At 41.3% G+C, this 144,179-nt stretch overlaps 2 protein-coding genes, 1 long non-coding RNA gene and 1 other non-coding gene across 6 annotated transcripts; 2 read left to right on the top strand and 2 right to left on the bottom strand.

The window, feature by feature from the left end:
* Nucleotides 1-27,481: 27,481 nt before the first annotated feature.
* Nucleotides 27,482-27,640, bottom strand: LOC115600511. Its single transcript, XR_003989034.1, has one exon. It is a non-coding gene; the product is annotated as a U1 spliceosomal RNA (small nuclear RNA).
* A 23,707-nt stretch (nt 27,641-51,347) lies between these two features.
* Nucleotides 51,348-67,875, top strand: SLC38A2 (solute carrier family 38 member 2). Its single transcript, XM_030445193.1, has 16 exons — nt 51,348-51,662; nt 52,358-52,569; nt 52,883-52,964; nt 53,095-53,210; nt 56,182-56,255; nt 56,351-56,443; nt 56,639-56,720; nt 59,833-59,915; nt 60,896-60,954; nt 61,085-61,228; nt 62,044-62,123; nt 62,226-62,326; nt 62,696-62,820; nt 63,484-63,628; nt 63,735-63,832; nt 64,545-67,875. Exons 2-16 carry the CDS (start codon nt 52,451-52,453, stop codon nt 64,641-64,643), a joined length of 1,500 nt encoding a protein of 499 aa, XP_030301053.1. The 5' UTR covers nt 51,348-51,662; nt 52,358-52,450; the 3' UTR covers nt 64,644-67,875.
* Nucleotides 67,876-78,949: 11,074 nt separating this feature from the next.
* On the bottom strand, nt 78,950-88,408 carry LOC115599141. 2 transcript variants are annotated; one of them, XR_003988160.1, is made up of 5 exons: nt 88,372-88,408; nt 88,094-88,236; nt 82,043-82,284; nt 79,986-80,290; nt 78,950-79,082 (listed from the first exon to the last, which is right to left on the bottom strand). It is a non-coding gene; the product is annotated as an uncharacterized LOC115599141 (long non-coding RNA). The 2 variants fall into 2 exon arrangements; XR_003988161.1 differs by lacking the exon at nt 79,986-80,290.
* A 20-nt stretch (nt 88,409-88,428) lies between these two features.
* On the top strand, nt 88,429-129,584 carry SLC38A1 (solute carrier family 38 member 1). 2 transcript variants are annotated; one of them, XM_030459627.1, is made up of 16 exons: nt 88,429-88,742; nt 98,209-98,413; nt 105,798-105,873; nt 106,424-106,539; nt 111,476-111,549; nt 113,062-113,154; nt 113,466-113,547; nt 114,662-114,744; nt 115,622-115,680; nt 115,813-115,938; nt 118,076-118,155; nt 119,334-119,434; nt 122,661-122,779; nt 123,312-123,453; nt 123,562-123,659; nt 124,663-129,584. In XM_030459627.1, the coding sequence occupies exons 2-16, from the start codon at nt 98,295-98,297 to the stop codon at nt 124,762-124,764; spliced, it is 1,470 nt and encodes a 489-aa protein (XP_030315487.1). In that variant the 5' UTR covers nt 88,429-88,742; nt 98,209-98,294; the 3' UTR covers nt 124,765-129,584. The 2 variants fall into 2 exon arrangements, with proteins under 2 accessions (XP_030315487.1, XP_030315495.1); XM_030459635.1 differs by lacking the exon at nt 88,429-88,742 and adding an exon at nt 93,897-93,971.
* The last annotated feature ends 14,595 nt before the right edge of the window (nt 129,585-144,179 follow it).

Here is a 144,179-nt window from a genome sequence, read left to right as displayed (position 1 = left end):
TCATACTTGTTTTTGAAAGATTCAGCATCAATCTTCACCATCTTCAGGCAACCACTTTCCATATCTCACTATCCTTTCCCTGATGAAGTATTCCTTAATACCTTTTTCCAATGAAATTTCCTGCCTAATTTTTTTTTAATGTAAACCCATTAATTCTTTTCCTAGCAATAATGGAAATAAAACAATACCACATTGTCTTTGGCTCTGCAGTAACCTTTTACTTGTTTGAAGATTATCACCACGTTTCCCTTCATTCCTCAGAGAAAGGTGAACAGCTTGCTTTCTGTGTCTTTATTCATATTTTAAGTTTACCTCTGATCATACTCTGCCCTAGGAAACAGAGAGCTCTGATTGATCTCTGTGTTTCTTTATGTCAAGTGTTTAACAGTGCACACACTGCTCCAGAAAAGAGTTCAAGGGAAGTATCACCCCACTTCTGATGGGATGTACACCCCTCCTTGACCCTGCCCCCGTTACAAGACTGCAGCTGGGCACACATTCTTACCAGGCATCTTATCTTTTAATTCACCCAACAAGAAAGTCCTTTCCGATGGAAAATATCACCTCTCTCCACTGCTGCTTCCAAGATGGGAATAAAGGTTGTGGCCATCCTGTGCTACAGCAATAGCAGAGGGGTTTGAAGGCTTCACCAATGCTCATTCACTAAACCACTAATCCCCCTCACACTGTCAGCACAGGACACAGATTTTAAGCTTTGAGAGGGGAATTTTCATGTACCAGAATTGCACATTCAGAGCTGGCTGGGTGCTGGTCATCTGCTTAAGAACAGTGAGGGTGTGGTGTTTGGCATGGGGGGTAGTGCAGCTGCAGAGCTACAGGTAGGGCCAGGGGCCACACCACACACAGCTCATGCTGAGCTTCCAGCCATGCCATGCAGACCAGGATGCTCAGCCTTTCCAGAGCTACAGCACACACTCATCTCCCTCTTCTCTTGCTTTTGTCCATGCAGTTGTCCCTTTTTTGGCTTCCCAGTTAACCAAGGAGAAATATCATTAACAGGCATGCACAGAGTAAGAAGCACTGAAATTAAGTGATTTTCCACACACAAAAGAAGTGTTTAAAAAAGAAGAAAAGGAAAAAAAAGGTGTTTTGTACAGAAGAAAAACTGACTTAGAAAGCCTCCTTGTAGGTGTGGAGGGACAGCTTATCAGCACTTGCTTTATCACCCAGGTGCAGAGAACTCATTCTTTTACTTTTGAGGGTTTCACATTTAAATAAAAAAAAATGGCTAATGGCTCTGCTACATCTATCTACAAGCAAATGAAACATGTTTCTGCTTTTGTAGCAAGCAAAGGGACCAGTTCTATAATACTTTTTATATTATATTTCTAGTGAACCCAGAAGAAAGAAGGGCTCCCACTATTGTGTAAATCAGTGAGCCCTGTTAGCCTTCAGGTATGTAAAGCCTCCAAGGAGGCCATCTCATAGAGGTGGTAAGGTCTGGGTCCCTGCTGCACCCATTACCTCAGCCAAAAAGTAACCTCACCACATAACATTTGAGAACCAAAAGCAAATATATTTCACTGCCAGTTTCTCCCTTTTCTTTCATGTAGCACTCATCACTGTTAAAACGCTCAGCCAGTGTCCCAGAGTTTTTATTCCCAGAGCCCTTCACAGATATTAGCAGTGGTGGTGGAGACTGCAGTAAGAATGAAACACAAAGCAGATCTGCAGAAGTGAGGAGAGTTCCCTCTCATAAGTGTTTCATCTATCACATGGTACTTTCTGGTTAAGTGATCACCTCTGATTTGTTGAATCAGAGTCTTAATCATGTACTTGGCTTCAAGCAAAGGAACTACCAGCAATATTAACAGTGTTATCCAGGACTGGGGGTGGAAGTCCCCACTATTTAAAACAAGAGTTAGGTAGTATTGCCACATGATCCCCTCACTCAGACTCTTTGAAGTGTTATGAAAACATTTTTAAAGCAATATTTGCCACAGGGTAGTCACTCGTGTTATATCTGTTCTACCCCTCCTCTTTTCCTCTGTGAGCACCTCATTACTGGTGGATAATACTGATGCTGTAATACCACTTTCCCTTGGGAACAAAATAATCATCACGTGTGTCATTTGAGAAGGATCCTGCTCAGGCCTTTATGTGCAGGAATGCACAGATATAAAGCATGCCTGACAAAAATGTTTGGGTTTTTTCTGTTCTCAGTTCAAGAACTACAGGTACATTTGTTTCTAGTAAGAAGTTTTGAATACTCTTTTGTTTGCTCAAAGAGCAAATGCACCTGCCCATTAAGACAGAAAATAAACAAAAAATGCTTGTACATGCAACAACAATGCTGTTGCTATTAATATATTTATCTGTAGACTCTGATAAATATTTCTGTCATTAGATTCATGATTCAGATTTGCATTTTCTTTTCCCTAGAATATAACTTACCAGGGCTCATGCTGCAATGTGTTATCAAAAGATGTTCAAAAAAGCTAAAGGACTCGAGGATAGGGTGAAAAAGAGCACGGAAGAGAAGACTGCAAGTGCCAGAAAATGTGCTGAAATACTTGTATGCAATATACTTGTTTGCATTTTAGGGGAATTTCTCAAAGAAAGATTTCAGATTTGGGCTTAACAGATTATATCATCAGTGGAAAGGAGGAGAAAGAAACACAGCTAAGATCTACAGAGGTAAGGGATGAGCCCAAATCCTGTTCCAAATAGGGAACTTTGATCCTTTGCCTGGAAAACAACTGCCTCTCAAACTCTCTAAAGCAGACCCTCATGTATTGCACCCTTCAGCTTCAGAAGATTTAAGGAAGATTCTTCTCATCCTCACAAATTTTTATCAGTACCTCCATCAAGACTATTTAGACAAAGGAATAACATCTTTACAGAAACCAAGCTGCAACCACTGTCCTCAGACTTGCAGGCTGTACAGACACACCACAAAGTTCCCCACCCGCACAGCAGAACATCACTCAGCTCCAACCACAACAGAACATCTCTGTTGCTCCACATTTACTTTTCTAGGAAGGAAATCGCTGCTCCAAATGTTAGAATTCCCCTGATTTTGTTTTGGTTTGGTTTTGAGAACAATAAGATTCAGAGAAATATAAAGGCAACATCCAAATACTAGCACAGTCTAAACTTATATTCAAAACATAGATGCTCTTCCACAACAGAATAGGACATTTCACACTGCCCCTTATCTTGGCTCCATCTCCCAAAACACACACAAATCAGCCACCCAAGAGCAGTGTCCAGCACATCCAAGCCCTGCCTCCTAATAAAATAGTGAATGAAGGTCACTCCCAGAGCCAACTGAGGGACAATAATGGCAGCATGGAACAATCTGAACTGAAAGTATTTTTAAACTTTATCATCAGGAGAGTTAAAACAGTGTAATTAATGCTAGTTTTTGTTAAGGTTAACTATAGTATCATGGGAAAAAATGGCTAAGGTCATATAATAATCATATACACTTTGATGTTTATTAACAACAGCTGTTCTTTAAAATTATAATGCTGTATTCACAGATTAGAGATTAAATTCCAACAGACCTGTGTCTTAATATTAGTGAGATTAGTCATTTTGTAAACAGAACATAAAATTGGATTCAAATATTCTTTTTTAAAATGTTTTATGTACAAACCTTTCAACTTGAAAGCGTATGCCTGCGATGATAATACATAAGTATTAAATCTAATCAAAATGATGAGCCTCCCTCTTGTGTACAGAGGTCCATGTACACACATATTTGAGCTTTAGACAGATAAGTTTACTTCTACTTTTATGTAAGGCTCTGTGTTTACAGGAGATGAAAATCCCACTTTACTTGGAAATGACAGCCATGTATGAACAAAGAATTTTGTTCACCATGGCTGAGAGGTCACAGTGGTTAATATTGTGTGTGTATGAGAGAGAAAACAGGGAGATGCATCCTTCCCTGAATTCTCATCAGGAAAAAACACAGAGAGAGAGAAGGGGGCAAAAATAACTTTTCTTTCTGTCTGTTTCTCCTGGACCAAAAGCTGCAGTGCTAGCTAACTTAGTTGTGCTCAGTACCCACTAACCCCTGCTGTCATCAGAGATGGGTGTTTTCCAAGCCTTTGGAATATTCATTACACAACATCCTGGGGAGGCAATTATTGTTATTTTTCTTTTCTGGATGGAGACCGAAGCAGAGCAAAAGAAAGGGGCTAATCTGAATGAATAAATAAATAGGCACTTAGAGCAATTTAGGAGAAATTTGTGTGTGCAAGTTCAAGCAAGTGATCTATGGGATCTCCACCCAGCTGCCTAGGTTGTGGGGTGTCCAAGTTCTCTCCATTCAAATGAGGTTCAGGCTCATTTAGTGCATTCTCTGAGCAGCCCCATTTTCTGCCTGTAGACTGGGTTAAGTTCAGCCCAAACCATGGAAGCTGTGAGAATAGAACACCAAGTTTGACCACCTTCCCCATTCTTGCTTTTTCAGACCCGGTACTCTCACTATCACCTCCTGCATTAAAAATTGGACTATTCTGAAGAGGAAGCCAGAGGTGAATTCTCACTTTGGAGCTGGGTTGGTGTATAACAGAGAGGAATACAATATTCAGGGCATGAGTAAGGCCAAAGAAGGTGGCAGTCCAGTTAATGAGTCCTGGGTTCATGCTCCTGTGCCCTCTTCTGATTAATACAAGATGCATAAATGATAAATTCAGGAAGTTGTATCAGAGAAGAAAAGCTGGCTAAACAACTCCTCTGGATTGCTCTTCAGAGCTAGATTTTTTAAAGCTGATTTACACCAACTTCTGCTTGCATCACAGTCATAACATATAGAAAAGGAATGAACAGGAATGTGTGGCTAAGGTTATCTCTGGTGAAGTAGACAAGAAAACAGAAGAGTGGCTAATACCTACGCAATTCCAAGTCTGAAGTTCACAGCTGCTGAGAAAAACCATAGTCTGCCAGGTAGCCAAAGATGCAGCCCACTGCAAAATTACAATTAACTTTACTGTTTTGTCAACAATGCTGACAAGGAAAAGCAAATGTTTTCTAGTCATCACAAGTAAAACTTTTCAATCTTCCAAAAACTTCTAAAAACTAGTACTAGAAACTGACAAAAAGGGGATTTTAGTTTTGGCTTTCACACTTGTTCACTATTAATTAATGGCATCTTATTGGTCACTTTAGTGGAGTAGGAAGTCAGGCATCAAATCTGATTACAAATCCAGCCTGGAATTATTTCCTTTGCAAATCACAATAGGCAGGCCAATGGGGAAACACAAAGCAAATTATCTGTCATACCTCACCCATCACAGTGGAAATTTTATTGTTTCGAGCTGTCAGTTTGTAAGCACCACATTCAGGTTACATCTTCATTTTTTTAAAAAAATCCCAGTCCCAAAGGCCATCCAGCTGCAACAGCCATACTGACAGATGAGCACTGTTTACATTCCTCCAGTAGAATGAGATAATACAAGAATGTCAAAAATTCACTCAAATCTGCTGAAGAAAATTTTCTCCTTTACAAAACATCTGAATTCTGAGCAATGGGATTTTCCACAACTGTAGAGTGCCATTTTCCAGTTCCTGTACTCTTGAGTGATCTGTTGGCTGGCCTTGCACAACCATAAACACAGCAGTACGGTTTTTAAATGACATCCTTTTAGCCGGATATTTTGTTAATCTCCTATTCAGTTTCCTGGGCAGCAACTCTGAAGAATAATAGTTGAGTTGGAAAAGCACTTCATTTTGACATGAAAGACTTGGAATTCTTTTCCAACTGAATGGAGTACAGTAGTTTTCTCACATTACAGTACCCTCCTTTAAAAAAACACACGCAGACACAACATTTTCCCCTTTACCCTCATCTCTTCGGCTTGTACTTCAAAAGAATTTTCATATTATTATACACTGTGTTAATATTCTGGTTTAAATCATAAATGTTTGGGAGCAAAAAGTCCCTGCAAGAATGATACTCCAAAAGGCAGCACTTAATTTCAATCTGTGATACCGCTTCAAGAGAAGCATTTCTATATGACACATTTCTTTGTTATTCTCTTTTTTTTTTTTTTTAATGAAATAATATTCAAAGCTGGCAAAACAGAACAAGAATGAACAATTATTTCTTTAGATTAACAAAATCTTGTTTAAGAGGAGGATCCTGCCCTTGCTGCTTTGATTTCAATGGAAATCAGATCTAGCATTTGATGTACATCCTATGCTCTCGGCACAAGAGTGCAAAAATTGAAATACACAATCCAAAACAGTATTAAGGACTGCCTTCCCCACATCACAGATTAATATATACCGGCCTACACAAGAACAATTAGATCTAAATTCCTAAATGGAGATCAGATGGCACGGGAGATTACAGACTGGGTCATTTCATCTCTAGTTTACTGTTTTACATACAATCCGAGTGCATACAGAACTAAAAAGTCATCAACAGCAGACATCTGCTGGTAGCCAAAGGAGCTGATCTTAATCCAACTTTTTCTGGATACATGGATAAACTGGGACAGAGGAGAGGTGAGAAAGAGAAGTGGCAGGGAAAGCCCCAGAAAATGTAAACAGCTAGAAACCTTCCAGTCTCTCTTAGAGAAGCCAGGTGCTGCCCTGCCTCTTGATCCATAGTGGCCTAACCAAAAGATGCTGGGTAAAGCACCACAGCAGTGCTTTACTGGGAATTTCAGTCTCCTATGCTTTAAGCATTTTTTACCAGCAAGACTATCTTTAGAAAAGGATTTGAAAGTTACATAATAAATAGCTTTCCCATATTAGAAGAAAACTTGAAATTATTCTGTTTAAATGCACATGTTGTTTCACAAGCAGACAGGCTTTCAGACACCTCAACAGGACTGTCATCATATATCATGGCACTGATTTACATTTAAAGGGGGAAAGGAAGGATTTTGTTCTCTAAATCTGGGCTCTACCACAAATAGGCATGACTTAGGTGAGAGCCAGATTTCAACTTTCATTGCTAGGCCAGCAAGCTACAGGCAGGAACAAAAGACATTTGACATGCCAGGGAAGACAGATACTCCTCAAGCAAGTCAGAATTAATAAGCGTTTCCTGAGAGAGCCTCTTTCCTGGGAATGTGGATGAACACTTTCAGGCTTTGCTGACAAAGAAGTGATGCACACACACAGAGGAGGATATGGATACACAGCTGAAAGCAGCAGAGCTCCCAGACAGCTAATACCATGAATCCCAAAAATGGGGAAAGTCTGTGGAGAAATGAGATGTTCCATATTATACGCTCCACTTCCTTTCTTCCACTTACATTTATTTAAAATGTTCATAGAAAGATTACTAGGTTGCTAGATTATCTTTAAATCTCAGAGACTAGGCAAAGTGCACAATGAATAGTTGATTTACAAAGTACTCATTTTGTCTTTTCCTGGGTAATAACATCTTGGTAATCAAAGCCAGACAACAGGGCTCTAAAGTCCAGGCAGAACCAAACTTAGGAGCAGCAAGAATAGCAAATAGTTAACATCAGCCAATAGCAACTTATTGTTTCAATTTCAGGAATAATTATTTGAACTAAAAATTCAGGCAACTTCTGAATGTGAAAACATCTGTTTGAGAACCTCAGCATAAATTAAGTCATCCCAATATATACAAAGAATGAATAAAATTACTCCACAAACAAGCAGAACGCTCTTTATTGGTTACAAATATTTAGTCAGTTCCATTCCACTTCTTAACCAAGAAAAACAGAGCCAGAGCTTGGAAGAAAAGTTACAAATACATTTCAGATTCCTTAAAGTATTGCTGTTAAAGAGAGGATGCAGGACCATTGTGACTGAAAAGTTAAAGTGTATTGTCCAGTTTTTATTAGAATTAGATTGATAAACTGCATACAGGTAACATGTAAACTAAATGAGATTATAACAAGTCACATGTAACAGGTTTTTTTATTGCTATATTCTTGGTCCCTCCAGTTTAATGAATTGTTGGTCATGTTCCACAGAGGTGTAGAGGTTCTTCAGGGACACACCACAGGATGGTGACCCTTTTTATTAAATAATGTCATCAGCTTCTGGGGAGATTTTCAAAAGAATAAAACCTATCATTATTTTTATATCTGGAATGTGTTAGAACTGTTCCTCCATTCCAGCCTAGGGAAAAGCATTAGACATAATACATGTTGTGGTGGGTACTGTTACGTTTTGTTACAAGCTAAATCAAGTTTAAAACCACTGTTTAAACAATAGTTCAGTTGTCTTAGTATTAATTAGGCTTTTTCCCTTTAAAACAGATCTTATTCCACTTTCTGTTTGTTTGCTCCTTTGCTATGACAGTAAACACCCGAGTCTCAGTTCAGAGCACTCCTTTTCATAATGTTATAAACTATAAACAAAGTTGACATACAAAATTTGATAGGAAGACATGGTTGTTACAACAGGCTTTGCCCACCATATGCTCTGCTCATCTGCATCAAAAGGAATTGGTTCTTTTCAGGCCTTTTCTTTTTTACTGATCTGCAAGATTCCTTAGCACTTAGCATGACAATATTTTAAAGAGTGAAATAATGCAACATGGAGATCAGTGGCAAGACTTACTGCACAATTCATTTCTTTTTAATTTCTTTCTCTAATTATCCTCAGCTGAAATGCACCAGTCACTATTTTCAGCTGGTTTGTGTTGTCCTGTCAGCAGCTGATCTAGTAGAGAAAGAACAGAAATGAGGAGTTTGAGGAGACCAGACCCACTGCCTGCTCCACAGGAAAGCACTTGCAAAGCCATTTCTGGATTTTAACCTTTTTCCTGCCTTGTAATCAGCAGCTTTTTCTGCACAAACTGTTCCTTTTCTTGAAGACATCTGTGGAGTATTCCCACAAGGCAGGTTACAGAGGCCAGGATGCCACCACCCCTGACACAGGAGTTTGGGGAGAAGCAGGGGTGGGTTTGGGAATGTCCAGCCCCAGAAAGGGGCATTGCCTTTCTCTGGCCCCTCTCCCTTCTGATCCATAAGCTACCTTTCTACCAGCACCAGTACTTGCACAGGGCCAAACCTGACCCCAGCAGAAGGAAAACCCAAGAGGCATAAATCTGATCAGTATAGAAGGGGTGAAAACAAGAGCCAAACCTAGTGTGAGGGGGAATGCAGGACCACAGTTCTCAGCAAGCACAGCCTTAAACCTCATCCTTGGATGAAATAACCCAAGAATGCATCTGAGAAGTAACCACAAGTAGGAGAGAGCACAGCCTTGGCCTGGATGCAGTAATCATCTTGCCATGTGCCTCCATAAGTCGGCTGCAGAGATTGCAGGGGCTCCAGCTGCCAGAGTCTCCCAGCCTGACCAGACCTAAGGTGGGCAAAGTGGTTGGGCAATGGCCAGCAAGCCACATATGCTGCTCATGTTCCTAGGTATAAGTAGGTAGCTGATTTGGCTAAAGTTTAAGTTATTTTTACCCACAGTTTGTCTAATCAATGTTCTATTTTATAACCAGCTATGCTGCTTCTGCTGGCCGGTGCTGTCTCTCACAGAACTGGACAGGCACTGCTTCCAAATAACTCGACTCCAGTTTCACATTCCTCACCTCCACGTACATGCTGCCTGGAGGTTTATTTTACAGATTCCCTGGCCTTGAGAGGCTGCTCTCATGTTCATCCACCCTGGCCACAGCCCTGCCTCCATGTCCCCTCTTAATAGGGCCTTTGTCAGCTGCTGGTGGGGGTCAGGAGCAGCACCAGGGAGCAGCTCCTGCCCGCAGACCTGCTGCCTGCCTCCCTGGGCCCTCTTCCAAGAGCCACCAGCCTTGATCTGCTCCACAAAGAGCCCCTGGTGACAGGAAAAATAAAACACTAGACATTGCACAAGGCCAGTGAAGCAAAGTCCCAACTCCTTTCTTCACCTGTGGTATGTTTTTGCCTCAGTCTTGCACATTCCCAAGAGGAAGCTTATCCTCCAGAACAACACAGGCTGTTCTTTCAGGCTGGCCTGGCTGGAGCAGAGAGTCCTTGGTCTTCATGTTAATCCTAGACCATCTCCACGCTTCTGTTACAAAAGTACACCATTTTGGCTAATCTCACAAAACTAAAAATCCAGGATTACACTGAATTAATGCCATAAAATGGCTTATGGCAATCAAGCTTCATGACAGACACAACGTGAAAGTGACAGTTATTTCTTAAGACTTTTCACGGCTGTATCTTAATTACAGGGCAGGTTAATGAGGAAGGCAGCTTTGCCAACAGGCGTTCCCAAAAGATGACACTTTCTACCCAGCAATTATTGTAAAGAGACCCTAATCCTCCTCCTCAGGCTCCCACATGCAAATCAGTAACAGGAGCTCTGGGTTGATCCAGGCCTGAATTCTGAGTTGCCCCCAAAACTGGAGACAATGCAGAGGATTTTGCCAGTGTGGCACACACAGTTTTTGCCATTGCTGCTCATTCAAACACTTGGTGATGGTGCATAGCCACCCAGTTCACTAATTACTGCTTGCAAACATGGGTCACACTTCAGGACACAAATCTCTGGAGGAGCAAAAGCAACAGCAAAGTACAATAGGGCTGAACCCACCATGAATAGAGACCTAATAGGTAAATATTTGTGTACCTGTACCTTTCTTAAAGGCTGTATTCAGTTTGCTCTTCAAAGAGAGGGTTGAAAGAGCACTGCCTACCCTCTATTTATTCCCGTTACAGGCTACTATTACCCCTTTGGGCCAGAGTCTTTAACTACGGTTTAGATTGTTTTTGTTGAGGAAACTGAAGATTGAATTGTGTATAAACAGGGTAGCAACCCTGTTTATTTACTGAAAATGGGCATTAAATTGTATTTCTCTTAATACAATCATCAAACAGAAAGAAGGAATTTCTTTGCTCTTTATTCCAAGCCTTTATTCACCAGCCAGCACTTCACCCAAAAAGCATGACCTTTTTTTCTTTTCTCTTTTTTTTTTTTTTTTTTCTCCTCTCAGGGCCCCATTAGTGAATCTCATTTGACCATTCTTGGGCTTCTCCAGTGGTCCCTGCCTGCCTTTGTGGTATGTTAGCTGCACTGCCTACACACTGGTTTATCCAGCCCGCACCCACATATATTTCACTTCAAGACCCCTCAGAAACCCTTGCAGTTATATAGGTCCTATCCCAGATGACCTTCATCACATTGTTTCATGGCCAGTGGCCACTACCATTTCAGGTTTCCTGTATTTGTTCTAAGGTGGCATCACCAACCATTAGCCTCCAGAAGTCTTCAGACAGCTTCCATCCTAAAGACACACTCTTTTCTGCAAGGACTCTGGAGTATTCTGGACACCCCTGGTCACTGCAACACTCAGACTGAGTCAGACTCCCCACACAGTGCAATTGGTAAGACCCATAGTCCTGCATGGAAAATATCTCTTTCCACTATTTTCATTCTGCAGCCCAGATCCCTGAGGTGTCAATGAGGCACAGAAGGAAAAAAGGAAAAAGCTTTGTGGTTACCTACTCCTTTCTGCCAGGTATCACATCACAGAGGGAAGCCACTACCCATGCTTGCATATGCTGTGTGACAGTTGCAATACAGTGGTGGCTTTGGCCAGCTGAAGACAAGGACAGACAGCATGACTCCCAGGTTCTGTGCACCAGGTCATCTTCCGCCTGCTACAAGTGAGAAAAAGGAGCACCAGCACTTGCAGACCTTATTCCTTTGGTCCCTTGGCTTTCTAGGGACACCATAAATGGAACGACCTCACTGTGGCATCATCAGTCAGATACTGATATTAGACAACATTTATTTCTCACTTCAAAACTGGTTCAAGACTGTAAATATTATATTATCAAGGAAAAGAAGGATATAAAAACAAAGTCCTTTTAGAATAGCTAGACTATGTCTCATGGGGCTTTAATCAAACCCACACTGAGTCCAGTTTAGAAATTTACTGCTAGCAAGAAAGGTGAGAGTTAATGCTGTTCTTCTTGCATCCTGACGAGAGAGCTTCATTCAGCTTCACCCCTCAGAAGCTACACCAATAAACTACACTCCTTATGAAGCATGCACAAAACCCTCCTCTCAGCAGAATCAAAATGACACTTTTTTTTTTAAAGATGGAAGGGAAAGGAAAATGAAAAGAAAACACTGGATTTGTAAATACGCAACCAGATCTCTACTCCCATACATTGAGCAAGGGTGAGCAGAAATACTTGCAGTTCCTTTAATCATAACTTATACTGTTTTCACTGTTAAGGAAAAAAGATACACAAGGCTGATGTAAAGTTTCTGCTTCTCATTGAAGTTATCCAAACCACTGAGAACTGTAGATTACTTCACAGCCTGAGGTTTTTTCAGCACTCGCTGTTACTGTCTCTCAAAATATTGCTCTATGGCAGTTGCCTCCCTGATTTTTTACATGAGTTGTTGAATCTTGATATCCATTATTTTCTAAAACACATAGTGGCAACGAGCTCCACTCTTTAATTACATCTTGTAAGAAAAAGTTGCTCCTTGACTGCTCATCCTCAATTCAGCTACCTGGAAACCGTATAACTTATGATTAAAGGAACTACAAGTATTCCTGCTCAGCCCTGCTCAACACATTGCTTCTTTGAGGGCAACATACAAGCAGAGTTTCACCATTTAAAGCAGATCATTACTCATGCATTTCACTACCATATCTGTTTCATTTTACACTTTGTGTTTTTTCCTAGCTCAGGATGTAGCACAAATGTTCAGACTCTGAACCATGCAGTGTGGAAAATATTCCTAACGGAGGCAGAATTTCAGGCATAATTCTGAGAAACTGTAAAACAAAGCACAGTACTTTGATAGCTTCTGTTATTGTTTAGACTTGATTTGAAAATGAAGTTGATAATCTTTTGATCATATACACTGTAAAACATTATTGTACAGCCATAAATACTTTTTCCTGCCTTGAGGAAAATCATGGGCAATTTTCCAGATGCATTGTAGCACAGTGGGCATGGCATCAAAAGACAAGATCAATGAGTACAGAAAAAAACATGGGTTTTTTTGGTTTGTTTGGTTTTTTATAAGTTAAGTCATTTGACAAGTTTGAATAGGCACCCTAATACATCTAAGGTAAGACTTTAATACAGAAGGAGTGGCCAGCTCACTGCACAGGAATTTGAACCTTTATCAGATGCATATCAAATATGTGAAATATCCCAATTTTGCCAGAAAAGAATGGGCTAAATCCTCACCTCGGTTACTGAGTGGCTTCATCTCCCATGGGATGGAATTTGGTGCAGTGAATTTAACAGCAAACAATGGACCAAGCAATCTCATCGCCTGTAAAAATTAAACACTGTATTTTCATAACTTGGGAGTTATGTAAGGAATATCTCAGAGCCACGCAGTTATAAGAGCCCCACACTCAGCAAGCACACTTTGAAGGATAAAGCCAAATGATAATTGCCTCCAGAACTTGGGAAGTATGGAGATCTCAAATAATCACCATCCCCAGAGTGCATTAGTCAGTTTGGAAGCTGTTGAATGCATTTTGGAGTGAAGATGTGGGAGAAGAAGGACCAAGGGAGGGAGGAGGCCTTTACACAGCCAAGTTCTATTATTCTTGCTCTATGTGCACATGCTCATCCTTAACTAGCTAAGCACCTTTCTCCCCTGAAAGTCCTAAAGCGTATGTATAGGCAACATATCCACACCACTCCCATGCACAAGGTTAAATACACCGCAGAGCTGTCAGGAGAGAAAACTGAGTTCCAACCACCTTCAGCATCACTGGGTTGGCTGCTTTTCCATCGGTAAAAATATGTGCATTTTGGTCACACAGGACAGTGGGAATTGCATACACACCCTTCTGTGTGTATATTGGCTGACAGAGACTGCAGCCCAGAGTCTTGTACCCTATTTTTAAATTAGCTCCTTTTGAATTTAATAAAATACACATATAATTTTTTTTTCAAATTGTGAAAACATCCATCCAGCTGAGAGAGCAGATCTCATGGCTGGCAAGGACTGGAAATAGGAGACAGAAAAATTCTTAAGAGCCCAGCCCTCACCTTTGTCTTGCTTATTAATTCCTCCCAGACAAAGCAGACACCAGGCCTGTGGCTTTTTGGCCATGCTGTGGTCAGCTTCATGTTTCCCTTATATTCAGTCCTAACCTGCTTGTGACTGGAAAAATACAGTGGTAGAAAAATCTAAAGAAGCCCACTTTTGAAGTAGGATCTGAAGAAAGGAAGAAGCAATCTGGACTGACTGGAAGGGGGCTGCAGAAAGCAGAGAGGCACACGAGTGGGAAGAGATTTCTGCTCCCAAGCCCCGTTCTCCACCAGAGGCAGGTTTGTAGAGCAAGAGTCACTGCTTGAGGACCCAGCAACCACACCAAGCATCTTTCAAAGTTTACTCGGCATGAGCTCTAGCCTGACCCTGTGGCCCATTAGGTGTACTGCTGGAGAACATTGACAGGATTAGCTTCATGCATAAGGAATTTAGCCAAGCCGTATACTCCAAGACTTACAGTGTAATTCAATGCACAGAAAATGGTGATGATGGGAAAGTTTATTTCAAAAAGTGTTCCTGATTCAAACTTAAATGCTGGGTGGACCCACCCTGGGAGATGTGACATTGCCAAGGCAGGGTAACAGGGCAAAAAAGTTCTGCTGGAATTTTGAACAGGGAAGAGGCGTTTCAGCTCCATATGGTTATAAATGAGAAACTCCTGCAGACCATAAAATCAGTTCAGAAGAAAGAGTGGTTTATTCTAATCAGCCATACTACAAAAATGAGATCAGGGGAAGGGTAGGTTTCCGTACTCTATTACCAGCCAGGTGCAAGACACACAACCCTGCCAGGGAATGCCCCACTTTTGGGTGTGCAGCCCAACCTCTCACTCTTCCTGTACCCCCATACTCTCTTGAGGTAAAGGAACCTCTAAATGTTACCATGGCTACATAAATAAGGTTTTCAAAAACATCTCAAACAAAGGTGCAAGTCTTCAGTACAGGGACTACATAAGCCTATAGGACTTAGTCCTAGCACTGAACAACTTTTCTCTATGCTTGTGAGATGCATTGGATACAGAATCTGATCCAACCTGGGAGATATATAGTTGTCACATTGCCTCAGAAATACCCAGGAGAAAATCACTGAGCTGATTCTGTCTTGTCAGTTAAACTAATGCAAGAAGTCACTTGAAATATTACCCAAAAGCAGCTCATCTTCTCATGCTGCTCCCTGCAGGGATGGCTGGTACAATCAAGGTTTGCTGGAATATTTCACTTATCCTTTTAGATGTGGACCTTCTGACCTCTGATCTTGGAGGCAGAAGCCTACTAATTCCAAGTGTTGCTCTACTGTGCCCCTTTGCCTCACACTGAGGAGATGGAGTCTGGGTCCATCTCAATGACAGAACACCATTGCTAGATTTCTGTAAGACTAAGGCAACTGGGAATATCTGACAGTAATGAGGAATCTGGAAACCTGAAGATAAATCTTCTTCTTCCTTCCTGCATTCTTCCTGTAATCAATGAGGGAAGTATGAGAGGTGAAGATAGATCACCAATGCCACACTCATAGCCCATGCCATTGGGCTGAGCCCAGCTCAGGAGCAGCCAGAGGCTGCCTGCTGGGGAATGCAGGACCTTGTATGGCTGCCAGGCTCAGAGCCAACTGCTCAAGAAAGAGCAAAGTGCAAGAAAGAGAGAAGAAAATGGCAGCAACTTATGTCCTCAAGGCCACTTTTGAAGAGCAGCATAGATATCTATTTAATACCTAGTTAATATAATTAATCACTACATCATAATTCATTTCCTGAAGCAGATGTAGCCTCTGTTCATCTTTCCCACTTAATTCATCTATCTACTTTACCATCCCTGCTTAGTGACATTAGGTTAATCCTCAACTCTACCATATCAATGTGCATCCTGCTTTGGCTTTCTCACTGTCTTTAATGAAAAGAACACATAAAGACTTAAGTAACAGGGAGGGATATGAATTAGTCACAAACCCAGACTATTTACTAATATAAATAAGTTGTTGTGCTGCACATATGAATCCTTCCGGAATTCCTCAGAGATGGGCATAGGTGCAAAAGCTCAGTTCATATCTGTGATGGTGAGCATGGAAAAAATAAAACAAATAACACAAGCTGCAACATGTAAACAGGCATGTCCAAAGCAGAGTCTTATATAGAGTTCTCTTCCCACATACACAGCAAAGTGACAGTCTGTTATCACCCTGCAGTGTCAAGCCATGAAGCGTCGAAGGTGTGGCTCTTCCTGAATGAACATGAATAAAGTAGTGACCATATATAGTGCCAGGATCCTCTTTGGCTACCAAACACTGTTCTGTTCCAAAGCACATGATTTTTTTTTTTCCCCCCCCTACCAGCAAGCTCATTCATCACGGTATTATTCGAGTTTCATGCTGTTATAACTCTGTTAACACCAGGTCCATAGAAACTCTGATTGCCTGCTGATACTGAAAGAAAGCACACATCTTTCCAGTAACATAAAACCAAGTTTTGTTCTGTAGTTTCTTTCAAAACAAGCTGTTCCACTGCATTCAAGTGCATGACAGCTGAGTAAATTAAGGGCCACTTGGCACCACAGTTCTATAAAAGCTAAATAAAATACATTATTAAAAGTCATAACTTTCCCTACTTAAAGCAGCTTTTCTTTTCAGCCCTTCCTTCTACATTACTTAATTCTTAAGGTTTTGATAGACTATCATATATTGTACACTTCTTTTGCAACCACCGTGACAGCTAAAGAAAGGGGTAAAAAAGAAATAAATAAATTAAAGCTCAGTTTCCCTATGAGAGTATTTGTTTAGCATTTCAGTCCAGCATATTCTCGTACTACACTCAAGAAAAATGCATAGTAATACCTATCAATATTAAAATCAATAAAAGTGAAGGTCCCTTGAGGGTTTGCATTTAGCCATTTCAGCTGAAAGCAACCAGGGAACAGCTAAAAACAGCTGAATACAGTAGAATGTAAACAAATGAACCTTGCCAAATCTTTCCTGGTTACCAAATGCTCCACCAAGTTTAAAGATCCCATTGCGATACCTTTGTACTTTATTTATAAGGCTTTGAGCAAGCCACTCCCTTTCCATATTTGTTTGAGTTTATGCCCGTATTCCCATGATCATTGCAAAACAAATCCAGGTGAAAGGTTGTTCTTGTTTCACACCAACATTCATCTGAATTTTTGCCCTTTCCCAATGATATATTTTTAAGCCATCAACTGAAATCTTAGAAGAATTCAACCAAAATATTTGAAGTTCCATTAAGGTTTTGTTTTCTTCAGAAAGAAGTCATCTTACACAAAGTGCTTCAGCAGCACGCTGGATCTCAAAGACCTTGTTCTGTATTTTCTGAAGTTTCGAAAGGAGGAAAAACTTCTTCACCTTTTCTCATTTCTCCAATGGACTGAAAACTCCTAGAATTAGAGTAAAGAGACCAACTATTTGGATATCTTTTTGCTTAATCTGTGATATCTATGCAGGACTGGATGCACTCCCAAAGTCCTGCCTGAACATATTCCAGACTAAGTTGTGCAGGTCTTAGGAGGGGTTCTCTGAACGCTGTCTCTCCTCTACACCTTTGCTGGGAAAGCAGAGCAGCGTTCCCAGGGTGTTACACAACTTTGCCTCAGGTAAAGCACGAGATAGCAAGTGGGAAAGGTAATTAGAAAAAATTCGAAACTGAGTGACCTTCCCTCAGCTCTAACATGCCACAGAGCACTAGCTTTGTCCTGACATGTGAGGCACTTCTCTTCTGTATCTAATCCAGGAATCGCTTTACATTTCATGAATCTACATGCAACATGAGTCAGATATAAACAGAGTTGCCCAACCCTTTAAAAAATTCCATTACACTTCCTCTGCCTGCCAATTCAAGTGAAAGTTTTAGGCAGAGCAGATGGCCCACGGCTCACCAACTTTTTTCCTCTGGCTGGGATGAGACAGTGGGCGACAGTGTGGATCACCATGTAGACATCACCAGCTACATTTTCTCATCTCAGTCCTGCTGAGAGCTCTTTTTAGATCTCTAACATGCTCATCTCTGGTCAGTACAGTCCTGTTCAGGTGTCAGCCTCACTGAACCTTACCAGGGATGCCTTGCACTCATGGCATGGGGTTGACCATACAATTACAGAGCTCAGGAGCTTCCCTTGGTGGATTACACTTCTCTAATACATATTGATATTATTACAAAATAATAAAATCTCTCTATAATCATTGTCTGTTTTTGGGGTTTTTTTTAAGTCTCATGATACTTCCTGCCCACCCCAGAGCTCCACTGAAATGGAATGAAGTTATTTGATAGGCATCTCCTCTTTTACTACAAATAAAAAGGAGCTGTGGAAGGAATCTACAGATACAGCTTTGCAGGTATCTCCCAGGCTCACAGATAAAAAACTGAAAGAAAACAAGAATGTTTTGTTTGCAAAAACAGGGAAGAATAATTGCTCTCAAGTTCTTGGTCCTGAGTGGTAAAAGTTGCATATACTCAATTGTCCCTTACTGACAAGGAGCTGACACAAAAGGTAACTATTGATTTCTCCCCAGAACATGAGAGAAATGTGGCTGACACATACCAGAGACTTGAACTTAAAGTGAAGCAAGTTCAGAAAAATTAAGTTCAAAACTAAATGAGTTTTTTTAAAAAATAGTTGCATAGGGTTAGAAAAATAGATCTTTGTCCTCCATCTAGTTCCTTCCTGAAACGTTTGCTCTCTGGCTGATTACTGACCTCCTCCCCCAGTATAAAACAAAATAAGAAATCTTTATCTCCAGCCTCACTTCAGTGACTCACACCAAAAACATACCCTTTTACTTCCCTGAACTTGTGAGGAATTTAGAAGCGCAATCCTCAAAGCCTCAAGGGAAGTTTGGCATTTCATAATAACCCAGGAGCCCCACCTGAGGTACGAAGAATGCTTTGAAACATGCCTGTGATTAATTAATTAACATATTGGCACCTAACTAGTTTTTTAACACTGCCTAATGCTTTAGTTTAGAGCTGCCTGTGCCTGTCACAGAGACTGTGTGGATTGATGCCACTACCTTGTAAAGAATAATGTGTTTTACATCTAAGTAAACATAACAATGTAACATAGATACAGCAACTTGAATTAAGGATTAATTACAATGATTCCTAGTGCTTAAAGAGCAGGCCGCTTACAAAGAGAGGAAGCAATTACTTTTAAAGACAGGGTTTTTTTGCTTTAACATTTTTGAGCAGTTGCATCATTCTTACTCCTGACAACAAAGTCAAAATCAGCACATTAGCAAACACAGACAGGAGAGCCACTGCTCTGCCCTCACATCTGCTGTCCCAGATGAAATGAAGGTTTGCTCTCCCCTCTCCCCACATAAGGCTGGAGCCCTCCATGCTTAGAGCTCCCTGGGCCCATGGGTGCTGCAAGGTGCCCCAACCCGCACCCAGGGTGAAGTTCCCAGTGGGCACTGTTGGCAGAGAGCAGAGGTGATGGATGATCAATCCAGGTGCATGTTCCATGCTTCCCATGGGTGACGTGATTCAGGCAGCCCTGGTATTCAGGCCCCCTTTCCTATCAGTTGAGGAACTCTACTGGGCCAGTTAGTTTGTAGAGAGAAAGGTTTTCTCAAAAAGGGGGAGTTATATTAAACTTTCATTGAAGTATTAACTAAATTACTTGGTTAACCAGGGTATTTTGGAGTATTTCTGGTTGTTTAGGTAAGCATAAAACCCACAGAACCATAATAACAAAGTACAACCAAAATGCTTAAACACAAATCCTCTTTCTCCCCTTCGAGCTACTTGAATAAATAACTTGTTTGTTGCATATGAGAAAGTCTTAAGCAAGTACTAAATCAAAGGAAGGAGTGCTGCATTTAGCCCTGGGAGTAGCGAGGTTCATGGCTGTCTATACTTCTTGTGGCAGCACATTTCACTGCACAGCTGTAACTCCAAGGAAAGGGGTTTTTTGCACTTGTGGCTTCCCCATGTTGGCTACCAGCTTTATTATTTGTGGGGTACTGGCACCACTGCTAGGAGGTATCTCAGGTGGGATTTTGGGGTTGCTTTCCATCAACTTGGGAGGGCAGGTGATGGGCCTGACTGTTATCAGGGTCTGTCACCTCCAGCTCCTTGAAGAGAAACCTGTGCAGAGTTGAGAGCAGTTGTTGTCCCTTTTCTTTCTTTTGTACAAGTCTTTGCTTTGGTTGAATACAGACAGCAAACCACCTGAAAGACCAGGAAGGACTACAAAGTTCTATACCTAATCTGAATGCAGGCTGTGAATGTCCCACAGATCAGTGGAAGGTTCATTTGTACCTACTTTCCTAATTTAAATCATGGAAGAAAATAAGAAGCAGCACAGGATTTCTCTTTGGAAGTGGCATGAAGTCTTGATCTTGTGATTGTGCTCATCAAAGGAGGCTGCTTTTCTAGTGATGACAAGATGCAAGATAAACACCAAAACTGGATCAGTATTCACAAATAAAGTCATGAGATAAAATATTCTGGTGGAAAACAAGGAAGTGAGATCTGATTTAGAAAAGAAAAAAAAAAAAAAAAAAAAAAAAAAAAAGAATAACAACCCTAAATTCTTTGAGAAAGAGCAGCCTTACTGGAAAAGACTGAGTTGATACTGAATGTCAAGATGTTTATAAGCCGAAAAATTTATAATTCACTAGTGTTGGTACAGAACTAGGATATGCTGGTCTTTCTTGTATGACTCTATATACAAGAGCTGGATACCTCAACATGGGAATGACAGCCACAATTTGGAAAGAATTCAGTGGGGAGCAACAGTGGAGATAAAAGAGCTACAGAGACTAATCTATGTTGGGAGAGTAAAGAGCTTAACACATAGCCTGAGGCTAAAAGCAAAAAAATGGCAGCTCTTACAAAATATTTGAAAAGTGTGAACAGCAAGGAACTAAACTCTTTAGGATGCTACACTAAGTAAGAACAGTAACTTATCCCATCCATTGTATTACTAAAGAAACATAAATATCATGTACTAAGTAGTTTCATCTGGAATTGGAAATTAAGAACTGGATTTGTTTAAAATCTGTTGTTCCTATATTTGTTTTCCACCAATGTGTTGTTTTCTTTAGAATAACACCACCATTCTATACTGAATTTTGCTGTTTCCTTCTAAATACACATATAGGGTAGCAATGCAACAAGAATGGAATTTTTTCACTGTTGATTGAGCATCTGTCATTTCCACTCTTCCCACACTTCCAGACTCTGTGTTCTAGGAGTTACTGTAGCATTACAACCCCAGCCAATGTCATGGGTGCTTAAGACTCAGGGACCTGCCACAGAGATGAGTCTTGACCCAGCACTTAACCATGGCCCATGAGAAGAACTCTGTGACATTGCAAGTGGCCAAATTTTGCTCATTATTACATGCCTGTCACTAGGCTTGAAGTTGCATTTTTAACCAGAGCCCCATTGGCTTGACAGGATCATAATTCACGAGCTGATCAAAAATAGCTGATGACAGCATTTGTTGTTCAAGGGAAGGAAATAGCCTTTGAAGGGCATTTCCACCCATCGGATTTCAGTGTGCAACATTAAATTACATCTCCATGAGCATCTGGAGATCTCGCATCCTGCACCTTTGCAAAGTGCATTCTTTCCCAAAGGGATGATGGGTGAGAAAAAGATGTCAGGTAGAAATTCCAGAGCCTCCTTTTCTCTTCCCTTAAATATTCACAGTCAATGATACAGTTTGAGCCAACAAGACTTAGCTGACTCAGACTCTCCAGTATGATCATATTTTATCAGACACTCTTCACAACTTTTTTTCTTACTAGATAGTACAAAAAACTTCATTTTCAACAAGAATCACCTGCATAAAATGTTATATTCATCATTTAGGATTCCCTGTTAGTTCTGAAAAGGTTAGAGGAAAAAACAGAACAATAATAGTCACAGTTATGTGAAATCTATAACATTCAAGCCATGCTATATACAGTATAGACAAGCTGTATATACTGATCATACATTTGTGCAGAAATCTAGTCATAAAGGACTGTTGAAACATAAATTCACACTGTATGCTACAATTTTCCTGCTTGGAAAATATAACTTATCTAAAGACCAATTTTTAATTTAGTGATCTATTTGGATAACAAAGGCAGTGAAAAATTCCAGGCTGAATTATTCTTCCACACAGCTTCCCTTGACAAAAGGTAATCTAATACTACTACACTGTCTCTTAACTATATTGTAAATCTTGCATAAGCTTGGCTTTATGACCAAATTTTGTAGTTCTTAGTCAAGTAAAATTACTTTTGAAACCAAGAGGAATGTTGACAAATCAGAACTCCAAACTGCAGTCCTGCAGTTATAAGCTGCACAGTTGATTCTTTTTATATGAAAAAACATCAGCATAAATTAGGCCAAAATCTAAATTAAGAGTGTGGATTTAGAAAGAAAATGTGTCCCAAAAGAGCCAGAGATTCAAGAACTTGCTTATTATTTTTAACATCTCAGATTCTTCTATAAATTCAGCTGCTGTTGCCAACACAAAGAAGCTGCTGTATTTTCTGTTGTGGGGTGGCTGTAGGTGACGTAGGTTGGTGATCACTGGCAGCAACTTGTGGGCTTGCTCAGGAGGGGACAAGCCATCTAAAAAGCGACTCTGGTCCTGCTGGGCACGGGCACAGGCTGGTGACCCTCTCACTGCCTCTGCCCAGGCTGGGCTTCTTCCATGGCAACATGTTAAGGGTATGAACCTGAATTCACTGGAGGCTATGGCAAGGCTTCCACTGATTTCATACCCTGTGACTATGTCATGCCCTGGTTTCAGACATTGGAATTAGCTACCTAATGTTTTCCATCATATCATCAGCAACTAAAAAGAGAAGCAGGAGACTGGAAAATGAAGTGCCATATGGAACAAAACACCAGGAGGGGGCTGATCCTCTGTGCATTCATCCTCCTCAGCATCCCATCCCTCTGTTGCTACAGGGCAGCGCATTGCAGCTGTGAATATTTCGGTGGTATAAAAAGCCAGAGTTGTACCCAGGCAGCTCTGATAGCCTTGACCTGTTGAGTTGTTGGTGTCCTCCCAGCAGAAGTGTTAATCACCTGATGGAGGGCGTTAACCCTGTAGCAGGGAAACACAGCTACACAGTTACTCATCTAGGCACAGCAAGGTAATAGATTGCACGAGACTGGATTCTGTTCCATCCAAAAATCTGACCTTTGTAAAAGAGAAAGAGCCTATTAGGAAGTAGTGTACTGCACGGAGAAATATCTGCTTGCATTCCTCTTTCACAGACATGTGTTTGGCGCCTGGGGTATTAACTTTCAGACTTTGTTTCTTTTTACTGCATATTCGTCTGCAGTACTGCTGCCTGCAAATGGGGTGCAGTAGAAAAACAAGCTGTGTTGCCTTTGGCCTCTCCCAGTCCTCCAGATGAAAAGGTAATTCAGTGGTAAGATCATCAGTGAGCTTAATAATTTCTTAGATGAGACACAATAACCTCATGAGAGTTCATTTTCAGTTCTGATCAGAACTATAAGCCATATCGAGTTTCTATTTAGAAATAGCAGATTTTTTTAATGTTTCAGTACCGATAAAATCAACAGCGTTGTAATGAAGCATCTCTAGAAAACATGATGAAAATAATAAATACTTAGACACAAAACTAAAGGCAAATAATTGTTTAATAAACGTACAACTGCTTCCAAAAATATCACTTCCTTATCTGGTTCAAAGCTACCTTATATGCAGTTTTGATTAGGTTTCTTGCGTAAATAAAAAACAACTGTTATTGTGTAGATATAAGAATGAAAAATACGTTCAGCAGGATGTTACTCACAAAGCATCCAAAAGGTAGTTTTGACCACGATACAAAGAAATCAATCTGACCACTGAACTGTATGATTTATTTTCTGAAACTCTCTGTTCTATAGCCTAGAATTTTCTGAACTTCTTCAGAATTCAAGTATTTCTCACTTGATACACAAAACATAGCATGAAGTTCAATACAGTTATTTTTTTTTTATAATATAGCCAAGAATATGTATTAGTTATATATCTTTCCATGTTCCAATGCAATTTTTGGTAGTCCTACTCCTTTAGCCTTATTTGCAAGAGTAAGCATGCAGGTTTCTATTTTGACACCAGCAGGTTACAGTGCTCAAGGCAGACATCAAGAATTATATCACTTGGTAAGTCCCTATTCATGTTATTGCTGTTTGTAAAACAGCAGCTAACAACAAGCATTAGTACCTACATATGATGCACATCATATTCATGTGTATAACATATATTCAATATACATATATTTGAGATATATATATATAATTCAATATTAAGCAAAAAATCATTTAATAGCAGGATGTAACTGATTATAAATTATTAAATAGAGGAAGCTGGAAAGAACATTGATGTGAATACAATCCAAAAAAGAGTAAATGGCAGGAGAATACATAGGGCAGAAGTTATTTCACCATCTTCTAACATGAGAGCAACTGTGTGTTCACATGTGCACAGCTACTCAGTGCAGAAAAGCTGAGATTAAAAGCTGCTGTGCTTTCATGTATGTGGATAATGATGCCAACACTAAACCCAAAAGAGGAGAGGCAGTGGATTTAAAAAAGGAAGGTATTTTTGTTAGTAGCATTATCCCCAAGTATTCACTAGCATCAGAGCTTTTAAGGCTTTGAGAACAGAATTCCTTATTCTGTACACATGGTCCAAAAAGGCTCATGCAAACCATAATAAACAAGCACTATCACACAGTGAAGCTGTTATGGTATTTTTCTTCATGAAACAGATGTTATTGGAAATTATGTGTTTCATAAAAACACATTTCCATGAAATACAAATAGGGTTTTATTATATTCCTTTTTTGCTCATGGTTTAAAGCTACTGCTAGGTCTCTCTGGATTTCTAGTTTAAGGTCCTTTGTGGGGAATCCATTCTAAACAGAATTTCATTATGGTATTTCAAAAAATGAAAATCTTTGCCTTGCATTTTCACAGCTCTACCTGGTGCTAGAAAGTATCAGTAGCCATCGATCAACTGATTACTGTGAACCAGAGTAACACCTGCTATTCTGCTAACAGAAAGGTATTATTGATCTGGATGTCATGCAGTTAATTTAGTGATGTCTTCGTTTTGGTTTTCAGCACCAGTTCTACTCGCTTCAAGCAGCTGTAAAGAAGAGTGTTGTTCTTGTGCAGGTAATAGTGGATGGATAGGGAAAAGTCTGTCTCAGCTTTGTAAAGAAAACCTCATCCCAACATTCTCATTTACAGCTCATTGTGTTTGCAAACTGAAATAGACAAATTTGGAGCCAAACCCTCATGTTCCTCCCTTCTTAATCTACCCCAGTGAGAAATGGGCCCCTTCTTTTCTCTTGCCATCAATTTTAGCCCCTATTCCTTTGCATACACAGAAGGGGGAGCTCCCATGCGGGAATCGACTCCTGGAATTGTCTCCCTGCCATCTCCTGATGCCAGGTGAGCAGAGAGGTGTCACACCAGTAAAGGGACAGTGAAGGAAGTATCCTTCCACATGGACTGGAGCCTCCTCAGAGAAATGAGCAACATCACCTGAATTCATCACTTGATTAGGCAGATCTAAAGAAGAGTGAATTCTCTCTCCATCCTTTCCTTGCTCATACCCTCAACAGCTGGTGAGCAAAGTCCCAGACCAAGAAAACCTGACACATCCTTTCACTAATATCACTTCAGTACATTATTTTACCCTAATTAGCTCATCATTACAGTACAGACACTTGCCTAGAAAGTTTCTTTATCTCACCAAGATAACAAGGAGTAGAAGTCTCACAACAAACACACAGCTTAATCTTCTGTTATCTGTGGGTATAAATCCCAACCTTAGTGTTGTAATAATACATTTCTAAACTGATTATCTTTGTACCATCTAATTTCCAGTTTTAATCATCTAGATTTCAAATGAGCTGTCCCTAAACAAGAATGTGAAAGCTGACTTCCTCTTCAAATGAAAACCAGACAGCCGTTTCTGTTCAAAGAAAAATAATATGACTCACCCATTATTTTGTAAAATTACTCGATGGAAATCAGTAAGATTTGGAGATGTTTGGAAGGACAGAAAAGTCACTGAATGAAAGATTATTCTCACCAGACCCATGAACCATCAAAAACATCCTTTAGGCTCTCTATGAGGGATTTAGTTTTTTTCTCAGGAGGAAAGTAGAAAGCATAAAAACAGAGATCACAAGTTTTCAAAAAGATGTGAATAATGACAAGAAAAATAAATTTTAAAAAATGCTTTGGTGGCCAGTTATGATACTGGGATGCTAGACCAGAGATGTCCCTTTGGGTTCTGTCAAAGACTTTCTGAGTGACCTCGGCTTAGGTAAATCAAAATCCCTTTGGGACCCAAGTCCATACATTAAGTAGTGATAACAGTAAAACCATCTTTGTGAATCCATGGAGATAGTAATAGATGTCTCCTAGTAAGTCCACATCAGGCACCTAATGACATTATTGACCTCTTATCCAGACTGATAAAGCTATATGATGTAGGCAACTATGATGATGATGAAATAGCTGCTCAACAACTTTTTTGCAATATCCTAACAGCTAACACAGGTCGAGTTAACCTTCTGCACTTATTCCATCCCAAATAAAGCAGTGTCAGAGCATATCTAATCTGCCTTTGTTAATGTACCCACTTCAGGTGGGCTACTGCTTGTGGAAGAAAGAAATGCTGCTGTATTCTGGAGGCTAAAAAATAATTTCTCGAAAGATCTTAGGCATCTAAGTCAGATGTGGTTAAGTGGTTATTAAATGCCTAAGCCCAAACTGCAAGTCTTGAAATACCACCAGTGATGAGTGATGTCTACCAGGAATATGTACTGTCATCAGTACTCTTTAATATCTTCACCAGTATCATAGACAGTGGGCTCAAGTGCATCCTTGTCAAATTTGCAGATCACACCAAGCTGAGTGGTGCAGTTGACATGCCTGAGGGACAGAGTGTCACCCAAAGGGATGTCATCAAGCTTGAAAAGTAGACTTAAATATCATGAGTCACTAAATACAATTATTTTTTTTAACTAACAGTGAAGGTATCTAACTCCAAGGAAGACTCCTGACTAGAGGAAGGTTTCATTGAAAATCTAGAGTTAGTTCCCAAGCTGAGTAAAGAAATGGGGCTCAGGACATACTCCATAATAAAGAAAAAGTGGGAAAGAGCTTGGACAGATGATCAGAAGTCTGCAATATCTTCCACGTAAGGAAACAACCAAATAATTCAGGACTCTACCATCGGAAACAGATCGCTGAGGAATGTGGCAGAAGTGAGTAAAATCAGAACTGTCACAGAGAGGATAGTCTGTGCACCAACTTTGTACTGCATCTACCAGTCTGAGAGTGAGGAGCTTCCAAATGAAGCTCCAAATAAGAATCCAAACCAAAGCAAAAGTGGTAGTGCTCTTGAAATGGATGCAATTCCTTGCAAGGAACATCAAAGATCTTAGAAGTTGATATGGGCTTAAGCAGCAATCAGATCACCTTTTCCTAAGTTCTTCCCTAGGAAGCCACTTAAGATTACTGGTAGTTTGAAGTCAGGAATATGATTTATCACAGGAAAAAGAAGAAAAACTGTCTACCCCAGCACAAAATTTAGAGTCAAGCTGCTTGGATCTAGGGAAACTGCAGGAGTCAGCCTACCTGAAGTGCAAGTGATGAGGCTTATTCTTGAAAACCACCATCCTGATCAGTGCCTCCCTGTCAGATAAGTATCACAGACAGCCTGCTGGGCTGGGTGAATCCTGTTCCTGACCCAGCACAGCTTTCTTATGTCCAACCAGTCCCACAGAATCTCTGTTGATTATCAGAGCCTGCTGATATTGCCTATCAGTACCAACTTGTTTCAGTATCTAACTCTTCACACACCCCTGCCTTGGCAGCCACTAAATAACCATTACTTACCCAGAAGATAAATTGGGATTGCAGGGCTGAGGGCCACAAGCCTTTGCTTTCTGTTTGGAGCTAATACTTAAAGCCAGCTTCATGTTGTTTAGTAGGCAGCCCAGCATCTGAAAAATGGACCCTAGGACACTGAACTGGGAGCCTAGACATAATAGAGAGTGGGAATGGCATCCCTGAGGAACAAGCCCCTGCTGAGTGGGGAGATACCTAGAGACATGAAATAGAAAAAAATTTTCTTTTAAGATTTACACTACAGGCAACCCTCTCTGGGGTTTTGACACACTAAATAATTCCAGTAGGTCAAGACACAGACCTTAAAAGGCAAATGAGACTACCTGAAAGAAGCCACAGGTGCCAAAATAAATATTCATCATCCTCAACTTCCTATGGTCTTGTAGTGATGAAAGCTACACAGATTTAAAAACCTCTCTCCTTACCTAGCATCAATCTAGATTGCCCAGTGAGTGTCAACGGGGTATTTTGGATCTTGTCCTTAATACAAACATGTCTTGAGAGGAGAACAATTTAGCTAAATAGAAAAAGCCTGATGAAAACTTAATTAAAGTGCATGGAAGTAACTCCATTGTACATCCTGCTCTGGGAATATAGGAACCTTATGGAACTTGAGTTTTTGTGAACCTAGGCGATTTTTAAACTCTCTGAGGGCTTGCAAAATGAATTTGGTCTCTTTTTACTCTGCCATTTAAACTCATAGTTTGTTTTATTTCATAAAAGGATAATTCAATTTTTTAAAAACCACAAAAAATGTTTTTCTAGCTACAGACAATCATGTGCAATGTATTAAGGACAGAACAGCCTCCAAGTCCAAGGCTTGGCACAGTCTCAGTCCTAAGGAGACATACTTACAAAAACTGGGATTTTTTTTCATTTTCTCTTTTCTCTGCTGCTTTCCCAGGATGTCTATTTCTTTTTCACACAGTCAGCTCTCTGCTTTTCTTGCCCTCCTGTTTTTCACAAATACTTTTGTCTTCTCATTTTTTCAGTCACTCATAAGGAGATAAGTAAGATGTGCTCCCAGTAATGCTGGAGTCAATGTTAACATTTTTTTTCAATATTTCAGCAGGTTTGAAATCTGTCAGACTGTTTTAGCCCACATCTAATAGGAACAGGATGTCCATGGATTATTTCCAGTGCTCTCTCGTGAGTTTATTGCTTCTGATTCAGAAGCTCTGCATTTTTTAATAGCACCAGGCAAAACCTTCAAAAAGTACTCACTCAGATTAACATTTGAATTTGGTTTGGGTGTCTTCATACTCATTTTTGTATTCACTCATATGCCAATATATGAGTGATGACAGAACCGATACGAGTAAAATTTAATTTTAACAACATATATATAAAAATTCAATGGTTGGGAAGGACTTCAAGATCAAAAAGAATTCCTAGAAATTATCAGGGAAAGTTGGTGGAGTTTTTTAATAAATTTGAGGTAGCTGTATATGGCCAATGGGGATTTTTTAAAGAAAAACAATCTAATTTACACAGGTATGTATCAGTATAATACACAGCATAAATATCAAACATACTCTTTATCAGAGACAGTTGAATTAATGGTTTATTTGGACACTCCAAAGCAACAGTTCAATCTCCAGGGCCACCAACCACCAGCACCCGGGGGAACTTTAAACCCATCTTACATTGTGGCACGTTGCTGTGCACATCATCAGTAGTGACACACACCTCACGTCTAGCATATCCTTACCCATCCTTCTGCAACATCTAAAAAAGTAGTTTCTGAACAGCTTCCATCCTCAGAAACAGATAATTCAAAGTCCAGCTGCATCTTCCAAGCAGCTTCTGCTTTCCAGTACTTGAGAATCATAGATAACTGCAAAGAAAAAGAAACATAGAAATCAGCCTAATATACCTAATCTGTAAGTTTGTATTCTCTTTTGCAAAGAGCTTCATTATAAAAGAGAGTTTACCAAATGGAACACAAAACAGACTAGATGGCTTCCTCAGCCTAGCTCCTCCATCAGACCATCTACAGATCCCTTAAAATCATTGCAGACAGAGGCCACTTTGCTGAAATTAAAACCTAATCCTTGATCAGGAAACTGTGCAAAGAAAATTTGGAACATTTAAAAAGCACAATAACTTCCAAAGAATAGTGAATATCATGCTATCAGAGGCATAAATTTCACAACTTGCATTTTTCACACAGAGGTACATTCTCATCCCACCAAATCCTGTTGTTTCTGAGCCTGTTTTGCACAGAGGATGCAGTTTATTTGTTCTTTCTTGCCTCACAACATTTATGGTAGTTCATCAGCTATGGTGATTCAAATTTCCACATTTTGAAAGGGTGCAACTTGCATCTCTAGATTTCAAAATAAAATCTTTTCTCTGTGTCCCAGTGCCAAGCCTCACACCTACCTGACCAGCAGCAGGTGAGAAGGGCTGCAGTGTTGGCCTCTCTGCACTGCCTTAAATATCCAGGTTTAAAAAAAAAAGAGGAGGTGTACATTGATTTTGGACATATTTTATTTCATACATGTATACATTTTGATACACTCATTACATCAGAGCCATTGCCAGAAACCAACGTTTTTGTTGCATTTTAAGGAGAAGTCCAACAACACAGGTCAATCTACTGTCAACTTGGTCTTAAAGTACTTTTAAAGTTATAAACTCACTCTTACCAACAGCAGCATCAGCATTTGCCTATTATTGTGTTGCCTGGAAGTCCTTGGCAGAAATCAGGAGCCTGACGGTCTAGATGCTGCAGACAGGACTTTGTGAAGATCAGTATTAAATGTGATTATTAGAGTTAGTGATAACCAGAACCACTGCTCAAGGGAAAATTTTGGAAAATCTTGGACCCACATTGAAACAAGCTGCCCTGGCCACTTCTGAGGTAACTGCTTAGTCTGCATTCTTGGAACAGTTGCTAACTCTTACTGGCTTTAAACTGGAGCCCCTTCTCCATGTCAGAATCTCAAGACAGAATCAACAGGAGCAATGGAAGAGGAAAGGATTTGATTCCACTTCACAAAATATTAACATGGAATAAGGAGAGAGGCTGCACTGAAATGTATGGAAACTGCCATTTTATGTTTTGTAGGCAATAAACTGCCTACACCTGAAAGGTTCTTTCTTTTTCTCTAGAAGAGAAGAGACTGTAAACACAAACAAATGGTAGAACCAACGTGAACAAAACAGGAAGAAGTGGAAAAAAAAAAGATGCAATGGAGTAGTTACTCTGTTTCTTAAATAGTTAATGACCATCTTGCATTGCTGTATTTGCATAATCTCAAAACACATTGTTATTAAGAAATGAGCACAGATCATTTCCTTTACAAATAGGACAGACAGAATATTTCTGTGTTACTTCATAGGAGGTTCCTTTCCTCTACAATTGCCAAGACTCTATTCAGCAAACAATACATTTTTTTAAAACTAGTTACCCAATCTCACATGCAATGTAATACACCTTGTGATAAATTGCTTTTCCTCCATAAATTCTCCCACAAATAAATGTCTTTTGACAGTCCAAACCAGGACAACAGTAGACAAGCAATACCTCCCATCCTCCCCAAGTATGTGTTAGTTCTGCAGCTTTGCAGTGCTATAATAAATCTACAGAAAAGACTTAAGTGGATGACACAGATTTCACAAAATATAATACAAAATGCTTACATTGTAAATTCTTCTGTACCCACAGCTAAAGGGGACATGTAGCAGCTCGCTGCTTTGCTGTGGGAGAACCTGCAACACATATGCAAAATAATGAAAGAAAATAAACATTTTTAAGGACCTGATCTTTCAAGTTGTTGAGTCACCACCAATGATTTCCATGGGAATGTTTGTGCTTTAAGTTAAGAACGTGCTTAAGAGCTTTGCTGAATCAAAGCCAAAGAACTCAGCTTCTCACAGAATTTGTATTTCTCCATATTTGAAACTAAGATGATGATCTTGACACTTTCCTCAGCTGTTTTAATTATCTGGTGTCTTCTAGATGTATGCAAGTTAGAACACTGTGCTTCCCTTTTCACTTAAAATTGTGCATTTTTTCCTGTGTACCTAAATACTTTAAGAGAGTCCCCTCATGTGCTTAACCTGAGAACTCATTGAGACATTATTATATTTCCTAATTAATTAAAGTGAATATTTTGAGTATGGTATTTACCACATGCTTTGTCTGATTGCATTTGATCTGCCTGACCTTTTAATCAAAAGGGGAAATAGATTTATCTGTGGTGAAAACACAATATGATTACCAACTCTTCCTTACCTTCTAGAATCCAAAAGAACTTCTTGTACTTTGGTTTTACAACTGTATTGTGAGTCACCTTCCTAGCACAGAGATGTCATCATGTTTATGACACCATGTTTTCTTTTTCTTGCCCCAATTTCCGTTTTGGCTTTAACAGAGCAGTTTAACTGTAGACTTTACCCATTACTTCCTGTGTTAAATCACTGTTGCTGAGATCTCCTTGCTGAGCTCTTAACCTCTTGCATTTATGTTTATTACTTATTGCAGAGTCATTATTAAAATCAGTAACATTTTCTTGGAAACATTTTCAAGGTCATTGGAGTATTTTGGACTCTTGCCTGTTCCTATTCTGCCTAGAAAGAATACTGTAAATCAGTGCTTGGCCAGTTGAACCATAATCATTGCTCCCATTATTGGTCTTCTCAAATTACTGGGATTCAGTTGCAGCAGGAGCTTCAGAAGTACAGGAAGACTGTAAAAGACCTTACTTTTGTCCATCTGATACAGGCTTTAAAACTCCTTAACCAAAGTGATACGACTCAGCAATGAACAGTGTTGTCATGGTTCTCATACTCTTCCCTGAGCTGAAAACAGCTGGGTTTGAAGAGGAATTTTTTTACAGAAGCTAAAATGATAACAAGTTTCTTTAGTTCTTACGCTTATAAAGAGAAATTTTCAAATGCAAGTGGTTACAATAATTTAATGCTTTAATGATTGAATGCATCAGACAGCAATGTACTCTGGATCTTAAGGCTGAAGAGAATATTTGCTTTGTATGGTTTTGTCATGGTGAAAAGCATAATATATGCACATATTCTTGGACTATTGTATTGAATGTGGAAGAAAATGTCCTACCTGTGCAGAGTCATCTGCACAGTCTTTCACATCATTTATAGAACATTTATAGTGTATTTTAACATATTTATCCTTACACAATTTAAGAAATTATTGTCTCAGCAGTTGCTTCACTTGTCACTGGCTTCAGTGGCAAAACCAGCTTAAGAAGCATGGGCTGTTTCTATTCCACCACACCAGTTTGCTTCCTCCCCAGCAATATTCACAGAGCTGCTGGTGGGGCTCTGCAGAAAGGTGAAGAAAGGTTCTAGGTTAATAAGTAACCTAGGCACACAGGAGGAGGCAGGACATCTTTGTAGCACAGACTGACATCCTGAGAAATGTCCTCCTGTGTCTGGGGAGCAGCTATGGGAAGCTGGGAAGAACTGTGCTGCAAGTTCCTAACACCTTCAGTGAAGGTGAGAAGGCACCAAAGCTTCAGCAGCCGTTGTGACTTCCAAAGGCAATTGAATCACAGGCATTAAAGAGCTTTCAAAGTCATTCCCCCCATCGCAAAGCCTACAAGCTACAGCTGAAAAATTGCTCTTTTCCTTGGGATTACCTGTTCCTTCAGAGGTTGTGGTGGTGCTATTTCACTGGTGCTGCTGTCACCTCACACATTTTTTTAACAACAACAAAAAAATGCACTGAAGGTGAGGTCAGATATAAAGAAAGCCCAGTCAGACAAACTTCCCTGGCTGTGGCAGATCCAGTGACAGTGATTACCCATGCAGACTTCCTCAATCTGCTTATTCAGGCCTTGCCACCCATCCCACCCATCCCAGGTGAGTGAGATGGCTGCACCTTCCCATCTGCTGGCGTCACTGGGTGCAGAGTCTCCTCTAACCCAGTTCTGCCAAAATTGACCCAGGTTTGTTGGTTTTGGTTGTTTTTTTTAAAAAAAAAAAAATAAAAAAATCCCTCACTAGGAAGTATTTAAACTCACACAAATCATTTTGACAGAATAATGTTAATGAGTAACCAGACATTCATTTCTACGGGAGGCTGGGGTTAGGGAGGAGGACAAAAAATTCCAGTTGGAAGAAAGTGGTAGGCAGATGCCAGCAGCTCGGATAAGTCAGTCCCTTCACCTTGTTGGCAGATGCCACATGGAAGGTAGTCTCATACAGCTAACAAAGTGGGACCTAACCCTTCAGTTATTCATTACTTTTCAGTCAGTCAACAACATCTGTTACTCAAGAACAAGTAGACAAGTCAAGAGTGCCCTAGTCCAGACAATATCAGGATTTGGGGGTAAAGGGTAAAAAAGTCATAACAAAACAAAACAAACCCACAAATTTTAGAAAATACAAGATTTGGTTTTGTTTACACATCATAAGGTATAAAACACTTAAAACAGACATTTAAGTTTCAATATTTCATTTCAAGTGACAGTACTCCCTGAAATGCAAAGTACTAGCTTTGAATGATAATTGCAAAATTATGGGGCAAATTAATCTCTTAGGTTGCATATTTCCAAACTTTAATAAACCATGGTTGAGATCATTGCCTTATCTTGTTGTTCTGGATTTCTCAAGTTTCTTTCTCCATCAAATATGTTTCAGCTGTGGTCATATGTCATTGGTTTTGTAACTACATTTGCTCTCTTTCAGACTAGTCTTGTATTGATCAAATGTTGAGTAAAATCCAGGTCAGTTAATTCAAAATTCGGTTGTGCCAGAACTGGACCTTCCTGATGACAAAACTCCCTTATTAATTATTCTAATGTTTCAGATACTATGGATGCAATTTGGGGGTTTTTATCCTGATATAATGCAGTGTCACTCAGTCCAGAGCTATATAAAGCAATATTTTAAACCAGGCTGTATTTTTAACTGAGTACCAGAGCAGCAAGAATCAGCCTCTCTGAATCATTTACATCTTAAGGGAAAATTACCTGGCTGACACAACATTCTTTAATGGCATTTTACCATGTCTTACTCCTTACAAAGGAAATGCAGGACTATACTTTAGAAAGCATGTAGTACCTAACAGGTGAGGTATTCGGTAATTTTACTAGTATTAAATAAGCAAGTAGTCCTAAAGAGACTTCACAAAAATGTAAGTTTGGCCTCAGGAATAATGCCTTACCATAGCTAAAACAAAGGAATTACACACATATGATTTCAAGACTGATTGGCAGGCAAAATACTTTAAAATATTTGCCTGTGGATCTCTACTTTTTCATACACTGAGCTAAATGACAGAAAGTTTAACTGCCAATGTAGCTCAAACTACTTTTTTTCTTGTACCTGGCTTTGCAAAAGAGTGCAATCACTGTTAGTAAGAACACAAAGTTCATCTGCACTATGACTTCAGATAAGGGAAGATTTCACAGAGAGTTGTAAGAGAGAAAATCACTTTCCCCAGAAAAATAGGTTGTCAAATGACTATTCCTGTAAAGTATCTGGTTTTTGGAAGTTATTGAAAAAAGTACCTGTAATAGAAATGTTAGTTTAAAACACATGAAATTTTTAAAAGCTTGTATGAAACTCAAATATATTGTGTGGGAAAGTACTGACAAAAATTTTTAAAAATCCTTACTGGCTTTTTTTGAGAAAAATACAATTTCCTAATGAAATATGCCATTTTTATAGGACTTAAGTGGAGGGGTAGGGGGAAAATCACTTCCAAAAGTAAAAATCAGCAAGTATTTCTGTGAATAGGAAAACATACACCATGGCTTACTCAGAGCACTACAACAGTTTTAGCTCCTGAATATTTGTCCCTTCCAACAATACTTCTAGTTCCTGCTCCTAACCCTTTCCTTCTCCCTCTGCTTAAGAACACCCTTTTTTTAGAAAAACAAGGCTAAACTAAATTTGATCTTCCATTAAACTAATGTTTAAATTATGAAAATATTAAAACAAAGTTTCAGTAGGATTATGGTGGGCTAATTTCTTTCCACAAACACAAAGAGGGATGAACAAGAATCAGTATAACTCTTCTGGTTGTGTGAAAGGGGCACTGATGTTTCAGGCTGTCCTTTTAGCTTTAGATCTCCTAAGGACCCTCATCAGCACCATTGCAAAAGATTTTCAGTGGTCCCAAAATTGGTCAGTTTGACACCACGTCACTTTGTTGTCTCAAGTAATGGCATATAAGTAGAATAATTCAGTGTTATTCTAATAATTATTGTTTAAATTGTTATAATAATAATAATTCGGTATTATTCTAATAATGTTCTCTGGTCACACTATGCTTTTCCTGTGAGCTTCATTAAAGAAGAGTCACTGACCAGGACATGCCATGTGCATTACATTGTACAGTACTTATCCCAGATCTGGCACTCCTCTGTATTCTCATTAATGGTTTTTATAATGAAATTAATAGCACTCATATGAGTTTTGCAAGGATGCAGTGCTTGGAAAAGCATTGTGAGACCTACCCAGATGGCAGGATTTTATTTCAGAGGGACAAACTGAACGTTTTTTTACTGAAATAAGATGCGTGTGGTCATGAAACAATTGGAAAGCATTTCACTAAGGACAAATCCAAAGCACAGCACTTGGGAATAATCAACTGAACAAATACAAGATGGGGACGACCAGGCAGCAGTTTCAGAAATGGGATCAGAGGTTGCAGTGGGTCACTGACTGAACATGCGTCAGCGATGCCACAAGATTGCAAGAAAAGCAAATATCATCCTGGGTAAGTGTCAATAGGAAGGCTTTGTTCAGATGGAATACTATCTTTGGTCTGAAGCATCATTTCCAGGAATGCTGGGAATCATGCAGAGAGAGTAAAAAGGAAAGCAGGTAGAGTCCTCCAAGCCTAGAAAACTTTGAAAAGACACAGCTCTTCATCCCCAGAAGCCTGTGTGGAGACATGAGAATGGTCTCTAAACACATAAAAGGCTACTGCAGGTAGAACAGATGGCAGTAGATTTAAATTGCAGCAAGGGGAAACTGGACAAATCCCTGCCAAGAATGGTTTAGGCATCCTTAGACATGCCTTGAGAATAGAGGATGCTCTAGCTGACTTTCAAGGGCTCCACTTTTTGTCTGTTTTCAATGACTTCTAAAATGCAATTTTCAATAAAATTTTTACTTGCTCTAGAAGCAAAAGGCAAACAATGACTGTAAACAGATGATTGCTTAATATATTCATGACAGTCTTAATGCCTGACAGCTTTATGTAAATTTAGAGGACCTTTATAAAAACTTGTTTCATGACAAAATTAACTACAAGCCTTAGTAAATCAACCATTTCTTGTATAGATACAACACTTAAGAATAAAGTATTCACCTCATTCTTCAAAGTCTTTATTTTGTTTATTTTCTTGGAATTTTTTTTCCATCAGGAGAATTTCAGCTACAGAGTCAGAACAGATTAATTATTATAACTATTTTACCAACACCCACAAAAGGAAGGAGACTGGCTCCGCAGGCTTCCAATTAACCAGAACCTGCTCTTTGGACTCCAGAGTGGGCTCAGAGTTCTCTCCATTTTTTTTTTTTTTTTTAATCCAGATAAATTCTAAATGGGGTTTTAATTGAAATATCTCTTTGCTTGGGAACATATTTCCTGGTATTGTCCCAGCTGGCAAGAGAAAAGAAGGTAATGATTTGTGTCAAATACTTCTGCACAGAAAGGGGCAAAACACGTTGATTTCATTCACAAGTGCATGTGCACAGAAAGGCACAATCTGCCTTTTTAAACTTAGAGGAATGATTGTACAGATAGTCTGGAATAAATTCTCCAGTCATTGATAGACAATAGTATTGTGTTAGCAGAGAATCTGTCTCCATGTGGACTCTGCCTTGCACCACTTGTCTGGTAGTATTTGATGTTAGCCAACACCTGCACCTCATTTATATGATTGCTATCTTACACCTACAAGAGTACAAAGCCATCAGAGTAATTTCATGCTTTAGAACAGAGAGAGGATAAACTTTACATTATTATTTTGCTAAACATGCAAATGTAGCTATCTTTGTGGCAAAGGAAGACAGATGGTCACTGAAACAAAAATCTGAGAGACATACAAAAAAAATACACTTGAGAGGCAGGCAGGACAACAAAACCAAAGTTACCAGTCAGAATTTCAGATTTTACATATACAGCAATCAAAAGTGAATATACAACTAAGTGGCTCAGCAAGCCTCTGTTCAACTTGAAGCATGTAAATAAATTTCAAATTTCACAATAAGTATACACTCCATTCAAAATATGGAATAACTTCCATAAGGTCAGAAGCAACACAGGAAGACCAAAGTTTAGTTATTTTGTGTTTAATTTCCATTGGAAATGGGAGATTTCTAAAACTAAAAAGGCAAGAATGTCCCTTCTTAATAATTTTTTATTATGGAGAACGGTGAAATACTGCACTTAAGAATGTATACAGCATTACAAACCTCTCATCTTTAGCTCATCTCAGGAAACTTTTGAGGCTATTTTGCCTGTATGTTTAGGTGGAGTATTAAAGATACCTGATTGGAGAAAATGAATTAAGATGAAACGTAGAAATATTTTTAAGGCTGATGGTTTTTTCCTATTTCTCTTTAACTTACCTTGCTTAAATATCAGAACACAACTAAGACTTTTATCAGCCTTCACTCACTAGCAGCTTCACTAGTTTTAGAAGGTAATACTTATATCTAAGGATTTAAACAGAGGTTAAATATTTAAATATTCTACCCAGCACTGGGCAGGACAAGCTACAAACTTGGGTCTCAGTCCTACTGCCTGCATACCTGTGAGGGACCTCCTGGACATATGTGCCTCCCTGATTCTAACAAAAGTAGAGACCACCATGCCATCCTGTAGCTCTTCTCTCCCCTTCATTTTGCACCCCATAGCAACCCTTGAATCTCAACTCATCCCAGCTGCAAGAACAGCTCCCAGTCACCAGGTGTTTGTGATCACAAATTTAGTGAAAGCTTCTATGTCCAAAGCTGAGCTGGTAAAAGACATAAGCTTTCTTTATGCATTTCATGCAAAAGAGTTTGGGTTGTTTAAAATTACCCTGGGAGGCTGTTGACTTTGCACTGACACAAACAAGGAAACTTCACAGCCTGTTTGGCTGTGGGAGCAGTGACACCCACCCCAGGGCAGCACAGCTTTTCCACTGCAAGGTTCTTATTGTGGCATTGATGTGTGTTTGGAACCTGAGACCATGCTTGGTTCAGAAGGATTACAGCTTCAAAGACAGTGGCTAGGAAGAACTGACTGAAGAAAATCCAACTGCCTACCCACTCAGCTTTACACTACCAATTATATTATCTGTTCAGCATTCCTGTGTGCTGGCTTCTACATGATTATCCAAAGATAGATAAAAGGCTGAATTAGTCATACAAGTTCTGATAATGTTTAAAAGAATCACAGATTGATCACTGCAACTACATAAATTTATGGGCACATAATAACAAGAATATTTGTAACGTCTACCACGTGGTCTCATACAGCAATGATCATCTACATATTGTAGCATGTATGCCTTGTATTTGTGCATACAGAAGCATGAAACCTTGTAAGACAATTGTAAAGTACAACAATCTTATGTGCTTTAAAAATGCAAGTATTTGCATAGTCCTGTCAGCTTACAGAATTCTGCCAGTTTATTTAATTCAATAATAAGGAACAAAAAACCTTCAGAGAAGATGTGACATTTAAGGTGCTGGTATGCTTTGCATTCTATAAACTAATACCAGAACTTACTGTTCTTCAATACTTTTAGCTTGCAGATTTATACTGGTTAGGAAAGATCAGCCATCCTTTAAAATGCAAAGGCTGTTCCCTGAATGCTGTATTTAGATGCCCACATAGGAACTTATTCACCAAAGTATGCATTCAAAAATAGATCCTCATAATCCAATACTGTCTTCATTATGATCTAGAAGCAGCTTGAGCTGATTTTTATTCTTCTAAAGGGTAGCACTCAGTAAGAAAGTGTTTAGTTTACCTACAAAAACTTGTAGTGACTCTACACAAAGAGACTCCCACATCTTTCTTTTATTGACTGCAGGATCTGGGGCCAAATCCATCCTGACCTGAAGGTCTTTGGCTGTAAGCAACATAATATTATGTAAATAAAAAAATCCCCACAGTAATAAAAGGTTTCTTGAAGTGCTGCAATATTTTGGAAAAACGTGTATTTCTTCTGCTTGCACTGAAAGTCATCACAGAAGACACAGTTACCTAGCATGAAACTGCACCATCCTTCTAGGAGTCAAAAATTTAGTAGACTGTGATGGTGTGTATGAAAGCTGGGCCCATCTGAGGGTGGGCTCTTCATAAATTTGTTTGGTGAAGTTAGGCAGTATCAAGAAAAGAGATGGATACATTTTTCCTTTTGCACACTTTACAGTAGTTTGTAAATGTACAAGCAGCTGAAAGGCTTTGCATGCACTTCAAAAAATTAAAAAAAAAAAAAAAAAAATAAAATAAATGCCAGGGTCCAAAAAGGATGAAAAGCTTTGTTGGTCCTTAGCACCATCCGAATTAGTTGCACCCCTCCCCTGCCCAGACACACGATGGTTTTATCAGTTCAGACCCTGTGTGTGCTGCAAGGGAGAATGAGCAAGGAGCCTGTGGGAACCCCAGGACAGGCAGGCAGAGACCACCAGGAATCCCAGCAAAGGGTAGCCCCACACCCAGGAAGGGCCAGGTTGGAGATCGGGACACAGTCCACCAACAGTCCCAGACATGGGCATTGAACTTGGACCATGGTCAACCTTGGGGGTGCTGCCAGGTGTTCCTGCAGGAGGGTGCCAGGGACAACGTTGCCTGTCACATGAGTTCAAGGTCCAGCCATAAAACAGAGCTGGAGACAAGGCTGCCTATAATGGAATCCAAAGTCCAGCCAGAAAGGCAGCCAGCAAACCCAGATGGTAAGAGACAGAGCTGGACACAGCTTTGACCTACAGCACCATGCAAGAGGGGAATGCTCAAAGATGAGCTTAAATGGACAGGGTGTGGGTGAGGAACCCAAGGAAGCTGGTCAGGGCAGCTACAAACTGTTGGTGCCTTCTGGGGGTATCTGGATACAAGGTCAAACCATTGCCCACAGCATGGAGCTCACATAGAGTATGCAGAGGCACGGCCCATCCTGAGCTGTTCCAGACCTTCAGGGACATTGGGAAGAAATAAAAAATGAGTTGCCAAAATAGCTCTGTGATAGCCATAGATATGGTCCTTCCATTTTTGGGAAGATGGTGTATGACCATTTTGTGGTAGTGATTGGCAACAAAACTGCATTCATGCAGGCAAGAACCTGGCCTAGAGAGTACTGTGTGATAAGGGCCATGACAACCTCTCAATGTCAATGTAGTGAATAAAGTGATAAAGTGGTCTCTTGATGACTTTCTTGCCTCTTTGTGACTCCTCTCTCTAGTCTGATTTTTCTTATAAAGCCTTAGTTTGCATTAATTTCAAAACTTTCCATAAAATTAAAAACAGCAGAGAATTTATTCTATGTCAGGAAGGTTTTACAAGGTGCCAATCTGACCTGGGAATGAAAGGCTCTAGACATGAGGCAGACAGCAAAAACTGAAGCAGAGAACAGCAGTGCCAAAGATGTCTCAGCTGTACTTAGGGGAACTGGAGGGCTAGGTGTGGAAAGACAACATTGTTAGGGTTTTCTTCCATTTTCTACATATTTGTATCAGTTTATCTAAGTCAGTTATTCTCGCTGCTCTGATACCACCCAATAGATCTTCCATCAGAGGAAAAGATCTTCTAAATTTGTGTGTGTTCTCAGTCCATTTTGGCAATAGTGAAGGTCTCTGAGTTTCTATCTGACAACAAGTGGTATTTGCTGCCTACAATCTCAACAATATTAAAATAAAGATTACTTGCAAAGTTTGGGGGGGAAATGAGTGTATCTCATATGCTGATATAGTAACTAACCTACATTCCCATCAGCCTGTATCAAAACTTTCATTTATATTATTATCTCAAGAATTGTATTGCTCTGTGAGACTTTTTGATTTCAGACTGATTACTAGAAAATTATATCAAATTAGATCATGACCTTGAGAAGTTCTGTAAACTAACATCATCTTAAAAATTACTTAGCAATCAGACCAGAAAGGAAAAAGGTGTGTTTATTAGCATTCTATAGACATTATTAACTCTAAAGTTGCATCAAGGCCATACTTCTATTTTTAAATATATTACCTATTTTGACATTAATTACTGAAACTACTCAATAATATCACACAAGATCGTATTTTAAATTATCACAAATTCCTGGGATTCCACTCCTTCCTGAAGTCTCCTTGTTCATTTACAGAAGCCAGGATCACCTGTTTGCAAGTCTGTCAGCATGTGCTTACCTGCACATATGACCGTACTGCATGTGGAGTAAAAAGGAGAATTTGTGATCTAGACTTTCTGCGTTTCTTAATTTTGGGTGGTTATGGGTTATATATATTGCTCCACATGTGTGACAATCAAGAGTTAAACTACAAAACATCACTACGTGTTCTACACACATCAGTTAGAACTGTCTGCTATTGTAAAATTCTTCTGGTAATTTTGTACAATTTATAGTTACTTTTTCAGGTCATTCCACAAAAAAAAGCTCAAAATTTCCTAGTATGTCACCACAAAATCCCATATCAAATTTCAGTGCCATTATTTGAGTAAGGTAGACTCCATCAGAAATACTGCAACATTAAATCCATCATGTCCAGTTGTGCAAAAGCTTTAGTACTTGTGCAAAACCATGAACACAAAGACTGTGACTCTGTTCAGAATATGAACTTTTCCACATGGGGAAGTCTCAGTATTATGACAACTGAATCATAGAATCATAGAATCAGCTGGGTTGGAAGGGACTTCTGAGATCATCACGTCCAACCCTTGATCCACTACCACCACAGTTACCAGACCATGGCACTGAGTGCCACATCCAGTCTCTTTTTAAATATCTCTAGGGATGGAGAATCCACTACGTCCTGGGGCAGCCCATTCCAATGTCTGATTACCCTCTCAGTAAATAAATTCTTTCTAATATCTAATCTAAACCTCCCCTGGCACAACTTAAGACCGTGCCCTCTTGTCTTGCTGAGAGTCGCCTGGGAAAAGAGACCAACCCCCCCCTGGCTACACCCTCCTTTCAGGGAGTTGTAGAGAGTGATGAGGTCTCCCCTGAGCCTCCTCTTCTCCAGGCTGAACAGCCCCAGCTCCCTCAGCCTCTCCTCACAAGGTCTGTGCTCGAGTCCTTTCACCAGCCTGGTTGCCCTCCTTTGGACCTGCTCCAGGACATCAATATCCTCCCTGAACTGTGAGGGGCCCAGAACTGGACACAGTACTCAAGGTGTGGCCTCACCAGCGCTGAGTACAGCAGGGACTCATGGGCTACAGAACATCCAAATGACCTAAAGTTCACATCATAATCTGTTCTCAGGCTAAAGAAGGCCATCAGAGGAATGGGGTAATGAAATAAATGGACTCACTCTTTCCCCGCTGAACACACTGGCAAACCTTCTTAATGGAATACCACAGCAGCACAATGTATCTCAGAAAGATCTCTGATTACATGACAAATGACAGTAAAATCTTTAATGGTCAAAGGTAAATTTCAATCTCTATTAAAAGATTATACCTATATATTTAACAAAAAAAAAGCAATGCCTAAAAGAAACATGAAGTACTGTGCTGTTTATAGAATAATTATGCTTTCAGCAGCAACAAAACTACCTACTTACAGGATTTTAAAGTAATAGCTTGAGATATTTCTGTAAAAGTAAACTGGATTCTGCTTGTCACAATCCAAACATGCACTTACATATTCAAGGAAAAGAGAATTTAAAGCATCATATGGGAAAGGGAAATAAATGTACTGGGCATATTTATTGTTCCATAATAAAACCTTCCTACATTTAAAAAGAGGAAGGCAATGTTTACAGCTTGTCATAATTCATTTTGACCTCACAAACTATCTAATATAGGTTTTATATTGGTATCATAAAGTGTAATATTATCTAGGTTTAGACTTAACCACTCTAGTTATATACATATTTTTCTCTTTGTTCAGGAAACACTGCCAACAGAGAGCACCGTGTCTCTCCCAGATCCATTACAACTCCTACATCCAGACTAAACTCCCCCTGAATAACTGCACTGCAAATCTGCTGGTTCAGCACATTGCGACGAATGCCATTACATTATTTTCTTTAATAACAAACCCTTACTGCTAGTAAATATTTTCACAAGGGCAGATTTTCATTTGCTTCACGTGGCTGCATAAACACATTTCCGTTCTCCTGCTGATGGCATTTGCAATGAAGTCAGCTATAATGCCATGTCATGCTTTCATTTCCTAAGGGGCGTAACACTTACTCGCCTGATACACAGGAGAGAAAGTCTACCAGTTCTTAGTAGGAACAGGGGTTGTCAGTCATTCAGGGAAAGCATGACTCAGCAGCTGCTTACTGCCTAGAAGAATGCTGTGCCCAGGAGATAAACAGGAGGGGCCATGCCTTTACACCTAAAGAAATTCTCCAGTACATATATAAACAAAAACGTTGAATTTATGTAATCATTTTTCCACTAGTTCATTTCAGATCTTCTCGTCGTATGTAAGGGAGACTGTACAAATGGTTTTATTTAACCATTTCTAATTTTTGCCAGAAATTGATCCATGCAGATTTTGCTGACTAAATTAAAGAGGTCCATTTTGCTCACTGAAAAAAAGTGCACAGTCAGGCAGCAGAATTCTTCCCACATACAAAATGTTTACCAATGCTGCTCATAATTATTTAAACTTAAAACTTACTTTTCTAAAATGAAAGATAAACAGCTGCAAGCTTTCTACACATGGACCTAGACCAGTTTTGGATACAGAAACCTATAGCAAACAATCTAAAAAGCTGAGTTTGAAAAGTCCTTCCTCAGAAGATGAAGATGCACATACATCGGCCTGAACACAGAACAGCAGCAAAAAAAAAATAAAACCATAAAGGTAAAATCTGCTTACTGTTGCTTTGAAGGAGACTCCAGACCTAATTTTTTTTTTCTCTAGCAAATGAGAAAACACCTATAACACCCCACACAATCCTCATTTTTCTCTGTTACAGAAATCCAGGGAACTCAGGATATAAAACAATTTCTACCTAACAGATTGACTAAGATGCCTTGGCTGAAAGAGAGATGATCATGCAAAGTATAATAAAGGTACAGAGAACCTAATTCCTACTTTGCAAAAAACGGGCATCTCAAATGAACCCATCAGGAAGAAGTTCAAGTGGAGGGAGGGATGGGGGGAGGGCAATTAACAAAAGGAAGAAGTTTTTGCAAATGTCTAAGCTTCGCTACTGCTTATGATAAAAATCAAATTAAACAAAAAATTCAAGAATTTCAGGCAGATGGGTACCGGAAAATATTAAATGCAAACATGTGTAGGTAACCTTTGGCTCAGTAAAGCATAAACATCAGACTGCCAAAACATGTAAGTGCACGGTCCTATGCTCTTTTCTTCTACCCTTTGTTACAGAGGAATCCTCTGTTGGCCACTGGCAGAGAAAAAAGTATCAGATTTTACACACCTTTTGTGATACTGTGAACAGCCATTCTTGTTTTCTGTGTACTGGAGATGAAAAGCAATAGATAAAGTTATCATCCACAAAGTCAGATGCAGTCTTTAAGTCATCCAGTCCCAAAAATAGCTAGTAATATCACCAATTTTACCAAAAAAAAAAGAAAAAAAAAAGGATACTGCATACAAATTTATACATTTACAGAGCAAAGATCAAATTACACTGGCATTATTGCTCTTTCTGCAGAATATATTTTGACAAGAAATACTGAGCAAAGAACTGATCTTGCTGGTTCACCAAGGCTTTGTGTTCCACCAAAGTATTGTACTCGTTGATCTGCCCTTGTTAGCCTTGTTTTGTCCCATCAGCACAGAAAGCACAGAAATGACCCGGTAACCCCACGATTATTTCAATTTGGTGCCCTTCTCAATACAGCCTCTTGCACAGAGACTTGCCTAGAGAACTCTGTCTAAATTCTTAAACTCACACTATTTTTAGGGGAGCCACAAAAATACAAGTGAGTTTTCCAAGATGTGAAGCATTATTTAACTGACAATATCCTCACAGATCTGCTGACACAGTAAGCGATGCCGATGTACGGACTGCTGTAATAACAGCAAGAACATCTCTGGGAATCCAAATGTCTCTCTTACGTTGTACTCTCTGCCACCAGCAAATGCTAAAAGAACAAAAATAGTTGGTCTTATTCCTGTAGGAATCTAAACAGTAATACGTGGGATGGGTTATAGAAAATGACAAGAGTTTCAGTGAATTAACAAATACCATTCCCAAAGCTTTTCTGGATTTGCACTACACTGGGGGAAAAAAATGTAAAAAAAATAAATAATAATAAAACAATAAAAAAAAAAAAAAAAACAAAAAATACTTATGTTAATTTCACACAGGAAAAAAATCAGTGTTTGCTAAATGGAAAAGATGAATCAAGATTAATGGAGAATTGCTATTTTTAAAACTCCTAAAAATGTTACAGAGTTAAAAATATAACGTCAAAATTATTTTTACAGCAGCTGGCAATGTCCATTTAAGGCTGACAATTTCTTGTGGATGACTAGTACTACATATCTCATGCAGCACCCACTGTTTCGGGTTTACTGCAGTGTAAGAGCATAATCAGATGGCTTTAAGACTCAAGACTCAGAATCTCTGCCTGCTTTTGGTCTAAATCCAAGATATAATTATAGTAAATGTACTATTTTTTAAAAGAATGCTTCTGCTTATGTTCTTAACATAGTGATTTTGTTGTTTTCCTATTGCAAAACTGAAACTAGACTAGAATAAACACAGAGGGAAAAAATTAAGGCTTAAACCAAGTTTAATATGTAACTCCAACTCACCATCATAAAGCCCAAGAGGCAGGATATGCAATCCTGCATTCCTTAAGCACTCGTAATAACTCTTGGCTTCAGTGGAAGTTTTGTTTGAGAAAGCATATAATCAGAACCTGTAATTTCATTAATTGCATGCCACAGGCAGTCCATGTGAGGTAAGCATAATGAACCCTAATGGTTGGAAGGATGGTGGAACCCTCAGCCCCGCCTGCATCTTCGCAGACCACTGAGTCCACACAGCAAAACCGTGAATCGTCATTTTCCCCACACACCCACTCTTCCAGCTCATCCTCGTGACAGGACTTGTCTGCCATGTAGAGACCACTGCACAGGTGCTTCATTCAGATCCTGGGTGCCTTTCACTGCTCTGCATAACCATCTTTCCCCAGACTCTAAGGAGTACCAAGGATTTAATCCAGTGCAAATCCTGACTCTGTTGAGACTTTTATATTATTCATACAGGGGACAGGCAAAATGAGTATTATGTAGCTATTAGCTTTGACATAGTACATATTTCATTAGATATCCTTTGGGCAATTCCAGGAGAATCATCCAAAAACCATGTGGATGGACTTGACTTTTCAAGTATTACTGTACGCAACTCTTCAATGCATGACATAAACATGTATGACTCTACTTGGCATCTGCTACAGATAGTTTTGCAGTATCCCACAAGGTTTGTTTATATATGTAGGAAGAAACTGCATGAGAGAAGAAGATACCATATCATAACAGCCATTTATTTGCTAAAACAGAGGCAAAGAAAAAACACAGGCACTTAACAGCTACTTCTTTTTCTAAACATAAAACCAAATTTTAAAAGAAATCGTTCACAGACTGAAAACTCATAGTCCAAGTTACAGCAAGGGGTAGACCTACATTGTAGACTCAGCTGCAAAGGGACATTTGGAAGTGCACAGCACACAGCCCTCGAGCTGCAGAAACACCGTTACCTTCCTGTATAATGAACTGAAAACTCCAGTTCATTTCCACCTCTGTAATTGAAGACAACTCAATTTTTACACCACCTCACAATTAACTCACAGTATCTTTTACAACACCCTTACAGTAACATCATCTTACTTCTGTTTGTCTGCTTTTATTTTTGTTTTGAAAGTGTAAAGCATCAGCCCCTACATGATTATATGGTCTTTCAGCAGGGGAAATAAAATTAAGAACAAGACACATCACTTACTATGCATTAAAGAAAATACAGAAAACATGTTTTCCAGTATTTTATGAAAATCCTTAGCAGTTTTGTCTTGGGGATTGTGCTGGGTTATCTCATGAACACAAAAAGTAGAAACAGTACAACCAGAATGAAGAAAAAAAAACACAAACCAGACACCTAAAAATTCATTCTCAGCCATCCTAAAGACTCAAATTTTGTAAGAAGCTTCCAATGACCAGGAAGACTGTTCAAACAAAGGAACAAAACAAAAGGCAAACTAATGAAGGTATAAGATGAGGGTGACTGAGGAATAAGAAGGATGAAAAGAAGGGGGAGGAAACAGAGCATAAGAACACTAAAAATGAAGAGAGGAAGAAAAGCAAGACAATGAAAACAAATCAATCGTTGAAACTATGGTGGGAGGAACTGATGAATATTAACTTTTATTATGATGATTACAAAATACATTTCAAAATCAGATGAAACACATTGTATGTATGTTTTGCCAAGGACATTCTTGGCAATTACAAAGTCAGGAAAATTATAATTCAATCAGCAAGGCATTACTTAAAACCACTTGAAAAAGCAGACCATTTGAACCATCAAACAGGCTGCACGGGTAAAGATTTTAAAGACTCAATATTCTGGGGCAGTGCAGATTGCAGTTGCATGTTGCACAGTCAACCTCCCAATAATGGGGCCATTAGATAGCCAGCAATATTTCTTCCTGAATGTATTCTACCAATTTTCCTTCTCATAAAGGCACAACAAAGCCTCAGCATTTTTTTCCAAATAAAACGGAAGAAGTTCCAATTAAAAAAAAGAAGCAAAAAAAAAAAAAAATCTGAACATTTGTACAGTAAAACCTCTATTTTGCTGTAAAATATGACTAACTTTTTTATAGTTATATACGGTTCTTGGCAACCCGATCACATCTAGGAAGACGGCTTCTGTTTATCAGATGCCCGTGGGACACTTGACCACGCACCAAAGCTGTGCTCGCCTCGCCAACGATGCTGCCGTCAGTGCCACCAACAGCTGCGGTCCCGAAAACGTTAGGGCGATGCCACCGCGTTTGCTGTTACACCAGCAAAACCCACAGCGAACAGGTCACCTTGACCCCTCTCACGTAAACTGTAATTTCATGGAACCGGTAACACCTGAAGAATGGAACTGACTGAAAAAGGCACGAGGAACTCACTGTTCCCGTTCAAAGAGGTGCATGACCCGGCTCCCCCATAGCAATTGTTATTTACATATTACCGTGATTGCACTTTTTTAAGTGGAGCTGCGCAGTCCATTTGCCTTAACCCGTCAGACTGCCGCAGCCCTTGCGAGTTGCCTGTTGTTACCGCACTCCGATTACCAGGAGGGCCCGAAGTGCCGGCTACAGGCACTCCTGCCCTAACTATAATACTTCAGCGGTCCTTAGCACCCCGACTCGTACTCCGCCTACTCTGCAAGGGGACTGAGGGGGACACCCGACCCCAAAACGCCCTGACCCAGACGGCGGGTGGTTAAGACGGGAGCCGGTTCAGCTGTGAGATGACTTGGGAAATGAGTTTAAACCCCGCTACGGGGCGGCCGGTGCCCGACCCCCGCACAGCCCCCACATCCACACAGCGCCGGGGGTCGCGGACCGCTCCCTCACAGCGCCCGCGGCCAAGGCCCCGGAGCGGCGCCGCAGAAACCCGGTGGCGACACCGGTCTGACCCAAAGCCGGCGGGGGACCGCCCCGGGCCCGGCGGCACACCGCCCGCGGCACCCATCTCCGCGGAAGCAGGTGCGACGTCGGAACCGAGACCTGGACCGCTGCCGCCACATCCCTTATCTCTGCCCTAAGGGCTGCGCGGAAAGGCGCCGCAGCAGACCCAACCCCGCCTCACCGCGCTGCACCGCCCCACATGCGGGGGGAGGAAAGGAGGGGGGGAAGGGGGTGATGCGGGCACCGGTGACGTCACGTGCCGGATGGGGGCGGGGGGAGAACTGCAGTGATGGAAAATTTTCGGCTCCGCATCTCCTGCGCGTGCCCTGGATGGGCCCCGCCCCCATCCCCCCCCCCACCCCTCCTTTCTCGTCCGGCGGCGGGGGGGTGAGGGGGGGAAAATGCTCTAGAACGTTCTGCGGCTCTAACGGTTGGGCCGCCGCCGTCTTCCCGCTCGCCCCGGCACCAGGAAAGGAGCAGGGGCAGAGGCGCCGCGGCCCGCAGCCCGCAGGCGGGGGTGCGGACCGAGTCCTTCAGTGCTGCCTCACCTCGGGGAGGCTTCGTCCCCCCGACAGAGCACATGTGTGACTGTGCGGGGTTTGCTGTCCCTCGAGAGTGACATGCAGGCAAGCTGGCTACACGGCCAGGCACCCCTCTCGGCCTTCTGCGAGCTCTTGACACCACAGGAGAAGGGAGGGAGGGAGAGAAGGAGGTAACACGGAAAGGCAAAAGGACTCGGTGAGCAGGCAGCCTCCTCACTCGAGGCTGGTGGCGCCCGACCTGTGTGGGAGCGTGCTAGTGGAGGGGGGAAGAGGAGGAGGAGGTTGCTTCAGACTCGCCACACATACAAAGAACAGGAGTCAAATCGTCCCCCTGTAGGCACTGAGCCTCCTCAAGTTGAAGCATCACTTTGTGTGTGAGGTAAACACACGTGTGTGAGGCTGGGGTAAAAGTAAAGTCCTGCTGCCCACTTCACGGGAGGGATGCAAAGCCCTAAAACGTTTCTGGAGTGATTTCGCGAAAAGAAGGAAGCGGGGTGTTCATGTCTCCACACACTTCCCAAAGTCGGGGTCTCTGGTCAGCGCAGCAAAGCATCACGAGGGTGATGCTGTCATTCCCGATGATGTCCCGCAGGAAGCACTCGGGAAGCTTTTCGGCTGCCACCGGTATCAGTGCTTGCATGTACATCACTGCATGTTCGTGTATTAAAAATAGCAAATGACTGCAGCGGGTAGCTATGGGTCAACGGCACCTCAGCCCCTGCTACCCAGGGGCTACCTAGGGGCTACCCAGACACGCCGGAGCTGGAGTGGGGTGTAGCGCCGAAGGCAGACACAGGGTGGGCATGGGGAGGAAGGCCCCTCGGTCAGGTCGTTCGCGCTGCTGCAGTCAGGCTGTAGATGCCGCACGGGGCAGGTGGAAGCACTTTTCAGACACGGCTCTGTTGACAAGCGCCGCAGCATCATCATCGTGTCTCCGCTGCGAAGCGCAGTTTCCCCCAGCGTAAACACGGGAGAGCTGCTTGGCGCCGCGACCGCTGTCATCTGCCGGTGGCCCCGCTCCCGACCCCACACCGGGCACACGCCCGTGACCGCCTTTCACACTTGAGCCCGGTGCGCCCAACCGTTCGTTTCCCCCCCGTACCCCGGCCCAGGGGGGAGGCAGGGGGTCAGTCGGGCAGAGCAGGGCAGGGCAGGGCGGGCGGCGGGGGGCGGCGCGGCGGCGGGCGGGCGCCGCGCCCCTCTGCGATGACGCGCCCACATTCCTGCCTGAAGAGCGGCGGCGCCCCGAGGGGGCCGTCAGACCGGGAGCGACGCCGCCGCCAGAGCAACGCAGACGCGATATTCTTCCTTCCCTTCTACACCGCTGGCTTTATAAAGTGATTTTCTTTTTTTTTTTTTTTTTCCTTGCCTTTATTTATTTAGGGTTTTGTTTTCGCTGACGTTTTAGAGTCAAGGGTTTTTTTCCCATCGCAAGAAGCAGCAGCAGAGGAGCATCTCTTCGTTCCAACCCTTCGGGAGGAAACCTCGCCTTCGGGCTTTTGCGGAGAAGGTACGGCGCGGTGCCGGGTATTATACAGCCCCTAGAAGGAACGGGGCGAGCTTTCGGACGCAGCGCGGTGGGTCCGTCGTGCCTTTGTTTGCCGACAGTCCCCGGCTTAGCCGCCTCAGACCCTTCCGGGCTCTTCCCGGAGCCGCGTCCTCTTTGCTGCATCCCGGAAAAGTGGAAAAACCCCAAGCGACTGCGGTGCGGTGCAGTCCCAGTCACCGATTCGCGTTTCTCCATTGAAAACTCCGGGATGCCCGGTTGCGTTCCCGGCGGGGTGGGAGGTAAACACAGAGGCGGCCGCGGGATGGGAGGTTCCGACAGCCAATGTGACAACCGCCCATCGGTGTTGCATCAGTCTCCGCTATCGAGGGGAAGCGCGGGGGGGTGGGATGGGGGGAGTGCGGCGTGGCAGTGCCGATCCCTCGGCCCGGTCCCCGGTGCCGCAGCGGGTCCTTGTCGCCGGGGCGGCAGCGGCAGCAGCAGGAGGTGGGGGGGGAAATCCCCGTCCTATTTCCCCCCCCCCCCTCCATCCCCTTCCCCCGCCCTCCCGCGCGGGGCTCACCGTTGTCTGCGCGCGCCCCCCGCGCCTGGTACTTTTCCATTCGGCGGGCGGGGGCTGCCGAGACGCGGGCGCGCGCTGGCCACGTGACGGGCCGCGGCGCCCGCTGCGGCACTGACGTCGCCTCCCACCTCCGCAGGCGCGGCGAGTCCCGCCGCCAAGGACAAAAGAGCCGAACCCCCCCCCCAGGTCCCGAACCCCCCGGCTCCGAACCTACCGGCCCGCCGCCGCCATGAGCAGCGCCGAGATGGGCAAGTTCAACATCTCCCCCGACGAGGACAGCAGCAGCTACAGCTCCAACAGCAACGACTACAGCTACCCCTACCCCACCAAGCCGACCGCCATGAAGAGGTGAGGGGGCTCCGCCGACCCCGGCCGGGCGGCACCGGTCAGACTCAGCTCCCCGGCCGCCTCGGGTCTGGAGGTGTCGGATGCTGCCGTGCGGTCCCGAAACGCGGAATGACCGCGGCTGTAAACCCGCGCGGTGCTCCGTGCGCTGGGCGGAATGACAGGTGGTCGCGGGGGGTGGTGAGGGGTCGGGCTTCCCTTGGCATCGTTTTGATGTTTTTCTGGTGTCCCTGCGAAGCGGGCTGGAAATTGTAAACGGGAAGGGGATTATGCAAGTTGCCCGTGGTAGTCGCTAATGATGCAATGTTTGTTACAGCCACTATGCGGATATTGATCCAGAAAACCAAAATTTCTTGCTCGACTCCAATGTTGGAAAGAAGAAATATGAAACTCAGTATGTAAGTATGGAGCAATGATGCTACAAAAAAACAAAAACAAACAAAAAAAAACTTGCCAAATTCATGTTTGTTTTAATTCTGAAATGAGTAATAATTTTTTATTAATTATTACCTATCTCCCCTTTCTCAGCATCCGGGTACTACTTCCTTTGGAATGTCAGTATTTAATCTGAGCAATGCTATTGTGGGTAGTGGCATCCTTGGTCTTTCTTTTGCCATGGCTAACACTGGAATTGCTCTTTTTGTGTAAGTATCTTTTGGTTTGTAAAAAAAAAATAAATCTTTCTGTTGTGTAATGAATATTGGAAAACTATTCAGTGTAAGAATATGACCTTTACAAAGTACCCAGTCATTGCCATAGGTGCAGAGTTGCGTTTTAGGAGTCATGGCTTGTTTGTGATACATTCAGAAAGATTCATTGCAAGTTCTGAGACCCACAGAACATTTTACAGACTTTTCTTTTTATTTAGATGTGTTCTAATAGGAATAACTATTAAACTTCCCTTGAAAATTCCATTATCTGAGTGGAAAAGAGAGATGCTACTTAACAGACTATATTGGCTTTTTTTTCTTCAGAGTTTATTGATTGAAATTAATGACAATAAAAGCTTTTCAGTTAGTGGAAGTCATAATTGCACAGGAAAGTACAGGATCAGTCTGTAAAGAGTTCCAGAACAAATGTAGGCAGAAGTGGTTTGTTTTATTTGTCTCTGGCGAGTCTGGCCACGTCTGCTCTTAAAAATTTCCTACCAATCAGGGGCATCGTCTCCTTTTCCTCAGCTTACGTATTTGTGCCCGTAGAGGTATGAGGTTCTTGTACCAGCAAAACAACCCTTTCCATTGGTGTGCTGGTACTGGATTCAGGGAACCTGTTCAACTATACCTGTAAAAATTTCTGTCTCCCTGCAAGGTTAGGATGTGGGATAGTGAGAGTATCTTTATTGGTAAAAGCTTTCGGGAATAAAACAAGACTCTAGTAGTGTAGTAGGAAGTGGCATGAGGAAACAGTTGTGTACAGTGCTTTTGTATGTCTTGGGAGAGTAAGTTTTTCATATACAGGAGGCAGTTCAGTTCATAGAACAAACATAGTGACTGAGTGCAAATATGAAGCCATGGATACATTTAAAGGAAGTTCATATTTTTATCCTGGAAATTAATAGATCTGCTAAATGGTTAAGAGCAATATTTAGTTTGAAATTTGCCTTACTCTGTTGCCAGATTTCCAAAAGGCTGTGGATGAGACTTACTTCAGGGATTGTGCAGTGTATCAGGGTGATGCTCAGGTTTCCTGAGGAAGCTACTAGTGTGTAAAGTTTTGATCTAAATTATTTTATTGTACATATATGGTGATTTGTTTCTTTTTTGCGAGGACCTTCACTTACTTAGATGATGCTAAACATACTTAACAACTTAGCAGCATGAAGTCAGGAGAGATATTTCATCTCTCTACACATCAGTTTCATGCTCTAAAGATGTTCTGCAGCACATAAGATAATCACATTATAGCATTTAAGGTTAGGTGTTTGAACAGATTTGTAATAATAGGAGTTCATTTTTTTGTGAAGACAGCTGTTCAGAACTGTGAATTTAGCTATCAGGTGCTGAGGTAATTTAGTTACCTTTTATTTCCAGCCACAACAAACAGATCCAGTTGCATTAGTACTGTTCCGAAGACAAATGAGCTTATTACCTTCCAAAGCTCAGTGTAGTTTGCACAGTTCCAAGCCAGGAAAGCAATCAGTCACTGATGATGCTGAGGATTTGTTAAGGTACTGAGGTATTACAGCCACCCTTCAATAACTAGGTTACAGATTCAGATCCAGATGCAGTTGATTAAGGCAGTAAATTCTTCGAAGACTGTGTGAACACACTTAAGTCAGTGCTGTGACTTGTCACTTGTGTCAGCACTAAATAAATGAAAGATGCTCTCTGGAAGCCAGAAGCTGAATGAGCTTCAAGATGAGTTTGCTGACTGATCTTGTCAACACTGTAGGCAGCCCCTCAAGGTTAGGACTAGGGGCTCCAGGATCTGTGCTGTTTTAATGAACTGTAACCCACATCTTGCTGTGCTGTTTTTAGTTGATACCTGAATTAAATCCTGGTTAATCTCTACCTGTCAGAAATACAGAGTATTACTTGTGTTCATGTGTTGGTATTGAATTGATACAGGAACACGTGCTTTCTGGTTTCCTTGTACACATCTATGAAGCTTTTCTTGTTTCCAGTTGTTTGTGCTGTGTTTACTAATTTCAGGAATAGTAAAAGTGACAGAAAAGAGTAAAGAGTAGCTTTCCTATAAAGCAGAATGCTTGTATTGATATAAGCAAGGCCAGGCAAGGGTGTTGTTGGGGGCTTTTTTAATGTACTGTAATTTTTCACTGTTACTCAGCAGCAGAGAAGTCCCCCCTAGTGTGTCATTCCAGGAAGTGCATTCTTTTGGGAAATATTTGTTGAGAGATCTGAATTTTACATGTTGCAAATGTGCTTCTGTAAATAATAGGTGTTATGTATAATATATCTTCTGGAAAGATAAACAAGCCATCGGTGATTCCCATATAAAGCGCTCATGAAGAGTAACTTTGGAGCAAAGAAAGTATTCTGTTTGCTTTTTTTTAAATGACAGTAAATACATATTCCCATCTGAAGAGACAACTCTCAGTATGTCTAAATTTTCAGTTAGGGCTTTTGGAATTTCATTGTAACATTTAAAAAGACGTAGCACAGGTTTAAGCTGAAAAGCTGCTTTGTTTAACACCAAGAGATTATCTTGACTCTAGCTAGTTACTCACAACTCCTAAGTTCAGTAGATTCATGGCCCAACATTGAACAAGGATAGGAAGACAGGAGAAATAACAGTTTCTTACAAGAACACAAAACCATTCCCATTGATACTTTGTTATTTATATCTAATGTAGCCAAGTATAATGGCCTGACATATGGTGGTGCTTATGCCACCTTGCGCAGCATTTAAGGCTTGTTTAATCCTGTGCTAGAATGTCTCTGTATGCCAGTGAAAATGTACTTTAGTATCAAATCCTTTACAAAACAGGCATTAATTGGGTTTTCAGAATGCTTTTAACTGACGTTAGGATCTATGTTTTTTTTCCCCCAGATAATATTTTAATATGGTTAATTTTTGTTTGACTTGTCTTCATTTAATAAGGTTACAATAAAGCTTTTATGGATATTAAAAACTGCCATGTTTTTTCCCCCTCAGGATACTCCTGCTGTTTGTTTCAATATTTTCTTTGTATTCAGTGCATCTGCTTTTGAAGACTGCCAATGAAGGAGGTATGGCAAATTACTAAATTACAAACATGATACTTGTTTCATACAGTGTCTCTGTGAAAGACACCCATCCAATGAATTGCTTGGTTTTCTTTCAGGATCTTTATTGTATGAACAGTTGGGAATGAAGGCATTTGGCATGGCTGGAAAACTTGCTGCTTCTGGATCAATTACAATGCAGAACATTGGAGGTGAGGACAAATTCTTAAAATATCTATTCTGTCAATAGTTATTGTTCCCTACTAATTCTTGGACACTTTTTTTTCACACAACATGTATTCATTAACTGCTTGTGTTCAAGTGAAGTTATGAAACATGTTATGTGATTCTTGCATCTTGTGGCATATTCTATATTTGTAATGATCTATGATGTTATTCACCTACAGCTATGTCAAGCTACCTCTTCATAGTGAAATATGAGTTACCATTGGTCATCAAGACATTTATGAACATCGAAGAGACCACAGGGTAGGTGTTAGAACTCCTCATCAGAGAAACTAATAGGAGAAACAAATATGGAGACTGATTTATTTTTACATGAAGACCACGTTCGGTACACCATAGGGTAGCTTCTTAAGACAGAGATACAGTAAGTTTGCCCTTCCCCTGAGTCCTCCACTTCATTTAGATCAAGCCTATCCTGGGAAAAGGGTAGAATAATACAGATAGTGAAACATATTACAGAAAGCTGTTCACTAAAGAACATCAGGTAAGTGTTAACATCTGTATCAGCCAGCATACACTCGCAATAAGGAAAGATAAAGGTGATTATGGTTGGGTTTGTTTTTTTTTTCTTACTGCATTCCAACTGGCTTGGAGTGATTATTTTGGTTTTCTAGTGTTAATATTGTGGGAACTGATTAAATAAAAGACTTAAGGGGCAGTTATGTGATGAGTGCCTTAAGGAACAGTTCTCAAAATTACATTAGGACTAAACATTGAATTAAAACAGTTTATATGCCCAAGGCTAAAGTGGTAGAGGGATTGCCATTTAACCCTGGAGACACCCTGACTCCATAGTGGCTTTCCTTCTTGTCTTAAACAGTAGACACCTTGAGTGCAGTTTTGAGTGCACTTTGAGCTTATCATTACTCTGGTCTTTGAGTAATCACTGGAGAAAAGTGATTCTCTGTAGGATCAGTTCAGTGCACCTGGCTTAGACACCTCTTCTGGGCATCTCCAAAGAGCAATTTATCATATCGCTCTTCATTGAGGGTATGTGAAAACAGCTATCTAAAACAGGATGCCTGACTTCAGATGGATAGAGTTAAGTGCTATAAATCTCACTCTTCAGAGTTGTACTTCTGTGCCTTGTCCTGAAGTGTCCCAGTCTTGAGAGGGTTGAGCAGCTCAAGACTTCAAGTTACACCTAAAGCCTGAGTTCAGAAGGTAGGCATTTTTCTGCCTATGTTCCCCAAGGGGTTCAAGCTGTTTAGTGATGTTGGTACAACTTGCTGAGAGATTTTGTTGTGACATTGCTAGTAGCCATTTCTCTCTTTTTTTTTTTTTTTTCTTTTTTTTTTTTTTTTTTTTTTTTTTTTTTTTAATCTTGTTTTTTTACGTACTCAAAGAATGCACCCAACCTATTTACTTAATAGTTTGATGTTTACAAACTCTTTCCCAGGAGGGTTCATTTCCCTCCTTTGGATGAATTAATGTCCTTATTTTCTAATTATTAAGAAAGTCCTTAAAGTACTTAAAAAGGGGGCTTGGAGGCAAATATTTTTAACTGTCCCATTGGTAAGAATCCAAAATAATCCAAAATAGGTTGCAGTTCACAAGGGAAAGGTAAAGGCTGTAAATCTTACTGGATACAGCTGCTGCTCTGCAGTATCTGGCAGACAGAATTAAGACATTGATACTTGTATCTTAAATGTTTTCTTGTTAGATAGCCACTACAGGTAGCTGTACACTGATGTAAAGTAAGTCTTTTCTCAGTGCTCTGGCAATTGTGAACCCCATTTAACTCACTGTCTCCATGCGTTGCTTAGGGAAGTCTGGGTGGCTACCATTGGCATGGATTCCACTCTGGCAGCCTGGTGCCTAAAATGTAAGCACTTACCTGTTTAAATGTCCCAAAATAATGCTTACTGTAGAAAGTATTGTGGAATTCTGAGACAGTACTGCAAATGCTGGCTCCATTATTAAAAATTGTTGCAGCATATTTTAAAATACTCAGCTATATTTTAAAGCTGTGCCATTTCATTCTTGGATCTCCAGCACAGACCTTAAGTCTTTGGTCTGAAAGTCCTGATAGCCTCCATGTGGGGCATGCACAGTAGCAGTAAATGTTCTTATGCCTGTTTCAAATGAAAGAAATTTGTGGTGTGATTTCTTTTAGATTTACCACAAGACTACTACATTTTAAAAAATGTTTAAAAAAGAAAAAAAAAAAAGGTACATGACATTGCTGTCCTATACATCTGTACTTTCTAAAATAACATGTTTTACATTTAGCTATCCCAGATAAAACTGGAGAAAGAGAGAACCAATTTCTGGGTTCTTTTTCTTCATTTACTACATAAATCCAGAGCAAGTCTGTTAAATTATTCCATACTCCTGCTGCCATATATAAGCTTGTATTTCAGCAGCTGAGTTTGAATGCACAAAATTCCAATTAGATCACTTATTTTCGTTTACCTAGATGGAATACAGACTATTTTTAAATAAATATTGTTTGCTGATCCCATAACAGGATATAAAGTACTATTAATTGGGAATAAATGCTTAGTATCACTTGAATTACTTAAAGCATGTAGCATGATCTTGTAGGACAGATGAAGAAAGCAGTTACCTTGCCACAATTAAATACTCAAGATCAGTTTTCCTAATAGATTTGTGTAAATATAATGTTATTTCATGGAACTAACTTTGTTTCTCTATGTTTCAAAGGAAGGTGTTAAACTTCTAACACTCAAAAATGTTCTGTCAGCAAATACCTGCTCCTTCTCATGGAATAAAATACAAAACATTATTTGAAGAGAAAAAACTTAAAGGTTCTTACTGTTGTTTCCCTGCTGAAAGAGACTAAACATACCTCCAAGAGACTCCCAGTGCTTGCTGGAGTTTTCTCAGCCAGTAGGCTTGAGATACTGCCATAACTCCAGCCCTCACCTGTTTTTCTTGAACTCCCACAAGGCAGCCAGCAGAATTTTATTTCCATTAAAAGTGGATCACTGCCCTGCTAGGGCCTTGAAATATTCTTATATATATGTAGGGTTGGGAATGAATATTTAAACAAATTACTATTTTTTTCCAGATTGATCCCAGTTGCCTTTTTTTTTCTGACCAGTCTTCTATTTTCTGTCATCTGACTTTCACATGCATATTAATTTTAGAAAAGGACACTAAAGGAAAGGCACAATGCAGGTTTTGGGTGAGATAAGAAGGCAGTGTAGTGTAAGGCTTTGGTGGAGGAAAGTATATAGTAAGCGTAATGCTAATCCTTAATGACATCAGGTGTTACATTTTTTTTAAGAAGCAATGTGCTGTAGGAGAAGATAAGAATGAAGACTAAACTGCAAATGTTATAGTTTTTAAATACTTTGGTTACTTACAAATACTGCTTTTTTTTCTGCAGAGAATGGTATCTTAATGGTGACTATTTGGTGCTGATGGTGTCTATCATCCTTATTCTTCCCTTGTCCTTACTGAAAAATTTAGGTAAGCAGTAGAGAACAATCAAAATAAAAATGTATTGAAAATACTGTGGGGAAATGGGTTGATATGATGCTTGAGTCCTGAAGTACTATGTGAATTAACAGCTGTGTTCAAACTTGCTGTGTTCAAACTTGTTTCTTGAGACTAATGGGTGTTCAGGTAGTTGCAGTCAGCCTACTTAAAAATAAATTTAAAAAGAGATAAATAAATCACAAGTATCTTAAGTTACAAATGTGTTTTTGGAAAAAGAAAGGACAGCTGGTAGGATAGCTTTAGAACAAGACTCAACAGTAATGTTCTGTTTGTGTTCTTATCACAAAGTTTGACCTATTTTGGTCAGTAATGAAATAGTGTAAGATTGTTATTGGCTAGTAATGTTACTAGCTATTTTATAACAGTCTCAAAAGAATAGGGATGCCAGCCCCAGGCTGTTAAATTGTCTCTGCAATATCCATACTGAATATTTTTAACTGAAGAGGCTGTAATTCAGTGATACATATGAAGAATTCAGTTAACGTGCTTTCTGTTTAGAGAATCCTGTAGCAGAACCTTACTAAGTGAGAGTCTTCATGTGGATTACTTGCTCAAATTGGTTCTTCCTGCAAACTAAGTGAATCAGTGAAAACAGAAGGAAAAAAATCAAGTTATTTCAGAGTGCATTAGGATTAATCCTCTAATCATTCTTACTAATAATAAACAATTCACATAGTTGTTGGTGTGGGTTTTTTGTTGGGTTTGGGGTTTTTTTATGAAGTTTAATACTACAGACTCACTGTATGTGTAGACCCTAATATGTCTTGAGAACTTTAAAATATTGGTTGAGATGAGCAGAAAGCCAATGAATAATTAACTTGTTCTATGTAACACTAAGAAAATGGCAGTCTAAAGAGATCACTGACAGAATACATTTTGTCATAATGTTATGACATGAATTGTGTTTCTGTTTATTATACCTTATATTTTTTTTTCTTTCTTAACTACAGGATATTTGGGCTATACCAGTGGCTTTTCCTTACTTTGCATGGTCTTCTTTCTGATTGTTGTAAGTATAATCTTGTAGCCTTCCAGTGCTCATAAAACTACATTTCAAAGTGAAATTAAACAGTTTCTGAAAAGTTTCACGTATTGCATTAGTCAGAATAATAATAATAAATACATGGCTTTATTTCTAGGTAATTTGGAAGATGTTTCAGATTCCTTGTCCTATGGACATTGACATTGTGAATATTACAATAAATGCGACTCTGGCACCTGTGTTAGATGAAAACATAACAAGTGATATGTGCAAGCCAAAATACTTCATCTTCAATTCACAGGTAACTAATTAGAAATCAGATTCTGTTGATAATAACTAAGAGAGTTAATACATAGGAGATAAAGCAGGTTATTTTCATTTTAAGTAGTTGTCCAGTTGCAAAGTTGCAATGTGCTACAACTTCCTGTTCTGATAGTTAGCCACAGTTTTACCTCCTGTAGACGGGGTGTTTCCACACTGCAGATGCACAGAAATCAAAGGAGTTTGAGGTGCCCACCTGAGATGAGTGGCAGTAAACACATCTCTCACTCTTTAACCACAGCATTTCTCAAGTTTCGTTGTATTCTATTCAAGTAAGTTAGTGAAGCATTTTAGTGCAAAAGAAGATGAAGCAAATAGTAAAAGAATGTGCATGGGAAGTTATGCCAAGTTTTGGAATAGACTTTTAAATTCCCAGTCACAAAGTACTGATTCTCATGAATGCTCCCAATTACAGTGGTGAATCTCCATGTATGGGAAATAAGTGTATGTAGTAGCCAGTACCATGGCCAGGCTACAGTGGCTTAAGCCTGTGAGATGCAGAACATAATTCTGAATGCAAATACATTCAGCTCAGCATGGACTTCGGTGAGAGTTCGGAGTACTTGGTACCTCTGGGTTTAAGAAAATATTAAGTAGTTGTAAATTTTGCCAAACTTTCAGTTGTAAGTTTATATTTATAAAACATTAATCCACTTACTATTATAACTAGTAGCAAGTCTTTATTACAAGCTAAACTATACTTAAGACAAATCTGAAAACCTACTGATGAAATATTTAAAACTAAACTAATGACTGTCGAGATAACTCAAGAAAAACATACTTTTTGTTTTTCAGACTGTGTATGCTGTCCCAATCCTATCATTTTCTTTCGTTTGCCATCCTGCAATTCTTCCTATTTATGAAGAACTGAAAAGGTAAATGTTGGATATATGTCTGCAATTTCACTAAACAAGCAGAAGTAGTATAAACCAGTATGTTCTCATTGCTAACAATATTCCTTTTTCTCTGTCTTACAGCCGGAGCCGTAAAAGAATGATGAATGTGTCCTATGTGTCTTTTTTTGCCATGTTCCTCATGTACTTACTGGCTGCTCTCTTTGGATACCTGACATTTTATGGTGAATATTGCCTTTCTTTTATAAGTGAACTGCATTCTGCAAAACCACAGTATTATTGTTAAATTAGAGAAAGCAAGCATTTACTGTGGATTCTAGATAAACACTGTTAGGGGTTGGGTTTTTTTTTTCAATATTTTTAAGTTTACATGTAAAAGAAGATCAGTAGTAAACAAAGCCCAAGGCACAGGACTAAAAGTGGATTAAAACAGATTCAGTGTCTTCAAGTTACTTCTGTGCAAATTGAGGTGATCTTACAGCAGCTGTTGAGGATTTCAAGTCATATTCCTGTAACTGTAAAATTCACTTAGGATTTAGAGCAGAAATGGTTGTGTGAGCTACAGCTAATAAAAATGCTATTTTCTTTTACAGAAAATGTTGAGCCAGAGCTGCTTCATACCTATTCTGCTTACCTGGGTGCTGATGTTCTTCTTCTGATTGTGCGTCTGGCTGTACTTATGGCTGTAACCCTTACTGTACCTGTAGTTATTTTCCCAGTAAGTAATTTTTTTTTAATCTTGCTACCATTTTCTATTTTCATCACCTGTCTGACTGCAGTCATTTACTGATTTGGTCCCTGTCATTAATTTACAGAATTTTTCCTGAAAAAAAATATCTATTCTAACAAGCTTGATAAAATATTTCTGTACTGTTAATTCAGACAAATTAATAGGCATAGTTTACAATGCCTATTGTACAAATATGGTCAGTTATATTGTTTTCCCAGTATGGTTAAATTGAGGGGGTTGAGAAGATTGCCATTGCAGCTTATCAGTGTGTTTTTGTAAGTACATTGTGAATATGAATATGTTATATGTTCAGTTATATGTTATCTAGCAGCATCCTTAGATGTTACAAAAATCTCTTGGGTTTATTATTCTTAAAGACAAGTGGGTTTTTTTGTGTTTTCTTCATTAATGCCTTCACTTCGATAATGCAAATCACTGGAAGGAGAAACCTGAAACTCAGAGCTGCATCTTAAGTGCAGAAAGTAAATACTTAAAAAAAACATTTTCGTGCCATTCAACTTCTATTAAAATCTGAAGAGCTCAGGGAAAAAATGTTAAAATCCTTTCAGAAGGAAGGTCTAATTCAGGTGATAGTCACTGACTTCCACAATAAAGACTAAGCAGGTTTTTTTGGTTCTTTTTCTTCTAAAGATTCGGAGTTCCATTACCCAGCTGTTGTGGGCAGGAAAGGAGTTCAGATGGTGGCGTCACTGTTCCATTACAGTTGCTCTTCTGACTTTTACCAATGTGCTCGTTATCTTTGTCCCTACTATTAGAGACATCTTTGGATTCATTGGTGAGCCTTTTCACATCACTTCAAGTAGTCTTGCAGATCTCAGAAAATGCAGTTCAAGCCAGCAAAATTGCATCTAAATGTTTTATTTCTGTTTTCTTAAATACAGGTGCATCTGCAGCTGCTATGCTGATCTTCATTCTGCCTTCTGCCTTCTATATCAAATTAGTGAAGAAGGAACCAATGAAGTCAGTGCAGAAGATTGGGGTATGTATAGAAAAATATAAAATGGTCACACTTGCTTACTAATTCAGAGCAAGAACTTAATTTTCCTTCCTCACTGTTTTAGGAGTTTTGAAGTCCTGGTGAAGGTAGTTAGTAAATTGGTATTTAATGTTCTTTTAGTTATCATGTAGGGGTTGCATAGGTACTCAGAAGTAAGGAGATTGACATCGTAAGGCTCACTTCATTTCAGTGACTTCTCACACCCCCAGTCTCAACAATAGTTGTATTGTTCTGTTGCTGATAAGATCCAGATTTCAATGGATTACCCTTAAGAGCTATACTAAAAAAGTCTTGTCATTCTGTCCTTTAAATTTCCTTTCAAGACTGACTTTCCTAATTTACCCCATAAAAGATGACCTTTACTGATCGTTTGGATCATCCTGACTGATTTTTGTGCTTACTGATCTTACACATGCCGACTTGGAATCAAAACTTAGACATCCCAAGTCATAATCAAATAAGCCTCACTGGTATCAGCAGCTACACTAGTTGTTCAGTTGAGCTTGAGGTCTGCTAAGCTGAACATGAATGTACTTTTTTCATGACCCTAAGTATGAGGAAGATACACAGGTCCTTGTTGTTTGCTGCCATCTCTTTGACCCCCATGAGAAATGGTATTTGTGCATAAATGGGCATGACTTTATGGGTATAGTAGCATAAACTGAAATACTTCTGTTATGTTTTCTTTTTTCAGGCTGTATTCTTCTTGATAAGTGGTATACTTGTGATGACTGGGAGTATGACACTGATTATTCTAGACTGGACCCAGAATGTTGCATCTGATGGCCATTAACTGTCCTGGTTTAATCTGTAATACTCCACTTCAAATGCCAGTGTTCACTCAGATACTTACTGAGAATGAAAATGAGCTATTCGGCTTCCTTTAAAATGCAGATTCTTTGATGGTTCTTCTGATTGTAGAATGCCTGAACTCTGTCTTTAAGAAACAATTCTGCATGATGGAAGTGGATTTGAACACCAAACCACATGAGTGTCTGGCTGAAGGAAGTGACAACTTTATTCCATTCCAGAGAATGGACAGAACTCTCTGTAGACTCTTATCAAGCCATGTTTGGCTTTCATCATTGTTACTTGGATATTTTGTTATTTTACTTGAATGTGCCTAATGGAACCATTTGATGGGAGAAATAACTCTTTAATTTACAGCAAAGTGTTTAAATAACCAATGAGAGAGAGAAATGCTATTATTTTTTTGTACCAAAAATTCTTATGGACCTCAGAAGCACTATTTTGACTTTAAGAAACATTTTTCTAAAAAGAATGAAAGAATAACATAAAACAAAAGACATTTAATCGGTGTCCTAAATTAAATTTGCCTTTCTGTGAGGCATAATGAAGAGAAATTTTATTTTAAAAAATACTAATGACCAAATCTGAAAATTAACCATTTCAAGTCAAAATTCTGTAATTATAAATGTTTCCCATAAATTCACTTAGTACAAAGTAGAGTGGAAATAATTCTGAAAATTGTTTGTCAGCTTACTTAAGTAACTAGAGTTACCATAGTTCCCAGAAATGGTGCGGAAACCCAAAATTTTAAGCTGTAAAAAAAACCCCCACCCTTTAAAATGGATGCATTTGAGAAAAACATAACTAATCTAGAAATCATAAAGATGGTGTCCACATTTCTCTTCTCGAGGTACTCAACAGTGCAATTGGGTAAAACAGGGTTTGGGGCATTTTTGCTTTTTTGGGTTTTTTTCTTTTGTAGATATAAACTGAATGGCACTGGAGCATATTGTGCCATTAATACAAAACTTCCTCCTGAAGTTCTCTTTTTATTACGAAGGTCCATTGTCAATTGTAGCAATGTTGTTGGTTTTTTTTCTGTCCAGTCTATCTTGAAACACTCTGTAGGAAAACAAAAAGGTCCTGTTGTAGTTTACTAGTTGTATAATATTCAACAAGTGTACAGTATTTCTCGAAGTACTCATCCATTATTGGATTTTGAATTACTTGACTATTCTGTTTCTGAGTCAGATCCACAAAATAATTGCACCAGTATTTCATGGTTGGTACAACCTCTCTTCACTTAAACAACTGGGATTCCTCTTCCAATTTATACTGTATAGTAGTATTGAAGATAACCTCATAGACTGGGTAGTCATCTCATACTTGTTTGCTTCAGAAATAGGCAGATTCCTTATGAGCCCGAGCTAGCTGATGAACCAGGTGCTGTATGGTTGTGATTAGCTGTTTCCTTTCTCGTGCATGTTTACTCTGTCATTCTTATCCCAGGTTGAAGAGAAGTAACACTTGTATAACAGCATACTTGGCTTCTAAGAGGTTCTCAAACACAACAATACTGGGTACCAAAGCCTAGATAGAGATTATTAATGAAATAATCGTGGCAATGTGGTTAACTGTCTTCATCTGACTTGATATTTTAAGTAAGTCTGATTTACCAAATTCTACTTGGTCATTTTGTCAGAGGGAACAAGTATGGGCCTGTAATCCATTGATTTCACAGTGCCTGAGACTTTTTTTGCTCTTGTATAATTAATCAGGAACAAATCTAACACCGACAGTCACTGTTTGGCAGATAATGTCAGTCTCTGCCCAGCCATTTAAAAACCATGGAAAAAAAAAAATTGCAGGTATTTTGTATTGATACTTCTGCATGACTGTAAGTACTGGTCACTTAAGTCTGTAGTGTAAAAACTGTAACGAGAAGTTTAGATTCCTCTTGTGTTGTTCGTATTCTTAGTGCAGTGGTACTCAACTGGCAATTAATGATCCTGGGTCAGCACTGACCAGCGCTCCTTAGGTACTTCTTTGCCTCAGGTACTCTACATCCATGGCTAACTATCCTGTGTTACCTGATCTCCACAGAAGTGCTAAGCGTGTGCCTCCTTGGTACTTTGGCAGCTTTTCTTCTTCCTCTTCACAAAGGAGGAGGGTGGAAGAGGATTAAAATGTTGTCTACCTTTGAGCAATTTGTAGCACATAAGGGATGAAGTGTTTCCCTTGCCAGCCTATAAAAAAAAAAAAGTGAGAAATGGCTTCCTTTTCTCAGTAAGCATAGAAGAGGAAGGAGACTTAAATGAGAAGTTACTCAGCAGCCAAAGAGGAGGAAAAATTTTTTGATGACACCTCATAATGTATCCTACATGTCACTTAATTCTCTGAATGTAGCAATTTCCAGATTTTATGTAGTGTGTTCTGTTATTTGATGACTGACTCTCCATCTGCAACAGTTGAGTTCCACTTGGCTGGGTTGATTTCCAACATCTGATTTATTTAATTACTTTTTTTTTTCTTCAAACTTGTCTGTTTAAAGTTACCTACAGTGCAAACCACCCAGAAGAGCAGCTTCAGTATTAAACCACTGTTTTGTCACCTCAGTTAGACATTACTGTCTTCCATGATATTTCAGTCATAAATGTAACATGTTATTTATAAAACATTAATCCATTAAAACTAAACCTATTTTTCAATATTTATGATAGTCTATGTATATAAACTGTATGTGTGTATATACTGTAAGTATAATGTATATAATGTAGCTTTGGAATCTGGGATCTATGTATATATTCTCATTACTAGTGTTACATCATGTTGTACATCTGTATAACAACTGTCAAAGGAAAGAGTCTTTCACAACAGAATGTAATGCCTACAAAAATGGAAAAAATGTGTTACACCTAAGGTGTGTAAGAAAACACTAAAATTGTATTTATTACAAATGTATATGTTGCAATAAACACAGAAGTCACTTGGGTCCATAAAAAGCATTGTTCAGGTTCATGTATACTTTTTCTCTAAAATTTACCTTGGATGTAATGATCTCCTGAATGCAGCAAGCTACCAACTTTTAGGGTCTAACACGTTTGTTAGGCCACCAGATTCAGGTATCCTGCAGTACATCCGTGTATATATGTAAATACCCACTGTATGGTTAGAGGCCAACACTCTAGCTACAGTTGTTGGCAGGGAGTGCAACACAGTTTCAATGAAACATTGTATGTTTGTTTTAACTGAAATAAATAAATGGATAATCCGAAGCAACCTCGTGGTGTTTTGTTTTGTTTTTTTAGGGAGAGCAATTTAAAGGATTTTCTTTTAACGACTACACTTCAATTTCATGCATGTTTAACTTACTTAAGAACACTTTTCAAGGGGCGGGGAGAGAAAAAAGGGGATATAGCGTGCAACTGGGTCTGCATTTTATGATGCTGCAGGAGTAAACAAAGCAAGTCTGGATGTTAAAATAAATTCTGCCAAGAACCTGTATTAGGCCATTTTTTGCAGCATGGATGTATCCAAAGACAAGACTGTGTGTGGTAGATCTATGTGTAACAAATGAGAGAGTCTTGCCAATATCCTGTGCTATTTTCCTGCAACTGAATCTCGAGGAAGAGAATAACTGCTGCTGGTAACATTTCCAAAACTGGCATATCTATTTTGTTTGTATTTTAGTAATTGGATACAAACCAAGTGTGGCTTATCAGTTACTTGTTCTCCAGAAACCTGTTAGCAATTCACATGAAACTGGCATTTCTAGGTACTAAGAATCAGTTGTCACACACTGGAGGTGTAACTTGATGTGTTACGTATGCAACAAAACACTTTAAGAAAGGAATATTAAAGGGGAATAGTTAAGTATCCTGAATCTAATGGAGGAAACACCTTAATTAAAGTTGCTTTAATCACATGATCATACAGTATATTTTGCTGGAAGCCCCGCTGAATAGCTACTAGTTGGTTTTTATCATGGTCTCTCTATGTGTTTACAGTGTTTATGTATTTGCTTGAAGTCCAAATGTCCTCATTTCTCTCTCTGGTTCTCATTTTTTCATGTCATCTTTGTAAAACACAAACGATTACTCATTTTCATGGTGTTGCAGGCCTGTAAGCCTCTAAACACTGGGGGACCTGAAGTGTAAAGAGGCCCCACTATGAAGCAGCCATACACCTGAGTCCCCAGTTTATTTTCCTGCACTTGCTTATTGCAGATTTCAGCATTTGCTTTCATGCATTTGAAGCATAATTGCAATCAGGTTTGGAGCAATCACCATTTTTGAAACAAGATCCCTAAGTATCAAGTTAGCCCCTTGGAAATAGGGGGCATGGCTGGAAATACTAATTCTCACAATTTGCCTGCCTTCACGTGGGAATTTCATAGCAGGAGAGAAGGCCTTTTCCTAGAACACCGCTCAGCTAGTCGAGTAATTAAGCCCATCACTTTGCAAATCAGGTGTTTTCCTCAACTTAAAATATATGTGAAGGTGTCTTTTCTACACACCTCTGATTCTTACCAAGAGCTGGCTCGTCCTGTGTGATGAGTGAGATGGTGCAATGATAAACAGAAATTGTGTCGTGTGACATCTAAAACCTCGTGCTTTTGAAGCTCGTGCCTTTGCTCCAAAAGAGGGATAAGCTGCCTCTCCTGAGGCCTCAGCAAGTGGGAGATGGCATCTTTACTTTCTACTCTTACTTTCCCCATGGCCTTTCCAAGTCTGCCCTGTCCCAGGCTCATGTCCATCCATCTCACCCCCAAGTGTTTGTGCAGAGAATGGATTGCACCAGGCTATGCCCTGAGGTCCTCTGTGATATAGCTCGTATACCTGTTTGGAGAGCAGCACATCTCCTGTTCCATCTGCATGCCCAGGTTTCTTTTCTGGAGAAACAGAGCAGAAGGTGGAGGGGGACATTATCACTCTCTTCAACTACCAGAAGGGAGGTTGAGGGTTCAGCTCTTCTCCCAGGCAACTAGTGACAGGACAAGAGGGCATGGCCTGAAGCTACACCAGGGGTGGTTTAAATTGGGTATCAGAAATCAATTCCTCATGGAGAGCGTGATCAGGCATTGAAATGGACTGTCCAGGGAAGTGGTGGAGTCATCATCCCTGGAGGTGTTTAAGGAAAGGCTGGATGTGGCACTTAGTGTCATGATCTAGCCAATGTGGTAGCTTTAGGCCATAGGCCAAACTTGGTAATCTCAGAGGTCTTTTCCAGACTCAGTGATTCTGTGTATGCCCAGGTTTCAGTGCCCGAAGGAGATGAGGTGCCACGAGAAAGCCCCCAGCCCTGTCCCGGGACTGTGGACATGCCATCCCATCTCCAGTGCAGATGTGCCCAGCACCAGCTTCCTCCCCTGTCTGGTTACAGTCTCCTGAGCATGACAGTCCAAACCTCACCTGCTTGCACATGCATTCCCTTCTGTCTTCTTGCACAGATGCTTTCAGCTGTCATAAGGTCACTCCTTGTCAGCTCTGTCACTCTTGATCTGACCCTAGTCCCAGTTTGCCAGCTTCCCAGTAACTCTGCCTCTCCCAGTTCCTCTATGTTCCCTCATTTCATTACCTTCCTGACTACATGCCTGCCTGAGTCCAGTTCCTGCCCTTCTGCCTTTACTTTACTCAGACACAGCTGAAACTTTCTTCCTTTGATTTTCCTAGTCTCTGCCCCACTGGTCTCCTTATGGCCTCCATTCTAACCACGAACATTTTCTTCTTCTCTGGATGTCCCTGCACTCCTTACTCTCCAGCAGTCCCACATGGACTCCTTTGGTGTCACAAAGGTGCCCACTGCCACACTCACTTCAGGCACCTCTTGTCCCTCCAGGCTTTAGCTGAAGTGCAAATCCCTGCTGCAGAGAAATGGGAGAGGCAACTTTCCCAGGAAAAATGATTCATTATTTTACTATGGGAAAACATCCTCTTCTACTTGATTTTATTCCCAACTGGGCCAGATCATTTAGGCTGATTGCTTTTCCACACAGATGCACAAAAATATCACCTTGCTGCAGTTACTTGAAATGGAAAATATCAGAAGGAACATCTGAAGCTAGGTAATGTTTAAACAAACAGAAATGCATTCCAGTAAAAGAACAGTCAGCTGATTTCTGTAATATGTGGCCTCATCAATCATGTTTGATAATGTTATTTAAATCACAAATTAGACTGCTATTTTTTTTAATTATTATTATTATTTACATATATTAAAAAAGGGAGGGAAAGGTTTTCCAATAGCAGAACTTAAATTCTGGTGATGTATGTTGGATGGGTACTAACGACTAGGCAGAAATTCAGTGTTGGTCTTGGAATGGAAGTGTAGCTTATATAACTAACCTTTTGGTGATCCTCAAAAATCTCCTTTACATCATCTCCAAGCAGCTCAGACTGTAGTAAAATGAAACGGAGCTGCTGCAGGTATTCCCAAATGCTCAGGAATTACTGGGCTGGGACTAACATGTTCAACCATGCACCTACTTTTTCCTAAAAAACCTACCAGTTCATGAATAGACAATATTGCTCCTTCCTGCCAGCTTCACTAAAATGATTTAATGGCCTGGTAGGGGTATATGTCAGGGCTGGAGGCCAGGTCACTACACAGAGCAGACAGACAGATCCCATGAGAGGCAGTGTGGGTTTGGAGCTGCCCCCCAGGAACCTCACCCTTTCTTGTCCCTGTCAACTGGAGGCCCTGCTCAAACCACCACCAGGGACTTGGGCCATGAATAACAGTGGTGCTGGGATGGCCTTTCCACTGTGGGCAGGACATGGGGAGCATGCCCCAGAGCTATTGCCAATTAAATCAAAACAGCAATCCAAAATGCCAGAGCAGAGCCAAAACTTTGTGGAAATGTGGAGAGCAGCCAAGGAGACCATGGACATAGTTTCACACCATGTTCATCAGCAAAAGGGCAGCAACCAGGAGGAGGCCTTCAAAAGACAAGTTTGAAGATAGCCAAGGCTGGAGTGCTTGCACTGCTCTTTTGACACCATCAGGGAAGCGTCAGTGGTGAAACTGTTGTTCTGCAAGGATTACTGGACTCCAAATGGAAATGGGATGTGAGGGATGTGTTTTTCTAGGGAACAAGTGAGGAAGTTGCTAAGGATACCAGCTGCAGGAAACTGAGCTGTCACAAGAAGCTGCTAAAGAGTTACCAGAGGCCAGTGCTGGGTGCAGGTATTTCCTGCCGGGGAGCAGTGCCAGGAGCACTGAGCCAAAATGTCTTGACTGCAGGAAATGATGAAATCAGCACTAGCACTGATCAGCCACTCATGGGGGCCATCTGTTGCCTTCTGCCATTGCCCAGCTCCTAGGGGGTGCAGGTATCCTGCTTGTGCAGGATTTTGGCACTTTCCCCCTTCCCAGAGATCAGATGGGTCTCTCACCTCACTGCAAAGATGGTGTTTTCAAGCACAAGACTTAAATTCTTCTAATCAGTTTATTAAAAACATGAGTGTCCCTAGAAACACTGTGAAGTAGATGAGTTATGCCTGATGTAATGACTGTGATTTGGGGTGACCCTGTGTATGTGCCTGTGTCTGTGTCTACACACTGGGAATAAAAGGTACAAGGGCTCTTCCAGTTTCCTGGGACTTACCTAGAAAGACAATAAAAAGTAAAATGGGGAAGTGAAGCACATAACTAGTAAAGCAGCCAAAACCTAATATGGATCCCCACACGTACATTTTTTGATCCCAGAAAGCTCCAAGACTTTCCATATTCCTCTTGCACATGGCATTTTTTGAAGCGTGTACTCACTCTGGTAGCAACAGCAAGCTGGCCTTTGATCTTCATTTCTACTGTGAGACCATCCATTTCAGGCATGCCATATCTCACACACCTGGCTCTTTCAGATCTTAAATAATTGACTCCAACCCCAAGCTGATTTTAAGGCACAAATGTCACAACCTTTCCTTTCCCAGGATCCATCCCTCAGCTTTGCAATGAGCTCTTCTAAACTACCAAAGAAAACCACAAACCGTGTCACCAATCAGGTCACACTAACATATGAGCTGTGTTTCAAAACCAAGTCAGTGGTATAAAGTGAAATAAATGTTTTTAATTTTTCACTGCCACAGATTTCCAGACATGATGGTAGGTCAAATGCAGCGCTCTGCTACTCTTGCACTTAACAGAGCCAGTTTCCCTCTTGTGGTTAAATTTCTCAACCCGTTTAAACAATCCATATCTTGGATCAACACACTGCTTATCTCCAAGTCCCAGTGGAGAAGTCCTGTGACAGTTATTATATCTGAGCATAGCTAACTGCTAGAATATCCATCTGTCCTCCCCTGAAAATTTGGTGGGGAACAGCAAGCATCTTCTTTTCTGCCTTTTCTAAGCAGAAACTTCACCAAAACTATATCTCTGAGGTATTTCTTTTCTTACTTGCATATAGATAAGTGTAGGAAAGGATCAGATCCCATCTTTGTCATCCAGAAACTTTAGAGAACCATGGAATCATTCTGGAAAAGGCATCAACAGCTACTTGGACTAACTGCTTTGATTGCCTTCTTATTTTCATAAATAATGAGTAAATTTAAACACATGCAACCTAAAGTACTTTTACAGATTTTGTTTCTGTCAAGTTCTGCTGTTATCTGAGCCAAGCTGCCTGTGTGATTCAGACTTTTCCCTTACTGAAGTGGCTAGACATGGTGCTTTCCCTGTGAGTTATTATACATAGTCCAATAACACAGAGATAAAACTACGGAAGTTCTTCTGCAAGGTCTTTCCTGCTTTCATTTTTTTCACTTTTATTCAGACTAATGCATTATATCTTTCCCTTCTCCCCTTCACCAGACACCCAGAACCATTCACTTTTCAAATTCTCACAAGGCTTTGCAAACTTCTTAGCACTCCTTCTTTCCCCAAAAAGAAATGTCTTTGTTTCTCATTTGTTTTGTAGAGTTTCCCATATGCTCTTCTCGTAAAGATGAACTGATTTCAAAGAGGAAGTGCATGGGTCTTTTTCTCCCAGTCTAGCAAAGAGACTACCATATAATTTTACAGTGGGAATTTATAGAAGTGTGAAAGAAAGGTGAGTTTTTAAACACTCAGTGAAAAAGAAACAGTGAGAAATATTGCGGTATCATGGCAGGGAGATAAGAACTTCATATGTATTTAAACAAAGTTTTCTCAGCATTCCCCAGCAGCCTGGTCATGCTTGCCTGCTACCCTGCACACTGATCTGGCTTGCAAATCTTCAGGGTGTGTGTTTTTTCCTTTAGCTGATGTTATGTCCATGAGCCCACCCACTCTGCAGCCCTCCACGGAGCTGGTGGATCAAGAAAGATGCAATGGGGGCAAAGGGTTGTGCAGGCTACACAGCCCAAAAGAGAAAGGTGTCCAAGAGAAAAACTCGTTTGTGTGCTAATGAAAGGGATGCTTGATCAAAGGTCCCAGCCTTGTAGAGCCTGACAGTCACCCTGCTGCCACTGTCAGCCCAATATCCATTCCCATAGGGGCTTCCAGACCCCCAGGTCTTCTTCTCACCCTCCCCAGGTGTGCTCACAAGCAGCTCGGTGTCAATAAGTGTCCCAGCAAAGCATGAGGGGAGATGCAAGCAACAACTCTGTTTGTGGAGTTGGCAATGGAGATCAGTGAAGCTGCAAGCCATGGGGGAGGAAAGAAAACCAGAAGAAACATAGGAGGAAAAAGAGGCCTGGAGAGAAATAGATAAAGAGAATCATTTCATGATTGTGAAGATCAGAGAAAGTAGACCCACTAAGAAGGGAGACAAGAAGTATGTCTGGGAAAAATAGCAGAAGTCCCAAAGTGATTTTATGGTTGTTTGCCTGAGGCTTGCTTTCCCTGAACAGGACTTTTGTGGAAATAATCCTGAATGAGGTACATATAACAGAATGTGTGAAGAGCTGAACATTAGCCAGCCCAGCTCATAAAGCAGCTCAATTAATAAATATTCATTATAATTTAAAATTATTTTGAAGTCAGGTGAAAAAAGGTTGGAGAAAACTGTATATGTGTTGACAGTCTCCAAGGGAAACCTGAGTCATTACTTAACTTTTGTTTCTTGGTGCCCACAAGACTATCTTCTATTCCACTGGTACATTAACATAAGTAATAAAATAAATCACTATAAGCCAGAACCCTTTCCTGCTGACTGTGAGCAACCACTTGCATTTGTATGCTCAGTGAAATCAAGGAGACAGGTTTGTGTGTCATTGCCTCTCTCCAGAAAAATGTTCTCCCTTGTTACATTGTGGTGAGGAGGTTTGGTGCTACAACCACCTGGTGTAAAATTTACTCATTCCTTAGGGAAATGGTTATCTAGGTCCACAGCCTTGAAAATGTCATTCTATACCAAAATGTGTCGGTGATGCTGCACACTTTTCTACTCACAATTACAATTATTCTGAATCACGAGGATCATGTAAAGGTTGCAAAGTCACAAACAAGGTTCTGACCTTGATTTAGTAACTTCATTTCCTCAAAATAAATCAACAGAAGCAGGTTTGATGTTATTTTCCAGGAACTGGATAGGAAGGAAAAGAGGGTATTTTATTCTGGCTAAGAGATTAATGATGATATTCACATTTGAAGAGAGGAATTTGCCTTGACTCATAGGAAATATCTTTGTTCCTGGGGATTTAAAAACAGCCTTTGTGGAACAAAATAGATGGCCTGAATTATGACTGTGTTTCAAGGAAGGATAACTTTGCTTATTGAAAAGAATAACAAGGTGAAGAAGTATTTTAATGGAATGTGAGGACCTTTTAATTCTTCTTTATAGCTGGCTGCACCAAAGGCAGATGACAGTGGTGAATTATTTTAAGGAGCATAGTGACGCAGAAATTGAAAGGTGTTTTGATCTTGAATAATTAATTTGAGTTTTATTGCTGTTGTCAAGCTGTTTGCTTATCCAAAAGATGTAAAAATGGATAAATTCTTTGCTCGGAAAAACTTTCCATCTGACCTGTGGTGATCTCACACAATGTTGGTACTAGCTGTCACATACTCACCCCAGCTCACTTTTTTTTAACCTGCTACAAAGTTAGCAAGGATTAACTGAGGCAATAGCAGAAACAGAGCTGTAAATCCCCTCCAAAACACAATGAAGTTGCTTGCTCACCTTCTAACCAGCTTTTCTATGCAGAAGAGCAGCCAGGGCTTGTTAAAAACACCTTCAAGTCTAACATCATCATTATTAGAGTCACAGAGTTGGGGTTTTTTGCTGAAATATAAGCATTTTTACTCCGAGCACAATGGTGGTGCTGGAGGAGGCCAGCAGCACTTGAGAAAGGACGAGAACTTAAAGGCAAAGTTTGCATTCACTGCACTGTGCTTGAGGCTCTGGGGTTTCAATTTAAGTGTCTGCTTTAAGCATCTTGAACGGTCCCAATAACTTTAACACTTATTCTAAAACAGTTTTGGTCTCAAGCCTAAAATAAGTTATTTTTGTACTCAAGTCCTCCTCTACAGAATTGTTTTGGAAACCAAAAAATAAAGTGGAGCTCAAACATTGCACTGAAACAAGCAAATAACTTGGGCATGTGCTTAGAAAGGAGCTGGGGAAGAGCCACACGGTGTGAGAGGAGTTACCCCAACTCCTAAGCCTGCTGCTGATACCCAATCCTACTAGAAGTAGTGCCTGGATCATTACCAAAACTGCTCTCATTATATTTTCCATGTCAAGGCCAAAATGCCTGTATTTGTTTCACAGCATTAGGCATGGAAAGGAAGGAAGGGAGCTGGTGTGGCCAGGCAGGATAGCAGCAGAAAACCAAGCTGTGCTTCTGGGACACATGTAGCAGGTATTTGGTCTTTGAACAAGTCATCTTTTCAATTTTATGGGCTCTGACAAATACTCCCAGACCTTCCTCCAGCTGGATCTGTCAAGGTGTTTCTCATAGATGCCCTTACCTGGTAAACATTTTCAGGAACTTCTCAGAGAATGGATCTCAAGTTATTTCAGGTTTTTTCAGCTGCATGAGCTAGGGCTTCCCAGAGCCCCATGCTGGCTGGCCAAGCCACTGGTGTCTGTGGGGAGAGGGCATACAGAAGCACACCTAATAATATTGCTGTGTTTCCTTCCCACTGATCAGAAGCCAAGATGGTACCTCAGAGAAAATCAGGACAGTCCCTGCCTGATGCTACCAAGCAATCAAGTTATGAAAAGGCAACTATTTCCTTTAAACTCACTTTTTTTTCTCCTCCTGTTACAAACATTTTTTTATTCTGCTGTGATCTGAGGTCTTTTAACATTATTTTCCCCCCATTAAGTTTCCTGTATAGGAGGCACCATCCTGATGCACTGTATTAATCCTTAAAGAGGATCAAATAAAAAAAAGATAAAAAATATTAAAATTTTGGAGTCATTAGAATCCTTTTGAGGATGATTTTCTTGTTTTCCATTTCCTGTCAGAATTAGATTTTGCAAATGAAGCTGACATATGTAAACCTTGATTATATCTTGCTGTTAGGTTTATATTTAGAATTACAAATGTGATTTAGATTTAGCTTGGGATTATTGGAACTTCAGTTGCTCATTTCTTTAACTCTGGGGTCTGAAAAAAAGAGCTCTGCAAGGAAAGTATATCTGAAAACAACATCACAATAGAACAGTAAGAGCATTATATGCCATTCCTATTAAAGACAAAGTACTTCCCAAATGTCTGAAAGGTGTACACCTATTTCCTGGAACAGTAAAAAGGAAAAAAGACAAAATTATAAGTCTCAAACCAAATGCAGACCAAAACTGATATGGAAAATGGAAATAAACTAAGGAAATTTCCATTTGGATGTCAGAGAACTAACACTGAAATCTTTCCATTAATCTTAAACAGAACTACAGAAAAACATCAGCAAAGGAATATGTATTCTCAGAAAAGTGCATTACAAAACCTGAAGTGTTCTGTAAAAATCATGATTTAATTTTGTTAGTTCCTTCTGTGACCTTTGTCACAAGAATATATTTATCTCCTTCACATGCAGTAAAACGGAAAATGAGAAGATGCAATCATATATATCAAAGTTGTATTCAGTCTATATTTGTATCAAAGAATGTAGCATTATTGTAGACAATAAGGCATAAAAGCATAAGCAGGACAGGGTTTGTAGGTAGAGATTATATCTTTTCCCAGATTAACTGGCCTAATCTGAAAAAAAAAAAAAAAAAAAAAAAAAAAAAGCTTGTAAGAACACAAGTTGTTGTGCAGGCCTGAAATAGAAGCAGTAAACTTAAGTTTGCTATTAACTATGATTCATAGCACATCACAGTCTGCTCTCTTCCCACCCTCACATCAGGCAGGTAATGCATTAGCCCCACACACATTTCAGGGGACAAATTTACCAAACCTCTTCACTTTGGCTGAACTCCCTTTTCTGTCAGATGGCCTAAATTACACACATCTCAGAGCAGCTTCCCTTGAATTCTACTGAGCTTTGAAGTTTGCTTCTACACCTCACCTGAAGAAGGCCATCTATGTTCAGAAGTAACCATGGCTTGCCAGCCTCTGTTAGCTCATCCCATCCACAAGAACCGTGTCCTGGGTGGTTGTCAACCCGCATGATGTGCTAACAGAGAATAATCCAAATGACTGGAAACCAGAGGGCAAGTTTTACTGCAGCAGCATGACAATGATATGAACAGTTCAAGCATTAATGTAATGACATTAATAGCCTCGTGTCACTGGCAGAGGAGAAAATAAACACTTTCACAGTAAGAAATGATTTTTTAGGGGAAATGATAGACTTCCAAGTAAAATATGAGTTAATTCTGTATGACATGGTATTTTTACACTGGATAAATGCATGAGGAGGTGCTCATTTTTGTAACTAGCCTCCTATTTTCTGAGAACTGTTCAAAAGTAGATAGAAAACTTCTTTTTAAAAGTTCTATTTCACTCTCCAAATGTGCATCATGGACTCCAAAACTCTAAGAGGGCATGCAAATAAAAATCCATAACTCCAACACCCCTGTATGGACCACCTCAGTTTTGTTTATCATGACCAAGATGAGGAAGGGCACAGTGTGTACTCACTGTCCCTGCATTCCTGCATCACGTGTACCTGGGTGAGGTCTGGATCAGCTCTGTGGCCTCAGCAAAATGGGCAAGGCAGGTGAGCTACCAGTGGGGTATTTTAATTACCAAAGTGTTATGCCCCAAAGCTAGTGGAAAGAGAAATTTTTTCCTGTTCTTAACTAATAACACAGGCACTCCACCTTTTTTATGGTGTAACATGATACAATGTTACCTACAACACAGCCCAGTCTTAACAAAAAGGGAAAAGGTAAGGAAAAAGGCAGGGGGAAATTACAATTTTAATCAGGAAATTTTCCAAACATGAGATTAACATGATAAGGAAAAATGCCTCCATTTTTAGAAGTCTCAGTGCATCGTTGCTTTGTGCACAAGGCCTGAAGAAGGCAGCCTTTGGTTGGGTTATTATCCTTCCCGTATTACACAGCTCATCAACTCTGTTGTCACAGCATTTTCAGGCAATTGATTACCTGGTTAGGAAACACAACGAGTCATGAGCAGCAGTGTTTGTTGTGAGTGGCACATGTTTGTTTAATCCACATGAGAAATTAAATGAAAAGCATCAGTAACCATTTCAAACTAGCTGTACGTCAGAGAAAAGCAAATAGCTTTATGTATGTAATACTACACACTGCCACCCAGCCCTCCTCCTGTATGAAAACCAAAAGGCAAACACAGAGCAAGTGAATGCTTGTGCCCAGAAAGGCCACGTACACTGCCAGCAACAGCCAGCCATGAAATTTAAAGCAAATATTTGCTCTGCTTAAAAAATGCTCAGACTGTAATAATGGAATAGTGCTGTAAGCTTCGAGAGCTTCTTGATCATTTATGGACACTGCCTCTTTGCTTGCTGAATATTTACTGTGAGTGGGTTGAGATTCCCAGCAGTTTGCTATCAGTCATTCCCCTGGTTAAACACAGAACGTTTTCAAACAGAATTATGCAAGTGAAATGAGTTCTGATATTCCATATTTTCAGCTTCTGAAGTTTCTCATCGCAGAGGCTGCTGTGTTTCTCACTGCAGACTGTGGGCATGACCTGAAGTCTGATTGCTCTTTCATTTAAGGTCCTGATTTGGGTTTTTTAAAACCACAATTAAAAATCTTGAAATTTCCTATGCTGGGCATGCTCCAAGTATTAGATGGTTTGTAGGAGGAGTTGTGAGGCTGGGTTTGTACTGTCTCAGCCAAGAAGAGAAGAGGAGAGTCTGTGGCTGACCTTGGCTACTTTCTATCTCTAACTGCCAGCAGATCTGTCACTTGACACCTGACTTTTTCACACTTCTCACCTTTGCACTAAACCATAAACTTTAGTGCAAAAAAACCCCAGGGTGTTTTTGCACCCAAGAAAAAATGCAGAACTCTTTTATTTACCTGGGATGCGGGAATAAATGTGTTTTTATAATCCAGAGAGCCCTGTAACTCTTGCAGGGCTGTGCTTCCTGTCACAGGGCAAGTCCCGGTCCTCCTTCCAGGCTGTCATATGAAGTGTCATATTTTGCCAGTATTTCAGAAGCTTTGCATCACTTGCTCCTTCCCTTGTATTTGCAGACAGCTCTCCCCAAGTGTGGCAACACTGTGACTCTGCTTTTGTCCCCATCACCCTGGTCCTGCCGCTGCCACCTCCAGCGTTGGTGTGTCCCCACTGGGGCTGCCTGGGTCCCAGAAAGGGACCTGCTCTGGTAAGGAGAAACAACAGCTCAGTGGGGACTCTCAAGCTCTCAGTCAGGGAAGGGAACAAGAAGGGGTGGGAGAAAAAAAATCCCTTGTGCAGCAGTGGGAAGTGGGGTCCCAGAAACGTTCCTGTAGGCAGCTCACTTGGGTTAAAAATGCTAGTTCAGGTTTTGGGTCAGCAAAGCATCCTGTGTGCCACCTGCACCTGCCTGCTTCTGCTTCTGCCTCTGGGAACTGATTTGAGCTCGAGGCTTGAGGGGTTTTTTTTTTCTTAATCTGAACACGTGCCTCAGCCTGTCTCAAAGCAAAAGAGACATCTGTGCAACCACAGTCGATGATGGAGACGTGCCCCTCCTCAGGCTGCTCCTTTCCCCTGGACCCTTGTAACTTCTAATTATGACTTGGTCTGCCCATTATAGGCCAAATTTGGGAAAGTGTTTTAGCTCAGTCTATATTTTATGTACTTGTCTGTCTTTGTTGACTGCAGTGATCTTCCATTCAGCCCTAACAGTGCCTGAGACTGTTGAAGACACAACTACCCACAGCCCCCTGGCACCTGGAGAGTGAATCAGGGTTATGGAGTCTGCAAAACCAGCACTTCTGAAAACAGCATTTTAGGAAGACAATCTCTTAGAAAATCTGAACTAGGTAGCATTTGCAATGAACATTAATATTTCAGAACACATTTACAAAATGCACTTACTCCTTCCTTTTACAACTGCATTAGGTCATGATGGTAATAGTAAAAACATATTAGGACAGGCAAATTTGTATATGTCAGCCTATAACAATTTTTCCAAAGCAAATCCAGTAGCTAAGTACACAAAATTTGCAGGATAAGGCTATGACTTGCTGCCAAGGCAAGGCTTTAGGAAGACAGATTTTTCTGATGACTATTTTGGACTAAGAACATCAAATACACATTCTAAACCTATTTCCAGGGTTTTTTATTGTTTTTTTCTTAATTTTTACTAAAAGAGATATAGTAGATATATACATATAACATACAGTATATATGTATATATGTAATTATTGGTATAAAATAGCAGTACATATCATAGTATAATATTGTTATACGTCTTCTGCCTTCTGTTCACTTACGAGTTTTATACAGCAGGCCTACTAATAAAACATGAGTTGCACTCTGATCTTGTAAAAATTTTTTCTACTACCCCTTACCTCAGGATAATTTCTTTTAAACCAACCTTTAGACTTTTACATGGGTCTTAGAAATATTATTGTACTTTTCTTGTGACTCATTTCTGTTAAACATTACCTGTTCTGCCCATCTTCTGACTACGCAATGTAAAACAGATGGTAAAACAGGAAGGACTCGTAGAAGAGATAAAGCAGTGGGAATCAAAACTACTGAATCCCTTTTTGTGTGTGAAGGGCTTCTACCCATGTTTGAGTTATGTATGTTCCAGTGATAGTCATTGTTTGCTCTAAGAGTGTAGACAATGAGGTTTATGTGTTGTAAAGGGAACAGCATCTTCCACTAATCCCCATTTACCAGAAGAGGCTGTAGGACAAGGCAGGCAGTGTTCACTCAAATGTTGTGGTCACACCAAGCTTTCCAGTTAGGACATTATAGGGATGTCAGTTCATACAGGAGAAAGATGTAAGGCCACCTCTACAACACATTTCAGGAGGGCAAATATACAGCTGCTGGAAGACAAGTATACAGGTGCTGGTAGGGAGCAGGTTCAGCTTTCTACCTCCAAAGATAATAGGAGCTGGTATGAAGGCAGACTTACCTCTGTAGAGGCCTATTTTGATAAAATTAAGGCAGGCACATGAAGTCTTTTAAGATGTCTTTTCTCTTGTAGTACTGTGCTCCTTTCATTAACATGACCACACAGAACTTCCTGGTTACTCTACAAAGAGAGCTGCTCCAGGAAAGAAAACTTGGAGGTATTACATCCAGCAGGAGGCTGTGACTGTTTCATATTTTACCCAAACTCTACAGCATCAGGATTGGGACGAAAGGCTCTTCCATCTGAAAGAAATGCAACAAAAGGTCTTTTGCTTGTAGGATCTCCTCATAGACATTAAAGAAAATTATAGTTAGTCTTGAATTAGCTAATCTGGTTCTACCATTTGACAGGAAACTTAACTAAATAATGTAAATAATGTATTTTCTAATTTTTTCTCCAAGTTTTCAAACTGCAATGGGACTAATAATACTTGCCCCTTGTAGCAAAATCAGAGGAATTTAAGAGATGAAACCCACTGTCTGAGTACTTAGTCGATAATTCTACAATATGATAGACTCCTCATTTCAATCAAGTGCACTTTAAAAAGAAAAGAAAAAAAAAGATCTGCTCTAAAGGTTATTTCCCAAAGACTATCCTTGAAATCAGAGTATTCAGATATGGAGTACTTAACTAGATTGCAGGCTTGCATGCAATTTCTAGTCCTGTAATTAGGCAACAGAGCAGATCTAATCACTTCATTACTCTAATGACAGCTGCTATACGAAGCCCAAAACCAGAGAAATAGGTTACCGTGCAGGTACCTCAGAATGTTTTTAAGCAGGACTGTAAGTAGGTCTGCATACTTTGGTATTTTTGTCTGCTGTTTGCCTTTTTTTCCCTACCTGCAGCTTGAGCTCTATAGCATGTCAGGGAGGTGTGACTGGCACTGAGCAGCTGCACGCTGCAAGGCAGGCTCGGGGGAAGCAGTGCTGGAGACTTCCCTGTCTTGAGCAGATCAGGAAGCTTGGCTATATTTATAACATGAAGTTCCAGTTAGCTTAATTTTATCAGTTTAATGTTTTTTCTACAGAACTTGACTCCACTATAAACACATGATTAAAAGGATGCTCTTTTAACAGCCACGGAATGCAGGCACACAGAGCATTGCTTTGGCCTACAGCACTGTCATTGTCTCTAGGGAAGGACTTTCATGGAATACATGATACCCAAAGCCTTGTAAATTATGGATTAAGTTTTGCTCTTCACTGATTTAATTTAGACTTAATGAAAATGGAATTTGCTTGCATTTTAAAGAACTGCAAAAGATAACATAAACACCATAGGAGCAATGGGATGGGTACTGAGCACCGTGTGAGTCACCTGCCCAGTCTTACATATCTGTTAACACTCTCAGCTTTTAAATAACTTACTGTTTCTTCTGTAATTCAGCCATAGTTCCAGACATGCCCTTGAGCATGACAATAACTTTGTTTTGGTTTATTCGTTTTAAAAAAGTATTAGATAGATGTTTCCAGAGGACTTAATTTTAATCTAGCTGTCTACTCTTTTACTATGCGATTCTTGCATGTGAAGCTAATCTAGAATGTTTGGCTGCTTATTGTGGTGATTTAAAGAATTCATCTTTTTACCACCATCCTGAAAATCTTATGTCATCTTATTAGATAGGAATTATCAAAAATAAGAATTCACCCATTTTTTCCAATTTCACTCATTTCAGGAGTGAAGAGGTGATCAGTAACTTGGAATGCTTCTATCTGATGATATGGATTTAGAGACATAACATCTGAATTAAACTTTCTTTTTTTTGTCCTATGTGTATCTTTTAATCTATCTATTTAAACAGAGGAAAAATTCAATTACTGGTCTGTGCACTAGCAGGCCAGTCCCAGATTAAAGAAATTATCTTTAGTATTATTTAATTCACAACAATTATCTGTTTTTTCATGCTTCCAGATGCATCCCATCTTCCACAACCATGCCTTATAATGACACTAGGAGTTTCCAGTTGCCAGGACCATTTCTGGCAACCCAGCATAATGTACTAATCCCTCAAAACACTGAGCAAGCTTTTAAAATTAGTCTATACAAATGGAATGGCAAAAAATATTCATGTCTGAGGGAGAGAGGATCTCCTCTTTGTATTGTAAAATGGCAAAAGTACTCACTTCAGAGAGATTACAGTTTTACCTTCTACTGAGAGCATGTTAATTAATCTACAGCATTGTAAATTTACATTAAGAAACAATGCCTTAAAAATAACTAGATAAAAGAACATTTTGTTGCACATACTTTTAAAGTTGGTTTAAATGAAACTCTTAGCATTTATCTTACTTACAAATATTTTTGGTTTATTCACTGCTGATTCCTTAGCCTCATGCAATAAGTTTGAAACCTTGATATTCAAGCAAAACCTTTGTATTCTCTGGACAAGGAAAAAAGAGCAGATGATCAGAAGGTAAGTTTAAAAAGCAGACAGCTCCCTGGTTTGTTGCATGAAATCTTGACTCTCAAGAGGAAGAGCAGAGGAGAAATCCTCCTGCTAAACCAGGATTAGTCATTGTAATTGTATCCCTCACCTTGGCCAGGAAACTAACCTATGATACCATCTGATCATCACAGAATCACAGACATGCATGCAAGATTTCACAGTCCCTGAAAACCAATTGTCTGAACATGCAGAGTTGGAGGCGGCTGAGCACATGTTTAAATGGAGTTGATGCTATCAGTGTTCACAAATCTGTGACAAGTGTGGGCAGTTCTTTTCAGAGGATCGTGCAAGACCAGTCATGTACAGCTTGCACATTACACATTGTAGTCAGTGATGTTCTTCCTTTGTCAGCTGCTAGGTAAAATACCCTTCTTAACTGATGTCAGAGTCAGTGTCAGGACCCTGCTAGCACCAGCACACTTTTAACATGGCAGTAGGTTTCCAGCAAACCCTTCTTTTTGTCTGATAGCAATCCTTGGTATCACAGACTAGAGAAACCATATTTGTTGAATAGTTCACCTGACTTCAAGAAGAAAATTGCACTGGGCAATGCCTCACTGTACCACCCAGGAAGAGTTCACACACCTCAGGGGGACTTGTGGTATGTTTGGGCTAGAATCACCCTCAGCCCAAGTAGTTACCAACACTTTGTTCCTCCTTGCAGCACATCTGTAAAATGTACTGAGCCCACAGTTTCTGTGAAGCCTTGGTGGGAAGAGTATCTCACAGTCTACTTCTGGAAAGAGAACCACTTCTGTGGGCAGCCCTGTAGCTTTGATGCTGCCTTATCAAACCTTAGCTTTCTGCATCAAATGGACCCAATGTCTTCTTTAAAAAACAAAACAAAAAAAAAACAACAACAAAAAACAAACAGCAAAAACAAAACAAAACAAAAAATTCAACTAGCACAAGATGTGGATGTAGCACTGAGGTGCAAAATCAGCCACTGTCTACATCCTGAGCTTCCTTGTGGCCATTCTTGAAGGCCAGTCAAAGACTTCAAAGATGTTCAAAGTCACTTACTGGCAGCAAGCAGTTCTCTGCAAAACACAGGATTTTTCTCCTTCAGCTGGCTTTCCAATAGTCTGTTCTCTTTTATTCTCCTCTCATTCACACAAGAACTAACATGTAAGTTCAAACATGCCAGGATGAACTAAATGATGGATGAACTAAAATAGAAGTGAAGAGAATTCTGTAAGCACCTCCAGTTCCTGTCAGGCTTGTCACATCAGCTATGAATCCCCTCACCCCAGGAACAGATACCAATGACTCCAGAAGCTGCTTTCCCTTGGGCCGTAGCCATATATAGCCCAGGGGTAAAATATTTGAATGGGTAATCATCCAAATTTAATGACCCTCTGTCATCAGCTTTGTGCCAGGTGCAAAAATTGTGCTTGGAATCTCTTGTAGGCTTCACTGCAATTTGGGAGCAAAAGATAGCAAAGAAGCCAACCAAGTCCCACTTTCAATAAAATGCTCCCCAAATCAAACAGCATTCATAAACTGTGAATGAAGAAGCTTGCCAAATGTTCATATATGTAATAATTTGGTCCAAAAAATGAAGCGTTTGGTGTGTCTTAAGTTCATTTGCATTATATAGGTATGGTTTTTGTTTTAATACCTGCAGCTTCCACTAGACACTTTAAGTCAGTCAATAAGCATAAATTTTTGAAGGACATCTGAGAAGGGAATTTGTCCAGACTCTGGAAGAACATTGCACTTCAGAGTGTAGTTCTGAAAACAAACGTGGCTGTTGATGCATTTCAGGCAGATGAAATATAATCTAAAGAATATTTGAAAGTTGCAGGTCTGAACAAAAGCAGGATGGGAATGGTGTTATCACAGTCAGAGGCTCAGGGCTATTTCAGAGGAAAGAGAAGAGGATCCATTTTGACGAGATGAAAGTTCATTGAAAGGCATCCAAGAAGAGAACTGCCAGTTCTAGACAGACAAGAGGAAGAAAAACGATGGGCTTGAAATATAAGAGCAAATTCATGAATCTTCAGTGTATCTGAAGCCAGATTTAGGAACAGATTATATGTGACAAGGATAAAGATAACAGCCCAGCAGGGGGGAATAAGGTCAACGAGGAGCAAATGGCATGAAAACCTTCTGAAAAAAAAACTTGTAAGAAATTATAAAACCTAGAGCTAGAAGATGCTGGTCAGAAGCATCAAGGTTTCACAGAATATCAAGGCAAAAAGAACCAACAATGCTAAAAAACCAAAAAGGTATTAAGGAGAGTGTAGAAATTTGAATTTACACCAGAAGTGTAAAGTAAAATGTTTGCATTTCTGAAAAGTGCTAGAATTTTCTGTGGAGCTGTGTTAAAAATAAGCTAAAGAGATTTCTTTTCCAAGTTATATGAAAAATAATTACCTTTGTTCTAAGACTGTGCATGAGAATGTAAGAAACAAATTAGCTGTAAGTTAGAAAACAGCTGCCTTTACAGGTATAAAATGAACGGTGGTAACGGAATGCATCAAATCAACAACCATTCAAACAACAGTCAGCCTGACACACTTTTTTCTCAAAGAAAGAAACTGAAAGAGTTTCTTCCTATTCTCTATAAAAATACCACCTGACCACAGCCACCACATAATACACATTTTAATTTAGTAATCTGAGGAGGTGTCTGAGTGTCATTTTATGACAAATAGGCCTAATTGATTAAGACTGAATTGCAATTACTTTCTTCTCCACTTCTCCTAAGGGTAGGGTGCCTTGCATGTAGGGCTGGACAAGGAGTCAAGCCCCCTGGCTTTGAATCCCACCCCAAAACCTTTGTCATGGAATTTCTATGGGGGTGCACAAGATGCTGGGACCCCACATTCTTTGTTGATCTGAAATTTCTGTGGGGCTGTACAGGGTGTTACTGTGGGCCCCAGAGAGGTTTGTTCACAAGGAAGTGTTGAAAGAGCAGCTCTTAGCTTAAGGACTTTGGGCAGCTAGCTCTTCTTCTGGCTTCACTCTCATTACTGGAATGGTGTGTCTCTGGTCCTGGCAGGGTTCAATGTGTGTTAATGAGGTTACTCTTTGCACAGCACTTCACCTTCAAAGAACTGCTCTGGTGAAAACCAGTGCAATAGAAGCACTGAAATGGGAATCCAACCTGTATGTGCAAAGGTGGTGATTTGAAAACCACAGTTCTTCTTCCTTTTTATCATCTGCTTTTTTGGCCTGACATTCAAGACCCAGGAGGGGATCTTCCAGAGCAAACACCTCAAGAAGCTGCCAGAAAAGGGAACATGAGAGTTTCCCCGTGGCCATCTCCCCTCTGCAGACTGACAGCCAAACCCAAAACCTCCAGCATGCTCCAGCATCCTTTCACTCTTTGCCTTGTGATATACCTCGTGCAAGTCATGCATTTCATAGGATGAAACCAAGGGCTGTGGTGTCAAATTGTCAGCTGCAATGTCATCTTGATTCAAGCTTGCTCTTAAAAAGTTTGGGTAGATTACTTGTTTTTTTCCAAGCCCAAAAGCTCACACAATGCTTTATAGAGATTAATATGGAAATAATAAGCTATGGCAGATCATGTGTCCCTCAAAACTCCCTCTGCATCTGAAATCGTGTCTTGCCCCAGTTTGAAATACTCTGACCTCTCACAGAATGGTAGCATTTTCAGCATATACATTTTGCATGACGAAACAGGAAATTGGGTAACATGATGATGCCAGATCTTCCGAGGCCATTTCAGGGAAAACGCCACAAAAATCCGGTCAGCGTGCCAGGGGGGGTACTCCTGTGGGCGAGCCGTGGAGTTAAAAGAGGGAAAAAAAAATTTTGTTGCAATAAATTGCTGTTTAGTGGGTTTTCTTTTAAAAAGAAGGGTTCTGAAAGTACAAGGGGGGGGAAGGGGGTGCCGGCGGGTTCCTACCCGGGGACACGTGTGAGCGGGCGGTCCCCGGGGGGCTCCGCGTGTCTCCGTGTTCCGCAGCACCCGGCAGCCCAGCCCAAGCCCCGGCCCCGGTCCCGGGGGCGGTGGCGCGCCCAGCGCGCTCCCGCCTGCCCGCCCGCCCACCTCCACATGCACACACCCGCGGCGGGAGGAGGAGCGGCATCTTCCTCGCCGTCTGCCTTTCGCCAATTTTATCTCCCCTCGTCCTCGCCCCTTTTTCTTATTTTGTTTTATTTTATTAAAATTTTATTTTATTATAACCGTAATTATTCATCGTGGTGTTCTGGACGGGTCCCACGAGAGAGAGTGGATTATACCTGGGGCGATCCTCGTGGGTTTACCTCGGGAAGGTAGAGAGCAGCTGATGCAATCGGGGGGGACGGGGACGCGGCTCCCCGCGCAGCCTTTGTCTCCGCGCCGCAGCCGCGCAGCTCAGGCCGGAGCTCGCCGCGGACCGCGCTTTGTCTGCGCCGTGTGCGCAGCCCGCCCTTACCCCCACCCAAAAAAAACCCAACCCCAAACCCTGTCTCTTCGTTTCCTGGCGCGGAGGATTTCTAACCCGAAAAAATGCGCGCAGAGGCTCGGGGATGGGATGGGGTGGGATGGGATGCGATGGGATGTGATGGGGTGGGATGGGATGGGATCGCTGTGCGGGGGGCCGGAGCCGGCCATGCGGCATCCACCTCTCCGCGGGTGCGGGACGGCGGGACGGCTTGCAGCTGGGATGCTGCCGCGGCCAGCCGCTGCTGTGTGCGTGGGGAAAAAAAAGAAAAAAAAAAAAAAAAGGCGGTCAGTAGTTACGAGTTTTGACCGGCCGAATTTATTTAAAAAAAAAAAAAAAATCTATAAATTGGTTTTATCCTTGCAAATGTGGCTGGAACTGCGCGGCTGGGCCGCGTGTGCCGCAGCCCTTCCCCCAGAGATGTGGAGCCGCGGGCTTAGCCCTGCCTTGCTGGGGAGCGTTCCTACCTTTCCCTGAAAGCCGGGGCTGCCTTAGGGGCAGTGGAAGTTTTACGGTATTCAGAAAATGCAGGCAGGGCCCACGGTGCGCACGCGTGTCTCTGTGTGTGTGTCTCTGTGTGTGTTTGCCCGTAAATACATAGTAACAGCTAAGCTGCTCGCTTTTATGGAGCCAGAGGCGAGGGGGAGAGAAAAGAAAAAAAAAAAAAAAAAAAAAAAACAAGAAAGAAATGGGGGGCAGGTTTGAGTGCCGAATGCCTGGGTATGCCTTGCAGCTTGCATGGCATATGTGTAAAAACGTGTATGCGTCCAGCTTGCTGTTATGCCAGAGGGTTTGTTGGGCTGTTTTGGAGAGTTTGTGCAACCTGTAGCTAAGATGTATCTCCTCGTGAAAGAGGAGACGAGGAAGTGTGTGAACCTGTGCTTTGTTTATGTGACATTAGAAGGACTGAAAAGAAGCCGGTGTTTGGCCGCTGGTTTTATGGGAGGTGAAACTATAGCCTGCTTGTGCCACCAGCTGAACCCTCCACATGGCTTTAGGCTATTCAGTGTCCTACGGACCGTTTTGAGCCATTTCTACTAACCTCTGCTCCAAAAGATAGTAGCCTGTGCTTTCTGGTGCTTCTTTTCACCTTTAGCTTTGTTTGGGTTTTACACCTGCTTGAAAGGCAAAATAACATGGGCCAGCCATTGTTTTAAAAGTAAAGTGTTAGCAAAGGGTCCTTGTTAATTGATAAAATACATTCTGGGAGAAAAAAAAAATAATAAAAGAAAACAAAAGACATTCTGTCTTAGATCCAAAGTAAAAACAGCTAAAGGGAAGAAAGAAAGAGCTGTTCCATCTCACTTTTACTTTACTTGCCAGGGCAGAGCTAACTTTGATTAAAATGCCTCTAAGAGGAAGTTCCATCTGTTGCTGAAGGATACAGAGTATCAATAACTGCCCTTTTCAGGTTAGGAGCCCATGCTGAAATTGAACTGAAATCTGCTGGCAAAAACTTGTCTAAAATCTAGGAATTGCCATATTGCTGGGGAGCAGAGGCCTTCAGCTGTGGCTGGGTGGAAATCACTGATTAAAATGTGATTTGCTTCGCTGTCCTACTGAATGACTCCTGGTGGACTTTGCTTTTTTGGGAGGGTGGGTTGTTGGTTGTTTTTTGTTTGTTGGTTTGTTTTTAAGAGGCACCATAGAGAGAGCACTTCACAGAAGCACACTGCAGCATCCTCTGGCCTCCCACTGGAGACTGCTTGTGATGTAGCTGGATAAACTGGGCTCTCCAGCCTGTGTGAGGTTGGGAGACGTGTTGGCAGCCAGCACCATGCTCCACATACCCCTGCACAGAGGATTATCCTCCGAGTTGTTTGAGCCTTTCTGCAGGCTGGCATAGAACATGGAGGATCAGTTGTCCTTTGTGTCCAAATCTTGCTTTTTACAAGGGTTTTAAAGGATGTAAGCAGAGGCAGGGCTTTTTCAGCTGGTCTGCTTGCAGGCTCTCTCTTAGGTCTCTGTCCTACATTTCATCGGGGTTTTCATGCTTTGGAGTTTGTTTTTTGCCAGGGGGGGAGTGGTGACAGAGCAGAAATGGGACTCTCCTTCCTCCCATGCTCTCCTCTGCCTTTTTCTCAGCTTGCTCATTTCTGTAGCAAAACCTCTAGCACATGGTGTGACAGTAACCAATTTAGAAGTTTGTCTTGAGAAGACAAATGAGATATTGTGGGAATAATGAAATATTCTAAGCCTGAACTGAGTTTTCTTTTTGACTGGTATTTATTGCTGTGATCTTAATCCAATCCAAGAAGTTTGTGTGGCTACTCTTTGGAAAAATGGCAGCTTTTTCATGTTGAAAAAGTGTATTAATATTTGTGTAAGCTTATCATGTAAATGTCTCTCTGAGCCTCTTACAGTCAAGAAAACCAAGGGAAAGAAATCACTTGTAAACTGGGGCAGAAGGAAAAGTGAGTTACACATGAATTTATGTAAAGCATTCGTCCTTTTGAGGTACAAAAATTATTTTAAATAAGAATTTCAGAGCTGCTGTTTAACCCTTACAAATACATCTGGATAGTTTGTTTCATTGTTGTAACCCATAAGGCTCCACTTGCATTTCTGTGGAAAAGTTCATTTATTTGTGGTGGTGTGTTCTGCTCTTCAGCAAAACCAAGGCTGTTGAGAGGATTTCACAGAGAAATATAATTAGGAAAAAATGTAGCTATATTCCTCTGCCAAATGCCTTCCCTAAATTGACTGGGAAGGGCTCAAAACAAAAATGTACTTAAAACCATTTTCCTTTATGGCTCATCTTTAAGTGTTTTGCCTAAAGTAATGAATCACCGTGTGAATCAGGCTGGGATTTTATGATTTCTTATTTGCCTGCCTTTGATCAGCTGAGTAGCCTGTGGAGACTCAATTTGGGACTATCTTCCCTTTCTTTATGGCAGCACTGGAGGGCAGCCTGGAGAGAGACGGGGCAGAGCAGAACCCTTCTCCTGTTGCAGCGCAAGGTCATGCAGTACCAGGGGAAAGGCTGAGAATCCACATTTGTGCTTCATCACTTCTTTTTTACAACATCCTTTTCCCAGCTTCCTTCCCAAGCCTTCTGTCACTTTGCTTCCCCCTCACCTTATCTTAACTCTTTCCATCCCCTAACACTGTGAGCCCTAACACGGGATTTGTGAGAGAAAGCTCCTGGAAATGAAAGATGATGGCTTGCAGCCACCAAGCAAACAGCTGCAGCAGCTGGAAGGCCTTGTAGCCACCACGCTGCCCTGGGCCTGGTGGGCTTGATGGATTCTCGCTGGCACCTTGGTGCTTCTTCGTGGCCACCGGGGCTGGGCCACCAGCAGGGCCGTGGTGAAGCCGATTTTTCCCATGGCTGCAGCCTGCTGCAGAGGGGCAGTAGCAGAGCTGGAGGCAATGACCTTTCAAGCACCGCAGCTGTTTGCTCAGTGGATGTGAGTCAGTCTTTAATTTCCAAGCTCTTTGTTATCTCGGTGGCTCTTGTCTAATCTCTCCATTTTGTCCTCCCCGTAGATGAGGAGTAAATCGGGAGCTTTATGTTCCACATGTCAGGTGTCACTAATGCTGAACAAAAAGGAGGTAGTTGCTTCCCTATTAACTAATTTTGTTCACTAATGCTGAACAAAAAGGAGATGGTTGCTTCCCTGCCTTCCAACGTGACACTGTTACGTGTAAAGCCTATTACTGCTTTTTGTAATTTAAGTGAATGCTCCGTATGCAGTTGCAGACGCGGTGTTACATTATTTATATCCACGGAGTCTTAGTGGTCATATTGTTCTTCTTTGAAAGAACTTACAAAAGTATGAGCAAAGAAGGACGTATCTCATCTCAGGCTTTGCAGGAATAAAAACAGCTCGTGAAACTCAAGTGCTGGATTCTGATGACTCGTAACCCACCAAGACGAGTTCTTGGCTAAACTCCCTCTGAGAAGGAAGCTGAGTCATATTTCAGCTTTTAAGCGAATTATCTTGAATTCCATAGTTAAAATTGCTTACTGTGTCATGAATATTTGCCATCCCCAAGACCTTTTGACTGTGGAAGCAAGCAGTGAATGAAGTGCCCGGTGAGCATGCAAGGACACGTGGCAAAAACCATACCCAGAGACTGGCAAGAAAGTGTCCAGCCCAACCACTTACCTGAACACCTCCTGCATACTGGGTCAGCTTTTGGGCAGTCGTCTGTCTTAACATGATGCTTTTTGAATGATGTAATTTACAAAAAATGTACATCTCTTCCAGGTACTGCCCAGAAAGAATTCATGTCTTAGCTATCAGTAGAAATAAATTTAGATTGTCAGCATCACCATATTTTTTTTTCAAATACAAACTATTTGAGACCATTACTGCTGTTATAGAATTTTAACAGCCAGAAAACTGGAGTTGTAGGTGTTAGGGTTTTTTGTTTGCTTGGTTGGGGTTTGTTGTTTGGGTTTTATTTGGGGGGGTGTTGTTATATTTATTTGTTATTATTTTTATGTTTCAGAAGGCAATAGAGAAAATACATTCTTGGAATGTATTTTAATGGCTTGTTGATGTAAACACTTTGAAAACATGAAACTGTCTCTTGAATCAACATTTTTTTCTACTCTTTTAAAAATATATCAAAACTATTTTCAATTAACAGATTTTTACTCCAAACTTAGCACAATTCTGTTTTGTATCATTCCTGACAGGCTCCTAAAGATAAGAATGCTAATCAGAAGGTCTCCTGGTACGCTGTCAAAGACAGCTGATAAACTTAGCAAGTTAGCAAGGCCTGAAGGAGTACAATAAATTATAGAGAAGCCCAATTTATATAATAAATTATAGACGTGGAAAAGCCTCTGCCAGTGAAAAGACAGAGCCCCTTTTGGGGTATAAAAACGCAAAAAGAAGGCACTGTCTGTCTATCTCTCACCCTCCCACCCTCCTCTCTCTCCTCTCCCGCCACTTTGGCTGGGACAGCACCAGAAGAAAAAAGGGGAGAAGAGGACCCAAGCAGGAACTGTCCCTATCCCTTCCCTTCCCTTCCCTCCCCATCCTCCTCCCTCCCTCCCGGCCAGGGACCGGAGCTGCCGCGCCTGGGACTTCACGATCAGCCCTGAAGCCTCGGCCGGTGGACGGTGATAAAACTTAACTGCTCTCTTGTTTTTTCTTTTCTTAACAACTCTCTCCCCAGAGTGACTAACTTATGTAAAATGTCTCCTCTTGTAAACTTGTTATGGAGCAAATGCGAAATTCTTACTTCTGCTTGTTGATTTACTATGTGTGTTTTTGGAGAGAAGGGTTGGGTAGCAGGCTTCTGGAAATTCTCTTTTTTGGGGGGAGGTTCAAGACCGAGGAGAGTAGTAGGCACAGAGACTGGAAGTTATTGGGATTTCCAGTCACTTTTCAGATTATAATTTGCTGCCTTTGAATGTGAATTAGGAAAAAAGATTTGCCTAGGAACTTTTGCCAACATAGCTCTTTTTATTTGCATTTATTTCATGAAATTTCATTAAATTCATCCAAATATCAGAACAGAATGGAAGCAGAATGCTTCCAGTGTAGTTTACCATCAACATATGGTGAATTTTCATTTGTTGGGGTAACCTTTTTGTCTTCCCAGAGCATCAGTGGTGATGTGAAGGTTAATATAAAATGCCTGCTAGTAATTGTCTAGGGGTCATATTGACCTGATAGAAGCTAACATAAAATGCTTGTTTAATAGAAACTAAGACATTGTTTAGGTAGTCATCACCTTACAAGGGAAATATATGTGCTAAAATGATAGCTATAGCAACCTTGAGATAAAAAACAGAACACATTGTTGGTCTGGCTAAGACTGAAGAAATGCACATGCTAGGAGAAGAGGAGGTGAAAAGTTTACATAAAGAAAGACCTTTCATTCGTTTTTATTCCATCCCTGCGACCACCACCAAGAGACACTATGCAAGCGCAGGAGGGAGGAGATTATGAAAATGACCTCTTGGGACTAATTTTAATACAAAGCAGAAGCAGGTGATGCATATGTATAGGAGTATTGTGAAATCTAATGAATATGTATAACTCCAGTGTCTATAACAAGAGTCTAGGCACGGGTCTGGTGTGCAAGTTAGGAGGAGAGAGTTAGGAGGAGAGTTACTCCAGCACCCCCCTTGCAGCCAGCACTGGAGTAAAACACCTCTCTATAAATTTTCAAGTTGTAGTCATCTTTCTGCAAGTCAGTGGCACCTGTACCTGACAGCTATCCCAGTGTCAAAGCTCCCTTTGGGAGCAAAGATTGTTGCATTCACAGAAAACAGCTCTGCATGGCTGCAACCAGGGTGGACTGTCCTTTGGCAGCATCAGGCATCCCTGTAGAGGCCAAGTGATGAGCAAGGAGCCAGGTTGTAGGAATAAGCTGGTTGACATGAACCTTACCCTTTCAGATTGTAGATTTTGTTTTGAATCTGTGATTTATCACATCCACGAGTTTGAAATTTAAAACAAGTGATTTGAGAGTGGAAATCATGTGACCACCTGTACTCCACTAACTGTGGAGTGATTAGCAATGTCAAAGGGTTGGCTCTGTAATATGTCTTTAAGGTGAAGTTATGTTTGCCAAAAATTTGCAGTTTACATAGCGGGGTTTTTTCCAGATATTGCACTTCTATCATGCTTTTCCTGTTAAACCTGCAAAGGCTTCACAAGCTAAGTGCTATTGCTGCTATTATCATCTTAATTTCAGAGATTGAGGTACTAAGGATGAGGTGGATATCCTTTGCCAAAGACCTGCCATGAGTTCATGCTGTGACTGAAAGTTTTGGTCCCCAGCCTCACTGCTTTCTCTTCACCCTCCTCACGTTTTGGCACTGAGATCAGGTTTTCTCATACTTGGAAGTGCAATGCATTATTTCACACAACAATATTATTTGTTTTGGTGTTTTTTTAGTAAATTACTTCACCTAGAGAGGACCTGAGGCAGACTCAGAGTTCAGCTTGCTGCCATGCCTCTCTAGGAGCAACTTGTATCTGTGGAACCAGGGAATTGCTGAAATCATAAAACCATAGAATCATAGAATTATAGAATCTTCCAAGTTGGAAGGGACCCACCGGGATCATCAATTCCAGTTCCTGTAAATGATTGAGTCTGGCACTGCTTGCACTAAGATTTTGCTCTGTCTTCATTCAGTCATTTTTCTGTAGAATCAGAGTTTTGGATAAATAGGAAAGGGTTTTCCCTTTAGCTCTGCAAAGCCTCCCTGCAAACAAACCATTTTGCTGCCAGTCTGGACTTGCAGCATTTCAGCTACCACGGAGCAGAGCGGTGAATCTGGAGCTGTACGTCACTGGACTGTGAAGTCTGCTCTCCAGCACCTCACATGACTGCTAATTTCAGCACCTGCTTTTGAAACACTTAAAGGGGAATTTATTAAGAACAGACAATGTCAAGGCAGTCCTGAAAAGCCTCCTGGGGAAGACCATGATGCAAAATGGTGACCAAAGGGAGAGCTGTTCTGCTTGAATATTAGACCAGCCTTTACACAGATTTTTAAATGCCAAGGGATATAGATCTCAATACAGAGGTTGTACCATCTATTAAGGAATTGTTTATTTTAGGAACTCATTTTAGGAACAAGGAGCTTCAGGATTCAGCAGGCTCAGTCCTTGCCACCTTAGCAGTCACTGTCTCCTGTGGCTTTATCCTTTTATAAAAAGGTCATGCTTCCCTTCCAAAATAGGTAGACTATTTTATCCCTGAAGCCTCAGGGAGGACTGCTCCAGAATGTCACTGCTAAAACCACCCTCTGCTTGCCAATCTGCATTTATTTGTCAGCAGCCTAAATAAATGGATTTGTTTTTATTGTCCCAACATTTTAATACCCAAGCGGCTGCTCCCCTGATATCTGTAGTGGAAATCTCCACTGTAGGGGGGTTGAAAAGGACCCAGGTCATATCTGCCTCACCAACCCGGTACTGGTCTGCACCACACTGCTTCTGCCACCCTAACCATGTGCACAGATGCTCCTTCAGTAGAAAAGAGCAGATTATGCCCTACTGTAATCTTTGAGGGTCTCCGTCAACCTTTGCACCTGAAATCTGGACAGTTTGGGCTCTTGATGAAATGTTCAGAGCACATGTAAACTTCAAGATAAAATTCCATTTCTGAGAAAGTATTTATGGGGGGGGAAGGGCTCATCTGCAGAGCCCTTTGCTGCATGATGGGGATGGGCTACAAACCAGAAGTACCGGGTTCCATAAACTTAGTTTGAAGCAGGCAGATGTCATAATTGAGCAAGTGACCTGTGGCCTCCCACCTTGACAAAGAAGCAGGGATCCTCCTACCTCCTTGGTTACATGGGAGCAGTTTGCTGGGTGGGAGGTAGCTCTGAGAATTTTAAAATATCCCCCAAATTAATCTAGCATCTGAGTGTCGATCACCTACCCCAGGGTGAGTAGTTGTTTGGCAAGACTGCAGGAAATTAATTCACAAAATGGGAACTGAGAGTTGTGGTGCAGGAGCTTGTTGGTGAATAACATCCTGTTGCCTCAGCACCACGCTGGAGTTGTAGCTCAGCTGAGAGCCGTCAGACTCCGGAAAATATTGCTCTTTCTGTTGATTTGCATTGCTGATGAGGAAATATGTCACCATAGCAGACTTGTCTGGTCTGCCTTTGGTGTTATTCTTGGTGCCTTTCTGTAACACATCTATCAGAGGAGAGATCACCTGATCTCTAGATAATAACTGCTTGACAAAAGATATACTTTACTCTTTCTTCTATGATACATGGGCTTAGGGATTTGGCTTTGTCTGTTTCTGTACTTGTTCAGAGTAAGTTTAACCATACACAAAGCATCCTCTGCACATCATCACTGTCAAAAAACCTTAACGTATTTAAACACCTGGCATACAGATATTAGTAGAACAGAGCACAGGGAAAACCACCCCTCCTTTCCACCCACTTAGCATCAGCACTGACATAATATATTTTTGATTTTTCAGTAAGAATGGAGAACATACAGAAGGTGAACAATGAATATTGAAATGGGACTTGGACAAGCAAATTAATTGTATTCTTTCATTTATAGGTAGCTAATCTTTTTTCTTGAAGCAAATAGTATTTACTTGCTTGCTAGTTTATGAATATAACTGCTGTCTTCAGCAGTTGGTTTTGGGACCAGGTAAATTTATTAAGTTAGTGAAGTTGATCTCATTGAGGAATATAAGGTTACTGCTGTTTTGCAATGCATTTAGGTTATAACCTGAAGTCCTTCTAACAATATCAAATTGGTTGTTAAGGACAATCCCTCTTGGACAGGTTTCTCCAGTTTCTTCTAGCGATATTTCCTGCTGTCAGTGGTATACATCTTAGGGTTTTTTTCTTGTGTTTTATTTAGGTTGCTGACATTGTGGCTGCAGTTCACTCACAGGATACCAATCAAAAAGTAATATTTGGAGAAACACTTAAAGTTCCTCACCCAGGATGCCTCTCCAAGATAGATTGGAACAGACTGAATTGCAGAATATGACTGTCCCTGAAGATGATAACAACAGCAATGATTCAAATGACTTCACAGAGGTGGAAAATGGCCAGATAAATCGGTGAGTATTTTTCCACTGACGCTGTCTGTGCTAAGATACACACTGTTTAAAAACAGCATTCTAATTTTCAGTATATATCTTGAATTATTCATTACCAAGTCATGCTCCATTTGAAGATGTAATTTGAATTTCATATGTGACATCTGTTGGGCATAGGCTGCAACAGCAGATAAAGCAAACAGTGGCACTTTATTCATAACTTTGAGTCTTTCAGATTAGTCTAATAAAACGCACAAGCATACAATGTAGCAAAAAAGCCAACTATTTGAAATGTCTTCTTGCACACAAGGAAGAAGTAATAATGAAGAGGATTAGACCAACAGCATCATCTAGGGCATATTAGTTGGTTGACCTTTGATCTCTGATATGACAATTTTAACCTGCCAGGTTACCCCCACACACTCAAGCTCCTGGGGATTTACAGCTGGCATTGCTGTCAGCAGATGTAGTCCTGGTCCACATTCACAGTAAGGCAAGGTAAACCAGGCAGTGGCTGAAGTTAATGAGATATACTTAAATCGTGTCAAGTTTTAAAAATGCATCTGTTTGTCAATATTGCTGAAAAATGTCACATTTGTTTAAACTAGACTGTAGACTTTTCCTACAAGGTGTACAGTCATTTCAAAGAGCAGCCTGTTCCACCTGAGAGCTGTTGTTGAGGCCTTCCCATCAGCATCCAACAGGTGCCAAGCCATCCTGTTTACAGCAAAGACCTTCTGGCGGACTCTGTTTGGGGTCTGTGAGCTGTGAAACAAGAAGGTGTCTTTTGACAAAACTTCCTCTTCAAATACAGCAAACCAAGGTGGAGCACCCTGGCCAGCAGTGCCAGTGAGGAGATCCAGCCCTGCTTGGCACTGGTGCCGCAGGGCAGCCTCTGCCAGCACATCCTCCTCCTCCTTCACTGCTGGGCTGTCACCACCCGTGCTTACAGTCTTGAAAAACATTTTCTTTTGCCACTTCTCCCTTTTGGCAGCAGCAGCTCCTCTGGCTACCCAGAGAAACTCACTTTCAAGTGTAAAAACAAAGTTAAGAGGTGTTTTTTCCCCAGTGAGGGTAGTTGTGTGGCTCTCATGGCCATGTGGATGGATGGACAGGGAGCTTGACAGTGGATGAAGGAATAAACATTGGAGAGAGCAGGGGACCCTGGCTGGTGGCACGAGGGTTCCAGCCTGCCACCCTCCCCACCCCCCTTTACCTGCCCAGGGAAGTCCTGGGGCAGTCACCAGATGCAGCGGTGCCACCACAGCGCAGCTGCACTGAGGAAGATTAGAGCTGGTCTGGAATTTTCTGATGCAATTTCTTTGATGGAAAGTGCCAAAATGAAACACAAAACACTTCTGTAAAAAAAAAAAAAAATTTTTTTTTTAAATGGCAAGAGCAAGAAAAAAAGCCCCTCCAACTTTGCCAAAACAAAACAGTTCCAGTATGAACCTGCTCGCTTTCCTGCTGGCTGACTTTGTATGGCAGGGAGCTCAGGGGCTGACAGTGGTAAATTTGCTCCCAGGAGCTAGCAGAGGATTTATATCCTTAGGAGGAGAAGGAGTGGCTGTACAGGGCTGGCTGTGCCTCCTCAGAGCTTTGGCTGGTGTCACCAGTAACTCTTACAGGATAAAATTGTGTTGGGGCTCCATCTCGCAAGGAATGTTTATGGAGGGTGGGGAAAGAGCGTGCCGAGTGTGCCTGATTCTCAGGGGTCACAATGTACTTTTGTGGAGTTTTAAGCAGTATAAGCCTGGCAAGGTCTGGGTCAGATCCAGACTGCCTGTAAAGGGAAGAAGAAATGTGAGATGAAGAAAGAGCATCAGAAGCTCAGAGGAAAAATTTCTGTCCTGGCTTTTAGGGCAGATAATACATTCCACAGTTTTCCATTCCCTTATGGATAATGTTTTTCCTCTGCAAAGAGTCATTTGATTGTAGGATGGAGCTCATTATAGTGGTTGATAATATTGCTGATAATACATTGTTGATAACAGTCCCTCTGCTCATGGGGCAGCTGCTCACTCGGTCATCCCACAAAAGACTATTTTTCCCTATAAATCCCTGTGTCTTCATGTTCCTTTCCATGTCTATAACAAAATGTTTCAAGGCATCTCACAGTGAGTGCAGCTTCCAGCCCAGCAGCACTCCGGGACTGTGCAGCCCTGTCTGTGTCCCCTCTGGCAAGCATCTCCACGCCAACACAGGTGACAAGCTGGTGGGCAGATCCTGCTCTGTGCTCTATGCAAAATGCATCCTGAAATGATGTTTTTTCTTTTAATGTTTTTGCTTTTGGCAATTGCTCTGCCTCTGTGGAATAAGAGGTTAACAGGCTTACAGAAGAAAACATTTTGTGCTGCCTGGCATGCAGTGCGAGGCCTTGTGAAACTCCAAAGTCCATCAAAATCAGTGGGACTTTTTCTGTTGATTTCACTTGAGCTTTAGATTAGATCTGTACTTTTCCCCCTTTTTTTTTCTTTTTTTCAACCTGTTTGATTTTGTACTCTGCTTTTAATTTCAACCTTTTTTTTTCTCCCAGGGCATAATTTTTGAAGCTCAGTCTAGCGCAGAGTTTTTAAGGGTCTTTTGGAGAAAGCAGACCAGTGGGAAGCTGATTCCAGGTCTGGTTTTAACCCTTAAGTATTTATTGATCTTGGAAAAAAATTCTCTCTTTTACTTTTGCATTTATATATGCAGGTGTATGTAGGGAGAGGATGTTATATGGAAGGGGATATATTGGTGGGGGGGTTTCTTTGTACACAGATGTTGAATTTCTTCTGGGAATATTGATAGACTTACATCACACCACAGACATGGCTTTAGTGATTTTTAACTATGCATCCTGACTATGAAACTTTGCCATTTCTGCATCTGCCTGTAAACCAGTATTTAGGTGGCTTGCGTCTTATCTATAACTACGACAAGGCTCTCAGGAAGCTACTGGCTGAATCTGTTTGCTTTACAGCTACCAGTAATTTATCAGCACCTCTTCTTCAGTTAACAAGGTTGTCAGTACTTATACCCAGATCTGGTTCACGTTTCATAGTAGGAGTCAGACCAAGGTCTCTTCTGCATTTCTTGTTCCTGCCTGCCCTGGAAACCTTGGCTGTTGCTCAGGTTAGAGCTCAGTATAAGAAGCTGCCTCAGGATAAAGTTATGCCATCTCAGCAAAACTAGATTTTCCAAACAAATGTTTAAGGCATTGTCAAATATCACTTTAATGTGGTTATATTTAAACATAGATGAGAAGGCTAAATCGTTTTTGGATAGCTACAATTAGCCAAAATGGTTAGCTTGTGGATATCACCTTAATCAAACTTTTCTCATATAATCCCTTTAATAAGTTAAATTTGGATACCATAGTTAAATACAGTTCTTTTAAAACTACTATATCAGTAAGACTAAATTTCTATTTTGTACTAAATCAAACCAGGAAAAGAATTAGATGAAGAAATTCTTTCCAAGTCAACCATGAGGCTTCATGCATCATAAGGATCAGCTGTTTGTTGTTTTGGCCAGGATATTTTGTTAACCTGCCTGAAAAGTTTTGTATAAGCTGCTTATACTCAGCTGTGATGTATGAAGCACAACAGGAAAGCAGAGACATAAGAATAGGTTATGGTTTATTATTGATGAGTAAAATCTTTGAAATTAAGACAACAAACAGCTCAAATGGATTTCATGCTTGTCAGGGTATTGCAAGGCTTTGATGGCACAGACAGTCCTTGCACATTTCCACAGCTGGAGAGGCTGGAGTAAGCAGTCATTTCACTTCATTCATGTCATTTTTATAAAGGTCAAATATATAACATTCTGTGTCAATTAATAGCTTGTTTCTAAGCACATCTCTGAAGTAGAGCAGATGCCTGTCACAGTTTGACTAGAAATTCCAGTATTCCGACATATGTTCCCATTCATGTGCTCTGGGAAAAAAAAAAACCACCCTGAAATAAGAAAAATATTTATCAAAAGAAAAATCATGGGACATTTTTTTTCTGTTGAATCCTTTGATTCCTCCTAGTTTTTATTCTTGTTATTAATATTACTTAAATTCATAAGTTCATGAGTTCATATATTCAATACTTGAATTAATGCATTCTATTTATGGAAAACTTAGGTTGTCATATGGTACATCTGTGCCACCTACCATGCATGGCCCCTAGTCAACCTTCTTGTCTGGACTTGCAGGCTAAGTTGCCTGCAATAGGAAATGCAGCACAGCTTCCAGGTCGGGTGGATCCCACATCTCCCACCACTGCATCACTGCTGAGCTCTCTGGGCAAGCCATCCCAGGGCTGGGATGCACCCCATAAAAATGCTGGACACTTTGTACCTCATGACCTTGGAGTCTGTAGCCAGGTTTCCATGTCTGACTGCCCTCCTGTGCACATCTCACAACATAAACAGAAAAAAGTGTGCAGTGTGATGTGGTAAATGGGAGGTGGATGAGGAGCACTACCTTGCTACATGAGCTGAGAGGCTGTACAGCAAGCCCAGATCATTTTAATGTAGAATTAACTCAAAAGTACTTTGAATAAATTTATCAAATCAGAATTGTGTTGTTCAAGTCCCATCCAGAAAGAAATAAAAAGTTTGTCAGCCACAGAAGATACCAGTTCTGTAGAAGCTGTTGACTGTCAAAAGTATTCTAATGGGAAGTACCATGATCGCCTTTATATACAATCAATGTTGTCTTTATCATGTGTTATTTCTTTAATAATTTTAATTGAACTGTAACACCAGGTGGCAATAATAATAGTATCTACAAATTTGTTATTTTTGTAATTATTAACTGGGAACTGCCTGCAGAGCAATGAGGACAGGGAGAGGGGCAGACTAGTTGCTTCTGTCATAACTCTGACAAAATCTAAAATGACATATGATCTCCATAAAAGACAGAAGAAAAAAAAGTCCACAGATGTTCCCAGCAACCCTTACAAATCCAAAAGAGACAAAACTCTTCTCTGTGATCCAGCCTGTACAAATTGCCTCCAGGGTGTTTCAAGAGAGAGCTGGAATGTCTTTTTCAAACTGTTCACACTGTGCTTCCTGTGTTCAAGAGATGAGCTTTAAAAAGGCATGAACAAAAAAAGCACACACTCTGAATCTGTACAAGCCCAGGTTGAGATTTTACTTTATGAGGATGAAAAACGTACACGGTGAGCTTTGGAAAGTTAATTTTGGATCAGTCTATCTTGGAAGTGGTTGTTTTTCACTTCTTAAAACAGTGGGAGAGGTTCAGCTATCTATTCCAACTGTGTAGGGCTGGTAAACCTGGCACAGTGTCTCTATTTCACAGCAAATTCATTGCTGAAATTAGTAGTTAAAAAAATACAGGAAAAGCCTCTAGCTGGGTTGTATTGTCATAAAGGAAGTCAAAGCAGACCAATGAGTAGAAGGCAAAGTTGCCACAAAACTAGCAAAGATACCATATGCATTGCCAGCTATGCCTAGATTTAAGGGATAAATTCAAAGCATATATGCAGTACACAAAATATTAAAGACACAGGGCCCAGGATGTCAGCTGTGGAAACCAAGTCAGCAGCATTACAATAACTACATGATTTTGGCATGCATTTAGAAGCTGTGCTGGCATATATTGCTAGTAATTAGGCTATAACCAGGGCAGTAGGGAAATTTAATAGCACTCTGTCTTAATTTACCTGCAGCAAAAAGGGTCTCTGACACCTGGTTACAGCCCCTGGTTAAGTGTGTAACATGTATGATGGCTGATGCATTAGCCAGTGCAGCCTAAAAGCCATCTGTGGATTAACAAAGATGCCAGGGACTTAATAGTGCATAAACCTTCAAAAGATGAAAAGCTGAAAGAATGCTTTGTACAAACTAAAATGTTTGTTGAACAGAGGTTCTGGGAGAACATAGCAGCTCATCCAGATCAGATGTGTCGTACATCCCAAGGATACTGACACAGCCTCAGGAGGCAAATCTTGTTCTGGTGACAGGAAGTTCCTAAATTTGGCTACATCAAGGACATAAGACAAGGAAAGTGTGCAGAGAAAGAAAAGCTGTTATCCTGTGTCTCCCTGCACAGAAGTGCTCAATTTTGCAGTATGGTGAATTCAATATTGAGTTTTGAAAGACCCTTCAATGAAAATCCAGTAGCCCTGAGCAGTGCACCAGCAGAGCACATTCCCTGGTTCCGGATGGTCCAGGCAGAGCTGGCTGCATGCAGCACCTCCTTTTCCTCTGAACTCCAGACATAACAACCTGTGATGGCAATATAAGTAATTTAAGGTTTTGTTGGGTGCAATGCTGTCACCCTACTTTTAAGGGGCAGACAGGGTCTCTTAGGGATTCTTGGCAGAATGATTCTAGTTACAGTTAAAGCTTTATTTTCTTATCAGGATATTGTTATTATTAGCACAGAATTTATTATTAGAATGGCACAGGGTTTCTACAAGCAGAATCAATATAGTACAATCTATAGGTAGCATAATACAGAATTTAAAATAAAACTTATTTCTAATCACCTGGACCTTCTGCAGATTGGGTCAAATGTTAATGCAGAGTTTGCTGTATCAGTATACCAGTCATAATTTAGACCCCAAAATCATATAAAAGAATATGAATCTCAAAAAAGAAAATCTCAAAAAGAATATCTCAATCCTCAGATAAAGCAGTGGAAGATGAGGGCATCCCTGGCCACCTGGAAGTCTCAGTTCTCACTATGCAACAGCAGCTCCAGTCCAAGTTCCCCACTTAAGACTTGTAGCTGCTTGATTTTATGAGCAGTGCTCTGGGTGCTGTTAGGATTCTGTCTTCTGTGGTGGGGTCATCACCACCACCTGGTGGGATGGGTACTTGGACCTCCAAGGCTGGCAAGGAAGGGAGTAATTGGTCTGGCACTCAGGAGTCCAGAGGCCAATAAGGAGAAGAAGAAATGTTGGTTTGTCTGCTTGGTTCAGAGGACCTTCAGGGCCTGATAATGAAGGAAATTAAACATGAGCAGCTGAGTAGCATAGAATAGCTGCTTGCCTTATAAAATGGTGTTAGTCATGCTAACCATGTGAGCAGTGGTCAGGAGCTGGAGGTGCTGGTCACACACATCTCTGCAGGACACCTGAAGAAGCATCTCCTCCTCATGTTTGTACAAACAAATTACTTTCCTGTCCACAAAATAGGTGCTGCTGCTTTACAAAATCTCCTGAAAGACCATTCTGTGTATATACATTTATTCTGACCTTGTGCTAGTGCTACCTTTATTGGTGTCCAATGTATGCTGGTATCAGTAAAGCATAAACTGTTTCATTAAATAGTTATGAGCTTAACCTCTTTTCACACAGAGTTTTAATACATTGCCAATTTTGCAATTACATGCTTCTCAGAGAGTTAATGTGTTCACTTCTGTTAAATACTTGCTGGAAATAAATCCTCTGACTTCTTTCAGCAAGTTTATTTCGGATCGAGAAAGCAGAAGAAGTCTCACAAACAGCAACCTGGAGAAGAAGAAATGTGATGAATATGTAAGTCTATTACTGTTCTTTTCCCTGTCAAAATTAACTTTATGTTGTGCATATGGAGGGCCTTTTGATGCAGTCTTCAAAAGTGCTGGGACACACAATTACAACTGAACTGCCTCTATTTAGCACTTTAAAAACAAAACCAAAAACCCCAAGCATTTTTGTTGAGCTGAGGCAAGGGAGTCCCTCTGCCCTGTATTGGCAGGAATTTCTGGTGCTTCTTTATGGCCTTACAATATATAAATCATGAGCCCAAGGTGTTTCACAGGCATAGTGAGAGATGAGGTTTAAAATTTGAAGTTGTAGTACATGTGTTGTGTGTCTCCTGTATCATTTACATCAGTTTACAAAATCTATAGGACAGTGATCAGAGTGTAGCTGTGACAGGGGTTCAGTGATGCTTTTTCCTCTTTCAAACTGATTTTTATTAAGTCATTTCCATAGCAATAGTTACTTATCTCTGATACAAAGCAAAACATGGAGTTTGAAACGTAGATGCATTTCCCTGCTCCGTTCCAAGCTGTTGCTGACACATCCGTCTGCACTTCCCCAGGTCCCAGGAGCTACTTCATTTGGGATGTCTGTCTTCAACCTCAGCAATGCAATTATGGGCAGTGGAATTTTGGGTCTTGCTTTTGCCTTGGCCAACACAGGAATTCTCCTCTTTCTGTAAGTATCCATGTGGGGTAGCTGATCCCCGTGCAGTTTCACTGCATTTGAAGAACACGTGTGCTGTCAGCAAGCAAAGGGATTTATAGCCCAGCTGTAATCAGCTGCAGCATTCAAGCCTGAAAATGCTAGCCACAAGTTTTGGACTTTTTTTTTTTTCCAGTTATATTTTTTGGGGGAAAAACCACTGCTTGTTATACTAAAGACCATGGTATTTACTGCTGACCTGAGCTTAGCCAAGGATTTTTCCTGTTTGTCCACAAGCTACATATGCACAGGAAATAATCAGTAGTAATACTTGCAGTGGGATAGTGCCCAGTTCTTACTTGTGTCACAGGATCTCCAGAGCTTTCATCAAAACATGGTGCAATACCTACTTCTTTTTTCTTTTTCTTTTTTTTTCGCCAAGAAAAAGAATATTGATACTCCATTATATATTACCTGTAATATTTTCTTCTCACTCCCACAGTTTCTACAGTTTATGTGAGAGTCCTTGAGAACCATCATAAATATAGCCAAAATTTTAGTATAAAAAAAGAGTTGATGTAGAGTACTTAACTCCAGCAAAAAAGAAGCGTTTTGTAAGAGAGAATTTTATAGTTTCAAAATGGAGCAGTGCCAGTGAATGAGTAAGACACATTGTTATTCTGTGTTATTCTGAATTTCACTATGAGACATTTCATTGTGAAAAGCGATTGTTAAGAAATCACTTGGGAATTGTGTTTAGATTCCAGAGATAAATGTTCATTGAGGGAAGAAATGCAATAATTTACTATCTCTGAGAACTTTTCAACAGTTATTGAGTTTAGAAATTACTCTAAAAAGGTTTCATTTCTTAAATGTCAATACCTAAAAAAACAGAACTTCTGTTGCTTCTTAGTTTTTTGGGAAATACATAACACGAGCCCTGTATATAGCAGAGGGGGTGGCCAAAACAGTACCTATAGCCATCTGCTCTGGGGTTTTGTGCCAGCATAGCTACAGCCATGCTGATAGTTTACAATTTGCTGTGATTGGCTAAAAATCTGGGAATAATCCAAGGAGTTAAGCCATTTTACACTAAGAATGTACAAAGTCTCATAATTGTGTTGTTACTAAGCTAGGCTATAAAGTAGCTGGGCTGTCATGTACATCCTTCTTATGCAGAGGGACTGAGTTTATTTTATTTTTTTCTGCTTATTTTACACAGTACTCTAACCTGTATGTGATATTCCACCCATGCTCTAGCAAGGACACCTCTGAGGGCACAGGCTGGTGGTTGCAAAAATTTCTGTAACAGAAAAAAACCATTAACACTCCTCAGCCTTGTTCCCCCTTCTGTGATAAGTGTCTTGGCCAAGGAACAACCTCAGTTTCTCCTTACTGCTTTAGTTTTTTCTAATGTCATCCCTTTCTCCTTCTTTCAGCAGTTTTTCATGAGAGTTTGAATCGTAGAACTGCTGTGATTATAGTTAAGTGAAATGTGTTTGCTCTGAAGGATGTAAAAAGGCAGTTTATTTTAAGTGAAGTAGATCAGACCAGTGATGTGAACACCACAGAAACTTCTAACAATGTGTGCTGGTGACTGGGTTCATCTTGGCCCAAGCTGTGAGTGTGTCAACATGTACCAATGCTCCATGCAAAACTCCCAAGCCTGAAAGTAGAGATTGTATGTTCTAAATAACACTATTCTCTACAGAACTAACTGTGGATTTAAAAGTGGATAATTGTTTGTGTTAGCTTTATAATGCCTTTAGATCTGTTAGCTTGCAGGCAGACCAGCCTGCTGAGATCAAAGGTAAGGAAGTTAGCAGGACCTAACTGACCAAGTTAGCAGAGCTTTCCCCTTTGGAGCCTGGAGATAGAGCATCTGAATGTGGTGTCTGTATTTATGCCTGAAAGTTAAACTGCTTTAAATGTTCTTTTATCATGCAGTAATCTTAGAGTTAAACTTATTCCATTAGTTTTATATTTTTTTCTCACTCTTGTGCATTTTCCCCATAAAAAGATAGTTGTGCTACTGCTATCACTGATAGATCTTAGAACCATTTCTGTTTTACAAGGAATTAAAGAGAATCCCAGCAATAGTTTCATTTCTTTTTTGCACATGAGGAAGCACTTACATTCATTGCTCTTGAGAAGCACAGTTCTGGAAAGTTTCTAGGTTGCTTTATCCAGCACTGGCATGCATCATCTCTCAAAAGGAGAAAGCAGAGGCAGAAAAATTGAAGGAGCATTTCCAGTGCTAACAAAGTAGATTCAGTCTGATTTCCACTCTCACAGTTTCTGCAGTGTGAAATGTGCAGTTCTGATCCTATATTCTTGCCATAAGACACGCGAAATAAACATAGCAAAGGGTGTATACTCTCACATTCTATTTGCATAACTTAGTTCCATAGCAAAGTGTCATGTTTTCTAGGCAAAAACCTGAGGAAGGAACTCAGAGGAACTTAATCCTTACATTGTTGATAACTACAGCTTAGACCAAGGAAGAGCAGCCTTTCCTGTATGTGAAAGGATGAAAAATGCAGAAAGATGGCACAAAAGGCCTGGGAGGTTAGAGATGGTCCAGGACTACATAGGGATGACAGAAGCATTTGTCATTGCCTGTGCTTTCATCCTGGAGAGCCAGGACCAGAGTGATGAATGGCATTGCAGAGACATATGGGCCTGCTGAGTGCAAGGTGCCTTCTGCTTTTAGCCTGGCACTTCCCATAAACTGAAAAACCTTGCCTGAGGTACAGGAGCTTCTTAGATGAGTATGAGACTAAAACTGAAGTTTCACACTGCTTTCTGCAACCACTTCTGCTAGGTTTGGCCGAAAGCAGTCATGAAACCACAGCCTCACTGCTCCAGAGGTTCAGGGCAGGCTGGCAGACTGTGTGAGTGGCAAATCCCATACTCTGCCATGCTTTTCTCCCTCCAGTACCTTAGGGGTGGTTTGGAGCCATTCTGTGCAATGAGGCAGGTGACTGCTGGAGCTTCACAGGTCTTCTCGCCCCAAAACCTGGGACTCCACAGAGTGCTGAGGACAGCACATGCTTCAGCTGAGAGCAAACAGCCATGGCATCGCAGGAACAGTTTGTTCTTCCCAGAACTGTATCATTCCCCTGCCCTAAACTGTTTATCCTGGATTTGTTGGAGGGAGGTGACTTTTGCATGTACCAGTTGCTTGCATAGCTGCCAGCATTTCTTTAAAAGTAGGCAACATAAAAAGAAGGGGAGTGCTTTTGGGACTGCAGCTCAAGCTCCCCTGCTTCTGTTTTGAATTTGTGCAGAGCGAGTGGCATGGACATTTTCATTCCTTTCCAAGGGGTGGTTCTGGCACCAGGATCTCTGTCCATACCGCAGTCCTAACACAAACAAGTTTTTCATACAGGGCTAATGAAAATGCCAAGTGTCTCTGTAAGAATCCTATGGGGAGCTAAGGACAGCAGATCAGATAAATACCTGGCTGGTTGGGAGTGTTATTTTTACCTCTGCAAAGTCTCCATGAGCTCAGTGCCTGACAAACGGGAGCTTTTAAGATTGAAATATGCTGGATGCTGGCATGCAGAGCCAGAGCCATTTGGGGCTGGGAGTGAGTCAGCCCAGCAGCCAAGCACACGGGGCTGTGAGCATCGTGTCTCCAGGCAGACAAGGATGTAGTGGCTCAGTAGGGAAGGCAGGCAGGAGCAGGGCTTGGCAAACGTGTTAAGAAATGGAGCAGAGTGACCTCAGGCAGTACGATCTCCCTTCCATTCTCTACCTCCCTGAGATAGAGGCACCCTGAGGTACAGCTCCCTTTGGGCTGTCTCAGGGGTGTTGCTGCTGTCAAACATCATTCTGTTGGCAAAAAAGCCAATTGTCATATCACCTCTTATGTTTCTGCCTGCTTCTCTGCCCCTGAGAAACTTGGGTACCATTATTTCCACAAGTTTCCACGAGTATTTCTGTTTAAAATAATTAAAAGGGGGGCTAGGGGTGGGGTGGGAGGCTTCGCATCCTGTTTCTTCTATGTATTCCTATGAAAAAGATGTGTTGCTGCCTATTTATGGCAGCAGCTTGTTTTCTGTTAAATTTTAGGCTTGTTTTTCTTGGTGTCCTGAGGGTAGCTGTCATAATAAAGAGAGGAATTGCCAACAGATTGTCTGAGCGCTCTTCATGCACATCATGAAAACATCATCAGGTCTTTGTGTGTCAGTGTTGGAGGGGAAGGCACACATGGTGCTTGGCTTAAAGACACAGAGCAATGAGGAAATGTGTTTTTATGCACTTAGCCTCTAGCACTGACTAATTATCATTTGTGCCAGCAAGCTCCCCACACAAACAGTTTGGTCATTACTTCCTGCAATTCTTCTATGTGAAGTCAAATTATGGATGGCACATCAGGAGTGACATCAGTGAGGGAGCACCAGTTCCCACCTGGACAAAGTATAAACTTCAGCTTTCCACCTTTATTCCCAAGGGAAGCCAGCTGAGCATTAACTTCCCTACTCTCCCCTCTTGGTGGCCCTGGGAAGCACCTGAAGAATCATTTGGACACCCCCAAGTAGCATATGAAGCTTGCCTGGGGTTCCATTTGGTAAGGGAATCTGTAAATAGAGGACTTTCCTTTGAAAAGAAAAAGCTTGAGAGTGGGTGGTGAAGGACATACTTGGCTCATCCCTGCTCCAATAAAACCTTTATTCCTATCCGAAAAGACATCTTAATCCTTGCCTCTTTCAATATGGGGAGGTGTAACTCACTAGCGGGCAGTACACTGCAGCTCTGCTGGGTTTTACTTGGTTGATTCTCTCTGCACACCTGGTGTGGTGGAACTGCAAAAAGCATATGAATCATATGTATTTTGGGGGCATTTTGCATTTTCATAAGAGTATAAAAATCATCAGAGTCATCAGGAATTTGACGTGACAGTAAATATTGCAATGTTACAGATCAGGTCTTAAAGTAATCTTTGTTTTCCATTCTTTTGTAGGCTGCTTTTGGTTTCGGTGACACTGCTGTCTATTTATTCAATACATCTCCTGTTGGTGTGTTCAAAGGAAACAGGTAATTTAAGATGTTATGGTCAATAGAAAGGTGCACTCTATTTTGGGACAGAAGCCCATAATAAACATGAGTTTATGTCATGGCATTAACACTGTAATGAGAAAAACTTAAAACAAAGAGTGAATTCTGCTACCATGAAATGATGTCTCCAGTGATCTAGAAGGAACAGCTCATATAGGTTCTTTCCATTAAAAACCAGCTGCAAATGAAATATCTTTGCCAGTGGTGAAGCTTACATAGAAATACAGCTTGTTCTTAATGGTTAGTGTGGAGTTCCTGATGGCTTTTGGGGTGCAGCAGGAGGTTTCCTAACATAAGACAAAAGGGAACAGCTCCTCCACAGAGGGAAATGTATCAATAAGCAAAATATCTTCTAAACACAAAAATTAGAAGTTGTCTACTGTGTTAAATGTCACTGTTCTCTGAAGTCCAAGACTCTTTCCTTAGGTAACAATCTCAGAAACCAGATTTTTAGAGCTATCTTCACAAAAATGCTTTAATATTTTAGTCTGTAATTTGGACACACATGATTTACTGTTATAGCATGTATAATGGCAGCAACTGCCTATTAAATTAGGTACTTATGCTTAATTGTGGACACATTTGTGCCACGTTAGTTCCCCAAATCTAAGCCCTAGTCTCTATGCTGCTGGTATATTTAAACTCAAACTTATTGCTTATACAAGCTTCAAAGCAGAAATGTCAGCTATAAGGAAACATAGAGAAAACTAAAAGATGAGATGCATTTTAAAAATCATCTGTAGAGTGTGGCATCTGCAATACTTCTCTTTCTGTTCTCCTGTATCTCACCATCTCTACAAAGTTGTCTTTTTCTCAGCCTAAATTGCAACTACAGGAAAAAAATAATCAAACAGAAGCACAGACCAATTAAGAGAGGAGTTTCTCAAGCTTGACAGATATTTCAAAAGAAGTTTTAGTTATACTTTACACCTTCCCCTGCTTTTACCAAAAACAAGCCACACTGAGAATTCCCAAGGCTTCCTCGTTAGGAACTGTAAAGCAGTGGCTGCCCTCATTTGGATCACTTGGCCAAAGCAAGGGAAGGTGCAGAATTGAGGCAGTGTTTCTGCAAGGCACCATGGCCAGGCTGCCAGGGCTGACTTGTGGATCCTGCTGAAGCAAGTTTGCCCTGGAGAGGAGGCTTTCCACGTCACTCTCAGTGCAGGCACAAACCTAATGCTCCAAATGGGAATACCAGAATTTAACATGTCACTAGGGGTACAGACAGACTCATTAAAGGAGTGTAATAGCCTCAGTAAGAGCTTCAATTTCAAAAATGATTGGTGGCCAATAATAACATTTATAGATGTCAAGACAACATTCCTACGCAAGTTTCAGCCTTAGTAATTACAAGAGAGCTCTCTATTCACTTGCAAAGGGCAGATATGGCTGCACAGATGGGTGCTTAGCTGAAAAAGAATCAGAAGTGTTTTGACTCAACAGCTTTTGCTGGGGTATTTGTTACCTTTCTCCTCACTTCTTCTTATGCAGGCTGCATGGTGTATGAGAAGCTGGGTGAGCAGGTCTTCGGTACCCCAGGGAAAATGATTGTCTTTGGATCTACATCTCTTCAGAACATTGGAGGTAAAGGAGATGAGGGTTATTGAAAAACAAAACCCAGGAATATCTTAATAATGTTACAGCTACCAACCAGTCAGGCCCCTCCTTCTCTTTGTGACATCTTGGGAATACCATGCTCCTCAGTACAACTGTGGCTAACACTTTGCATCCAGCCCTTTTAACTGTTGTAGTACTGAATGATCAGTAATTTGCAGTCAATTACAGTTTGAGGTCTTCTGTCATCAGATGCTGATGTAGGAAGAGGTTCAAGATGCTTCTCTGTACTTGTTCCTCAAGGTGTCTTACCCATTTTCTAAACTATCTTCTTCCTCCAGCAATGTTGAGCTATCTCTTCATAGTGAAAAATGAGCTGCCTTCTGCCATAAAGTTCCTAATGGGAGAAGAAGAAACTTTTTCGTAAGTTGAAATACTTTTGGTGAACAGATTACAGAAGTTAACATCGTGTAGATAAGTTTAAGCATTTGTTGATAAGTGATTTTAAGTACTGGATGGTCATGACATTTTCAAAGTAGATTTTCACAGGAATACCTCAGGGGGTTAATAAAAATCAAGGCAAGAGTCATCCGTGGCTTCTGTCTTTGCACACCAGAGTTTCATGAAGAATTGTCATTTATACAAGTCTCTCATCATAGGATCTAAACTTCTTCTGTGTTAGCAACACTTGAAGAATTTGGAAACAATGCAAGTTTAAGATAATATATATTTCCCTGCATTCATAGGATCTTACAGGATTTTGCCACTGAAGCAATGTTTGTAGTATGAAATTCTTTGACAGCAGCATATTGCAATGGCAGAATATTATACTTCTATTTCTGCCACTTACCACACCTTGACATTTACCAACTTCTTTAATAGAGGGATGGTATTTCTTTATGTCTGTAAATATTCTTTGCATTGGGCTATATGATGTGCTGTGTTGCACAACAAGGTAGAGATCCATTTCCTATAAGTAGAAATAGGTCATACAGAATGTCATTAACGTTTTCCTTCTCCCCTTTCTTGCTTTCCAGCAGGATTTAAAGAACTTTGGTAGAAGGAGATACAGCCTTGGCCTGGCAAGTCCATGCCAACCCACAGGAGCCTGGCTTGCTGCTCCAGGCACATGCCTGGGTGCTTTAGCAAATGAATCGTGGTGGCCCCTTGCTGCCCCACTGTGTAGTGTGGCCCTTTGCGTGGTCTTTCCTGGTCTGAAAGATTATATCAGGCTACAGAGGGTGTTCTTCTGCTTCTCAGTCCCACTCACTGAAGTCCACGGTGATGTTTTGTCTAGTGACCATGAAAATCTGACCTATCAGAGGCAGGGCAGTGACAGTTTTGAAGCACTGGATACTTAATGACTCTACAAATTTCAGATGTGGCCCCCATGTCTCCTTTTTTAGGAGCTTGTAGGGTAAGGAGACCAAAGATAGTTCTGTAACTGCAGCAGTCAAGGAGGGTGATTTGAGTGTGAGGAAAACCAGAGAGGGTTTAAGCTGTGCTCATGGTGGTTGCTTTTTAATGTTTTATACAGAGCATGGTACGTGGATGGGCGGATTCTTGTTATCGTAGTGACGTTTGGTGTAATCCTCCCGTTATGTCTACTTAAGAACCTAGGTAAGATGCAAATGCCATTGTGGAAATGAAGTAAAATAAAGGACCACAGACATCATGCCACTAAGATCCACACTGACAACTCCACTATTAAAGAAAATTCTCTTATCGTAATCTACGCAGCCTCCCTGGACAAGGAGTAAGCTGTGTTTTAAGCACTTTGAAACAAGCAATGGTTCAACTCAGTATACACCTGGTTCATCCATGCAGTTGTGTAAATTGATTTTAAAAGATAGAGTTAAGAGGGTCTCCATTTCATAAGGCAATTGTATTTTATGTGTAGCCTGTAAAAATAACCTAACAAACAATGAATTTACAAAAAAATAACTTATTTCTTATCAGCTGCAAAATTTTTCATGGTGAGGTTAATTGGACTTACTGGACTTTGAAGTAAGATGCAGATAGAGGATTGCATTCTTAAATGTGTCTGAGTTCACAGAGATGCCAGTAGCAACACAATGTATTTTCTAAACCCATCTAATAATTTTTGGCACTGAAGTCCTGCTGGGATCTTCCTTTTGCGAAAATAACCTGTATTCAGCTGACATGGGTTGTATGAGGAAATCCAGGTGTGTTCTGATTGCAACTGCACATTTTCAGTTTTGTTGCAATTATCACAGCCCCTTTCAAAAGTAAAATTAGTTAAACTGCCATAAAGGTGACCCTCCTCAGGAAGTCAAACCAGGAAAAGCTCAGGTCTGTGTAAAAGGTGGGAGGCTTGCAACATGGGAGACATACTTGTGTCCTGTCTAGAAGCTCACAATACATATGAAATGTTATAACACACTTAAATTTTTCATGAAGTATTAAAAAAGAAGTAAAAACCAAAATATGGCTAATAAAATAGTTTTGCATAGCATTTCCTTTTAATTTCTTTCAGGATATCTTGGCTATACCAGTGGATTTTCATTAAGCTGCATGGTATTTTTCCTGATAGTGGTAAGTTCAGCTTGCTTTCTTTGTTGGATGAGAGTTACTTGACAAGATATTCACAATTTCTCTGATGTTTTAATTTGAATTTGCTTTTTATTATTATTTTTAGCAAATAGCTCTCTGCCACTCTCATTCTAGGTTATTTACAAGAAGTTTCAAATGCCCTGTGGTGGATCAGAACTAAATGCAACCTCATCCATCCTATCAAATAGCTCAGCACATGAACAAATGTGTAAGACAAAGTATGTTGTCTTTAATTCCAAGGTATGTTTCTTTTTATAATACTTATTTTTAATTCAGATAATATATGCACCTACACCTCGTGTTCTTAGTCTGATCAGCACCACGTAGGGCTGGATTCTCCATGCTTCCAGTTGTGCTCCAATGGTGAAAGCACAATGTATGTCCTTGCCCAGCCTTATGGAGATGCCATACTGAATGTACCTTCTTGTGGTCTTCCTCTGTCCTGGTAGTAGATGGTCCAAAGAAGTGAGCCCAAGCTACCATCAGATAACAAACACTCTCCTTGAGGCAGTTTTCCTTTCCTCTGCTCCCTCCTATCCGTGCTGCAACTGCTTCTTTCGGCTGTAGATCAGCAGTGGCTGAGTAAGCCATTCCTGCATCCAAAGCCCACAAGTAATCCCTCTGTCCTGCACACAAACCACTTCTTTGTGACAGGGTACGTGTCTCTGTAGCCATGTGTTGAACTGGATCAGAGAAAGGATACAGTCGACAGCTAATCCAGCAAAAATTTGATTGCATTTCAGCTGGACGCTTTCCTCAGTCGCCACACAGCTGCAGGAAAAGTTGTGCCAAGAGAATGGGAAAGAGAAGCTGGCTGTGGCTGTGGGAGCAGGAGATTTGCTCCTGTCAGCTGTGCTGGGGTGCAGTGCTCCTTAAAGAGCAGGACAGGATCCTTGGGCATCACAGTTGCATTCATAGGGAATGCACGTGTACATCATGTGTGTGCAAAAATTAATTCTTTTTAAACTTCATCCTACCAGCTTCAGTCAAAGAAGCCAATGTGAGCACTTTCTTTAGTTGAAGGTGGCCATCAGCCCAGATCTGGTGTGAAGGACCAAGAATTAGTTAACTTGGTGTTCTAGAGCAGCTTAGGGGTAGGTATACTTTAGATAGCATTCAAGTCAGTCTTCTACAGTATCAGCCTTTGCCTCAGTCAGTGGACACACATTGGAAGGATTTTTTCATCTGAACTAAGCACACTGAAGCTGAACTCTAGATATGCCCTTGGGGCCAGCATTTTGCTGATCAATTTAGTGACTTTGTTGTGAGAGAGGAGAGACAATTTCACAGAATCAGATAGCTGAGGTTAGAAAGGCCCTCCTGATCATCTGGCCCAAACCTCCTGCACAAGCAGGGCCACCTAGAGCCAGCAACATGTCAAGACAACTTCAGAACATCTCCAACAGTAGCATGTTGTGGGTGAGGGAGAGGAGATGGCACAGGCCTGGGTGAGGAAGGGCCATAGGAGAGCAACCAGTGCATTTTCTGAATGTGCCAGGCCTGGGGCATACCCCAGGATGGTTCCTGTGGGAAGTGGATGCCTGTGGCCAGCACAAGCAGATCTCAGAGGGCCAGGGAGAGCTGCACGTAGGGACACACTCATTTTGTCCTCAGAGAAGGACCTTTTTTTGTGTGACCTCTGCTTGTACCTGCTCCCTGGGAAGAATGCAAATGTTTGGGCATTTTTGCGAGGTTTCGCTGTACACCGAGGACTGAAACCCACTCAAGTTTTTGGTGGAAAAGGGGGTGAGGTCCCCTCCAGAGCACCCCTCCTGGTGCTTCCTGATGACATAATCGTCTCTCTCTTTCCCTAAGGAAAAGCATGTTCCCTCCACAGCCCTCCTAGCCCTTTTGTTGGCCTGGGAAAGGAAGGGACTCAGTCTGGTACCTTGAAATATCCATTTATTTGTAAGTCCTGCATTCCTCTTCTCCTTCCTTACAGTCTGGGTTTGGGCTTCCTCTTCAGAACTTCAGCCATAGTTGCGCACCCCTCTCCATGCTGAGGCAGGGTATCATAGTGGTGCCCCACCATACGTCCCTTTTACCTGTGAAAAGTGTGTCAGTAACAGTGGCAGAGAAACCCAGAGAGCAAAACCAAACAGCCATGTGGCATCCACCCAGCACTGTGCCCTGTCAGCAGTCAGGACAGCGCTCCCATCACCGAGTGGAAAACTTTGTCTTCCCGTTGGAAGAGCGCTGCTCTCCGTATTACATGGAATTCATGCTAACTGACTGGTCTTCTGCCTTCTCTGAAGGCTCTTTCTTTTGCTTGAAGAGTCTGGAGATTTGGGAGCTGAGGTAGTTGAGCGTGGATCATTTGTTCATACTGCTGAGGGAAATACTTCTTAACTTCTTTTCTGACATTCTTTCCAATCAGACTGTGTACGCTTTGCCCACCATTGCTTTTGCATTTGTGTGCCACCCATCAGTGCTCCCGATTTACAGTGAACTTAAAGGGTAAGCCTTTCTCTTCTATTTTATTTTATTTCCACCCCCCTCCTCCCCCAGTTAATTGTTTTGAACTGCTTGGCTTGGAAAATGTTAGCACAGAGATTCTCTGAGTCATTCATGCCATTCGGAGGAGATGTGCTTTAATAAGACTCAACAAGCCAATGAGTGTGGCTGTCAGCTAGGAAACCTGCCCTCCTGGGCAGGGGTGAGGGAGGTTGAGGATAATGCAATGCTTTAGGAGTTTTCTCTGGAAGTACACAGCAGCCTGGGGAGAGCCAAGATGTGCTTGTTGTTATTTGGCAAAAGAGAGAGGCGTGTGTTCAGCTAGAGGCATTTGTTCCAGTGCAACTTGCTGCAGTACCAGGAAAAAAAAAAAAACCCAAAGATTTTCAGACTTGCCTGTACTAAAAACCCATTGCTGGTGTCTTGCTGACTCCTCCAGCTGGGCAGGGCTGTGAGGAGCTGGAGGCTGGTCCTGCTGCAGCATGGCTGGTGGCTCCAGGGTTTGCAACAGGGTCCTGAGCGATAGGAAAAGCCCCACTGGAGAGATGGAGGTCAGTCAGGCCCACGAGTACCCTCAGGTCCTGGGGACTTTGAATTTGAAGGCACTCTAGCAGGTTCCCAGGTGCCTATTTAAAGCATCTCTGTGTGGGTTTAAAAGTCGAACTTCAGGTACCAGGGTGTGCATATTACAGATCAAACACCTAAAAATTAAATGTTGACACTTCATGTTGGCCTATTTTTACAGGTCTACAGTGGTCTGCATACATCTATTATTTTCTACCCATGGGGACAAAAATCTTCCTCTGCAAACATTCAGAATGTTGTTTTTTTCCTGTGTATAATTTTATTCTTCCTTTATTTTTGCCTTTTAATTTAATTGCTGAAGTGTTTAAGGGCAGTCCCTCTCTACTTGGCTTGACCCTTCACTGGAGTGGCATGGCCAGGGAGCAGAGCAACAGGGCAGACCCACCAGTTCTTGACCTAACCTCCAAGTAGGGTCTGTTTCCCTAGTCCTTTTCTTCCTTGTGCAGCTGTCACTGAATTCCTATTTTAAATGAAAAGGCATTCATGAGTCTCTCAAGAATTACAATGTTTATGCAAAGACTTAGTAAATTTTTAAACAGCTATACAATAAATCCAGCCCAGCCATATTCATGTGTTCTTTTTTTTCTTTTCTCCAGCCGTTCACAGAAAAAAATGCAGTTGGTTGCAAATATCTCATTTTTTGCCATGTTTTCGATGTACTTGCTGACAGCCATATTTGGCTATTTGACTTTCTACGGTAAGTATTCAGTTCTCTATTGATCAAAAAATAGAAAGGGAATACATGTGAAACCAACAGTTTATGCCAAATGAAAAGGAAACTCCCATCCACTTACAAACAAAGTAACATTTTCAAATCATAAAAGCATTTTCAAATAATATTCCTTAGAGTTTTCATATTATTTCATACAAATTTTTTCCCCTTTTAACTTGTCTATGAAAAGCACAAGTAAAAGTAGCATTTGCAAAAGGCATATTCAAAATATGGGTGAAAGCTTTGTTCAACAGAACTGGGGATTAGCTTGGCCCCACTAAGATTTTCATACCAAGGTCCTTCCTCACCTGAATGCTGTGTACATTGGTAATGACTGAAGTGTGCATATCTGCATAAATTGAGAGAGATTTGAGAGCAGGTCCCAGGAAATGAGTATCAAATAATCCATCACAGATTTTTCAATGTTCTTACTGATGCTTTCATCAGAGGTGAAGGACCAAATGTTTTCCCTTTGTCCCTAAAGCTGACCCCTTCAGCTCCTGGTTAAATCTACTGGCAGTGAAGCTGGAGAAGCTTTGAGTGTTATCCCAGCTCAGCTGCCAAATGATGGCTATTTCAGTGTCCAAGACTTGTACCCTGCCTCATGCATATCAGTTCATTTAAAGAGACAAACAAATTTAGTTGTATCACTAAAGGATACAACATGTATGCCCTAAAGGCACAATTATTAAGTAAAGTAGGATAAAATATTAATCTTGCCCAGAAAGTTACTCCCATGTTCCATTATAATGGGAATGTTGAAAAGCAGTTTCTTTTTCCATGGACCATTAAGGGGTTACAAGACAGATGACAAAACTGATGTTTGCTTTTTACCTCAGAGTCACCAAAAGGTCATTAGTCTTCGCCATCCTATTCCAAGTGACCTTTTTGTTACAATCTCCTCATTCATGATTATCGTTCCTTGTGGGCCACGTATTCAAAAGAAAGAAAATAAGTAAATATGAAATGTGTCGGGGGGTTTTTTTTTCCAAAGGTGCACTTATCTCATATTTGTTTTCTCAGGCTCTCATTCTGCTTATGAGGCCTCAAGTCTGCATGTGTTGAAGTAACTTGAGGTCATCTGTTCTAATTATCCCTATAAAACCGCAAATACATTGCAAGTGACACCAGCAACAGCCATTCTCATCCAACTGCTCCTGTCTAACACATTCTTGTAGAAATGCATCAAATTAGCATCCCCAGGGAGCAAGTGGGTGTAAATCAGCATGGACCCCTTCGCTTTGGCAGGGAGGAGATTCTGATGTGATTGCCCCAGGGGTCTGAGGAGGCAGATCCGTGGTGCTCCTCTCTGGGAATCTCCCACACCCCTCAAGGACGAGGGTCTGGAGTCCATGGAGGAGGTAGGGGCTGCGTCCTTCTGGCCCTCCCAAGGGGGAATGGCGGAGGAATCCCTGGGGTGTCTCGTGTGCCTCTCCCCATATCAGGTGTCCCTGCTGCCCAGAGCCAAGAGCCCGTGGGTGGAAGCTGTGCAGCTCTGCCAGGGCTGCTGCGAGGGTCAGTGCCATGACAAGCAGCAAAAAAAGACACTGAGGGAATGTAAAATTCCTCCACTTTGATCCTTCTGCCCCTTGAGACTGATGAGACCTTACCTTTCATATGTTCACTTACAGTTTTCTAACCCTCTTCTCTACCCTTACGTGGGTAAGAACAGCATTTTTATTGTGGCCATTTCTTCTTTACACCAATAGTACTTGTCTGTTTGCTGTGTTCTCAAAAGTGTTGCAGTGATGACTATATTTACATTGCAGAATTACAGAAAAGAGGTGTTTTTCTTCCCCTAAAAGGTCACACTGTGGTTGGGCTCTGTGGTGTATCTAGCTGAAAGGAAAACAGACCTTCAACTGTAAGCCTTGCCCTTCACTTCCTACCTGGCTGCAGTCCGTGAGCGGTACAGAAGTTGCAGTCTGTGCTTGCAGGAGCAGAGTAAGCTCTGTGTCTCAGAAGCTGTGCATGTGCCCGGCTTGAAAACCCCACTCCTAATCTGCAGGGAGGTGGGAGAGTGTTTTCTTTCTCCTGGTGGGGATTCGAGCACTGTGTACGTGGTGTTGACCCGTGGTCTCTGCCCATAAGGGCTTCCTGGGGGGAGCACAGGCATTTTGCTGCAGGACAGGTCTCTCTGCCTCCAGGAATACAGGAGGTTTTACCTAGTGCCAAAGGTTTCAAACTAGATGTGGCTGCCAAGTTCCCTTTAAGGGCTTTGGTTTAAGAGCTGTTGTGTTTTACCACCAGCTTTCTAAGATTAGCAGGCAGAAACAAAACATGAGCCTAAAAAGGAGCAGCAAGTATGTTTTGTGGTGTGCTTAACAGCTGCCCCCTTAGGTTATTGCTTCTAGATATTGAAAAGTTACAAAGCACACACATAGTTCCCTCAGCAGCTTGGTTTTCCTCTTGGTTAGCACACACGGACCCACTTTGCACTACTTATAACAGCTTCAAGGAAACACTTTTTGCAGGAGGTTGTATTAAAATATCACCAGCACCTCCCCATTAGGCTCCCCTCCAGCACATTTTGGCTGCTGAGGCTGTCAGCCAACGTGGGGCTGAGCTGCAGGCACTGCTGAGGGCCTGTCAGGTTCAAGAGAAAAAAACATCAGGGCAACCATCAGAGGAGCTGCCAAGAGATTTGAGTGCAAATGTCAGAACGTCCTGCTGAGAGTTGACCCAAGATAGGCTTTGTTCCTGGTTGAGAGCAGGGCAACTGCTTTTTGCTGGAAGTTTATTTGCTGTTTAGACTAATTTAGCTCAAAACCTTCTAGTCTATATTAAGTTCAGCTGTTGCAATGCATGTGGTTATTTTTATATCATTTGAAACTTTTTATTTTTTTCAAAAAGCCCACAGAACCAATTAGAAATAGCTAATTTCACTTTACTTATTTTTTATATATATGTAAGCAAGCTTCCGCGTACGTCTCACTGTTGTCTTTCCTATAGTGAAAATTACCTTAGACTTAGGCATGTGCTGTCTTGAATAGGATACATTCCTAAATCAGGCCTCCAAAGGATTAATCTGCAATAATGGGATCATTAGGATTTGGTTCAAAGCACTGTTTTAACTCAAGAATGTTTCATTCCATACTCTTTTGTTTGCAGATAAATCACTTGTTGTTCAAGAAGGCTGTTTTTAAAGCAGTGATTTTTGTGAACAGATTGCCTGTTTGCCAGAGAACTTATCATACTGTCTTTTCCATAGACACTGTGCAGTCAGATTTGCTTCACAAGTACCAGAGCAAAGATGACATCCTCATCCTGACCGTGCGCTTGGCTGTGATCACTGCAGTGGTACTCACCGTGCCAGTGCTGTTTTTCACTGTAAGTAAAAAGCTCTTCACGATTTGGAAGCTGGTAATGCCTGTACATGGCACATTCCTTCAAACCACAGTGCAGGATTTTGCCAAGATGGTGATGTTGCAGCTACAAAAAGAGCTGGAGCTTGGTTTGGCCTTTTCCCACACCAGATTCCCACTAACTTCTGGAAAAGTTCTCCCTGCAGGAAATGAATTATTCACTTCTGGTCTTAAATCTGTTTTAAATTGAATCCACAAGCCCCCTCCTTTACTGGCTTCACTGGCTTAGAGGTGAAGTTCATTTTTAAGTGCAGAAGGACCCCCAAAAGGCAAGTTAGAAAGGGAGGGCTATCCTGCTGTAGATGCGTGTATACCTACGGTTTTGAAATACCAAATTAATTTTAAAGATTATTTCAAAAGGCATTAGGTCAGAGACCCCAGACTTTCTGACAGATTTATGAAGAGCTGGTTGTCACTTGAAGAACCACTTAAAGATGGGAGGCTTGAATCAGCTTATAGACTATTCCTGACAGAGAAATCTCTCTCTCTTCCCACAGGTGCGTTCATCATTATTTGAGATGGCTAAAAAAACAAAATTTCACTTAGGCCGTCATGTTGTGGTTACTGTTGCTCTTTTGATTATCATCAACTTGCTTGTAATTTTTATCCCAACCATGAAGGATATTTTTGGAGTTGTAGGTACAGTATCTTGATTTTGTACTACTAATAAAAGAGTGTTGCTAATCAGCAACATAATAATTAGCTATTGCTGACAGCTAACAAACCTCATTTATTTTAATTTTGCAGGAGTCACTTCTGCAAATATGCTGATTTTCATTCTTCCTTCATTGTTGTATTTAAAAATCATGCAGCACGATGCATCAAAGAGGGTCCAGAAGATTTGGGTATGTATTCCTTCCCTGCCAATGCAGTTCTTTCACCCTGTCATTCCTTAGAATGTGCTGGATGCAAAGCGTACCTAATCCAAACATATGTGAGAGCTTCTTTGCATTACTTTCCCTGCTTGCTTCAGTGGGCTGGCAGCTGTACTTACCCTTCTCCTTTGCCTGTTCTGGAGGTCTCTTGGTGGCAGGGCTGTACCATGCAGGGCACTCTGTGTCCCAGGGAATCACTTTTGAGCAAGGCAAGGTGCTCTTCCCTTGACTGGGGAGTGGGAGCTGTTGCCAGGGTAGGGGTACCCCCCGGCCCCCCTTCAGCAGCACTTTCAACCCAGCAAGATGTTGATTCAGAACACATGCGATGGGTTCTGTTGATGGTATTCCTCGTGGTTTTAATGGACCTGATCCAGACTTGGGGTGTTTCCACCAGAAGCAGCCAGCTGAAATGTTAGCCCTTCGGCATGCATGAACAGATGGGAATGGGCCTTGGAAATGTTTCTTAAGAACCCCAGAAAGCACTGCAGCTGAAAAGATGCAACACTCCTATGTATTCCCAGTCCTAAGAGGGTGTACACTAGAAGCATCATAAGGTCAGACCTTCCTACCCAGAGGAGACAAGCAGAAAGCCCATGTTTCACTAGTGGCTCCATCCACAGACCCTGGGATGAGGGGGCTGAACTTTTATACTTAATTTCCCTGAGCTTTTGAAAAGAGCAGAGCCCATCAGTCCTAAAAACAGACTCGCTTAATCCTCTTTAGGGATGATCAGTGTTTAAGAATTGAATTGAAAGGAGAAAAAAAATGGTTTTGGTATTCAGCAAGTAATTACTAATGACACTAATCTGTTTAATTATCTATGGGTCTTGTCTTTACCAGAAGTGCTATCCCATTTTAGCTGATAGCTTTTATACATCACCTTGTAAATCTCCTTAAGAGGAGAAGTTAACATACTTGAATTAATTTCCTTTTTCTTTTGTTCATGAATTTTCTCTATTTTTTTGTGTTCCAGGCTTCTCTTTTCTTGGCACTAGGGATAATGTTTTCCCTTGTGAGCGTTCCATTGGTCATCTATGACTGGGTACAATCAGGAGGCAGTGGTGACGGCCACTGAAGTACAGACACCTCCTTATGAAAAGAAGACAACCCTGTTAGCTACACACCAAAATCGCAACCATCCATTCTGTTATCTATTCCATCTTTTGTGAGTGTACTCAAATCAAATCCAAATAATGATTACCCAGTGCTAAAAATACTGCTATGGGTGTATTTTCATGCAGAAAACAGACCCGTTTTTCCAACAGTCATGTCACTCTCTCCCCCGATACTGAGTTGCCAGATCAGCCCAAAGTCTGTGTTAATTGTCTGTGAGAGTATATACGGCATTGCTCATAGGAACTCATTGCAATTAATTTGTTTACCCTTTTCCACCCACGAATTGCATTGTTCTGTTGTTATCCTTAGTCCTTCAACTGTAAGCTCTGCTCCTCTAGCACAGCAGCGCAGCCGTTATCAATCCCAACTGGAGTGATGTCAGTTCACACCCTTCCCCACACACCCTGCCTTCAGCCAAAACTCTGCTCTCCAGCTGTACACACCCGGTTTGTTGGTTTGTTTGTTCTGTTGCTGTTCCATGTACCATTTGCCTCCCGGGGGTAAGCGTAGTGTTCCAGAGACGGGCATTAAAGGCACAACAGAGGCATAAATAAGCTTTGTATAAGGGAAGGTCCTAAATCTGGTGCTGCTTCTCTCTGCTGGTTTGGTGTGGCTCTGGGGAACAGACCTGTGTCTGTCTGACTGTCTGTCTGTCTTAGTGACAGTGTGCAGGGAACAGAACAAGGACAGCCACCACCACCAGCCACCATTCCCCTGGCACACTTCAGCTGGAGCCTGACCAGAACTAGACTTGAGTACTTGAGCCTGAAGAGAAGCAGACACTTGGAGATTTCCATAGGAAGTCTGTGCTTTCTTCAGCATGAAACTGTTTACTAGCCCTATGTCTCTCAGAAAGGAAAAAAAAAATCATCAAATAAGCTCCAGTTTTATCAAAACCTACACATTTAATCATAGCTCATGCATTTTCCATTCTGGGATTTATTTTTACATCCCTTATAGAGACTGTCTCTTCTCTTGTGTCTTATCCTCCTCCCACTGAAGTCAGTGGGGTTTTTGACAGCAGTGGGAGCAGGATTTGACTCACTTAGCAAACTACTGGATTTCTAATGGAAACTGAAATCTGTAACATTTCCTCAAACAGAAACACTTTTTTATATTTAACATGTTTCCTTTACATTTCCCATTGGTTCTCCATGACAATTAAAGAAAAAACATTCAGTTACTCCTGGCAAAAACACTGTAACTTGCATCTGTTGCCCCCAAAATAAGCATTTGCCTAATGCCTTATAGCTGGTGTAGAGAACTACTTGTAGAGACCCAAACGCTAAGCAGGTGATCATTCACCATCCTGAGCAGACGACATCTACTCGTGCACTGCCTGCAGCATCAATCTGTTCACTTTGTGTCACTCACCCTGTGAGCTAAAAAGTGTCTCAAAACATGAGCCTGTCTCCTGCTCAAAGAACTGATGGCTGAAGGCAGCCCTGCTCATGCCCAAGAGCTGAGCAATGCCCTCTGTGTGCCTGAGCCGGGCGTGTCCATGTGCAGTCACCCTCTTCTTCCCAGTACCTGGTTCATTGCTGACTCCCATTGTATCTGTGGAAGGAAGCTGTCATCAGCTGTGAGGAACCTGTCACTGCAGCTTGCTCTTTTTAAGGTTAGGGATGGCGACTTTGGGTTTGGGGGATTTCTGTGAGCTATTGAACTGCCTCAGTAGCCGTCGCCTTGTCCTACACAGTTGGAAGTCAGTGGTAGTTGAGACCACAGAGCATTTCTCTGGGCTTTGAAAGTTAGTTTCTGAGGGTAACATCCAGAAAGGTTAGTTTGGGGCCTTCCTTGGAAATCTGAGCATTGCGATGCAGAGTGCTCATGCTGCAATAACTAAACCTATTAAACCTAGACCCCTAGGTCTGTACCTTGGCCCAGACAGTGAGGGTAGCCAGTTCTGCCAGTACCCAGCTGTGACCCAGATATACAGCAGAGTGGACTCCACAGGCAGTCCAAGTCCTTGGAGTAGCCCAGCAGGAAGAACAAAATTGGAAGCATCGTCTACCAGGCAAAGTGACCTGCTAGACTGCAGAGTAGGGGACCCTTAATCTGTCCTCCTCCTGGCCCCTCAGGCTTTCACTCAGAGGCTCCCAGCAAGGTTTCCCAAGCACCTCTCAGCCCAGCATTCAACATGAATTGCTGAGCTACCTGGGACCCCTGGGCTGAGGAGGCTCATGTTTTCCAGCTGCTACATCTCACCTGGGATGGTGCATATCACCAGTTCTCTCTGGGCCACCTTTTCATGGGACTGATCCTTGCCGTGATTCACAGAGAACTCTGTACCATAGCTTACAAGCCCATGTGTTAGTCAAGCTCTGGAGAGAAGTACCCCATGCCTGGTTCCTATCACCTCAGCTCATTCTAAGCATCTTCCCAGCTCAGGGTGTAAGTTTGTGGCTCTGCTTTCACAGGCATTCAACTCTGCTGCAGCAGGATCCCAGCATCTCCTTCCATTCTCTGACTCGGCTTGCTGGGGTCCCATTTAAGGTTTTGAGGTGCCTTATAATCTCTCTGGATATCATCCCAAAAAACCTTACTCAGACCTGAGAATACTGTACAGTGTTATCCTCCTCACAATGCTCCAGGACGCTTCTGCTTTTCTCCCTCCTTTATCCTCCTACCACTACTAATTTATGAGCAGTGCAGCTCTGTTCATTGGAGGGCTGTGAGGGAGGGGATCCTTGGAGAGATTTTCAAATACCCAGGTAGGAGTTAGAGGTCTGATCTGCTGCACACAGTTCCTGCAAGGCCACAACTACGACGTCTCCCTTCCACCCCACCCTCCCAATACTCTGTAGTTTCATGTTTAAAATAACAGCCATTGAGTTTTGGCATCCAGCTTCCTTCGGCTTGAAGGAATGTTGGGTGACTGATAGGTAGGTCCTTGCATTTTCTCAAATACCCTCCATCACTATCCCTTTCCCTCCTCTTTGCTGTTCCACCTTCGTCTTTTCCCCATTTTATTTGTATAGTGAAGTTTTACTGGATAAATAGGGAGTAAAACGAGCTGGGTGTGTGCACAGAGTGAAATAATCCCAAGGTACTGAAGCATCAAAGCATATCTTAGAGACTGAAAAATAGATACCCAAAATACGGAGTCTTTAAAGAGACTTTGCTGCTGGGTCACTGAAAAATAGAAAAAAAGAAAAAAAAAAAAAGAAAAAAAAAAAGAATTCTGCTTAGACTGATTTACTGGCATCGTATTTATAGATATTTATGGAAAGGAATCATGTGTTTATTGATGTCTGTGGTAATGAATGTGAAATAACGTGCTTTTTGTTTTCTCATCAGGTTTATACATTCTTAACAGAATGCAATAGACCCTGCTGTAACTGTCAACATCAGTGATGGATGACAATATTTGTATGAGGTTATCTGTAAAATGTACTGCTGTTATTCAGTTCTTTGGAAATAGTGAACTTGTAGCCAATGATGTACAAGTCCCACATTTTAGCTAGGGTTTTAAGAGCACAGTGAAATGCTGTAGGAGTTTCTCTGTTATTAAATTACTAGGATCCAGAATACCGTATCTACTTAGTAGGTGGTAGCATGCTTGCTTTTCATTGAGAATTTATCACTATTGTGAGCACTGCAGATGTCATAGACTGGTTGAAAAATTGCTCCTCATAACTACAACAAAATACTTTAAAATTCCTCTTTGTGTAATAGCAACAATTGAGTGGTGAGGGACAAGGAAGGATTAATTAGAATCAGGGGTTCCTCATGCAATTGTAGAAGTTAATCCCACACTTTAAAAAATTGATTTGCTTGCTGCCTCTTCCGGTCCACAACAAATTGCAAAGAAACTAGTTCTGAGCTTAAAGCACCCTTATAGTTGCAGAACACACCTGCCCTTCTCTGTCCAATGGCAAACACAATGGCCCAGTAAGTAGAACACAGGAAATTGTTATTTGGGAGCAGTATCTCAGGAGCAGTGATCTGTCTGGGTGATGCTTGCTCCTGGTCAGAGAGTCAGTGCCAAATCCATGCACCAGCACAGACCTTGCGTAGAGCTGAGAGGGACTGAGTGGTGCCCAGCCCACGTGCAGGCCCAGGGCAGAACAGTGGGTCTCATCCTGCCAGGTCAGAGATGGGGATGCCCATCCAGTCCTGATGGCTGCTCACCTGAGCCACGTTCCAACCCACAGCTTGTGCTCCACTTGCCACAGGTCACCTGCAAATGCAGGTTGGATGGTGTATGGGTTGTGTCTGTCCATCTGCCTTACAATGTACAGTACCACAGCTCTCCCTAATATTAACAGTAACAATTAATGTTATCTCTGGTTTATCTTCAAATGAGTATATTTCTTTGCTTGAACCTTACATTAAGGCTAAAGAGCATCTTGGTCAACACAAAACTCTTTCCGTGGGGTGGCGTTCCCACCTCCAGTCCTACCAGCCCACCCCAGTTCCTATAGGAGAAAGGCAGAGCAGAATGTACTCAGCTCCATCAGCAGCTCCGTGAGATGGCTTTATTGTCTGGTGCCAGGGCAATTCCCCAGAGCCCTTGGCATCAGGAAAATCCTATAACTTAGGATTTACAAAACAAAGAATGTTTTATTTGTATCTAATGTAAGGATTTCTGTAACAAACTGTGAAGAAAAAAAAAAAGACAATGAATTAATAAATAATACAGGGCTGGAAAGGCATAGAATCCACAAATTGTACACATGCCTATGTTTCTGAAGACAAATCTATGCAGCTGTGTTGTATTGTAGGAAATTTCATTTTTATGTACATATATATATTGTAAATAAATAGGATGCTGTATATTTTTGCAGTTGTTTATCCCCTATGATATAGAAGTGTTGAGATAGGCTCTGCATATTAAGAATAATTTTAATAGAAATACAAATACTTTCACTTCTGACTTAGCAAAATGTATATCCTTTCCTTTCTCCCAAGAGTTCACAAGTTAAATCCTAAACTTGAAATTACAATCACATGGCTAATGTAACAAAAGAAATAAAAGATCCAGTGAAATTGATAGGAATAGTTCCAGTGCATGACTCCCTGTTTTCTCAACCGCAAGTTACCCAATCTTCTCGCTGGGTAAAGTATCTCTCTTGTAAAGGGCCCCTTTGGTACCCAGGTACCCCTAACCTCCTCAGCTGAGGTCACTTGGTGAAGTGCTGAAAAGGCTTTCTGCAGAAACCATAGCAAACTGCAGCCAGGAATTTGACCCAGCTTTGTGTCATATTGTATCCAGGCATGTATTTACCCAACACGGACAAACAGAAGTCAGGGCAGGACTTCAGCATTTCCATTTTCAGTCACCAGATATGCCTCTTGTTTGGAAAAGTATTAAAGCTTGGGGGTGGGCAGCAAGCAGAGCAATCTGTGCCATTTTATAGCCCACTCCCTTCCTGCAGAGTCCTGTGCCTGCTTCTCCACTGCAGACCCAGGCACACTACTATCATGAGACCAAAAGAGCAGCACCCGGGGCTGCCAAGAATATCCCTGGCCAGGGTCTGCTGGCACATCCCACCCCATCCATGGGCAGAGACCTGTATTTTGGTCATGGGATAGAGAGTGCCCAGGGGTAGGGATGAGGAGAGCCTGGGGAGTGCTGTGTATGTGCCGAGAGTGCCTCTTCCAAGAGCCTTGCACAGACTTTCCTTATGGTAAAGCACAGAAAAGTGGGGGTTTTTTCAGGATTGCAGAAAAATAGAGGTTGAGAAATGCACCTAAAAATAATTGGGTTTTTTTTTCCAATGTTTACTTTATGGTCTTGGATGAAAATGAAACTTGAAATAATGTTTGCTTTCACCATGAGCACAAATTTGAGGCAAAAAATCTATGGGCAGTCACTTCTACAGAGCTTTTCAATTTAATACAAGTGTACATTTTGTTTTCAGTGTTACTGCCAACAAAATATAAACTGTAAAGGTATTTTTCCAAAAGACTTGAACTTTAATGTGTTTATAGAAACCTGTTTTTAGTGTCCCAAGGTATGTTAAGGCTCACCTAGATCTGCTATAAACAATACTGTTTGAATGGTGTATGCTTGATAGGAGCTTGTCTCTTAATATATCGTTGAAGTGAGTCATTGATAATATTTTGCTCCTGCTAACATCACCATACTTTGTGCTGCTCATATCCAAATAAAAAATGCAGTTTTTCAGTTTCTGTGTGTAAATAATAATAATTTAAAAATGTATTAAGTTCTATAACCTCTCTGTTACTTCTATAGTTTTTAAACATTAAAATTGTGATCTAAACTGATGTCAAGGCCAGGCTCATTCTTTCAAAGAGATAACTCTATGTTGTTATCATGCCTTAAACAGCATGTGCTCCTCATTCTAATGCATCTATACCCACTGAAACCAGGGTATGCAGCTCTTGCAAAGCTAACCTTATTAAAATCAATGTAAAACATCAATACTTGGCTATAGAGCATTAACATAAAGTTTCTGATACAGTTTTAGAGGGACCCAAAGCCAGGACCTATGGTCACCACAGACTGGCATTGGCATTGGTAAAGATGATGGTACTCCTTAAGGCCAATTCCTGTTTCTGGCTGTTCCCTGAAGACTGTTCAAGTGCTCACCAGTGTTACAGAGTCAAACCAAGGGCTACTAAGCTAAGAGGCTGCTGTTACCAAGTTGAGTTTGGGTTCAGATGCCAAACTGGTGCTTGGAGTGGCTAAACACCTGCTAGACATTCTCTGCTATGGAAGCAGAAGCTTTTAGCAGATGGATGAGGATACCCAAGCACAGTAATATCTTAAAAATTCCCAGTTGGGAATTCCCTACATACCTCTGTCAAAGCTTTACAGGGTCTGGAAAATGCTAACTTTTTGCTTTTGACTACTAACTTTAATAGTGCCCAGGTTGTAGAGACTCCTTACAAAAGGACCTCTTGACTAGAGCTTACTTCACCAGATAGGATGAGTACAGTCAGCATCTCTGTGGCAGTTCCCTCTGCAGAAACAATAGAAGGATTTATGTATCAGAGGATCCTTGGAAAGCCTCTGGCTGGTCCCCAAGACCAGGGAAAAGTCTTGAGGTCATAACCCTGGAAGTACAGAGGTACAAGCTTCTTCACTGTCTAACAGCCTCTCCTGTTTGGGCATACACACTTCTCTACTCAGCCAAGAATAATCATCTCAGAGCCATAACTTAAAACATAGGAACATGGGTTGTGGAGAAGAGAAAAAAGAGGAGAAGCTGTATGTCTTTTCTTCCTAGCCTGCAGAGACAACAATAAACATCTGTGGCTTTCTGAAGTGCAGCCCAACAGTTTCACCTGCAGCTCACCTTAAGCCACGCAGCCAAAGAAACAAACATCAACCTCCTTTCCAGCCACAACCTTCTAACTTTGGTTTGGCTTGGTCTTCTTGTACCCCCAAGGTTAGCCAGATTTCTGAGTTCACCCTGCTTGAGAGTGGGGGGAAAAAAAGGAAAATTACCTAGAGCAAACTCTGCCTGAGGGAAGAGACACACACACCCCCAACCCCTGCCCCTTTTAGTTCAGTTGGGGTCTTGGTTTGACTGAAGTCTGTGTGAAATTGCAGGTAGTCTTTAGGCTGAAGCCCAAATTCAAGCCACTGGTAAGATGTTTCATTTCTCACTGTGCCAAGAGGTGGTAGCAAGTGCACATGCACAATAAGAAGAGTGGAAAAAGTGGAGCTGGTAGGAGCAGGGCTGAGTGGCAAGAGTCCATTTCTAGTCACAGACCCCTGATAAACTGAACATGGGCTTCACTTCTTACACCTTGTTCACCTCAGACCCAGGCAGGACAGCAGCACCATTTACTTTGCAGTCAGATGGGTTATCAACCCCTGAAATACTGACCTTAACAGAGCCCCCAGTGCGTTTAGATAGCAGTTTTCAGGCAGCTTGGCAGCTGTATTTTGCAAACAGTAAGCACCATGCATTTCTCTTTCAACTTACTGTGATGGAAAATGAGGTCTTTTAAAGCTGGTGCTGTTACACTGCCAAATGCCATGGCCCTGGCAAGGGACAGTGCTGCTGGCTCAGTGTGCCTCAGCCTCACCATGGCTCACTGCTTGAAAAACATGAGGTTATTTGGATTCTTGGAAAAAGATGTAGTTCAGCTGAGGCTTAGACAACAGAACCAGGAAAAGTAATCTGTGATGGGCTAGGGTGGCACAGGCCATCCCTACCTGAGAGCCAATCTCCAGAGTAAAGCCACCTTGTAAGGCTGATGGTGGTACCTCCTGACTTCTGCCCTCTTTGAGATCCCTGTGCTATGGGCTCATGGTGGCTGCTGCCCTGGAAAAATGGCAGGAAGCCTGGGAGCCAGAATGCACTCCAGAACCAAGAACCACATCCCCTCCTTGGAAAATGCCACCCAGCCAGCTCAAAGCCTCAGCTCCTTTCCCCAGAGGTAACCAGATCTCCCTCCTGCTATCTGCCACATCCCCTTGGGGGAGAGTTTGCCCAGTGGTCAGCAAAGCTTAAGCACTGTCCCCTTGTCAGTTATGAAAAGCTGGACAAATTCACCTGTTTTTTGGTGGAGATCATTACTTCAGACTACACCCTTTGAACGTACCAGGTGCTGATTTTGAGACCATGACATGCTCCCATGAGCTCCTCCTTTGGGAACAGATGCTCAGGGAATTTTCTAACACTGACCCTTTCCAACTCCCCTTGTTTGCCCAGCAGTGCTTACTTCATTGTAAGCTTTTCAGCAGCTGGACATCCCTGTTACTGCCTGCCACAGACCTGCCCCGGAGCCCACGCAGAACAGGGAGGGATCTGATCAACCACTTCCTTCTCACAGCCCTGGACTGCAACAACCCCTTTGCCTCCAGAGGTGTTTGACAATGATTAGAAAGGTGAAAATGAAGTATCAGCTGTAGGAACATCTGCAGCTGCCATTTCCCCTCTCCAGGCTCACGCCATGAGGTGCTGAGTGGCCAGTGAAGATGAGAGGATGGCTCTGTTGGCCAAATGCCCCCCCAACCACCAGCCCTCCAGAGCCCCCTGCATGTCCCTGGATACACAGTTTTGCCACAGAGATGCAGCAAGCGTTGGGTTCGGCAGCATTGCTGCAGAAGCCATACGTGATGAGTTTAGAAAATGGCTTGTTCTACCCTGAGTAATTATAAAGGAACATAGCAGAGTTAGGCACCAAGGTACTGGGAAGTGTTATGATAACAAAGAGACTCATGTAGAGGGTGGAGAAATTTTTACGACGTGAGATCAGATTAATGACCTGTACAACGGCTGCAGTAAAAACAGCAGCACACAGATGCTACAACATTTGTAGAACACATTTCTTCAACTCATAACCAAAGCCTGTAATTTACGGGGATGTTAGAAAAGAAAAAAAAGAAAGAAAAAAAAAAAAGAAAAGAGAAAGAAAATTATATGTTCACTGACAAAGTCAGTTCTTGCAGACTCTGAAGTCTCCTCAGGCTTTATGTAGGCAACAGTTCCCACTAGTATTTCTAACACGAAACCTGGATCTCCTATTAATTTTCAGATAGCAGTTGTAATCAGAGAAGTACCAGATGCTGAAGAAACAACTTCCCTGACATAACGAGGAATTATATATCTCTTGCAATTAGATCATCATAAAATGAAAGGAAAACAGGCATCCGTCTGCCATTCTCCCATCCAGTGGCATTTAAACAATGAGTGCAGTCTCTGTTACTAGGGCTGGCAGACCTCCAGCAGAACACTGAAAAGGCAGCCTGGCCTCCCTGTAAATTGATAAACAATCTTGTTGAGCACCAAGCACAGGAACATTCAAGCCTTTGTTAAATTTTGACTCGAGTGGAGCACTAATTGGCATCTTCCTAGGCAGAACAAACAGGGTCAACTGTTCGCTTTCCACAGGCAGATTATCTTAACCAGGATCTGCAGCTTCTGCAGTTAGTGGAATAAAAGCCAGGAATGTGGCTACTAAAAGATGCAGAAATTGGTTGTTTCCTTAAAGACTTTTGGTAGTGCAAACAACCAAACTTGGTTGGCAACAAAGCTTGAATAACTGACTTGCAGCTGTGCTGATGGCTTCAATGTGCACTCAATATCACTGCAAAAGCAGACGTGTCATCTTCACCCGGGGTGCTGATTTCTTAGTGTAAATGTGATTGCTGATTGTATTATTTAAGATAAATTTAATCCAAAGAGGGGATCATATTCCCGCATCTGCTTTGGGCCAAGGAACAGAGAGTGGTCTGAAATCTTTAATACGGGGCCACCAGTGCCCTCCAAGATGCAGAATACTCTCCAGTGAGTGGGAAGCATGCTCAGACACACACGTGCATCCTAATTCTCTTCCATCCTTTGGCACCCCGGAATGTCCCTGCCTGCTAGAGATTACACTGGGGTAAATGCAGCTTTTGCTGGGTTTCAAGCTCTGGTCAGAAACAAGGAGGAAGCTTTGCAACTGACCTGAGCATGAGTTCCACCAAGCAGAAGTTTCACCCCATAGAGTTTACAACCCCCTAAGTCACTGACCAAGTGGGGTGGGACTTCAACACACCAGGCAAACACATCACCAACACCTTAACTTCTCTGGGGACAATCTCATGATCCTAAAAAGAGAATATGATTATAAATCAGTTAATTCAATTAAGAACATGTCTACATTTACGTTACAACCTCCTATCAAGCACACTAGTCCTATTAATGCAGAAATAACCTATACTTCCTCTGAGGGCATTTGAACACCACTGAGGGCTCAGTACAGCTGCCCAAATTGGAAAGATTTTTTTTAAAAATTTTTGGTATTTACAAACAGTCCAGATGCCAGTAAACAAAATAGGTCAAAACTAATTGCTAGAAAATACCTCTTGCAACACACTTTTTACGTACCCATCTACCTATGAGAAAACACTGTGGTTAGCACAGCTGAGCAATGAAAACAACACCCACAAAGAGCAGGATTCATCGAAGCTGGCTCCAAGAAGGGTACTTTTCATCAAGGGACAGACATGACAAGGGTATTTATCCTCAAGAAGAACATGCAGTGTTTCCAACTCCACTACTTTATAGAGGCTGGCTCAGTGGACCTCCATAAGTGCTCCACCAAAGACAGCATCACACCAGCAGAGAGCTGGGGCAGCACCTCTGCTACCCCACTGGGCAAGCACTGACTTTGGGATGTCCTGTGGCTCAGAGCTGCAAAAGAGATTTCATGTGTCCTTGTCACAGATCTGCACAGCAAATTTTTGGACCCAGGAACCTTCTAGGAAGATCTGGATGAGACAAAGACAGAAAACTCATGGTCTACTTACATACACCAGACCAGATTAGATATATAGCACCCATATACAAATGCTGTTAGATTTTAGAAGGATTAAGAGCAAAATGACTGCTAGCAAGGATGTAACAGAGTGCTGAGTTTTATGAGTGAAGAAATTTATTCACAAAGATCTTGTGTTGGTATGGAGCTTATTACACAAAGGTCACTAGCAGCCAGCACTAAGTGGCAGGAACCCTACTTAAAAAGACCAGACTAATTTACTCATTAGATACATGGAGCTATTCCCAGGTTTTTCCAAGACTTTCCCAGACTTCCCATGATTTCCAGTCTACTGTGAAATGGCTAAGGTCCACTGTGGTCAGTAGAATTTGCCTTAAATTATATAAATCTGATGGAATATCTTAGACTTTCACAGTCTGAAGAATTGCCTTAATGAGTCTCAATCAAAAAACTATGTTGTATGTGAGCTGCTTTGGGGATGTGGAAGGAACAAGGGAAATGGTAGGTAAGCTCTGAGCCTTTGGATCTTTCATTGCTGATATACAATTTATAATTTTTTTTTGTTCCATCCTTGCTATGAAGAATTGAGAAATGAAATTAGGAAATGAAAAATTATCTAAACCAACTCCCTAAAAGATGGGGAGCAAATAAATATCAAAGGATGCCAGCATTGCACTGCTGAGGAAAATATTTTAAGGAAGGAAAACTACTGCAATGGAGTTGTAGGAGCTCTAGGTCTACATTAGTGCAAACCTCAGCTAAGGAACAAAACAAACAAACAAAAAAAAAGCAAGTGCAGCTGTAAAGCTCAGTGAAGCCCCATCTATATGTGATGCCCAAGCTGTGATGAGGTAGCCAACACAGCTAGTCATGGCTATTGAGAATTACAAAACTGAGCAATTGAATCTTCTCTGTTCTTGAGAAAACATTACTTTGCTTATGCACTCATATTTCCAAGTGCATCTTTTAACTATTGCTGTTCACAAGAATTGTTTGCTATTGCTATCTCCACAGTCAGTTGGACAAAAATACCATTAGCTATATGGTTTTCTCCTTGTAGACTACATTTGAAGACTAATCCCTTGGATAAATTTCTCAATTGTATCCAAGATGAAGAGGTAAATCAGCACAGACACCAGCAGCTTAGCACTAACCCAAGAGGCTTTGCAGCAGTACTGCACGCTGTAGAAAACACATCTACTCCCATCTCCTGTGAAACCCAGTCAAGAGAAGTAATTCCTCCTGCCCTGTTGTTTTATATCCAAACATGCAGAAACAGAGGTGCTACTCCAGTGTACGAGCTCCTGATGTCCTGTGGAACAAATCCACCTCATCCAGCAAGGAAATAAGAGGCAACCAGGAGCCTCACTGGTACTCACAGCATTTTACATAGGGTTAAGTCTGGGATAACGTGGATACCTCGTGTTTTGCTTCAACATCTGGGAAAAACCAGTCATGCCACAACTCTAATGTGTGTGTGTCCCTTGGCAGCCCAGCTCACACCACTTGTGACAACCTTAACCTACTGCAAGGCACTGGGTGCTTGCTGCTCTTTCTGTTTCAAGTGGGCAGATGGTACTTGAAGAAGGACCTGCCTTCCATCTCAACAGATTAAAAGCCAAAGGAGTCTGGTAGACTCTGTAGAGAGATGCCCCAGTGAATTTCATGTCGCCTGAGAAGTCTGGGAGGGGACTGAGAAGAGGATGTTGCACTCAGATCATTAATACTGATTGAAGCAAGGAAAGACTGACAGAGGGTATGTCAGAAAGCACTGTGTGAAAATATAGGTCCCTTGATGAGCCATACTTTCATTTTTAATTAGGTGCTACTCTCTCATGTCAGCATTTTATTACACTGTTTCTCAGGAGAGGGTCTCAAACTGTCCCCAGTGCACAGTAAGTCAAGGTGGTGAAGTCTCTGTTCAATGTGTTCTGCAGAAAGGCACAAAACAAGCTGTAAAAGAAGAAAGTGCTCACAAGAGACCAAACACCTCCTCAGAAATGGCCACATGAGGAGATGTTGGCCAGGAGGCCCATTCACCTGCAGTCCTGCATTTGAGGGCCTCAGGGAGGACCAGGGAGAAATATAAAGCAGCTCAGTTTACTTATTACTCTCCTTTTAACACTTACAGCCTTTTCTGTTTGACTCAGCTGCCGCCCTGTGGTTGGAATTTCAGCTTCAAAACCTGAGCTATTTGAACGTATTTTAATAATGTTCGCAATAATATAAAAGATGTTACATTATTATAATACTTTTTTAAAATGCATTGTTTGTATTCTTAAAATATGCATTCCTTTGGCCTTTTTATTGAAAATTGTCTTTTTCTTGAGTTTTTACAAGGATCCTGAGCATTTTTACTCTCCTCTCCCTGCTGTCCAGGCAGTGTAACCAGAGCCAATTTTTTATGTGGGCAGCTCAGACCTGAGGCTCCCTTTCTGCACACACCAGGGCAATGCAGGGACCCACACTTTCTTCCTGACAGCTCTTAGGGACCAGGTAGGAAGGACACAGACAGTTTCTCAGCCCCCAGCCAAGCTCCCAAACCTTGTGAGAGCAGAAACGAGTCAATTCCTATGCCTGGCAGGCTCGCTCAACTGTTCTGAAACTCACAGGGTCAATTCTAGGACTGGTCATCCCACCCTATTCTTTTCTTGCTATAACAAAACCATAATTTTTCAGTCACTGCCTTTGTGCTTTCAAGAGACTGTCTGCATCCTGGCTCTTGTGATGCTGGATGGAGAAAAGTGCAGGGACAACACGTCCAGAATTGTGCTGGCACTGAGCTACCCTCTCCTATGGAGCCAGTGACCCTTTTAAGAGTTTGTGCCACTGTGCTGTGACCCAGGTGACATCAATGATATTCCCACTTGTCACCTCTACTTATGGCATCTTGATATTACAATAAAAATAATAAAAAACAGATCTATGAAGCCTTCTCAGCTCGTCTGTACTGACACAAGTGTTATTCTAGCATCATCCAAGCAAACCCATAATAAGTTTTGGTCCTGCATGGAGAATACTTCAACACACAAGAAGTTTTGCATCAGTTTTCTTGCTGTTTTACAGAATAAATCTTATCAGAATCCTTTTAACTTCAGCTTGGTTGATACTCAATGTGTTTCATAAACCTAGCAAAACTCAAAGCAAGTTAAGGGGTGCTCAACTGGATTGTCATACACAGGGGAACTACACTCCTGAACACATAGTAGTTGGCCAGTATGGCTTTCTTGGTAGACTGCTGCAGCAAATGACAACAGAAAGTTGATACCAGGCAGAAGATCAGCAGAAGATCTGCAAAAACCATGAAGGAGTTGGCTTTCCACAGCTGTCTTAGCTGTGCCTCCTGCAGTTTGTTGTAACATCACTTGCACATGGAAGCTGGTGGTACCCTACATATCAATTTACTATGCCTTTCTTCCACAGATTCTTTTTTTCAGCTCCATGTGTATATTTCTATTCAAAGGGGGACCATATGGTCCCTGTGAGGTAGTTTATAAATAATTGTATATTTGCAGTAGCAATCGAAGCCAGAGTCACATGTGTACCTTCAGGAAGGCAGCTGAAAGTAGCTGGGTACTACAGAGTTTGGAATAACTTCCTCAGTGCAGCATAAGAGATATGCAATGAATAATTAAACAGAAATTGATTTCACGTGGCCTTCCTGACTGCATTTGTTCTGCTACTGCTGCAAAACACGAGGTTCCTAATCAGAGCTGGTCAAAGAGAGATGGGGCCACGCGTGCTCCAATGGCATCACTTCCATCCATCCCTTGCAGGCTGAAGCAATGATCCCATGTCTCTGCTTTGCTGGTGCTGGGGGCTAAATTAAGCTCTCAGTGAAGGATGGCCCAGGAAAGATGGTGCTGTCTCTCCAGGAGACCCTCCTTTAGCTCATTGTTGAAATCTGCAAAGGTTGCTTCCAAAACCTAGCTCAGCCCTTGCCTCAGGAGAGCAGTTTTCCAGGTGCATATGGTAGGAGGACAGCAGATACTTGGCACCGCTTCCTGAACACTGTGAGGCCTAAAGGCTCCTGAAAGCAACTTCCACACTCTAGTGCCTCCTTTGGCTTGCCCTTCCTCTCTGCACACCCTTTGACCATGCCTTATTTCCACCTCAGCAAAGAGCAAATTCATCTTAAGAAACAAACTGTCTGAAGAAACAAGCCCAAAGTTACTCATGTAAAACCCTAATCTTTTTCAACGTGGCAGTGACTGAGTTAGGGACCACCTCTGTCCCTCTTGAATATTTGCAGCACTGACATAATTTTTGGACATAAAGGTTGAAAGGCAAAATTGTACTTCCCTGAGACCAAGGGAGGGTGTGCAAGGTCAGGTGTCTTAGATGCTCAGTCTCCCCACTGGAGATAAATTGCCAGAAGAGCTCAGCTGTTGCTCAGGTCAGTAAATAAGAGCAGATTTTTAAAGAGGTGTCTCTCATTGCTATTGCTGGCCAGGATTTGTCAGTGAGAGCACTCTTCCAGAGAGTTCAGTATCTCTTTGTAAATCCTGACTACTCATTTGTGAGCTTAACTGGGGATGCTGGAATAAACATGGCCCCTGACTCCTTAATCCCACACCTCCAGCATGAGATCCAGGCTGCTCTAGTCATGAAAAATCCTGTAGTCCAATTCCTACCTCATTCCCCACCTCCCTGGAATGACAGTTTTTGTGTGCCTAAGAATTAACACTGGATAAGAAAGAAGATAAAACTAATTCAATCGAGGCAGCAAAATTATCATTCTCTTTACATTCTCTATCGCTTGCACTGCTGATGGGCAATGAGATTTACTTTTCATCACAATCCTCCAGGTTGATGCCTAAGAAGAGGGCTGCTGGCTGTGATTTATCATGCTGAGAGGCAGGATTAGGTGAGTTATGTAAGCACAACAGCAAAATCAATCACAAATGAAATTCAGACTCATCCCAGTGTTGTGCTGAACCCTGCCCTCTCCCTTTCAGCTTGAGATGAAAAATTGCAGAGACCTATAGGATGATTGGGGAAGTGGCTTTCAGGCAGTGTCCCTCATATTCCTCTCCAGCTTGGCAGATGCTGCCAGATGCTTCTGGAATTTTTTCTTTAGTTATCCAGCACATTCACCAGTATCAAATGCAGCAATGTGTGCTGATGTGCTTCTCTCAGACAAGGATGAAATTAAAGTAATATTAAACATACATGCAGTCCCAGCTAATTTTTAAGTCAGTTCCTGGGCTGCTCAGTGATCAGTAAATCTGGACTTGAGCAAGGTGATGGTTTGCCCACAGAGCAAGGGGACAAGCACAGCCAGCCCTAAGCTCTGCAGAGGATGCTGCAGGAATGGCATGTGGGGTTTACAGCCTTCCAGAGACATCTTCTGCAGAGCTGTCAGGCATCTAGGATTCTCCAGAAGCTGAAAGAGGCATTGATTGGAATTGCTGCTGTTTTGCCACTCCATGGGGTGGTTATATAGCATGGTCCTCTCATGGAGAGGGCAAAGAGGGCTGCCTGTCCCTAGTTCTGGCTGTCCTGCCTTTCCCTGCACCCTGGGGAGGTCACTCTGTGAAAACACTTGCATTATGAACATGGAAAGCCACCCACCAGGGACACAGCTGGGATCTTCCCCACTGCTGGAAGACTTCTGCCTGTCTTCCTTAATTAAAGACTGAAAAAGGTGTTTTGATTTTCACTGTTTTGCTTTTCAAGCTTGGCAACCAGGCCACTGACAGTAACTGAGTTAGGTACAAATGAATGTGTACCCATTGTCAGACTAATGTCTGACTCCACAAAGTTATTTAGGCTCCTAATAATAAAGACAGGCACAAGGCTTGCCCTACATTTCCAAACTGAAATGCCTTCAAAGATCTGGGTCTAAGTGGTTATATCAATAAAACCATGAAACTAATTATACTCAGAGGACTATCAAATACATAGACTAATCATCTAAAAAAAAAAAAAAAAAAGAGATTGCTTTTTGCTAATTGCTTTCACTAATAATTATTTTGCAGTTATTTGTGATAATAGTTCAAACTCTTTTTCTCCTGATGGAAGAACTTTAATGTTCCAGTGCAATGCTCAGTACAAATGTAATATACCAATGCTGTGCTTCTGCAGGAACTCCAGAAAGTAAAACTGACATAAAAATGAGATGTATCATTTTTTGTCTAAATTTGTTCACTGAGATAAAAATACCAACCAATACAAGACTAGAGAGTACACTGATGCAAATAATTTAATTGATTTGCTCAAGGTGGCAAACAGATCCAGTCTTCTATTTTTAGCTTTACTCCAGAATTCCACATTGTTGCTGGCACAGTAAAATGACACCTTCCACAAAGACAAGAAATTCATTGACTTCATGTTCTAAACAAGCTATTGCTAAAATAAATAAAAAGTCTCTTAACTCTTAACAATAGCGAGTCAGATGCATCTGACCTCTGCGGGTGGAGCTTGAATTATGCCTGCTATGTTTAAATAAGTACAGTATTGTAATAATATTACTCCTTGCATACCAGGAGTTCCACCAAAGGCTTGACAATCCCAGGAAACGATGCACATCCTCACTTACAGTACTGCTGAAATGTTAAATATGTCCGGTCATATAAAGCCTGATCCTGTGAAGCTTTGGCATTGTTGCATAATAGGAACTAACAACATCTCTGGCCATCCCTTTCCCTAAGGGACTGACTTTGTGCTAATTCATAGTTTTCTGCCTTTCGACCTCTCTAAAAAAAAAATAATAATAAATTAAAAACGGCAAAAAAAAAAGTGGTGTTGCTCCCTTACAATGAAACATTTGTGAGGGGGTGGGGAAAGAAGAGGAGGAATAAGTAGTTATCTGACAAGGAAAGCCAGGGACAGGTAACTTATAGCCTGTAGAGGACAGAAGGCTTGATGGAGTAAGGGAGATTGTGATGTGACATAAAAACAGCATCTCTGCAGAGCCTGCAGTCTCTCCTGTGGTTATGAATTGGTCCTGCCAGCCACCAGACTGTCCTCTCGAAGGGTGACATGGAGCCACCTGCCACTTTGGGGTCCAGCACAGGGTAGGGGTGGCTGACTGGGCTCTCCTGTCCACCTGGTGGAAAGACCCAACAGGAATGATAAATCCCAGCCTCTCCTTCAAATGATGTGGCTAATTGATACTTGCTTCAGAATTAATTTTTAACAGATTTCATCACAGTGGATAGAAAAGTTGTCTGAGAGGAATTATTGCAGAAATCCCTTTTTAATTTTTTTTTTCTTGAAAATGCAGGATGCCACTGCTCAGTTATACTTCTCATTCATGGCTAGTAGTGTTCACAGTAGTACTAATCACAGGCTTAGTCTGAGTCACTGACTGTGTTTTAGGTCCTGCTGAAATACAGTCGTTTTGATGTTGGTGATTTTTTTGTTTTGTTTGTTTCGTTCTTTTCAGGTGGAAATTAGCCATGATGTTCAAGCATTTAGAAAAATTAAACTCTTCCCCTAATCTTATGTTTGCATTGCAGCAGTTGGGGCAGTAGCTGGGGTCCCATGCCTCATGGCATCAAACCCCATGGTTTAGCTTTGCTGGACAGCTTGCTACTTCCCTGTTGAGAATTGTTTTTCTGCATTGGTTTTCTATTTGAAGGCCCACGGATTGCTTATGTATGGAAGATACCGAGCAGGAAAACTGCTAGCAGTTTGGAAGGCAGCAACTCTTCTCCGAATGCCAGGAGGAGCATCTCTGGGGATGCTCTGACCTTCCTCTCCTCAAAACGAGCTCCACCATGTGGCTGATCCAGTTTCTGACATCCTCTGCAACTCCCGTCCTGGAACAGCGGCTCTGTGGCTGCTTTGCAGGAGCTGCCCCAGGAAGGTTTATCTGAAGGGGCTTTCCAACAGCTCATCCTGACTTTCATTTAGAGAAAAGAACCCTATTCAAAGCGGATTCTGCATATTTCCCCACAATTATCTGATAAATTAATGAGCAATGGTAGCTAGCATCTACAGTTTCTGTTTCCATTTCAAATTTTCAAGAATTATTAGGCTGCAGAGTGTGCTGAAAATAGCTGCGTGGCTTCGAAGAACAGCATGGGAGCTCCATTCATTTCTCCCATCACAAAAAAAGTGAGCTCAGAAGGCAGCAGCTGCCACGTGGTGACTTCATTTCACCCTTTAAATGCTTCTTCACAGTGAAGACAATTTGGAAAGGTGACCTGTTAGAGGAGGGAGCAGCATAATTGCTCT

Source organism: Calypte anna, chromosome 1 (assembly GCF_003957555.1).
Source record: "Calypte anna isolate BGI_N300 chromosome 1, bCalAnn1_v1.p, whole genome shotgun sequence".
Lineage (NCBI taxonomy): Eukaryota > Metazoa > Chordata > Aves > Apodiformes > Trochilidae > Calypte > Calypte anna.
The sequence above is the reverse complement of the archived record's forward strand: the minus strand, read 5'-3'. Positions and strand labels throughout refer to the sequence as shown.

Bases quoted from the DNA above. Each gene is read 5' to 3' on its own strand.
- SLC38A2 (XM_030445193.1), top strand. From the start codon at position 52,451: ATGAGCAGCGCCGAGATGGGCAAGTTCAACATCTCCCCCGACGAGGAC. The intron at 53,211-56,181 runs GTAAGTATCTTT...TTTCCCCCTCAG, and splicing joins ACTGGAATTGCTCTTTTTGT to GATACTCCTGCTGTTTGTTT. The intron at 56,721-59,832 runs GTAGGTGTTAGA...TTTTTTCTGCAG, and splicing joins AACATCGAAGAGACCACAGG to AGAATGGTATCTTAATGGTG.
- SLC38A1 (XM_030459627.1), top strand. From the start codon at position 98,295: ATGCCTCTCCAAGATAGATTGGAACAGACTGAATTGCAGAATATGACT. The intron at 114,745-115,621 runs GTAAGATGCAAA...AATTTCTTTCAG, and splicing joins ATGTCTACTTAAGAACCTAG to GATATCTTGGCTATACCAGT. The intron at 115,939-118,075 runs GTATGTTTCTTT...CTTTCCAATCAG, and splicing joins ATGTTGTCTTTAATTCCAAG to ACTGTGTACGCTTTGCCCAC.